The following is a 144,179-nucleotide window of genomic DNA, read 5'->3' as shown; positions in this document are numbered from 1 at the left end:
TTTCAATGAAATGTCTCCCCTGCTCTTCAGCGCGCGCGTGCTCCACATTCTCACACACTCAGCCTTTCCCTTGACACACGCGCGGGCTTGGCGAGACGCATACACAACATTTCAGGCAATTGTGGTCTGACCAAGCCCCCACTCATTCCTTGGCTTGAAGTGAAGGCCCTTGTGGATCTTGATGGTAATGCATTTTAGAAAAAGTTCTCAAAATCCTGAAACATTGATAGTATAGGCCAGGAGTAACTACCACACCACAAATGACGCACCATTATCCATAGGTGGCGCTACGGCCAAGCCCCAATTTTCCATTTACAAAGTGATGCCATTCGCATCCCATTTGTCCCAAAATTCTGAAATTCATTAGATATGCCTTATTTCTCATGAAGAACAAAAAAGCCTCAATAACCTATAACGGCCGCCATATTGGATTTTTTTGTACAATAAAGATTTAGGAAACACGTTTTTTCGCTACTTCTCCGACAATTTTTGTCCATTCTTCCCCAGAAGTGGCAGGTATCATAGTCAGAGCAACCCTCACTGAATTCTTCAACAGATTTTTGAATTTCGAAACCGTTTGTCTGGTACAGCCAATCAAAATCGTCAACAAAGCAACCAAACAGGAAGTTGGATCAAATCTCAGCAACTCTTTGAAATATCAACACCAAACTTGGTGTGTCACGTGAAAGACACTACATCATGTTCGCATGTGAGAAGGCAAATTAATATCTTAAAAAATGATTGAAATAAAGGAAATCTAATTTTTTTCTATCTAACGCTAAAATAATGCTTTACACATCCGCCAGTCAAAAAACTCTGATTCAATCACATGTTCATAAAGACTATTGAGAATGTTTAGTACACAAATCTGAGAAAAAGTTGACTGTAACATTAAAAGTAGAAATTTGGTGAATATTTGAAAAATGCATGGAAAGGAAATTTCCAATGAAATGTCTTCCCTGCTCCTCAGCGCGCGCGCTCCACATTCTCACACACTCAGCCTTTCCCTTGACACACGCGCAAGCTTGACGAGACGCATACACAACATTTCAGGCAATTGTGGGCTGACAAAGCCCCCACTCATTGCTTGGTCTTTAGCAAAGGCCCATGTGGATCTTGATGGTATTGCATTTCCGATTTTGTATGCAATGGTAAAAAGTTCTCAAAATCCTGAAACATTGATAGTATAGGCCAGGAGTAACTACCACACCACAAATGACGCACCATTATCCATAGGTGGCGCTACGGCCAAGCCCCAATTGTTCATTTACAAAGTGATGCCATTCGCATCCCATTTGTCCCAAAATTCTGAAATTCATTACATATGCCTTATTTCTCATGAGGAACAAAAAAGCCTCAATAACCTATAACGGCCGCCATATTGGATTTTTTTGTACAATAAAGATTTAGGAAACACGTTTTTTCGCTACTTCTCCGACAATTTTTGTCCATTCTTCCCCAGAATTGGCAGGTATCATCGTCAGAGCAACCCTCACTGAATTCTTCAACAGATTTTTGAATTTCAAAACCGTTTGTCCGGTACAGCCAATCAAAATCGTCAACAAAGCAACCAAACAGGAAGTTGGATCAAATCTCAGCAAATCTTTGAAATATCAACACCAAACTTGGTAGGATGACTCGGAACCCTCTTCTGAGGATGTCCAATCAATTTGGTGTCATGTGATCGGCGTGGCCGCAGGAACCAAAAATGTGTTTTGGCCAATAACTGTTGATTTGTTTGCCTTTAGTTCATGAAAACTCTTGAGAATGTTTAGTACACAAATCTCAGAAAAAGTTGACTGTAAGATGAAAAGTTGAATTTTGGTGAATATTTGAAAAATGCATGCTTGGCTAATTGTTAAGGAAATTTCCAATGAAATGTCTCCCCTGCTCCTCAGCGCCCACGCTCCACATTCTCACACACTCAGCCTTTCCCTTGACACACGCGCAAGCTTGGCGAGACGCATACACAACATTTCAGGCAATTGTGGGCTGACCAAGCCCCCACTCATTCCTTGGCTTGAAGTGAAGGCCCTTGTGGATCTTGATGGTAATGCATTTTAGAAAAAGTTCTCAAAATCCTGAAACATTGATAGTATAGGCCAGGAGTAACTACCACACCACAAATGACGCACCATTATCCATAGGTGGCGCTACGGCCAAGCCCCAATTTTCCATTTACAAAGTGATGCCATTCGCATCCCATTTGTCCCAAAATTCTGAAATTCATTAGATATGCCTTATGTCTCATGAGGAACAAAAAAGCCTCAATAACCTATAACGGCCGCCATATTGGATGTTTTTGTACAATAAAGATTTAGGAAACACGTTTTTTTGCTACTTCTCCTACAATTCTTGTCCAATCTTCCCCAGAATTGGCAGGTATCATCGTCAGAGCAACCCTCACTGAATTCTTTAACAGATTTTTGAATTTCAAAACCGTTTGTCCGGTACAGCCAATCAAAATCGTCAACAAAGCAACCAAACAGGAAGTTGGATCAAATCTCAGCAAATCTTTGAAATATCACCACCAAACTTGGTGTGTCACGTGAAAGACACTACATCATGTTCCCATGTGAGAAGGCAAATTAATATCTTCAAAAATGATTGAAATAAAGGAAATCTAATTTATTTCTAACGCTAAAATAATGCTTTACATATTCGCCGGTGCAAAACTGATACTCTGATACAATCACAAGTTCATGAAGACTCTTGAGAATGTTTAGTACACAAATCTCAGAAAAAGTTGACTGTAAGGTGAAAAGTTGAATTTTGGTGAATATTTGAAAAATGCATGCTTGGCTAATTGCTAATGAAATTTCCAATGTAATGTCTCCCTCTGCTCCTCAGCGCGCGCGCTCCACATTCTCACACACTCAGCCTTTCCCTTGACACACTCGCAAGCTTGACGAGACGCATACACAACATTTCAGGCAATTGTGGGCTGACCAAGCCCCCACTCATTGCTTGGTCTTTAGCAAAGGCCCATGTGGATCTTGATGGTATTGCATTTCCGATTTTGTATACAATGGTAAAAAGTTCTCAAAATCCTGAAACATTGATAGTATAGGCCAAGAGTAACTACCACACCACAAATGGCCCAATATCACCCATAAGTGACGCTACAGGCCACGCCCTGATACACAAAGACACAAGGCTTTCTGGAATGGGTAGGCTCACCAAGCCCTCTCCCTTCACTCCTTGGCTTGAAATAAAAGCCCTTGTGGATCTTGATGGTATTGCATTTCAGATTTGGTATCCCATTGGTAAGTCTGCAGCATGGAATTTTACAGTGACAATTTGTAAAGAATATACATTTTTCAGTGGTTTGCAATGTTTGGAGGAATCCGCCATTGCTGCTTGCAGTTATATTTATTATTATTCTAGTTCCATGGGAGTCAATGGCAGCCCCTAGAACCCTTGGATAACTTTTTGTTAAATTTGGCACACTCATTAAGGACAGTTCCTTCTATACCTACACCAAGTTTCATGTATCCCATCAGACCACTCTAGCGCCACCAATGGGTCAAAGTTGGACTTGTGTTTACACACGCAACTTTTGAACCGTATGACTGATTTTCAAAAATGAGGTACCATTGGATTCCCTGGATGAAGACGAGTTCAACGCACCCTATGACGTCAATTTCCGGTTGTATAGATTTTCCGCTATTTCCGGTTGTATCAAAAACCTTTGAAAGCCTACTCCTCCTACAATTATTGTCATATCTTCTTCAAAATGACCATAGATGATCTTCAGACCAAGCCTCACAAAAGTTATCCCATGGCGTTTTGATTTTCTAAACCGTTTGTCCGGCACAACCAATCAAAATCAGCAAAAAAGTAACCAAACAGGAACTTGGGTCAAATCTCAGCAAATCTTTGAGATATCAACACTAAACTTGGTATATCGGTGGACGACACTACAACATGTTACCATGTGCAAAGGCAACTTCATATCTCAAAAGATGATTGATATAAAGCAAATCGAATTTATCGCTAACGCTAAAATAATGCTTTACACATCCGCCGGTCAAAAACTGATACTTTGATTCAATCACAAGTTCATATGAAGACTCTTGAGAATGTTTAGTACACAAATCTGAGGAAAAGTTGACTGTAACATGAAAAGTCGATTTTATGTGAATATTTGAAACATGCATGCTTGGCTAATTGCTAACGAAATTTTCAATGAAATGTCTCCCCTGCTCTTCAGCGCGCGCGTGCTCCACATTCTCACACACTCAGCCTTTCCCTTGACACACGCGCGGGCTTGGCGAGACGCATACACAACATTTCAGGCAATTGTGGGCTGACCAAGCCCCCACTCATTCCTTGGCTTGAAGTGAAGGCCCTTGTGGATCTTGATGGTAATGCATTTTAGAAAAAGTTCTCAAAATCCTGAAACATTGATAGTATAGGCCAGGAGTAACTACCACACCACAAATGACGCACCATTATCCATAGGTGGCGCTACGGCCAAGCCCCAATTTTCCATTTACAAAGTGATGCCATTCGCATCCCATTTGTCCCAAAATTCTGAAATTCATTAGATATGCCTTATTTCTCATGAGGAACAAAAAAGCCTCAATAACCTATAACGGCCGCCATATTGGATGTTTTTGTACAATAAAGATTTAGGAAACACGTTTTTTTGCTACTTCTCCTACAATTCTTGTCCAATCTTCCCCAGAATTGGCAGGTATCATCGTCAGAGCAACCCTCACTGAATTCTTTAACAGATTTTTGAATTTCAAAACCGTTTGTCCGGTACAGCCAATCAAAATCGTCAACAAAGCAACCAAACAGGAAGTTGGATCAAATCTCAGCAAATCTTTGAAATATCAACACCAAACTTGGTGTGTCACGTGAAAGACACTACGTCATGTTCCCATGTAGGAAGGCAAATTAATATCTTCAAAAATGATTGAAATGAAGGAAATCAAATTTATTTCTAACGCTAAAATAATGCTTTACACATCCGCCAGTCAAAAAACTCTGATTCAATCACAAGTTCATGAAGACTTTTGAGAATGTTTAGTACACAAATCTCAGAAAAAGTTGACTGTAAGATGAAAAGTTGAATTTAGGTGAATATTTGAAAAATGCATGCTTGGCTAATTGTTAAGGAAATTTCCAATGAAATGTCTCCCCTGCTCCTCAGCACGCGCGCTCCACATTCTCACACACTCAGCCTTTCCCTTGACACACGCACAAGCTTGGCGAGACGCATACACAACATTTCAGGCAATTGTGGGCTGACCAAGCCCCACTCATTGCTTGGTCTTTAGCAAAGGACCATGTGGATCTTGATGGTATTGCATTTCCGATTTTGTATGCAATGGTAAAAAGTTCTCAAAATCCTGAAACATTGATAGTATAGGCCAAGAGTAACTACCACACCACAAATGGCCCAATATCACCCATAAGTGACGCTACAGGCCACGCCCTGGTACACAAAGATACAAGGCTTTCTGGAATGGGTAGGCTCACCAAGCCCCCTCCCTTCACTCCTTGGCTTGAAATAAAAGCCCTTGTGGATCTTGATGGTATTGCATTTCAGATTTGGTATCCCATTGGTAAGTCTGCAGCATGGATTTTTACAGTGACAATTTGTGAAGAATATAAATTTTTCAGTGGTTTGCAATGTTTGGAGGAATCCGCCATTGCTGCTTGCAGTTATATTTAGGATTCCTCCGTAAGGAGGAAACCTATTGTTATTGTTAGTTTTATTATTATTATTATTATTATTATTATTATTATTCTAGTTCCATGGGAGTCAATGGCAGCCCCTAGAACCCTTGGATAACTTTTTGTTAAATTTGGCACACTCATTAAGGACAGTTCCTTCTATACCTACACCAAGTTTCATGTATCCCATCAGACCACTCTAGCGCCACCAATGGGTCAAAGTTGGACTTGTGTTTACACACGCAACTTTTGAACCGTATGACTGATTTACAAAAATGAGGTACCATTGGATTCCCTGGATGAAGACGAGTTCAACGCACCCTATGACGTCAATTTCCGGTTGTATAGATTTTCCGCTATTTCCGGTTGTATCAAAAACCTTTGAAAGCCTACTCCTCCTACAATTATTGTCATATCTTCTTCAAAATGACCATAGATGATCTTCAGACCAAGCCTCACAAAAGTTATCCCATGGCGTTTTGATTTTCTAAACCGTTTGTCCGGCACAACCAATCAAAATCAGCAAAAAAGTAACCAAACAGGAACTTGGGTCAAATCTCAGCAAATCTTTGAGATATCAACACTAAACTTGGTATATCGGTGGACGACACTACAACATGTTACCATGTGCAAAGGCAACTTCATATCTCAAAAGATGATTGATATAAAGCAAATCGAATTTATCGCTAACGCTAAAATAATGCTTTACACATCCGCCGGTCAAAAACTGATACTTTGATTCAATCACAAGTTCATATGAAGACTCTTGAGAATGTTTAGTACACAAATCTGAGGAAAAGTTGACTGTAACATGAAAAGTCGATTTTATGTGAATATTTGAAACATGCATGCTTGGCTAATTGCTAACGAAATTTTCAATGAAATGTCTCCCCTGCTCTTCAGCGCGCGCGTGCTCCACATTCTCACACACTCAGCCTTTCCCTTGACACACGCGCGGGCTTGGCGAGACGCATACACAACATTTCAGGCAATTGTGGGCTGACCAAGCCCCCACTCATTCCTTGGCTTGAAGTGAAGGCCCTTGTGGATCTTGATGGTAATGCATTTTAGAAAAAGTTCTCAAAATCCTGAAACATTGATAGTATAGGCCAGGAGTAACTACCACACCACAAATGACGCACCATTATCCATAGGTGGCGCTACGGCCAAGCCCCAATTTTCCATTTACAAAGTGATGCCATTCGCATCCCATTTGTCCCAAAATTCTGAAATTCATTAGATATGCCTTATTTCTCATGAGGAACAAAAAAGCCTCAATAACCTATAACGGCCGCCATATTGGATGTTTTTGTACAATAAAGATTTAGGAAACACGTTTTTTTGCTACTTCTCCTACAATTCTTGTCCAATCTTCCCCAGAATTGGCAGGTATCATCGTCAGAGCAACCCTCACTGAATTCTTTAACAGATTTTTGAATTTCAAAACCGTTTGTCCGGTACAGCCAATCAAAATCGTCAACAAAGCAACCAAACAGGAAGTTGGATCAAATCTCAGCAAATCTTTGAAATATCAACACCAAACTTGGTAAGATGACTCGGAACCGTCTTCTGAGGATGTCCAATCAATTTGGTGTCATGTGATCGTGTCATGTGATCGGCGTGGCCGCAGGAACCAAAAATGTTTTTTGGCCAATAACTGTTGATTTGTTTGCCTTTAGTTCATGAAAACTCTTGAGAATGTTTAGTACACAAATCTCAGAAAAAGTTGACTGTAAGATGAAAAGTTGAATTTTGGTGAATATTTGAAAAATGCATGCTTGGCTAATTGTTAAGGAAATTTCCAATGAAACGTCTCCCTCTGCTCCTCAGCGCGCGCGCTACACATTCTCACACACTCAGCCTTTCCCTTGACACACGCGCAAGCTTGACGAGACGCATACACAACATTTCAGGCAATTGTGGGCTGACCAAGCCCCCACTCATTGCTTGGTCTTTAGCAAAGGCCCATGTGGATCTTGATGGTATTGCATTTCCGATTTTGTATGCAATGGTAAAAGTTCTCAAAATCCTGAAACATTTATAGTATAGGCCAAGAGTAACTACCACACCACAAATGGCCCAATATCACCCATAAGTGACGCTACAGGCCACGCCCTGATACACAAAGATACAAGGCTTTCTGGAATGGGTAGGCTCAACCAAGCCCCCTCCCTTCACTCCTTGGCTTTAAATAAAAGCCCTTGTGGATCTTGATGGTATTGCATTTCATATTTGGTATCCCATTGGTAAGTCTGCGGCATGGAATTTTACAGTGACTATTTGTAAAGAATATACATTTTTCAGTGGTTTGCAATGTTTGGAGGAATCCGCCATTGCTGCTTGCAGTTATATTTAGGATTCCTCCGTAAGGAGGAAACCTATTGTTATTGTTAGTTTTATTATTATTATTATTATTATTCTAGTTCCATGGGAGTCAATGGCAGCCCCTAGAACCCTTGGATAACTTTTTGTTAAATTTGGCACACTCATTAAGGACAGTTCCTTCTATACCTACACCAAGTTTCATGTATCCCATTAGACCACTCTAGCGCCACCAATGGGTCAAAGTTGGACTTGTGTTTACACACGCAACTTTTGAACCGTATGACTGATTTTCAAAAATGAGATGCCATTGGATTCCCTGGATCAAGACGAGTTCAACGCACCCTATGACGTCAATTTCCGGTTATATAGATCTTCCGCTATTTCCGGTTGTATCAAAAACCTTTGAAAGCCTACTCCTCCTACATTTTTTGTCATTTCTTCTTCAAAATGACCAGAGATGATCTTCAGACCAAGCCTCACAAAAGTTATCCCATGGCGTTTTGATTTTCTAAACCATTTGTCCAGCACAGCCAATCAAAATCAGCAAAAAAGTAACCAAACAGGAACTTGGGTCAAATCTCAGCAAATCTTTGAGATATCAACACTAAACTTGGTATATCGGTAGACGACACTACAACATGTTACCATGTGCAAAGGCAACTTCATATCTCAAAAAATGATTGATATAAAGCAAATCGAATTTATCGCTAACGCTAAAATAATGCTTTACACATCCGCCGGTCAAAAACTGATACTTTGATTCAATCACAAGTTCATATGAAGACTCTTGAGAATGTTTAGTACACAAATCTGAGGAAAAGTTGACTGTAACATGAAAAGTCGATTTCATGTGAATATTTGAAACATGCATGCTTGGCTAATTGCTAACGAAAATTTCAATGAAATGTCTCCCCTGCTCTTCAGCGCGCGCGTGCTCCACATTCTCACACACTCAGCCTTTCCCTTGACACACGCGCGGGCTTGGCGAGACGCATACACAACATTTCAGGCAATTGTGGTCTGACCAAGCCCCCACTCATTCCTTGGCTTGAAGTGAAGGCCCTTGTGGATCTTGATGGTAATGCATTTTAGAAAAAGTTCTCAAAATCCTGAAACATTGATAGTATAGGCCAGGAGTAACTACCACACCACAAATGACGCACCATTATCCATAGGTGGCGCTACGGCCAAGCCCCAATTTTCCATTTACAAAGTGATGCCATTCGCATCCCATTTGTCCCAAAATTCTGAAATTCATTAGATATGCCTTATTTCTCATGAAGAACAAAAAAGCCTCAATAACCTATAACGGCCGCCATATTGGATTTTTTTGTACAATAAAGATTTAGGAAACACGTTTTTTCGCTACTTCTCCGACAATTTTTGTCCATTCTTCCCCAGAAGTGGCAGGTATCATAGTCAGAGCAACCCTCACTGAATTCTTCAACAGATTTTTGAATTTCGAAACCGTTTGTCTGGTACAGCCAATCAAAATCGTCAACAAAGCAACCAAACAGGAAGTTGGATCAAATCTCAGCAACTCTTTGAAATATCAACACCAAACTTGGTGTGTCACGTGAAAGACACTACATCATGTTCGCATGTGAGAAGGCAAATTAATATCTTAAAAAATGATTGAAATAAAGGAAATCTAATTTTTTTCTATCTAACGCTAAAATAATGCTTTACACATCCGCCAGTCAAAAAACTCTGATTCAATCACATGTTCATAAAGACTATTGAGAATGTTTAGTACACAAATCTGAGAAAAAGTTGACTGTAACATTAAAAGTAGAAATTTGGTGAATATTTGAAAAATGCATGGAAAGGAAATTTCCAATGAAATGTCTTCCCTGCTCCTCAGCGCGCGCGCTCCACATTCTCACACACTCAGCCTTTCCCTTGACACACGCGCAAGCTTGACGAGACGCATACACAACATTTCAGGCAATTGTGGGCTGACAAAGCCCCCACTCATTGCTTGGTCTTTAGCAAAGGCCCATGTGGATCTTGATGGTATTGCATTTCCGATTTTGTATGCAATGGTAAAAAGTTCTCAAAATCCTGAAACATTGATAGTATAGGCCAGGAGTAACTACCACACCACAAATGACGCACCATTATCCATAGGTGGCGCTACGGCCAAGCCCCAATTGTTCATTTACAAAGTGATGCCATTCGCATCCCATTTGTCCCAAAATTCTGAAATTCATTACATATGCCTTATTTCTCATGAGGAACAAAAAAGCCTCAATAACCTATAACGGCCGCCATATTGGATTTTTTTGTACAATAAAGATTTAGGAAACACGTTTTTTCGCTACTTCTCCGACAATTTTTGTCCATTCTTCCCCAGAATTGGCAGGTATCATCGTCAGAGCAACCCTCACTGAATTCTTCAACAGATTTTTGAATTTCAAAACCGTTTGTCCGGTACAGCCAATCAAAATCGTCAACAAAGCAACCAAACAGGAAGTTGGATCAAATCTCAGCAAATCTTTGAAATATCAACACCAAACTTGGTAGGATGACTCGGAACCCTCTTCTGAGGATGTCCAATCAATTTGGTGTCATGTGATCGGCGTGGCCGCAGGAACCAAAAATGTGTTTTGGCCAATAACTGTTGATTTGTTTGCCTTTAGTTCATGAAAACTCTTGAGAATGTTTAGTACACAAATCTCAGAAAAAGTTGACTGTAAGATGAAAAGTTGAATTTTGGTGAATATTTGAAAAATGCATGCTTGGCTAATTGTTAAGGAAATTTCCAATGAAATGTCTCCCCTGCTCCTCAGCGCCCACGCTCCACATTCTCACACACTCAGCCTTTCCCTTGACACACGCGCAAGCTTGGCGAGACGCATACACAACATTTCAGGCAATTGTGGGCTGACCAAGCCCCCACTCATTCCTTGGCTTGAAGTGAAGGCCCTTGTGGATCTTGATGGTAATGCATTTTAGAAAAAGTTCTCAAAATCCTGAAACATTGATAGTATAGGCCAGGAGTAACTACCACACCACAAATGACGCACCATTATCCATAGGTGGCGCTACGGCCAAGCCCCAATTTTCCATTTACAAAGTGATGCCATTCGCATCCCATTTGTCCCAAAATTCTGAAATTCATTAGATATGCCTTATGTCTCATGAGGAACAAAAAAGCCTCAATAACCTATAACGGCCGCCATATTGGATGTTTTTGTACAATAAAGATTTAGGAAACACGTTTTTTTGCTACTTCTCCTACAATTCTTGTCCAATCTTCCCCAGAATTGGCAGGTATCATCGTCAGAGCAACCCTCACTGAATTCTTTAACAGATTTTTGAATTTCAAAACCGTTTGTCCGGTACAGCCAATCAAAATCGTCAACAAAGCAACCAAACAGGAAGTTGGATCAAATCTCAGCAAATCTTTGAAATATCACCACCAAACTTGGTGTGTCACGTGAAAGACACTACATCATGTTCCCATGTGAGAAGGCAAATTAATATCTTCAAAAATGATTGAAATAAAGGAAATCTAATTTATTTCTAACGCTAAAATAATGCTTTACATATTCGCCGGTGCAAAACTGATACTCTGATACAATCACAAGTTCATGAAGACTCTTGAGAATGTTTAGTACACAAATCTCAGAAAAAGTTGACTGTAAGGTGAAAAGTTGAATTTTGGTGAATATTTGAAAAATGCATGCTTGGCTAATTGCTAATGAAATTTCCAATGTAATGTCTCCCTCTGCTCCTCAGCGCGCGCGCTCCACATTCTCACACACTCAGCCTTTCCCTTGACACACTCGCAAGCTTGACGAGACGCATACACAACATTTCAGGCAATTGTGGGCTGACCAAGCCCCCACTCATTGCTTGGTCTTTAGCAAAGGCCCATGTGGATCTTGATGGTATTGCATTTCCGATTTTGTATACAATGGTAAAAAGTTCTCAAAATCCTGAAACATTGATAGTATAGGCCAAGAGTAACTACCACACCACAAATGGCCCAATATCACCCATAAGTGACGCTACAGGCCACGCCCTGATACACAAAGACACAAGGCTTTCTGGAATGGGTAGGCTCACCAAGCCCTCTCCCTTCACTCCTTGGCTTGAAATAAAAGCCCTTGTGGATCTTGATGGTATTGCATTTCAGATTTGGTATCCCATTGGTAAGTCTGCAGCATGGAATTTTACAGTGACAATTTGTAAAGAATATACATTTTTCAGTGGTTTGCAATGTTTGGAGGAATCCGCCATTGCTGCTTGCAGTTATATTTATTATTATTCTAGTTCCATGGGAGTCAATGGCAGCCCCTAGAACCCTTGGATAACTTTTTGTTAAATTTGGCACACTCATTAAGGACAGTTCCTTCTATACCTACACCAAGTTTCATGTATCCCATCAGACCACTCTAGCGCCACCAATGGGTCAAAGTTGGACTTGTGTTTACACACGCAACTTTTGAACCGTATGACTGATTTTCAAAAATGAGGTACCATTGGATTCCCTGGATGAAGACGAGTTCAACGCACCCTATGACGTCAATTTCCGGTTGTATAGATTTTCCGCTATTTCCGGTTGTATCAAAAACCTTTGAAAGCCTACTCCTCCTACAATTATTGTCATATCTTCTTCAAAATGACCATAGATGATCTTCAGACCAAGCCTCACAAAAGTTATCCCATGGCGTTTTGATTTTCTAAACCGTTTGTCCGGCACAACCAATCAAAATCAGCAAAAAAGTAACCAAACAGGAACTTGGGTCAAATCTCAGCAAATCTTTGAGATATCAACACTAAACTTGGTATATCGGTGGACGACACTACAACATGTTACCATGTGCAAAGGCAACTTCATATCTCAAAAGATGATTGATATAAAGCAAATCGAATTTATCGCTAACGCTAAAATAATGCTTTACACATCCGCCGGTCAAAAACTGATACTTTGATTCAATCACAAGTTCATATGAAGACTCTTGAGAATGTTTAGTACACAAATCTGAGGAAAAGTTGACTGTAACATGAAAAGTCGATTTTATGTGAATATTTGAAACATGCATGCTTGGCTAATTGCTAACGAAATTTTCAATGAAATGTCTCCCCTGCTCTTCAGCGCGCGCGTGCTCCACATTCTCACACACTCAGCCTTTCCCTTGACACACGCGCGGGCTTGGCGAGACGCATACACAACATTTCAGGCAATTGTGGGCTGACCAAGCCCCCACTCATTCCTTGGCTTGAAGTGAAGGCCCTTGTGGATCTTGATGGTAATGCATTTTAGAAAAAGTTCTCAAAATCCTGAAACATTGATAGTATAGGCCAGGAGTAACTACCACACCACAAATGACGCACCATTATCCATAGGTGGCGCTACGGCCAAGCCCCAATTTTCCATTTACAAAGTGATGCCATTCGCATCCCATTTGTCCCAAAATTCTGAAATTCATTAGATATGCCTTATTTCTCATGAGGAACAAAAAAGCCTCAATAACCTATAACGGCCGCCATATTGGATGTTTTTGTACAATAAAGATTTAGGAAACACGTTTTTTTGCTACTTCTCCTACAATTCTTGTCCAATCTTCCCCAGAATTGGCAGGTATCATCGTCAGAGCAACCCTCACTGAATTCTTTAACAGATTTTTGAATTTCAAAACCGTTTGTCCGGTACAGCCAATCAAAATCGTCAACAAAGCAACCAAACAGGAAGTTGGATCAAATCTCAGCAAATCTTTGAAATATCAACACCAAACTTGGTGTGTCACGTGAAAGACACTACGTCATGTTCCCATGTAGGAAGGCAAATTAATATCTTCAAAAATGATTGAAATGAAGGAAATCAAATTTATTTCTAACGCTAAAATAATGCTTTACACATCCGCCAGTCAAAAAACTCTGATTCAATCACAAGTTCATGAAGACTTTTGAGAATGTTTAGTACACAAATCTCAGAAAAAGTTGACTGTAAGATGAAAAGTTGAATTTAGGTGAATATTTGAAAAATGCATGCTTGGCTAATTGTTAAGGAAATTTCCAATGAAATGTCTCCCCTGCTCCTCAGCACGCGCGCTCCACATTCTCACACACTCAGCCTTTCCCTTGACACACGCACAAGCTTGGCGAGACGCATACACAACATTTCAGGCAATTGTGGGCTGACCAAGCCCCACTCATTGCTTGGTCTTTAGCAAAGGACCATGTGGATCTTGATGGTATTGCATTTCCGATTTTGTATGCAATGGTAAAAAGTTCTCAAAATCCTGAAACATTGATAGTATAGGCCAAGAGTAACTACCACACCACAAATGGCCCAATATCACCCATAAGTGACGCTACAGGCCACGCCCTGGTACACAAAGATACAAGGCTTTCTGGAATGGGTAGGCTCACCAAGCCCCCTCCCTTCACTCCTTGGCTTGAAATAAAAGCCCTTGTGGATCTTGATGGTATTGCATTTCATATTTGGTATCCCATTGGTAAGTCTGCGGCATGGAATTTTACAGTGACTATTTGTAAAGAATATACATTTTTCAGTGGTTTGCAATGTTTGGAGGAATCCGCCATTGCTGCTTGCAGTTATATTTAGGATTCCTCCGTAAGGAGGAAACCTATTGTTATTGTTAGTTTTATTATTATTATTATTATTATTCTAGTTCCATGGGAGTCAATGGCAGCCCCTAGAACCCTTGGATAACTTTTTGTTAAATTTGGCACACTCATTAAGGACAGTTCCTTCTATACCTACACCAAGTTTCATGTATCCCATCAGACCACTCTAGCGCCACCAATGGGTCAAAGTTGGACTTGTGTTTACACACGCAACTTTTGAACCGTATGACTGATTTTCAAAAATGAGGTACCATTGGATTCCCTTGATCAAGACGAGTTCAACGCACCCTATGACGTCAATTTCCGGTTGTATAGATTTTCCGCCATTTCCGGTTGTATCAAAAACCTTTGAAAGCCTACTCCTCCTACAATTTTTGTCATATCTTCTTCAAAATGACCATAGATGATCTTCAGACCAAGCGTCACAAAAGTTATCCCATGGCGTTTTGATTTTCTAAACCGTTTGTCCGGCACAACCAATCAAAATCAGCAAAAAAGTAACCAAACAGGAACTTGGGTCAAATCTCAGCAAATCTTTGAGATATCAACACTAAACTTGGTATATCGGTGGACGACACTACAACATGTTACCATGTGCAAAGGCAACTTCATATCTCAAAAAATGATTGATATAAAGCAAATCGAATTTATCGCTAACGCTAAAATAATGCTTTACACAGTCGCCGGTCAAAAACTGATACTTTGATTCAATCACAAGTTCATATGAAGACTCTTGAGAATGTTTAGTACACAAATCTGAGGAAAAGTTGACTGTAACATGAAAAGTCGATTTTATGTGAATATTTGAAACATGCATGCTTGGCTAATTGCTAACGAAATTTTCAATGAAATGTCTCCCCTGCTCTTCAGCGCGCGCGTGCTCCACATTCTCACACACTCAGCCTTTCCCTTGACACACGCGCGGGCTTGGCGAGACGCATACACAACATTTCAGGCAATTGTGGGCTGACCAAGCCCCCACTCATTCCTTGGCTTGAAGTGAAGGCCCTTGTGGATCTTGATGGTAATGCATTTTAGAAAAAGTTCTCAAAATCCTGAAACATTGATAGTATAGGCCAGGAGTAACTACCACACCACAAATGACGCACCATTATCCATAGGTGGCGCTACGGCCAAGCCCCAATTTTCCATTTACAAAGTGATGCCATTCGCATCCCATTTGTCCCAAAATTCTGAAATTCATTAGATATGCCTTATTTCTCATGAGGAACAAAAAAGCCTCAATAACCTATAACGGCCGCCATATTGGATTTTTTGGGACAATAAAGATTTAGGAAACACGTTTTTTTGCTACTTCTCCTACAATCTTTGTCCAATCTTCCCCAGAATTGGCAGGTATCATCGTCAGAGCAACCCTCACTGAATTCTTCAACAGATTTTTGAATTTCAAAACCGTTTGTCCGGTACAGCCAATCAAAATCGTCAACAAAGCAACCAAACAGGAAGTTGGATCAAATCTCAGCAAATCTTTGAAATATCAACACCAAACTTGATGTGTCACGTGAAAGACACTACATCATGTTCCCATGTGAGAAGGCAAATTAATATCTTAAAAATAATTGAAATAAAGGAAATCTAATTTATTTCTATCTAACGCTAAAATAATGCTTTACACATCCGCCAGTCAAAAAACTCTGATTAAATCACATGTTCATAAAGACTCTTGAGAATGTTTAGTACACAAATCTGAGAAAAACTTGACTGTAACATGAAAAGTTGAAATTTGGTGAATATTTGAAAAATGCATGGAAAGGAAATTTCCAATGAAATGTCTCCCCTGCTCCTCAGCGCGCGCGCTCCACATTCTCACACACTCAGCCTTTCCCTTGACACACGCGCAAGCTTGACGAGACGCATACACAACATTTCAGGCAATTGTGGGCTGACAAAGCCCCCACTCATTGCTTGGTCTTTAGCAAAGGCCCATGTGGATCTTGATGGTATTGCATTTCCGATTTTGTATGCAATGGTAACAAGTTCTCAAAATCCTGAAACATTGATAGTATAGGCCAAGAGTAACTACCACACCACAAATGGCCCAATATCACCCATAAGTGACGCTACAGGCCACGCCCTGATACACAAAGATACAAGGCTTTCTGGAATGGGTAGGCTCACCAAGCACCCTCCCTTCACTCCTTGGCTTGAAATAAAAGCCCTTGTGGATCTTGATGGTATTGCATTTCAGATTTGGTATCCAATTGGTAAGTCTGCAGCATGGAATTTTACAGTGACAATTTGTAAAGAATATACATTTTTCAGTGGTTTGCAATGTTTGGAGGAATCCGCCATTGCTGCTTGCAGTTATATTTAGGATTCCTCCGTAAGGAGGAAACCTATTGTTATTGTTAGTTTTATTATTATTATTATTATTATTCTAGTTCCATGGGAGTCAATGGCAGCCCCTAGAACCCTTGGATAACTTTTTGTTAAATTTGGCACACTCATTAAGGACAGTTCCTTCTATACCTACACCAAGTTTCATGTATCCCATCAGACCACTCTAGCGCCACCAATGGGTCAAAGTTGGACTTGTGTTTACACACGCAACTTTTGAACCGTATAACTGATTTTCAAAAATGAGGTACCATTGGATTCCTTGGATCAAGACGAGTTCAACGCACCCTATGACGTCAATTTCCGGTTATATAGATCTTCCGCTATTTCCGGTTGTATCAAAAACCTTTGAAAGCCTACTCCTCCTACAATTTTTGTCATATCTTCTTCAAAATGACCCGAGATGAGCTTCAGACCAAGCCTCACAAAAGTTATCCCATGGCGTTTTGATTTTATAAACCGTTTGTCCGGCACAGCCAATCAAAATCAGCAATAAAATAAACCAAACAGGAACTTGGGTCAAATCTCAGCAAATCTTTGAGATATCAACACTAAACTTGGTATATCGGTGGACGACACTACAACATGTTACCATATGCAAAGGCTATTTCATATCTCCAAAAATGGTTGATATAAAGCAAATCAAATTTATCGCTAACGCTTAAATAATGCTTTACACATCCGCCAGTAAAAAACTGATACTCTGATTCAATCACAAGTTCATATGAAGACTCTTGAGAATGTTTAGTACACAAATCTGAGTAAAAGTTGACTGTAACATGAAAAGTCGATTTTATGTGAATATTTGAAACATGCATGCTTGGCTAATTTCTAACGAAATTTTCAATGAAATGTCTCCCTCTGCTCCTCAGCGCGCGCGCTCCACATTCTCACACACTCAGCCTTTCCCTTGACACACGCGCGGGCTTGGCGAGATGCATACACAACATTTCAGGCAATTGTGGGCTGACCAAGCCCCCACTCATTCCTTGGCTTGAAGTGAAGGCCCTTGTGGATCTTGATGGTAATGCATTTTAGAAAAAGTTCTCAAAATCCTGAAACATTGATAGTATAGGCCAGGAGTAACTACCACACCACAAATGACGCACCATTATCCATAGGTGGCGCTACGGCCAGGCCCCAATTGTCAATTTACAAAGTGATGCCATTTGCATCCCATTTGTCCCAAAATTCTGAAATTCATTAGATATGCCTTATTTCTCATGAGGAACAAAAAAGCCTCAATAACCTATAACGGCCGCCATATTGGATTTTTTTGTACAATAAAGATTTAGGAAACACATTTTGTTGCTACTTCTCCTACAATTTTTGTCCAATCTTCCCCAGAATTGGCAGGTATCATCGTCAGAGCAACCCTCACTGAATTCTTCAACAGATTTTTGAATTTCAAAACCGTTTGTCCGGTACAGCCAATCAAAATCGTCAACAAAGCAACCAAACAGGAAGTTGGATCAAATCTCAGCAAATCTTTGAAATATCACAACCAAACTTGGTGTGTCACGTGAAAGACACTACATCATGTTCCCATGTGAGAAGGCAAATTAATATCTTAAAAAATGATTGAAATAAAGTAAATCTAATTTATTTCTAACGCTAAAATAATGCTTTACACAAAGTTGACTGTAAGATGAAAAGTTGAATTTTGGTGAATATTTGAAAAATGCATGCTTGGCTAATTGTTAAGGAAATTTCCAATGAAACGTCTCCCATGCTCCTCAGTTCGCGCGCTACACATTCTCACACACTCAGCCTTTCCCTTGACACACGCGCGGGCTTGGCGAGACGCATACACAACATTTCAGGCAATTGTGGGCTGACCAAGCCCCCACTCATTCCTTGGCTTGAAGTGAAGGCCCTTTTGGATCTTGATGGTAATGCATTTTAGAAAAAGTTTTCAAAATCCTGAAACATTGATAGTATAGGCCAGGAGTAACTACCACAACACAAATGACGCACCATTATCCATAGGTGGCGCTACGGCCAAGCCCCAATTGTCCATTTACAAAGTGATGCCATTCGCATCCCATTTGTCCCAAAATTCTGAAATTCATTAGATATTCTCTTCTCCTGTCTGGCCCCCCAGTGGTGGAATGAACTCCCCACCTCCATCAGAGATACTGACTGTCTCTCCACCTTCAAGAAAAGGCTCAAGACGCACTTGTTCCGGGAGTACAACGGTACTTAGGAATTGTTCGCTTGACCCGATGTTAGGTTCCTCAAGGATCACAATGACTCTTGCTTAGAGACTTGTTGCTCTTGTGGTTAGTGGTAACTGTTTTAAAAAAAAATTCTCGCTGTGATATATTGTTTTTATTACTGTTGCTTGCTATTTTCCACAGGTACACTTGCACTTATAGCGGTTCATGTTGTTTAATTGTAACTTGTTTAACTACATGCTCTTATGGTTCTTCCCTTTGGCACTTACTTTGGTTGTTCACAATGTGTGCTTCATGTTTTGGCTACTCGCGATGTTTTTTGGCTATCTTGTTGTTATGATCAGTGACCTATGCACTTTGTAAAGCTCTCTCTTGGAAGTCGCTTTGGATAAAAGCGTCTGCTAAATGAATAAATGTAAATGTAATGTCTCCCCTGCTCCTAAGCGCGCGCGCTCCACATTCTCACACACTCAGCTTTTCCCTTGACACACGCGCAAGCTTGGCGAGACGCATACACAACATTTCAGGCAATTGTGGGTTGACCAAGCCCCCACTCATTGCTTGGTCTTTAGCAAAGGCCCGTGTGGATCTTGGTGGTATTGCATTTCCGATTTTGTATGCAATGGTAAAAAGTTCTCAAAATCCTGAAACATTGATAGTATAGGCCAAGAGTAACTACCACACCACAAATGGCCCAATATCACCCATAAGTGACGCTACAGGCCACGCCCTGATACACAAAAGATACAAGGCTTTCTGGAATGGGTAGGCTCACCAAGCCCCCTCCCTTCAATCCTTGGCTTGAAATAAAAGCCCTTGTGGATCTTGATGGTATTGCATTTCAGATTTGCTATCCCATTGGTAAGTCTGCAGCATGGAATTTTACAGTGACAATTTGTAAAGAATATACATTTTTCAGTGGTTTGCAATGTTTGGAGGAATCCGCCATTGCTGCTTGCAGTTATATTTATTATTATTATTCTAGTTCCATGGGAGTCAATGGCAGCCCCTAGAACCCTTGGATAACTTTTTGTTAAATTTGGCACACTCATTAAGGACAGTTCCTTCTATACCTACACCAAGTTTCATGTATCCCATCAGACCACTCTAGCGCCACCAATGGGTCAAAGTTGGACTTGTGTTTACACACGCAACTTTTGAACCGTATGACTGATTTTCAAAAATGAGGTACCATTGGATTCCCTGGATCAAGCCGAGTTCAACGCACCCTATGACGTCAATTTCCGGTTATATAGATTTTCCGCTATTTCCGGTTGTATCAAAAACCTTTGAAAGCCTACTCCTCCTACAATGTTTGTCATATCTTCTTCAAAATGACCAGAGATGATCTTCAGACCAAGCCTCACAAAAGTTATCCCATGGCGTTTTGATTTTCTAAACCGTTTGTCCGGCACAGCCAATCAAAATCAGCAAAAAAGTAACCAAACAGGAACTTGGGTCAAATCTCTGCAAATCTTTGAGATATCAACACTAAACTTGGTATATCGGTGGACGACACTACAACATGTTACCATGTGCAAAGGCAACTTCATATCTCAAAAAATGATTGATATAAAGCAAATCGAATTTATTGCTCACGCTAAAATAATGCTTTACACATCCGCCGGTCAAAAACTGATACTTTGATTCAATCACAAGTTCATATGAAGACTCTTGAGAATGTTTAGTACACAAATCTGAGGAAAAGTTGACTGTAACATGAAAAGTCGATTTTATGTGAATATTTGAAACATGCATGCTTGGCTAATTGCTAACGAAATTTTCAATGTAATGTCTCTCTCTGCTCCTCAGCGCGCGCGCTCCACATTCTCACACACTCAGCCTTTCCCTTAACACACGCGCAAGCTTGACAAGACGCATACACAACATTTCAGGCAATTGTGGGCTGACCAAGCCCCCACTCATTGCTTGGTCTTTAGCAAAGGCCCATGTGGATCTTGATGGTATTGCATTTCCGATTTTGTATGCAATGGTAAAAAGTTCTCAAAATCCTGAAACATTGATAGTATAGGCCAAGAGTAACTACCACATCACAAATGGCCCAATATCACCCATAAGTGACGCTACAGGCCACGCCCTGATACACAAAGATACAAGGCTTTCTGGAATGGGTAGGCTCACCAAGCCCCCTCCCTTCACTCCTTGGCTTGAAGTGAAGGCCCTTGTGGATCTTGATGGTAATGCATTTTAGAAAAAGTTCTCAAAATCCTGAAACATTGATAGTATAGGCCAGGAGTAACTACCACACCACAAATGACGCACCATTATCCATAGGTGGCGCTACGGCCAAGCCCCAATTGTCCATTTACAAAGTGATGCCATTCGCATCCCATTTGTCCCAAAATTCTGAAATTCATTAGATATGCCTTATTTCTCATGAGGAACAAAAAAGCCTCAATAACCTATAACGGCCGCCATATTGGATTTTTTTGTACAATAAAGATTTAGGAAACACGTTTTTTTGCTACTTCTCCTACAATTTTTGTCCAATCTTCCCCAGAATTGGCAGGTATCATCGTCAGAGCAACCCTCACTGAATTCTTCAACAGATTTTTGAATTTCAAAACCGTTTGTCCGGTACAGCCAATCAAAATCGTCAACAAAGCAACCAAACAGGAAGTTGTATCAAATCTCAGCAAATCTTTGAAATATCACCACCAAACTTGGTGTGTCACGTGAAAGACACTACATCATGTTCCCATGTGAGAAGGCAAATTAATATCTTAAAAAATGATTGAAATAAAGGAAATCTAATTTATTTCTATCTAACGCTAAAATAATGCTTTACACATCCGCCAGTCAAAAAACTCTGATTAAATCACATGTTCATAAAGACTCTTGAGAATGTTTAGTACACAAATCTCAGAAAAAGTTGACTGTTACATGAAAAGTTGAAATTTGGTGAATATTTGAAAAATGCATGCTTGGCTAATTGTTAAGGAAATTTCCAATTAAATGTCTCCCCTGCTCCTCAGCGCGCGCGCTCTCCACATTCTCACACACTCAGCCTTTCCCTTGACACACGCACAAGCTTGACGAGACGCATACACAACATTTCAGGCAATTGTGGGCTGACCAAGCCCCCACTCATTCCTTGGCTTGAAGTGAAGGCCCTTGTGGATCTTGATGGTAATGCATTTTAGAAAAAGTTCTCAAAATCATGAAACATTGATAGTATAGGCCAGGAGTAACTACCACACCACAAATGACGCACCATTATCCATAGGTGGCGCTACGGCCAAGCCCCAATTTTCCATTTACAAAGTGATGCCATTCGCATCCCATTTGTCCCAAAATTCTGAAATTCATTAGATATGCCTTATTTCTCATGAGGAACAAAAAAGCCTCAATAACCTATAACGGCCGCCATATTGGATTTTTTTGTACAATAAAGATTTAGGAAACACGTTTGTTTGCTACTTCTCCTACAATTTTTGTCCAATCTTCCCCAGAATTGGCAGGTATCATCGTCAGAGCAACCCTCACTGAATTCTTCAACAGATTTTTGAATTTCAAAACCGTTTGTCCGGTACAGCCAATCAAAATCGTCAACAAAGCAACCAAACAGGAAGTTGTATCAAATCTCAGCAAATCTTTGAAATATCACCACCAAACTTGGTGTGTCACATGAAAGACACTACATCATGTTCCCATGTGAGAAGGCAAATTAATATCTTAAAAAATGATTGAAATAAAGGAAATCTAATTTATTTCTATCTAACGCTAAAATAATGCTTTACACATCCGCCAGTCAAAAAACTCTGATTAAATCACATGTTCATAAAGACTCTTGAGAATGTTTAGTACACAAATCTCAGAAAAAGTTGACTGTTACATGAAAAGTTGAAATTTGGTGAATATTTGAAAAATGCATGCTTGACTAATTGTTAAGGAAATTTCCAATTAAATGTCTCCCCTGCTCCTCAGCGCGCGCGCTCTCCACATTCTCACACACTCAGCCTTTCCCTTGACACACGCGCAAGCTTGACGAGACGCATAAACAACATTTCAGGCAATTGTGGGCTGACCAAGCCCCCACTCATTGCTTGGTCTTTAGCAAAGGCCCATGTGGATCTTGATGGTATTGCATTTCCGATTTTGTATGCAATGGTAAAAAGTTCTCAAAATCCTGAAACATTTATAATATAGGCCAAGAGTAACTACCACACCACAAATGGCCCAATATCACCCATAAGTGACGCTACAGGCCACGCCCTGATACACAAAGATACAAGGCTTTCTGGAATGGGTAGGCTCAACCAAGCCCCCTCCCTTCACTCCTTGGGTTGAAATAAAAGCCCTTGTGGATCTTGATGGTATTGCATTTCATATTTGGTATCCCATTGGTAAGTCTGCGGCATGGAATTTTACAGTGACTATTTGTAAAGAATATACATTTTTCAGTGGTTTGCAATGTTTGGAGGAATCCGCCATTGCTGCTTGCAGTTATATTTATTATTTGTATTATTCTAGTTCCATGGGAGTCAATGGCAGCCCCTAGAACCCTTGGATAACCTTTTGTGAAATTTGGCACACTCATTAAGGACAGTTCCTTCTATACCTACACCAAGTTTCATGTATCCCATCAGACCACTCTAGCGCCACCAATGGGTCAAAGTTGGACTTGTGTTTACACACGCAACTTTTGAACCGTATGACCGATTTTCAAAAATGAGGTACCATTGGATTCCCTGAATCAAGACGAGTTCAACGCACCCTATGACGTCAATTTCCGGTTATATAGATTTTTTGCTATTTCCGGGTGTATCAAAAACCTTTGAAAGCCTACTCCTCCTACAATTTTTGTCATATCTTCTTCAAAATGACCAGAGATGAGCTTCAGACCAAGCCTCACAAAAGTTATCCCATGGCGTTTTGATTTTATAAACCGTTTGTCCGGCACAGACAATCAAAATCAGCAATAAAAGAAACCAAACAGGAAGTTGGGTCAAATCTCAGCAAATCTTTGAGATATCAACATGTAACTTGGTATGTCACAAGGAAGACACTACAACATGTTACCATATGCAAAGGCTATTTCATATCTCCAAAAATGGTTGATATAAAGCAAATCGAATTTATCGCTAACGCTAAAATAATGCTTTACACATCCGCCGGTCAAAAACTGATACTTTGATTCAATCACAAGTTCATATGAAGACTCTTGAGAATGTTTAGTACACAAATCTGAGGAAAAGTTGACTTTAACATGAAAAGTCGATTTGTGGTGAATATTTGAAACATGCATGCTTGGCTAATTGTTAACGAAATTTCCAATGAAATATCTCCCCTGCTCTTCAGCGCGCGCGTGCTCCACATTCTCACACACTCAGCCTTTCCCTTGACACACGCGCGTGCTTGGCGAGACGCATACACAACATTTCAGGCAATTGTGGGCTGACCAAGCCCCCACTCATTCCTTGGCTTGAAGTGAAGGCCCTTGTGGATCTTGATGGTAATGCATTTTAGAAAAAGTTCTCAAAATCATGAAACATTGATAGTATAGGCCAGGAGTAACTACCACACCACAAATGACGCACCATTATCCATAGGTGGCGCTACGGCCAAGCCCCAATTGTCCATTTACAAAGTGATGCCATTCGCATCCCATTTGTCCCAAAATTCTGAAATTCATTAGATATGCCTTATTTCTCATGAGGAACAAAAAAGCCTCAATAACCTATAACGGCCGCCATATTGGAATTTTTTGTACAATAAAGATTTAGGAAACACGTTTTTTTGCTACTTCTCCTACAATTTTTGTCCAATCTTCCCCAGAATTGGCAGGTATCATCGTCAGAGCAACCCTCACTGAATTCTTCAACAGATTTTTGAATTTCAAAACCGTTTGTCCGGTACAGCCAATCAAAATCGGCAACAAAGCAACCAAACAGGAAGATGTATCAAATCTCAGCAAATCTTTGAAATATCACCACCAAACTTGGTGTGTCACGTGAAAGACACTACATCATGTTCCCATGTGAGAAGGCAAATTAATATCTTAAAAAATGATTGAAATAAAGGAAATCTTTTTTATTTCTAACGCTAAAATAATGCTTTACACATCCGCCAGTCAAAAACTGATACTTTGATTCAATCACAAGTTCATATGAAGACTCTTGAGAATGTTTAGTACACAAATCTGAGGAAAAGTTGACTTTAACATGAAAAGTCGATTTGTGGTGAATATTTGAAACATGCATGCTTGGCTAATTGCTAACGAAATTTCCAATGAAATGTCTCCCCTGCTCTTCAGCGCGCGCGTGCTCCACATTCTCACACACTCAGCCTTTCCCTTGACACACGCGCGTGCTTGGCGAGACGCATACACAACATTTCAGGCAATTGTGGGCTGACCAAGCCCCCACTCATTCCTTGGCTTGAAGTGAAGGCCCTTGTGGATCTTGATGGTAATGCATTTTAGAAAAAGTTCTCAAAATCATGAAACATTGATAGTATAGGCCAGGAGTAACTACCACACCACAAATGACGCACCATTATCCATAGGTGGCGCTACGGCCAAGCCCCAATTGTCCATTTACAAAGTGATGCCATTCGCATCCCATTTGTCCCAAAATTCTGAAATTCATTAGATATGCCTTATTTCTCATGAGGAACAAAAAAGCCTCAATAACCTATAACGGCCGCCATATTGGAATTTTTTGTACAATAAAGATTTAGGAAACACGTTCTTTTGCTACTTCTCCTACAATTTTTGTCCAATCTTCCCCAGAATTGGCAGGTATCATCGTCAGAGCAACCCTCACTGAATTCTTCAACAGATTTTTGAATTTCAAAACCGTTTGTCCGGTACAGCCAATCAAAATCGGCAACAAAGCAACCAAACAGGAAGTTGTATCAAATCTCAGCAAATCTTTGAAATATCACCACCAAACTTGGTGTGTCACGTGAAAGACACTACATCATGTTCCCATGTGAGAAGGCAAATTAATATCTTAAAAAATGATTGAAATAAAGGAAATCTTTTTTATTTCTAACGCTAAAATAATGCTTTACACATCCGCCAGTCAAAAACTGATACTTTGATTCAATCACAAGTTCATATGAAGACTCTTGAGAATGTTTAGTACACAAATCTGAGGAAAAGTTGACTTTAACATGAAAAGTCGATTTGTGGTGAATATTTGAAACATGCATGCTTGGCTAATTGCTAACGAAATTTCCAATGAAATGTCTCCCCTGCTCTTCAGCGCGCGCGTGCTCCACATTCTCACACACTCAGCCTTTCCCTTGACACACGCGCGTGCTTGGCGAGACGCATACACAACATTTCAGGCAATTGTGGGCTGACCAAGCCCCCACTCATTCCTTGGCTTGAAGTGAAGGCCCTTGTGGATCTTGATGGTAATGCATTTTAGAAAAAGTTCTCAAAATCATGAAACATTGATAGTATAGGCCAGGAGTAACTACCACACCACAAATGACGAACCATTATCCATAGGTGGCGCTACGGCCAAGCCCCAATTGTCCATTTACAAAGTGATGCCATTCGCATCCCATTTGTCCCAAAATTCTGAAATTCATTAGATATGCCTTATTTCTCATGAGGAACAAAAAAGCCTCAATAACCTATAACGGCCGCCATATTGGAATTTTTTGTACAATAAAGATTTAGGAAACACGTTTTTTTGCTACTTCTCCTACAATTTTTGTCCAATCTTCCCCAGAATTGGCAGGTATCATCGTCAGAGCAACCCTCAATGAATTCTTCAACAGATTTTTGAATTTCAAAACCGTTTGTCCGGTACAGCCAATCAAAATCGGCAACAAAGCAACCAAACAGGAAGTTGTATCAAATCTCAGCAAATCTTTGAAATATCACCACCAAACTTGGTGTGTCACGTGAAAGACACTACATCATGTTCCCATGTGAGAAGGCAAATTACTATCTTAAAAAATGATTGAAATAAAGGAAATCTTTTTTATTTCTAACGCTAAAATAATGCTTTACACATCCGCCAGTCAAAAACTGATACTTTGATTCAATCACAAGTTCATATGAAGACTCTTGAGAATGTTTAGTACACAAATCTGAGGAAAAGTTGACTTTAACATGAAAAGTCGATTTGTGGTGAATATTTGAAACATGCATGCTTGGCTAATTGCTAACGAAATTTCCAATGAAATGTCTCCCCTGCTCTTCAGCGCGCGCGTGCTCCACATTCTCACACACTCAGCCTTTCCCTTGACACACGCGCGTGCTTGACGAGACGCATACACAACATTTCAGGCAATTGTGGGCTGACCAAGGCCCCACTCATAGCTTGGTCTTTAGCAAAGGCCCATGTGGATCTTGATGGTATTGCATTTCCGATTTTGTATGCAATGGTAAAAAGTTCTCAAAATCCTGAAACATTGATAGTATAGGCCATGAGAAACTACCACACCACAAATGACCCACCATTACCCATAGGTGGCGCTACGGCCACGCCCCAATTGTCCATTTTCAAAGTGATGGCATTTCCACACCATCAGTCTAAAACGTCGGAAACTATACATGCCTTATTTATAATGGGAAACTATACAGTGGTGACCCATACAGTCCACCATGTACGGTGAACATTTTGAAAACGTACAAATATCTTCTTATGAACCATGACTCCAATTGACTAGAAGTTTTGTTTGATGTGTAGGCCACACGTAGTTATGCTTGTTTGCTACCACAATAGCTATGGGAATAAGAGTGAATGCAATGAGGAGGTTATTGAAACGCAATACTCTGAGTTGGTGCATGTCAGTTTAGGCAGAGGTAGCTTTTTAAACCTCTACAGCCATGCCCCAATTTGCCTATATTCAAAGTGATGCCATTTGCATCCCATTTGTCCCAAAATTCTGAAATTCATTAGATATGCCTTATTTCTCATGAGGAACAAAAAAGCCTCAAGAACCTATAACGGGCGCCATATTGGATTTTTCTGTACAATAAAGATTAAGGAAACACGTTTTTTTCGCTACTCCTCCTTCAATTCTGGTGCAATCTTCCCCAGAATTGGCACACATCATCGTCAGAGCAACCCTCACTCATGTATTGAACAGATTTTTTATTTTCACAACCGTTTGTCTGGTACAGCTCCTCAGCGCGCGCGTGCTCCACATTCTCACACACTCAGCCTTTCCCTTGACACACGCGCAAGCTTGGCGAGACGCATACACAACATTTGAATGAGGTACCATTGGATTCCCTGGATCAAGATGAGTTCAACGCACCCTATGACGTCAATTTCCGGTTATATAGATTTTCCGCTATTTCCGGTTGTATCAAAAACCTTTGAAAGCCTACTCCTCCTACAATTTTTGTCATATCTTCTTCAAAATGACCAGAGATGATCTTCAGACCAAGCCTCACAAAAGTTATCCCATGGCGTTTTGACTTTCTAAACCGTTTGTCCGGCACAGCCAATCAAAATCAGCAAAAAAGTAACCAAACAGGAACTTGGGTCAAATCTCAGCAAATCTTTGAGATATCAACACTAAACTTGGTATATCGGTGGACGACACTACAACATGTTACCATGTGCAAAGGCAACTTCATATCTCAAAAAATGATTGATATAAAGCAAATCGAATTTATCGCTAACGCTAAAATAATGCTTTACACATCCGCCGGTCAAAAACTGATACTTTGATTCAATCACAAGTTCATATGAAGACTCTTGAGAATGTTTAGTACACAAATCTGAGGAAAGGTTGACTGTAACATGAAAAGTCGATTTTATGTGAATATTTGAAACATGCATGCTTGGCTAATTGCTAACAAAATTTTCAATGAAATGTCTCCCCTGCTCTTATGCGCGCGCGTGCTCCACATTCTCACACACTCAGCCTAGAAAAATGCATGCTTGGCTAATTGTTAAGGAAATTTCCAATGAAATGTCTCCCCTGCTCCTCAGCGCGCGCGCTCCACATTCTCACACACTCAGCCTTTCCCTTGACACACGCGCGGGCTTGGCGAGACGCGTACACAACATTTCAGGCAATTGTGGGCTGACCAAGCCCCCACTCATTCCTTGGCTTGAAGTGAAGGCCCTTGTGGATCTTGATGGTAATGCATTTTAGAAAAAGTTCTCAAAATCCTGAAACATTGATAGTATAGGCCAGGAGTAACTACCACACCACAAATGACGCACCATTATCCATAGGTGGCGCTACGGCCAAGCCCCAATTGTCCATTTACAAAGTGATGCCATTCGCATCCCATTTGTCCCAAAATTCTGAAATTCATTAGATATGCCTTATTTCTCATGAGGAACAAAAAAGCCTCAATAACCTATAACGGCCGCCATATTGGAATTTTTTGTACAATAAAGATTTAGGAAACACGTTTTTTTGCTACTTCTCCTACAATTTTTGTCCAATCTTCCCCAGAATTGGCAGGTATCATCGTCAGAGCAACCCTCACTGAATTCTTCAACAGATTTTTGAATTTCAAAACCGTTTGTCCGGTACAGCCAATCAAAATCGGCAACAAAGCAACCAAACAGGAAGTTGTATCAAATCTCAGCAAATCTTTGAAATATCACCACCAAACTTGGTGTGTCACGTGAAAGACACTACATCATGTTCCCATGTGAGAAGGCAAATTAATATCTTAAAAAATGATTGAAATAAAGGAAATCTTTTTTATTTCTAACGCTAAAATAATGCTTTACACATCCGCCAGTCAAAAACTGATACTTTGATTCAATCACAAGTTCATATGAAGACTCTTGAGAATGTTTAGTACACAAATCTGAGGAAAAGTTGACTTTAACATGAAAAGTCGATTTGTGGTGAATATTTGAAACATGCATGCTTGGCTAATTGCTAACGAAATTTCCAATGAAATGTCTCCCCTGCTCTTCAGCGCGCGCGTGCTCCACATTCTCACACACTCAGCCTTTCCCTTGACACACGCGCGTGCTTGACGAGACGCATACACAACATTTCAGGCAATTGTGGGCTGACCAAGGCCCCACTCATAGCTTGGTCTTTAGCAAAGGCCCATGTGGATCTTGATGGTATTGCATTTCCGATTTTGTATGCAATGGTAAAAAGTTCTCAAAATCCTGAAACATTGATAGTATAGGCCATGAGAAACTACCACACCACAAATGACCCACCATTACCCATAGGTGGCGCTACGGCCACGCCCCAATTGTCCATTTTCAAAGTGATGGCATTTCCACACCATCAGTCTAAAACGTCGGAAACTATACATGCCTTATTTATAATGGGAAACTATACAGTGGTGACCCATACAGTCCACCATGTACGGTGAACATTTTGAAAACGTACAAATATCTTCTTATGAACCATGACTCCAATTGACTAGAAGTTTTGTTTGATGTGTAGGCCACACGTAGTTATGCTTGTTTGCTACCACAATAGCTATGGGAATAAGAGTGAATGCAATGAGGAGGTTATTGAAACGCAATACTCTGAGTTGGTGCATGTCAGTTTAGGCAGAGGTAGCTTTTTAAACCTCTACAGCCATGCCCCAATTTGCCTATATTCAAAGTGATGCCATTTGCATCCCATTTGTCCCAAAATTCTGAAATTCATTAGATATGCCTTATTTCTCATGAGGAACAAAAAAGCCTCAAGAACCTATAACGGGCGCCATATTGGATTTTTCTGTACAATAAAGATTAAGGAAACACGTTTTTTTCGCTACTCCTCCTTCAATTCTGGTGCAATCTTCCCCAGAATTGGCACACATCATCGTCAGAGCAACCCTCACTCATGTATTGAACAGATTTTTTATTTTCACAACCGTTTGTCTGGTACAGCTCCTCAGCGCGCGCGTGCTCCACATTCTCACACACTCAGCCTTTCCCTTGACACACGCGCAAGCTTGGCGAGACGCATACACAACATTTGAATGAGGTACCATTGGATTCCCTGGATCAAGATGAGTTCAACGCACCCTATGACGTCAATTTCCGGTTATATAGATTTTCCGCTATTTCCGGTTGTATCAAAAACCTTTGAAAGCCTACTCCTCCTACAATTTTTGTCATATCTTCTTCAAAATGACCAGAGATGATCTTCAGACCAAGCCTCACAAAAGTTATCCCATGGCGTTTTGACTTTCTAAACCGTTTGTCCGGCACAGCCAATCAAAATCAGCAAAAAAGTAACCAAACAGGAACTTGGGTCAAATCTCAGCAAATCTTTGAGATATCAACACTAAACTTGGTATATCGGTGGACGACACTACAACATGTTACCATGTGCAAAGGCAACTTCATATCTCAAAAAATGATTGATATAAAGCAAATCGAATTTATCGCTAACGCTAAAATAATGCTTTACACATCCGCCGGTCAAAAACTGATACTTTGATTCAATCACAAGTTCATATGAAGACTCTTGAGAATGTTTAGTACACAAATCTGAGGAAAGGTTGACTGTAACATGAAAAGTCGATTTTATGTGAATATTTGAAACATGCATGCTTGGCTAATTGCTAACAAAATTTTCAATGAAATGTCTCCCCTGCTCTTATGCGCGCGCGTGCTCCACATTCTCACACACTCAGCCTAGAAAAATGCATGCTTGGCTAATTGTTAAGGAAATTTCCAATGAAATGTCTCCCCTGCTCCTCAGCGCGCGCGCTCCACATTCTCACACACTCAGCCTTTCCCTTGACACACGCGCGGGCTTGGCGAGACGCGTACACAACATTTCAGGCAATTGTGGGCTGACCAAGCCCCCACTCATTCCTTGGCTTGAAGTGAAGGCCCTTGTGGATCTTGATGGTAATGCATTTTAGAAAAAGTTCTCAAAATCCTGAAACATTGATAGTATAGGCCAGGAGTAACTACCACACCACAAATGACGCACCATTATCCATAGGTGGCGCTACGGCCAAGCCCCAATTGTCCATTTACAAAGTGATGCCATTCGCATCCCATTTGTCCCAAAATTCTGAAATTCATTAGATATGCCTTATTTCTCATGAGGAACAAAAAAGCCTCAATAACCTATAACGGCCGCCATATTGGAATTTTTTGTACAATAAAGATTTAGGAAACACGTTTTTTTGCTACTTCTCCTACAATTTTTGTCCAATCTTCCCCAGAATTGGCAGGTATCATCGTCAGAGCAACCCTCACTGAATTCTTCAACAGATTTTTGAATTTCAAAACCGTTTGTCCGGTACAGCCAATCAAAATCGGCAACAAAGCAACCAAACAGGAAGTTGTATCAAATCTCAGCAAATCTTTGAAATATCACCACCAAACTTGGTGTGTCACGTGAAAGACACTACATCATGTTCCCATGTGAGAAGGCAAATTAATATCTTAAAAAATGATTGAAATAAAGGAAATCTTTTTTATTTCTAACGCTAAAATAATGCTTTACACATCCGCCAGTCAAAAACTGATACTTTGATTCAATCACAAGTTCATATGAAGACTCTTGAGAATGTTTAGTACACAAATCTGAGGAAAAGTTGACTTTAACATGAAAAGTCGATTTGTGGTGAATATTTGAAACATGCATGCTTGGCTAATTGCTAACGAAATTTCCAATGAAATGTCTCCCCTGCTCTTCAGCGCGCGCGTGCTCCACATTCTCACACACTCAGCCTTTCCCTTGACACACGCGCGTGCTTGACGAGACGCATACACAACATTTCAGGCAATTGTGGGCTGACCAAGGCCCCACTCATAGCTTGGTCTTTAGCAAAGGCCCATGTGGATCTTGATGGTATTGCATTTCCGATTTTGTATGCAATGGTAAAAAGTTCTCAAAATCCTGAAACATTGATAGTATAGGCCATGAGAAACTACCACACCACAAATGACCCACCATTACCCATAGGTGGCGCTACGGCCACGCCCCAATTGTCCATTTTCAAAGTGATGGCATTTCCACACCATCAGTCTAAAACGTCGGAAACTATACATGCCTTATTTATAATGGGAAACTATACAGTGGTGACCCATACAGTCCACCATGTACGGTGAACATTTTGAAAACGTACAAATATCTTCTTATGAACCATGACTCCAATTGACTAGAAGTTTTGTTTGATGTGTAGGCCACACGTAGTTATGCTTGTTTGCTACCACAATAGCTATGGGAATAAGAGTGAATGCAATGAGGAGGTTATTGAAACGCAATACTCTGAGTTGGTGCATGTCAGTTTAGGCAGAGGTAGCTTTTTAAACCTCTACAGCCATGCCCCAATTTGCCTATATTCAAAGTGATGCCATTTGCATCCCATTTGTCCCAAAATTCTGAAATTCATTAGATATGCCTTATTTCTCATGAGGAACAAAAAAGCCTCAAGAACCTATAACGGGCGCCATATTGGATTTTTCTGTACAATAAAGATTAAGGAAACACGTTTTTTTCGCTACTCCTCCTTCAATTCTGGTGCAATCTTCCCCAGAATTGGCACACATCATCGTCAGAGCAACCCTCACTCATGTATTGAACAGATTTTTTATTTTCACAACCGTTTGTCTGGTACAGCTCCTCAGCGCGCGCGTGCTCCACATTCTCACACACTCAGCCTTTCCCTTGACACACGCGCAAGCTTGGCGAGACGCATACACAACATTTGAATGAGGTACCATTGGATTCCCTGGATCAAGATGAGTTCAACGCACCCTATGACGTCAATTTCCGGTTATATAGATTTTCCGCTATTTCCGGTTGTATCAAAAACCTTTGAAAGCCTACTCCTCCTACAATTTTTGTCATATCTTCTTCAAAATGACCAGAGATGATCTTCAGACCAAGCCTCACAAAAGTTATCCCATGGCGTTTTGACTTTCTAAACCGTTTGTCCGGCACAGCCAATCAAAATCAGCAAAAAAGTAACCAAACAGGAACTTGGGTCAAATCTCAGCAAATCTTTGAGATATCAACACTAAACTTGGTATATCGGTGGACGACACTACAACATGTTACCATGTGCAAAGGCAACTTCATATCTCAAAAAATGATTGATATAAAGCAAATCGAATTTATCGCTAACGCTAAAATAATGCTTTACACATCCGCCGGTCAAAAACTGATACTTTGATTCAATCACAAGTTCATATGAAGACTCTTGAGAATGTTTAGTACACAAATCTGAGGAAAGGTTGACTGTAACATGAAAAGTCGATTTTATGTGAATATTTGAAACATGCATGCTTGGCTAATTGCTAACAAAATTTTCAATGAAATGTCTCCCCTGCTCTTATGCGCGCGCGTGCTCCACATTCTCACACACTCAGCCTAGAAAAATGCATGCTTGGCTAATTGTTAAGGAAATTTCCAATGAAATGTCTCCCCTGCTCCTCAGCGCGTGCGCTCCACATTCTCACACACTCAGCCTTTCCCTTGACACACGCGCGGGCTTGGCGAGACGCGTACACAACATTTCAGGCAATTGTGGGCTGACCAAGCCCCCACTCATTCCTTGGCTTGAAGTGAAGGCCCTTGTGGATCTTGATGGTAATGCATTTTAGAAAAAGTTCTCAAAATCCTGAAACATTGATAGTATAGGCCAGGAGTAACTACCACACCACAAATGACGCACCATTATCCATAGGTGGCGCTACGGCCAAGCCCCAATTGTCCATTTACAAAGTGATGCCATTCGCATCCCATTTGTCCCAAAATTCTGAAATTCATTAGATATGCCTTATTTCTCATGAGGAACAAAAAAGCCTCAATAACCTATAACGGCCGCCATATTGGAATTTTTTGTACAATAAAGATTTAGGAAACACGTTTTTTTGCTACTTCTCCTACAATTTTTGTCCAATCTTCCCCAGAATTGGCAGGTATCATCGTCAGAGCAACCCTCACTGAATTCTTCAACAGATTTTTGAATTTCAAAACCGTTTGTCCGGTACAGCCAATCAAAATCGTCAACAAAGCAACCAAACAGGAAGTTGTATCAAATCTCAGCAAATCTTTGAAATATCACCACCAAACTTGGTGTGTCACATGAAAGACACTACATCATGTTCCCATGTGAGAAGGCAAATTAATATCTTAAAAAATGATTGAAATAAAGGAAATCTAATTTATTTCTATCTAACGCTAAAATAATGCTTTACACATCCGCCAGTCAAAAAACTCTGATTAAATCACATGTTCATAAAGACTCTTGAGAATGTTTAGTACACAAATCTCAGAAAAAGTTGACTGTTACATGAAAAGTTGAAATTTGGTGAATATTTGAAAAATGCATGCTTGGCTAATTGTTAAGGAAATTTCCAATTAAATGTCTCCCCTGCTCCTCAGCGCGCGCGCTCTCCACATTCTCACACACTCAGCCTTTCCCTTGACACACGCGCAAGCTTGACGAGACGCATAAACAACATTTCAGGCAATTGTGGGCTGACCAAGCCCCCACTCATTGCTTGGTCTTTAGCAAAGGCCCATGTGGATCTTGATGGTATTGCATTTCCGATTTTGTATGCAATGGTAAAAAGTTCTCAAAATCCTGAAACATTTATAATATAGGCCAAGAGTAACTACCACACCACAAATGGCCCAATATCACCCATAAGTGACGCTACAGGCCACGCCCTGATACACAAAGATACAAGGCTTTCTGGAATGGGTAGGCTCAACCAAGCCCCCTCCCTTCACTCCTTGGGTTGAAATAAAAGCCCTTGTGGATCTTGATGGTATTGCATTTCATATTTGGTATCCCATTGGTAAGTCTGCGGCATGGAATTTTACAGTGACTATTTGTAAAGAATATACATTTTTCAGTGGTTTGCAATGTTTGGAGGAATCCGCCATTGCTGCTTGCAGTTATATTTATTATTTGTATTATTCTAGTTCCATGGGAGTCAATGGCAGCCCCTAGAACCCTTGGATAACCTTTTGTGAAATTTGGCACACTCATTAAGGACAGTTCCTTCTATACCTACACCAAGTTTCATGTATCCCATCAGACCACTCTAGCGCCACCAATGGGTCAAAGTTGGACTTGTGTTTACACACGCAACTTTTGAACCGTATGACCGATTTTCAAAAATGAGGTACCATTGGATTCCCTGAATCAAGACGAGTTCAACGCACCCTATGACGTCAATTTCCGGTTATATAGATTTTTTGCTATTTCCGGGTGTATCAAAAACCTTTGAAAGCCTACTCCTCCTACAATTTTTGTCATATCTTCTTCAAAATGACCAGAGATGAGCTTCAGACCAAGCCTCACAAAAGTTATCCCATGGCGTTTTGATTTTATAAACCGTTTGTCCGGCACAGACAATCAAAATCAGCAATAAAAGAAACCAAACAGGAAGTTGGGTCAAATCTCAGCAAATCTTTGAGATATCAACATGTAACTTGGTATGTCACAAGGAAGACACTACAACATGTTACCATATGCAAAGGCTATTTCATATCTCCAAAAATGGTTGATATAAAGCAAATCGAATTTATCGCTAACGCTAAAATAATGCTTTACACATCCGCCGGTCAAAAACTGATACTTTGATTCAATCACAAGTTCATATGAAGACTCTTGAGAATGTTTAGTACACAAATCTGAGGAAAAGTTGACTTTAACATGAAAAGTCGATTTGTGGTGAATATTTGAAACATGCATGCTTGGCTAATTGTTAACGAAATTTCCAATGAAATATCTCCCCTGCTCTTCAGCGCGCGCGTGCTCCACATTCTCACACACTCAGCCTTTCCCTTGACACACGCGCGTGCTTGGCGAGACGCATACACAACATTTCAGGCAATTGTGGGCTGACCAAGCCCCCACTCATTCCTTGGCTTGAAGTGAAGGCCCTTGTGGATCTTGATGGTAATGCATTTTAGAAAAAGTTCTCAAAATCATGAAACATTGATAGTATAGGCCAGGAGTAACTACCACACCACAAATGACGCACCATTATCCATAGGTGGCGCTACGGCCAAGCCCCAATTGTCCATTTACAAAGTGATGCCATTCGCATCCCATTTGTCCCAAAATTCTGAAATTCATTAGATATGCCTTATTTCTCATGAGGAACAAAAAAGCCTCAATAACCTATAACGGCCGCCATATTGGAATTTTTTGTACAATAAAGATTTAGGAAACACGTTTTTTTGCTACTTCTCCTACAATTTTTGTCCAATCTTCCCCAGAATTGGCAGGTATCATCGTCAGAGCAACCCTCACTGAATTCTTCAACAGATTTTTGAATTTCAAAACCGTTTGTCCGGTACAGCCAATCAAAATCGGCAACAAAGCAACCAAACAGGAAGATGTATCAAATCTCAGCAAATCTTTGAAATATCACCACCAAACTTGGTGTGTCACGTGAAAGACACTACATCATGTTCCCATGTGAGAAGGCAAATTAATATCTTAAAAAATGATTGAAATAAAGGAAATCTTTTTTATTTCTAACGCTAAAATAATGCTTTACACATCCGCCAGTCAAAAACTGATACTTTGATTCAATCACAAGTTCATATGAAGACTCTTGAGAATGTTTAGTACACAAATCTGAGGAAAAGTTGACTTTAACATGAAAAGTCGATTTGTGGTGAATATTTGAAACATGCATGCTTGGCTAATTGCTAACGAAATTTCCAATGAAATGTCTCCCCTGCTCTTCAGCGCGCGCGTGCTCCACATTCTCACACACTCAGCCTTTCCCTTGACACACGCGCGTGCTTGGCGAGACGCATACACAACATTTCAGGCAATTGTGGGCTGACCAAGCCCCCACTCATTCCTTGGCTTGAAGTGAAGGCCCTTGTGGATCTTGATGGTAATGCATTTTAGAAAAAGTTCTCAAAATCATGAAACATTGATAGTATAGGCCAGGAGTAACTACCACACCACAAATGACGCACCATTATCCATAGGTGGCGCTACGGCCAAGCCCCAATTGTCCATTTACAAAGTGATGCCATTCGCATCCCATTTGTCCCAAAATTCTGAAATTCATTAGATATGCCTTATTTCTCATGAGGAACAAAAAAGCCTCAATAACCTATAACGGCCGCCATATTGGAATTTTTTGTACAATAAAGATTTAGGAAACACGTTCTTTTGCTACTTCTCCTACAATTTTTGTCCAATCTTCCCCAGAATTGGCAGGTATCATCGTCAGAGCAACCCTCACTGAATTCTTCAACAGATTTTTGAATTTCAAAACCGTTTGTCCGGTACAGCCAATCAAAATCGGCAACAAAGCAACCAAACAGGAAGTTGTATCAAATCTCAGCAAATCTTTGAAATATCACCACCAAACTTGGTGTGTCACGTGAAAGACACTACATCATGTTCCCATGTGAGAAGGCAAATTAATATCTTAAAAAATGATTGAAATAAAGGAAATCTTTTTTATTTCTAACGCTAAAATAATGCTTTACACATCCGCCAGTCAAAAACTGATACTTTGATTCAATCACAAGTTCATATGAAGACTCTTGAGAATGTTTAGTACACAAATCTGAGGAAAAGTTGACTTTAACATGAAAAGTCGATTTGTGGTGAATATTTGAAACATGCATGCTTGGCTAATTGCTAACGAAATTTCCAATGAAATGTCTCCCCTGCTCTTCAGCGCGCGCGTGCTCCACATTCTCACACACTCAGCCTTTCCCTTGACACACGCGCGTGCTTGACGAGACGCATACACAACATTTCAGGCAATTGTGGGCTGACCAAGGCCCCACTCATAGCTTGGTCTTTAGCAAAGGCCCATGTGGATCTTGATGGTATTGCATTTCCGATTTTGTATGCAATGGTAAAAAGTTCTCAAAATCCTGAAACATTGATAGTATAGGCCATGAGAAACTACCACACCACAAATGACCCACCATTACCCATAGGTGGCGCTACGGCCACGCCCCAATTGTCCATTTTCAAAGTGATGGCATTTCCACACCATCAGTCTAAAACGTCGGAAACTATACATGCCTTATTTATAATGGGAAACTATACAGTGGTGACCCATACAGTCCACCATGTACGGTGAACATTTTGAAAACGTACAAATATCTTCTTATGAACCATGACTCCAATTGACTAGAAGTTTTGTTTGATGTGTAGGCCACACGTAGTTATGCTTGTTTGCTACCACAATAGCTATGGGAATAAGAGTGAATGCAATGAGGAGGTTATTGAAACGCAATACTCTGAGTTGGTGCATGTCAGTTTAGGCAGAGGTAGCTTTTTAAACCTCTACAGCCATGCCCCAATTTGCCTATATTCAAAGTGATGCCATTTGCATCCCATTTGTCCCAAAATTCTGAAATTCATTAGATATGCCTTATTTCTCATGAGGAACAAAAAAGCCTCAAGAACCTATAACGGGCGCCATATTGGATTTTTCTGTACAATAAAGATTAAGGAAACACGTTTTTTTCGCTACTCCTCCTTCAATTCTGGTGCAATCTTCCCCAGAATTGGCACACATCATCGTCAGAGCAACCCTCACTCATGTATTGAACAGATTTTTTATTTTCACAACCGTTTGTCTGGTACAGCTCCTCAGCGCGCGCGTGCTCCACATTCTCACACACTCAGCCTTTCCCTTGACACACGCGCAAGCTTGGCGAGACGCATACACAACATTTGAATGAGGTACCATTGGATTCCCTGGATCAAGATGAGTTCAACGCACCCTATGACGTCAATTTCCGGTTATATAGATTTTCCGCTATTTCCGGTTGTATCAAAAACCTTTGAAAGCCTACTCCTCCTACAATTTTTGTCATATCTTCTTCAAAATGACCAGAGATGATCTTCAGACCAAGCCTCACAAAAGTTATCCCATGGCGTTTTGACTTTCTAAACCGTTTGTCCGGCACAGCCAATCAAAATCAGCAAAAAAGTAACCAAACAGGAACTTGGGTCAAATCTCAGCAAATCTTTGAGATATCAACACTAAACTTGGTATATCGGTGGACGACACTACAACATGTTACCATGTGCAAAGGCAACTTCATATCTCAAAATATGATTGATATAAAGCAAATCGAATTTATCGCTAACGCTAAAATAATGCTTTACACATCCGCCGGTCAAAAACTGATACTTTGATTCAATCACAAGTTCATATGAAGACTCTTGAGAATGTTTAGTACACAAATCTGAGGAAAGGTTGACTGTAACATGAAAAGTCGATTTTATGTGAATATTTGAAACATGCATGCTTGGCTAATTGCTAACAAAATTTTCAATGAAATGTCTCCCCTGCTCTTATGCGCGCGCGTGCTCCACATTCTCACACACTCAGCCTAGAAAAATGCATGCTTGGCTAATTGTTAAGGAAATTTCCAATGAAATGTCTCCCCTGCTCCTCAGCGCGCGCGCTCCACATTCTCACACACTCAGCCTTTCCCTTGACACACGCGCGGGCTTGGCGAGACGCGTACACAACATTTCAGGCAATTGTGGGCTGACCAAGCCCCCACTCATTCCTTGGCTTGAAGTGAAGGCCCTTGTGGATCTTGATGGTAATGCATTTTAGAAAAAGTTCTCAAAATCCTGAAACATTGATAGTATAGGCCAGGAGTAACTACCACACCACAAATGACGCACCATTATCCATAGGTGGCGCTACGGCCAAGCCCCAATTGTCCATTTACAAAGTGATGCCATTCGCATCCCATTTGTCCCAAAATTCTGAAATTCATTAGATATGCCTTATTTCTCATGAGGAACAAAAAAGCCTCAATAACCTATAACGGCCGCCATATTGGAATTTTTTGTACAATAAAGATTTAGGAAACACGTTTTTTTGCTACTTCTCCTACAATTTTTGTCCAATCTTCCCCAGAATTGGCAGGTATCATCGTCAGAGCAACCCTCACTGAATTCTTCAACAGATTTTTGAATTTCAAAACCGTTTGTCCGGTACAGCCAATCAAAATCGGCAACAAAGCAACCAAACAGGAAGTTGTATCAAATCTCAGCAAATCTTTGAAATATCACCACCAAACTTGGTGTGTCACGTGAAAGACACTACATCATGTTCCCATGTGAGAAGGCAAATTAATATCTTAAAAAATGATTGAAATAAAGGAAATCTTTTTTATTTCTAACGCTAAAATAATGCTTTACACATCCGCCAGTCAAAAACTGATACTTTGATTCAATCACAAGTTCATATGAAGACTCTTGAGAATGTTTAGTACACAAATCTGAGGAAAAGTTGACTTTAACATGAAAAGTCGATTTGTGGTGAATATTTGAAACATGCATGCTTGGCTAATTGCTAACGAAATTTCCAATGAAATGTCTCCCCTGCTCTTCAGCGCGCGCGTGCTCCACATTCTCACACACTCAGCCTTTCCCTTGACACACGCGCGTGCTTGACGAGACGCATACACAACATTTCAGGCAATTGTGGGCTGACCAAGGCCCCACTCATAGCTTGGTCTTTAGCAAAGGCCCATGTGGATCTTGATGGTATTGCATTTCCGATTTTGTATGCAATGGTAAAAAGTTCTCAAAATCCTGAAACATTGATAGTATAGGCCATGAGAAACTACCACACCACAAATGACCCACCATTACCCATAGGTGGCGCTACGGCCACGCCCCAATTGTCCATTTTCAAAGTGATGGCATTTCCACACCATCAGTCTAAAACGTCGGAAACTATACATGCCTTATTTATAATGGGAAACTATACAGTGGTGACCCATACAGTCCACCATGTACGGTGAACATTTTGAAAACGTACAAATATCTTCTTATGAACCATGACTCCAATTGACTAGAAGTTTTGTTTGATGTGTAGGCCACACGTAGTTATGCTTGTTTGCTACCACAATAGCTATGGGAATAAGAGTGAATGCAATGAGGAGGTTATTGAAACGCAATACTCTGAGTTGGTGCATGTCAGTTTAGGCAGAGGTAGCTTTTTAAACCTCTACAGCCATGCCCCAATTTGCCTATATTCAAAGTGATGCCATTTGCATCCCATTTGTCCCAAAATTCTGAAATTCATTAGATATGCCTTATTTCTCATGAGGAACAAAAAAGCCTCAAGAACCTATAACGGGCGCCATATTGGATTTTTCTGTACAATAAAGATTAAGGAAACACGTTTTTTTCGCTACTCCTCCTTCAATTCTGGTGCAATCTTCCCCAGAATTGGCACACATCATCGTCAGAGCAACCCTCACTCATGTATTGAACAGATTTTTTATTTTCACAACCGTTTGTCTGGTACAGCTCCTCAGCGCGCGCGTGCTCCACATTCTCACACACTCAGCCTTTCCCTTGACACACGCGCAAGCTTGGCGAGACGCATACACAACATTTGAATGAGGTACCATTGGATTCCCTGGATCAAGATGAGTTCAACGCACCCTATGACGTCAATTTCCGGTTATATAGATTTTCCGCTATTTCCGGTTGTATCAAAAACCTTTGAAAGCCTACTCCTCCTACAATTTTTGTCATATCTTCTTCAAAATGACCAGAGATGATCTTCAGACCAAGCCTCACAAAAGTTATCCCATGGCGTTTTGACTTTCTAAACCGTTTGTCCGGCACAGCCAATCAAAATCAGCAAAAAAGTAACCAAACAGGAACTTGGGTCAAATCTCAGCAAATCTTTGAGATATCAACACTAAACTTGGTATATCGGTGGACGACACTACAACATGTTACCATGTGCAAAGGCAACTTCATATCTCAAAAAATGATTGATATAAAGCAAATCGAATTTATCGCTAACGCTAAAATAATGCTTTACACATCCGCCGGTCAAAAACTGATACTTTGATTCAATCACAAGTTCATATGAAGACTCTTGAGAATGTTTAGTACACAAATCTGAGGAAAGGTTGACTGTAACATGAAAAGTCGATTTTATGTGAATATTTGAAACATGCATGCTTGGCTAATTGCTAACAAAATTTTCAATGAAATGTCTCCCCTGCTCTTATGCGCGCGCGTGCTCCACATTCTCACACACTCAGCCTAGAAAAATGCATGCTTGGCTAATTGTTAAGGAAATTTCCAATGAAATGTCTCCCCTGCTCCTCAGCGCGCGCGCTCCACATTCTCACACACTCAGCCTTTCCCTTGACACACGCGCGGGCTTGGCGAGACGCGTACACAACATTTCAGGCAATTGTGGGCTGACCAAGCCCCCACTCATTCCTTGGCTTGAAGTGAAGGCCCTTGTGGATCTTGATGGTAATGCATTTTAGAAAAAGTTCTCAAAATCCTGAAACATTGATAGTATAGGCCAGGAGTAACTACCACACCACAAATGACGCACCATTATCCATAGGTGGCGCTACGGCCAAGCCCCAATTGTCCATTTACAAAGTGATGCCATTCGCATCCCATTTGTCCCAAAATTCTGAAATTCATTAGATATGCCTTATTTCTCATGAGGAACAAAAAAGCCTCAATAACCTATAACGGCCGCCATATTGGAATTTTTTGTACAATAAAGATTTAGGAAACACGTTTTTTTGCTACTTCTCCTACAATTTTTGTCCAATCTTCCCCAGAATTGGCAGGTATCATCGTCAGAGCAACCCTCACTGAATTCTTCAACAGATTTTTGAATTTCAAAACCGTTTGTCCGGTACAGCCAATCAAAATCGGCAACAAAGCAACCAAACAGGAAGTTGTATCAAATCTCAGCAAATCTTTGAAATATCACCACCAAACTTGGTGTGTCACGTGAAAGACACTACATCATGTTCCCATGTGAGAAGGCAAATTAATATCTTAAAAAATGATTGAAATAAAGGAAATCTTTTTTATTTCTAACGCTAAAATAATGCTTTACACATCCGCCAGTCAAAAACTGATACTTTGATTCAATCACAAGTTCATATGAAGACTCTTGAGAATGTTTAGTACACAAATCTGAGGAAAAGTTGACTTTAACATGAAAAGTCGATTTGTGGTGAATATTTGAAACATGCATGCTTGGCTAATTGCTAACGAAATTTCCAATGAAATGTCTCCCCTGCTCTTCAGCGCGCGCGTGCTCCACATTCTCACACACTCAGCCTTTCCCTTGACACACGCGCGTGCTTGACGAGACGCATACACAACATTTCAGGCAATTGTGGGCTGACCAAGGCCCCACTCATAGCTTGGTCTTTAGCAAAGGCCCATGTGGATCTTGATGGTATTGCATTTCCGATTTTGTATGCAATGGTAAAAAGTTCTCAAAATCCTGAAACATTGATAGTATAGGCCATGAGAAACTACCACACCACAAATGACCCACCATTACCCATAGGTGGCGCTACGGCCACGCCCCAATTGTCCATTTTCAAAGTGATGGCATTTCCACACCATCAGTCTAAAACGTCGGAAACTATACATGCCTTATTTATAATGGGAAACTATACAGTGGTGACCCATACAGTCCACCATGTACGGTGAACATTTTGAAAACGTACAAATATCTTCTTATGAACCATGACTCCAATTGACTAGAAGTTTTGTTTGATGTGTAGGCCACACGTAGTTATGCTTGTTTGCTACCACAATAGCTATGGGAATAAGAGTGAATGCAATGAGGAGGTTATTGAAACGCAATACTCTGAGTTGGTGCATGTCAGTTTAGGCAGAGGTAGCTTTTTAAACCTCTACAGCCATGCCCCAATTTGCCTATATTCAAAGTGATGCCATTTGCATCCCATTTGTCCCAAAATTCTGAAATTCATTAGATATGCCTTATTTCTCATGAGGAACAAAAAAGCCTCAAGAACCTATAACGGGCGCCATATTGGATTTTTCTGTACAATAAAGATTAAGGAAACACGTTTTTTTCGCTACTCCTCCTTCAATTCTGGTGCAATCTTCCCCAGAATTGGCACACATCATCGTCAGAGCAACCCTCACTCATGTATTGAACAGATTTTTTATTTTCACAACCGTTTGTCTGGTACAGCTCCTCAGCGCGCGCGTGCTCCACATTCTCACACACTCAGCCTTTCCCTTGACACACGCGCAAGCTTGGCGAGACGCATACACAACATTTGAATGAGGTACCATTGGATTCCCTGGATCAAGATGAGTTCAACGCACCCTATGACGTCAATTTCCGGTTATATAGATTTTCCGCTATTTCCGGTTGTATCAAAAACCTTTGAAAGCCTACTCCTCCTACAATTTTTGTCATATCTTCTTCAAAATGACCAGAGATGATCTTCAGACCAAGCCTCACAAAAGTTATCCCATGGCGTTTTGACTTTCTAAACCGTTTGTCCGGCACAGCCAATCAAAATCAGCAAAAAAGTAACCAAACAGGAACTTGGGTCAAATCTCAGCAAATCTTTGAGATATCAACACTAAACTTGGTATATCGGTGGACGACACTACAACATGTTACCATGTGCAAAGGCAACTTCATATCTCAAAAAATGATTGATATAAAGCAAATCGAATTTATCGCTAACGCTAAAATAATGCTTTACACATCCGCCGGTCAAAAACTGATACTTTGATTCAATCACAAGTTCATATGAAGACTCTTGAGAATGTTTAGTACACAAATCTGAGGAAAGGTTGACTGTAACATGAAAAGTCGATTTTATGTGAATATTTGAAACATGCATGCTTGGCTAATTGCTAACAAAATTTTCAATGAAATGTCTCCCCTGCTCTTCAGCGCGCGCGTGCTCCACATTCTCACACACTCAGCCTAGAAAAATGCATGCTTGGCTAATTGTTAAGGAAATTTCCAATGAAATGTCTCCCCTGCTCCTCAGCGCGCGCGCTCCACATTCTCACACACTCAGCCTTTCCCTTGACACACGCGCGGGCTTGGCGAGACGCGTACACAACATTTCAGGCAATTGTGGGCTGACCAAGCCCCCACTCATTCCTTGGCTTGAAGTGAAGGCCCTTGTGGATCTTGATGGTAATGCATTTTAGAAAAAGTTCTCAAAATCCTGAAACATTGATAGTATAGGCCAGGAGTAACTACCACACCACAAATGACACACCATTATCCATAGGTGGCGCTACGGCCAAGCCCCAATTGTCCATTTACAAAGTGATGCCATTCGCATCCCTTTTGTCCCAAAATTCTGAAATTCATTAGATATGCCTTATTTCTCATGAGGAACAAAAAAGCCTCAATAACCTATAACGGCCGCCATATTGGATTTTTTTGTACAATAAAGATTTAGGAAACACGTTTTTTCGCTACTTCTCCTACAATTTTTGTCCAATCTTCCCCAGAATTGGCAGGTATCATCGTCAGAGCAACCCTCACTGAACTCTTCAACAGATTTTTGAATTTCAAAACCGTTTGTCCGGTACAGCCAATCAAAATCGTCAACAAAGCAACCAAACAGGAAGTTGGATCAAATCTCAGCAAATCTTTGAAATATCAACACCAAACTTGGTGTGTCACGTGAAAGACACTACATCATGTTCCCATGTGAGAAGGCAAATTAATATCTTAAAAAATGATTGAAATAAAGTAAATCGAATTTATTTCTAACGCTAAAATAATGCTTTACACAAAGTTGACTGTAAGATGAAAAGTTGAATTTTGGTGAAAATTTGAAAAATGCATGCTTGGCTAATTGTTAAGGAAATTTCCAATGAAACGTCTCCCATGCTCCTCAGCGCGCGCTCCACATTCTCACACACTCAGCCTTTCCCTTGACACACGCGCGTGCTTGGCGAGACGCATACACAACATTTCAGGCAATTGTGGGCTGACCAAGCCCCCACTCATTCCTTGGCTTGAAGTGAAGGCCCTTTTGGATCTTGATGGTAATGCATTTTAGAAAAAGTTCTCAAAATCCTGAAACATTGATAGTATAGGCCAGGAGTAACTACCACACCACAAATGACGCACCATTATCCATAGATGGCGCTACGGCCAAGCCCCAATTGTCCATTTACAAAGTGATGCCATTGGCATCCCATTTGTCCCAAAATTCTGTTATTCATTAGATATTCTCTTCTCCTGTCTGGCCCCCCAGTGGTGGAATCAACTCCCCACCTCCATCAGAGATACTGACTGTCTCTCCACCTTCAAGAAAAGGCTCAAGACTCTCTTGCTCCGGGAGTACAACGGTACTTAGGAATTGTTCGCTTGACCCGATGTTAGGTTCCTCAAGGATCACAATGACTCTTGCTTAGAGACTTGTTGCTCTTGTGGTTAGTGGTAACTGTTTTACATTTTTGTTCTCGCTGTGATATATAGTTTTTATTACTGTTGCTTGCTTTTTTCCACAGGTACACTTGCACTTATAGCGGTTCATGTTGTTTAATTGTAACTTGTTTAACTACATGCTCTTATGGTTCTTCCCTTTGGCACTTACTTTGGTTGTTCACAATGTGTGCTTCATGTTTTGGCTACTCGCGATATTTTTTGGCTATCTTGTTGTTATGATCAGTGACTTATGCACTTTGTAAAGCTCTCTCTTGGAAGTCGGTTTGGATAAAAGCGTCTGCTAAATGAATAAATGTAAATGTAGATATGCCTTATTTCTCATGAGGAACAAAATAGCCTCAATAACCTATAACGGCCGCCATATTGGATTTTTTTGTACAATAAAGATTTAGGAAACACGTTTTTTCTTTACTTCTCCTACAATTTTTGTCCAATCTTCCCCAGAATTGGTAGGTATCATCGTCAGAGCAACCCTCACTGAATTCTTCAACAGATTTTTGAATTTCAAAACCGTTTGTCCGGTACAGCCAATCAAAATCGTCAACAAAGCAACCAAACAGGAAGTTGGATCAAATCTCAGCAAATCTTTGAAATATCACCACCAAACTTGGTGTGTCACGTGAAAGACAATACATCATGTTCCCATGTGAGAAGGCAAATTAATATCTTAAAAAATGTTTGAAATAAAAGAAATCTAATTTATTTCTATCTAACGCTAAAATAATACTTTACACATCCGCCAGTCAAAAAACTCTGATTCAATCACATGTTCATAAAGACTCTTGAGAATGTTAAGTACACAAATCTCAGAAAAAGTTGACTGTAACATGAAAAGTTTAATTTTGGTGAATATTTGAAAAATGCATGCTTGGCTAATTGTTAAGGACATTTCCAATGAAATGTCTCCCCTGACCCTCAGCGCGCGCACTCCACATTCTCACACACTCAGCCTTTCCCTTGACACACGCGCAAGCTTGGCGAGACGCATACACAACATTTCAGGCAATTGTGGGCTGACCAAGCCCCCACTCATTGCTTGGTCTTTAGCAAAGGCCCATGTGGATCTTGGTGGTATTGCATTTCCGATTTTGTATGCAATGGTAAAAAATTCTCAAAATCCTGAAACACTGATAGTATAGGCCAAGAGTAAATACCACACCACAAATGGCCCAATATCACCCATAAGTGACGCTACAGGCCACGCCCTGATACACAAAGATACAAGGCTTTCTGGAATGGGTAGGCTCACCAAGCCCCCTCCCTTCACTCCTTGGCTTGAAATAAAAGCCCTTGTGGATCTTGATGGTATTGTATTTCAGATTTGGTATCCCATTGGTAAGTCTGCAGCATGGATGTTTCTATACAGTGACAATTTGTGAAGAATATAAATTTTTCAATGGTACGCAATGTTTTGGAGGAATCCGCCATTGCTGCTTGCAGCTATATTTAGGATTCCTCCGTAAGGAGGAAACCTATTGTTATTGTTAGTTTTATTAGGATTCCTCCGTAAGGAGGAAACCTATTGTTATTGTTAGTTTTATTATTATTATTATTATTCTAGTTCCATGGGAGTCAATGGCAGCCCCTAGAACCCTTGGATAACTTTTTGTTAAATTTGGCACACTCATTAAGGACAGTTCTTTCTATACCTACACCAAGTTTCATGTATCCCATCAGACCACTCTAGCGCCACCAATGGGTCAAAGTTGGACTTGTGTTTACACATGCAACTTTTGAACCGTATAACTGATTTTCAAAAATGAGGTACCATTGGATTCCCTGGATCAAGACGAGTTCAACGCACCCTATGACGTCAATTTCCGGTTATATAGAATTTCTGCTATTTCCGGTTGTATCAAAAACCTTTGAAAGCCTACTCCTCCTACAATTTTTGTCATATCTTCTTCAAAATGACCAGAGATGAGCTTCAGACCAAGCCTCACAAAAGTTATCCCATGGCGTTTTGATTTTATAAACTGTTTGTCCGGCACAGCCAATCAAAATCAGCAATAAAAGAAACCAAACAGGAACTTGGGTCAAATCTCAGCAAATCTTTGAGATATCAACACTAAACTTGGTATATCGGTGGACGACACTACAACATGTTACCATATGCAAAGGCTATTTCATATATCCAAAAATGGTTGATATAAAGCATATCAAATTTATCGCTAACGCTAAAATAATGATTTACACATCCGCCAGTAAAAAACTGATACTCTGATTCAATCACAAGTTCATATGAAGACTCTTGAGAATGTTTAGTACACAAATCTGAGGAAAAGTTGACTGTAACATGAAAAGTCGATTTTTGGTGAATATTTGAAACATGCATGCTTGGCTAATTGCTAACAAAGTTTTCAATGTAATGTCTCCCTCTGCTCCTCAGCGCGCGCGCTCCACATTCTCACACACTCAGCCTTTCCCTTGACACACGCGCGGGCTTGGCGAGACGCATACACAACATTTCAGGCAATTGTGGGCTGACCAAGCCCCCACTCATTCCTTGGCTTGAAGTGAAGGCCCTTGTGGATCTTGATGGTAATGCATTTTAGAAAAAGTTCTCAAAATCCTGAAACATTGATAGTATAGGCCAGGAGTAACTACCACACCACAAATGACGCACCATTATCCATAGGTGGCGCTACGGCCAAGCCCCAATTGTTCATTTACAAAGTGATGCCATTCGCATCCCATTTGTCCCAAAATTCTGAAATTCATTAGATATGCCTTATTTCTCATGAGGAACAAAAAAGCCTCAATAACCTATAACGGCCGCCATATTGGATTTTTTTGGACAATAAAGATTTAGGAAACACGTTTTTTCGCTACTTCTCCGACAATTTTTGTCCATTCTTCCCCAGAATTGGCAGGTATCATCGTCAGAGCAACCCTCACTGAATTCTTCAACAGATTTTTGAATTTCGAAACCGTTTGTCTGGTACAGCCAATCAAAATCGTCAACAAAGCAGCCAAACAGGAAGTTGGATCAAATCTCAGCAAATCTTTGAAATATCAACACCAAACTTGGTGTGTCACGTGAAAGACACTACATCATGTTCGCATGTGAGAAGGCAAATTAATATCTTAAAAAATGATTGAAATAAAGGAAATCTAATTTATTTCTATCTAACGCTAAAATAATGCTTTAGACATCCGCCAGTCAAAAAACTCTGATTCAATCACATGTTCATAAAGACTCTTGAGAATGTTTAGTACACAAATCTGAGAAAAAGTTGACTGTAACATTAAAAGTAGAAATTTGGTGAATATTTGAAAAATGCATGGAAAGGAAATTTCCAATGAAATGTCTCCCCTGCTCCTCAGCGCGCGCGCTCCACATTCTCACACACTCAGCCTTTCCCTTGACACACGCGCAAGCTTGACGAGACGCATACACAACATTTCAGGCAATTGTGGGCTGACAAAGCCCCCACTCATTGCTTGGTCTTTAGCAAAGGCCCATGTGGATCTTGATGGTATTGCATTTCCGATTTTGTATGCAATGGTAAAAAGTTCTCAAAATCCTGAAACATTGAGAGTATAGGCCAGGAGTAACTACCACACCACAAATGACGCACCATTATCCATAGGTGGCGCTACGGCCAAGCCCCAATTGTTCATTTACAAAGTGATGCCATTCGCATCCCATTTGTCCCAAAATTCTGAAATTCATTAGATATGCCTTATTTCTCATGAAGAACAAAAAAGCCTCAATAACCTATAACGGCCGCCATATTGGATTTTTTTGTACAATAAAGATTTAGGAAACACGTTTTTTCACTACTTCTCCGACAATTTTTGTCCATTCTTCCCCAGAATTGGCAGGTATCATCGTCAGAGCAACCCTCACTGAATTCTTCAACAGATTTTTGAATTTCGAAACCGTTTGTCTGGTACAGCCAATCAAAATCGTCAACAAAGCAACCAAACAGGAAGTTGGATCAAATCTCAGCAAATCTTTGAAATATCAACACCAAACTTGGTGTGTCACGTGAAAGACACTACATCATGTTCGCATGTGAGAAGGCAAATTAATATCTTAAAAAATGATTGAAATAAAGGAAATCTAATTTATTTCTATCTAACGCTAAAATAATGCTTTACACATCCGCCAGTCAAAAAACTCTGATTCAATCACATGTTCATAAAGACTCTTGAGAATGTTTAGTACACAAATCTGAGAAAAAGTTGACTGTAACATTAAAAGTAGAAATTTGGTGAATATTTGAAAAATGCATGGAAAGGAAATTTCCAATGAAATGTCTCCCCTGCTCCTCAGCGCGCGCGCTCCACATTCTCACACACTCAGCCTTTCCCTTGACACACGCGCAAGCTTGACGAGACGCATACACAACATTTCAGGCAATTGTGGGCTGACAAAGCCCCCACTCATTGCTTGGTCTTTAGCAAAGGCCCATGTGGATCTTGATGGTATTGCATTTCTGATTTTGTATGCAATGGTAAAAAGTTCTCAAAATCCTGAAACTTTGATAGTATAGGCCAGGAGTAACTACCACACCACAAATGACGCACCATTATCCATAGGTGGCGCTACGGCCAAGCCCCAATTGTTCATTTACAAAGTGATGCCATTCGCATCCCATTTGTCCCAAAATTCTGAAATTCATTAGATATGCCTTATTTCTCATGAGGAACAAAAAAGCCTCAATAACCTATAACGGCCGCCATATTGGATTTTTTTGTACAATAAAGATTTAGGAAACACGTTTTTTCACTACTTCTCCGACAATTTTTGTCCATTCTTCCCCAGAATTGGCAGGTATCATCGTCAGAGCAACCCTCACTGAATTCTTCAACAGATTTTTGAATTTCAAAACCGTTTGTCCGGTACAGCCAATCAAAATCGTCAACAAAGCAACCAAACAGGAAGTTGGATCAAATCTCAGCAAATCTTTGAAATATCAACACCAAACTTGGTAGGATGACTCGGAACCCTCTTCTGAGGATGTCCAATCAATTTGGTGTCATGTGATCGGCGTGGCCGCAGGAACCAAAAATGTGTTTTGGCCAATAACTGTTGATTTGTTTGCCTTTAGTTCATGAAAACTCTTGAGAATGTTTAGTACACAAATCTCAGAAAAAGTTGACTGTAAGATGAAAAGTTGAATTTTGGTGAATATTTGAAAAATGCATGCTTGGCTAATTGTTAAGGAAATTTCCAATGAAATGTCTCCCCTGCTCCTCAGCGCCCACGCTCCACATTCTCACACACTCAGCCTTTCCCTTGACACACGCGCAAGCTTGGCGAGACGCATACACAACATTTCAGGCAATTGTGGGCTGACCAAGCCCCCACTCATTGCTTGGTCTTTAGCAAAGGCCCATGTGGATCTTGATGGTATTGCATTTCCGATTTTGTATGCAATGGTAAAAAGTTCTCAAAATCCTGAAACATTGATAGTATAGGCCAAGAGTAACTACCACACCACAAATGGCCCAATATCACCCATAAGTGACGCTACAGGCCACACCCTGATACACAAAGATACAAGGCTTTCTGGAATGGGTAGGCTCACCAAGCCCCCTCCCTTCACTCCTTGGCTTGAAATAAAAGCCCTTGTGGATCTTGATGGTATTGCATTTCAGATTTGGTATCCCATTGCTAAGTCTGCAGCATGGAATTTTACAGTGACAATTTGTAAAGAATATACATTTTTCAGTGGTTTGCAATGTTTGGAGGAATCCGCCATTGCTGCTTGCAGTTATATTTATTATTATTATTATTATTATTATTCTAGTTCCATGGGAGTCAATGGCAGCCCCTAGAACCCTTGGATAACTTTTTGTTAAATTTGGCACACTCATTAAGGACAGTTCCTTCTATACCTACACCAAGTTTCATGTATCCCATCAGACCACTCTAGCGCCACCAATGGGTCAAAGTTGGACTTGTGTTTACACACGCAACTTTTGAACCGTATGACTGATTTACAAAAATGAGGTACCATTGGATTCCCTGGATGAAGACGAGTTCAACGCACCCTATGACGTCAATTTCCGGTTGTATAGATTTTCCGCTATTTCCGGTTGTATCAAAAACCTTTGAAAGCCTACTCCTCCTACAATTATTGTCATATCTTCTTCAAAATGACCATAGATGATCTTCAGACCAAGCCTCACAAAAGTTATCCCATGGCGTTTTGATTTTCTAAACCGTTTGTCCGGCACAACCAATCAAAATCAGCAAAAAAGTAACCAAACAGGAACTTGGGTCAAATCTCAGCAAATCTTTGAGATATCAACACTAAACTTGGTATATCGGTGGACGACACTACAACATGTTACCATGTGCAAAGGCAACTTCATATCTCAAAAGATGATTGATATAAAGCAAATCGAATTTATCGCTAACGCTAAAATAATGCTTTACACATCCGCCGGTCAAAAACTGATACTTTGATTCAATCACAAGTTCATATGAAGACTCTTGAGAATGTTTAGTACACAAATCTGAGGAAAAGTTGACTGTAACATGAAAAGTCGATTTTATGTGAATATTTGAAACATGCATGCTTGGCTAATTGCTAACAAAATTTTCAATGAAATGTCTCCCCTGCTCTTCAGCGCGCGCGTGCTCCACATTCTCACACACTCAGCCTAGAAAAATGCATGCTTGGCTAATTGTTAAGGAAATTTCCAATGAAATGTCTCCCCTGCTCCTCAGCGCGCGCGCTCCACATTCTCACACACTCAGCCTTTCCCTTGACACACGCGCGGGCTTGGCGAGACGCGTACACAACATTTCAGGCAATTGTGGGCTGACCAAGCCCCCACTCATTCCTTGGCTTGAAGTGAAGGCCCTTGTGGATCTTGATGGTAATGCATTTTAGAAAAAGTTCTCAAAATCCTGAAACATTGATAGTATAGGCCAGGAGTAACTACCACACCACAAATGACACACCATTATCCATAGGTGGCGCTACGGCCAAGCCCCAATTGTCCATTTACAAAGTGATGCCATTCGCATCCCTTTTGTCCCAAAATTCTGAAATTCATTAGATATGCCTTATTTCTCATGAGGAACAAAAAAGCCTCAATAACCTATAACGGCCGCCATATTGGATTTTTTTGTACAATAAAGATTTAGGAAACACGTTTTTTCGCTACTTCTCCTACAATTTTTGTCCAATCTTCCCCAGAATTGGCAGGTATCATCGTCAGAGCAACCCTCACTGAACTCTTCAACAGATTTTTGAATTTCAAAACCGTTTGTCCGGTACAGCCAATCAAAATCGTCAACAAAGCAACCAAACAGGAAGTTGGATCAAATCTCAGCAAATCTTTGAAATATCAACACCAAACTTGGTGTGTCACGTGAAAGACACTACATCATGTTCCCATGTGAGAAGGCAAATTAATATCTTAAAAAATGATTGAAATAAAGTAAATCGAATTTATTTCTAACGCTAAAATAATGCTTTACACAAAGTTGACTGTAAGATGAAAAGTTGAATTTTGGTGAAAATTTGAAAAATGCATGCTTGGCTAATTGTTAAGGAAATTTCCAATGAAACGTCTCCCATGCTCCTCAGCGCGCGCTCCACATTCTCACACACTCAGCCTTTCCCTTGACACACGCGCGTGCTTGGCGAGACGCATACACAACATTTCAGGCAATTGTGGGCTGACCAAGCCCCCACTCATTCCTTGGCTTGAAGTGAAGGCCCTTTTGGATCTTGATGGTAATGCATTTTAGAAAAAGTTCTCAAAATCCTGAAACATTGATAGTATAGGCCAGGAGTAACTACCACACCACAAATGACGCACCATTATCCATAGATGGCGCTACGGCCAAGCCCCAATTGTCCATTTACAAAGTGATGCCATTGGCATCCCATTTGTCCCAAAATTCTGTTATTCATTAGATATTCTCTTCTCCTGTCTGGCCCCCCAGTGGTGGAATCAACTCCCCACCTCCATCAGAGATACTGACTGTCTCTCCACCTTCAAGAAAAGGCTCAAGACTCTCTTGCTCCGGGAGTACAACGGTACTTAGGAATTGTTCGCTTGACCCGATGTTAGGTTCCTCAAGGATCACAATGACTCTTGCTTAGAGACTTGTTGCTCTTGTGGTTAGTGGTAACTGTTTTACATTTTTGTTCTCGCTGTGATATATAGTTTTTATTACTGTTGCTTGCTTTTTTCCACAGGTACACTTGCACTTATAGCGGTTCATGTTGTTTAATTGTAACTTGTTTAACTACATGCTCTTATGGTTCTTCCCTTTGGCACTTACTTTGGTTGTTCACAATGTGTGCTTCATGTTTTGGCTACTCGCGATATTTTTTGGCTATCTTGTTGTTATGATCAGTGACTTATGCACTTTGTAAAGCTCTCTCTTGGAAGTCGGTTTGGATAAAAGCGTCTGCTAAATGAATAAATGTAAATGTAGATATGCCTTATTTCTCATGAGGAACAAAATAGCCTCAATAACCTATAACGGCCGCCATATTGGATTTTTTTGTACAATAAAGATTTAGGAAACACGTTTTTTCTTTACTTCTCCTACAATTTTTGTCCAATCTTCCCCAGAATTGGTAGGTATCATCGTCAGAGCAACCCTCACTGAATTCTTCAACAGATTTTTGAATTTCAAAACCGTTTGTCCGGTACAGCCAATCAAAATCGTCAACAAAGCAACCAAACAGGAAGTTGGATCAAATCTCAGCAAATCTTTGAAATATCACCACCAAACTTGGTGTGTCACGTGAAAGACAATACATCATGTTCCCATGTGAGAAGGCAAATTAATATCTTAAAAAATGTTTGAAATAAAAGAAATCTAATTTATTTCTATCTAACGCTAAAATAATACTTTACACATCCGCCAGTCAAAAAACTCTGATTCAATCACATGTTCATAAAGACTCTTGAGAATGTTAAGTACACAAATCTCAGAAAAAGTTGACTGTAACATGAAAAGTTTAATTTTGGTGAATATTTGAAAAATGCATGCTTGGCTAATTGTTAAGGACATTTCCAATGAAATGTCTCCCCTGACCCTCAGCGCGCGCACTCCACATTCTCACACACTCAGCCTTTCCCTTGACACACGCGCAAGCTTGGCGAGACGCATACACAACATTTCAGGCAATTGTGGGCTGACCAAGCCCCCACTCATTGCTTGGTCTTTAGCAAAGGCCCATGTGGATCTTGGTGGTATTGCATTTCCGATTTTGTATGCAATGGTAAAAAATTCTCAAAATCCTGAAACACTGATAGTATAGGCCAAGAGTAAATACCACACCACAAATGGCCCAATATCACCCATAAGTGACGCTACAGGCCACGCCCTGATACACAAAGATACAAGGCTTTCTGGAATGGGTAGGCTCACCAAGCCCCCTCCCTTCACTCCTTGGCTTGAAATAAAAGCCCTTGTGGATCTTGATGGTATTGTATTTCAGATTTGGTATCCCATTGGTAAGTCTGCAGCATGGATGTTTCTATACAGTGACAATTTGTGAAGAATATAAATTTTTCAATGGTACGCAATGTTTTGGAGGAATCCGCCATTGCTGCTTGCAGCTATATTTAGGATTCCTCCGTAAGGAGGAAACCTATTGTTATTGTTAGTTTTATTAGGATTCCTCCGTAAGGAGGAAACCTATTGTTATTGTTAGTTTTATTATTATTATTATTATTCTAGTTCCATGGGAGTCAATGGCAGCCCCTAGAACCCTTGGATAACTTTTTGTTAAATTTGGCACACTCATTAAGGACAGTTCTTTCTATACCTACACCAAGTTTCATGTATCCCATCAGACCACTCTAGCGCCACCAATGGGTCAAAGTTGGACTTGTGTTTACACATGCAACTTTTGAACCGTATAACTGATTTTCAAAAATGAGGTACCATTGGATTCCCTGGATCAAGACGAGTTCAACGCACCCTATGACGTCAATTTCCGGTTATATAGAATTTCTGCTATTTCCGGTTGTATCAAAAACCTTTGAAAGCCTACTCCTCCTACAATTTTTGTCATATCTTCTTCAAAATGACCAGAGATGAGCTTCAGACCAAGCCTCACAAAAGTTATCCCATGGCGTTTTGATTTTATAAACTGTTTGTCCGGCACAGCCAATCAAAATCAGCAATAAAAGAAACCAAACAGGAACTTGGGTCAAATCTCAGCAAATCTTTGAGATATCAACACTAAACTTGGTATATCGGTGGACGACACTACAACATGTTACCATATGCAAAGGCTATTTCATATATCCAAAAATGGTTGATATAAAGCATATCAAATTTATCGCTAACGCTAAAATAATGATTTACACATCCGCCAGTAAAAAACTGATACTCTGATTCAATCACAAGTTCATATGAAGACTCTTGAGAATGTTTAGTACACAAATCTGAGGAAAAGTTGACTGTAACATGAAAAGTCGATTTTTGGTGAATATTTGAAACATGCATGCTTGGCTAATTGCTAACAAAGTTTTCAATGTAATGTCTCCCTCTGCTCCTCAGCGCGCGCGCTCCACATTCTCACACACTCAGCCTTTCCCTTGACACACGCGCGGGCTTGGCGAGACGCATACACAACATTTCAGGCAATTGTGGGCTGACCAAGCCCCCACTCATTCCTTGGCTTGAAGTGAAGGCCCTTGTGGATCTTGATGGTAATGCATTTTAGAAAAAGTTCTCAAAATCCTGAAACATTGATAGTATAGGCCAGGAGTAACTACCACACCACAAATGACGCACCATTATCCATAGGTGGCGCTACGGCCAAGCCCCAATTGTTCATTTACAAAGTGATGCCATTCGCATCCCATTTGTCCCAAAATTCTGAAATTCATTAGATATGCCTTATTTCTCATGAGGAACAAAAAAGCCTCAATAACCTATAACGGCCGCCATATTGGATTTTTTTGGACAATAAAGATTTAGGAAACACGTTTTTTCGCTACTTCTCCGACAATTTTTGTCCATTCTTCCCCAGAATTGGCAGGTATCATCGTCAGAGCAACCCTCACTGAATTCTTCAACAGATTTTTGAATTTCGAAACCGTTTGTCTGGTACAGCCAATCAAAATCGTCAACAAAGCAGCCAAACAGGAAGTTGGATCAAATCTCAGCAAATCTTTGAAATATCAACACCAAACTTGGTGTGTCACGTGAAAGACACTACATCATGTTCGCATGTGAGAAGGCAAATTAATATCTTAAAAAATGATTGAAATAAAGGAAATCTAATTTATTTCTATCTAACGCTAAAATAATGCTTTAGACATCCGCCAGTCAAAAAACTCTGATTCAATCACATGTTCATAAAGACTCTTGAGAATGTTTAGTACACAAATCTGAGAAAAAGTTGACTGTAACATTAAAAGTAGAAATTTGGTGAATATTTGAAAAATGCATGGAAAGGAAATTTCCAATGAAATGTCTCCCCTGCTCCTCAGCGCGCGCGCTCCACATTCTCACACACTCAGCCTTTCCCTTGACACACGCGCAAGCTTGACGAGACGCATACACAACATTTCAGGCAATTGTGGGCTGACAAAGCCCCCACTCATTGCTTGGTCTTTAGCAAAGGCCCATGTGGATCTTGATGGTATTGCATTTCCGATTTTGTATGCAATGGTAAAAAGTTCTCAAAATCCTGAAACATTGAGAGTATAGGCCAGGAGTAACTACCACACCACAAATGACGCACCATTATCCATAGGTGGCGCTACGGCCAAGCCCCAATTGTTCATTTACAAAGTGATGCCATTCGCATCCCATTTGTCCCAAAATTCTGAAATTCATTAGATATGCCTTATTTCTCATGAAGAACAAAAAAGCCTCAATAACCTATAACGGCCGCCATATTGGATTTTTTTGTACAATAAAGATTTAGGAAACACGTTTTTTCGCTACTTCTCCGACAATTTTTGTCCATTCTTCCCCAGAATTGGCAGGTATCATCGTCAGAGCAACCCTCACTGAATTCTTCAACAGATTTTTGAATTTCGAAACCGTTTGTCTGGTACAGCCAATCAAAATCGTCAACAAAGCAACCAAACAGGAAGTTGGATCAAATCTCAGCAAATCTTTGAAATATCAACACCAAACTTGGTGTGTCACGTGAAAGACACTACATCATGTTCGCATGTGAGAAGGCAAATTAATATCTTAAAAAATGATTGAAATAAAGGAAATCTAATTTATTTCTATCTAACGCTAAAATAATGCTTTACACATCCGCCAGTCAAAAAACTCTGATTCAATCACATGTTCATAAAGACTCTTGAGAATGTTTAGTACACAAATCTGAGAAAAAGTTGACTGTAACATTAAAAGTAGAAATTTGGTGAATATTTGAAAAATGCATGGAAAGGAAATTTCCAATGAAATGTCTCCCCTGCTCCTCAGCGCGCGCGCTCCACATTCTCACACACTCAGCCTTTCCCTTGACACACGCGCAAGCTTGACGAGACGCATACACAACATTTCAGGCAATTGTGGGCTGACAAAGCCCCCACTCATTGCTTGGTCTTTAGCAAAGGCCCATGTGGATCTTGATGGTATTGCATTTCTGATTTTGTATGCAATGGTAAAAAGTTCTCAAAATCCTGAAACTTTGATAGTATAGGCCAGGAGTAACTACCACACCACAAATGACGCACCATTATCCATAGGTGGCGCTACGGCCAAGCCCCAATTGTTCATTTACAAAGTGATGCCATTCGCATCCCATTTGTCCCAAAATTCTGAAATTCATTAGATATGCCTTATTTCTCATGAGGAACAAAAAAGCCTCAATAACCTATAACGGCCGCCATATTGGATTTTTTTGTACAATAAAGATTTAGGAAACACGTTTTTTCACTACTTCTCCGACAATTTTTGTCCATTCTTCCCCAGAATTGGCAGGTATCATCGTCAGAGCAACCCTCACTGAATTCTTCAACAGATTTTTGAATTTCAAAACCGTTTGTCCGGTACAGCCAATCAAAATCGTCAACAAAGCAACCAAACAGGAAGTTGGATCAAATCTCAGCAAATCTTTGAAATATCAACACCAAACTTGGTAGGATGACTCGGAACCCTCTTCTGAGGATGTCCAATCAATTTGGTGTCATGTGATCGGCGTGGCCGCAGGAACCAAAAATGTGTTTTGGCCAATAACTGTTGATTTGTTTGCCTTTAGTTCATGAAAACTCTTGAGAATGTTTAGTACACAAATCTCAGAAAAAGTTGACTGTAAGATGAAAAGTTGAATTTTGGTGAATATTTGAAAAATGCATGCTTGGCTAATTGTTAAGGAAATTTCCAATGAAATGTCTCCCCTGCTCCTCAGCGCCCACGCTCCACATTCTCACACACTCAGCCTTTCCCTTGACACACGCGCAAGCTTGGCGAGACGCATACACAACATTTCAGGCAATTGTGGGCTGACCAAGCCCCCACTCATTGCTTGGTCTTTAGCAAAGGCCCATGTGGATCTTGATGGTATTGCATTTCCGATTTTGTATGCAATGGTAAAAAGTTCTCAAAATCCTGAAACATTGATAGTATAGGCCAAGAGTAACTACCACACCACAAATGGCCCAATATCACCCATAAGTGACGCTACAGGCCACACCCTGATACACAAAGATACAAGGCTTTCTGGAATGGGTAGGCTCACCAAGCCCCCTCCCTTCACTCCTTGGCTTGAAATAAAAGCCCTTGTGGATCTTGATGGTATTGCATTTCAGATTTGGTATCCCATTGCTAAGTCTGCAGCATGGAATTTTACAGTGACAATTTGTAAAGAATATACATTTTTCAGTGGTTTGCAATGTTTGGAGGAATCCGCCATTGCTGCTTGCAGTTATATTTATTATTATTATTATTATTATTATTCTAGTTCCATGGGAGTCAATGGCAGCCCCTAGAACCCTTGGATAACTTTTTGTTAAATTTGGCACACTCATTAAGGACAGTTCCTTCTATACCTACACCAAGTTTCATGTATCCCATCAGACCACTCTAGCGCCACCAATGGGTCAAAGTTGGACTTGTGTTTACACACGCAACTTTTGAACCGTATGACTGATTTACAAAAATGAGGTACCATTGGATTCCCTGGATGAAGACGAGTTCAACGCACCCTATGACGTCAATTTCCGGTTGTATAGATTTTCCGCTATTTCCGGTTGTATCAAAAACCTTTGAAAGCCTACTCCTCCTACAATTATTGTCATATCTTCTTCAAAATGACCATAGATGATCTTCAGACCAAGCCTCACAAAAGTTATCCCATGGCGTTTTGATTTTCTAAACCGTTTGTCCGGCACAACCAATCAAAATCAGCAAAAAAGTAACCAAACAGGAACTTGGGTCAAATCTCAGCAAATCTTTGAGATATCAACACTAAACTTGGTATATCGGTGGACGACACTACAACATGTTACCATGTGCAAAGGCAACTTCATATCTCAAAAGATGATTGATATAAAGCAAATCGAATTTATCGCTAACGCTAAAATAATGCTTTACACATCCGCCGGTCAAAAACTGATACTTTGATTCAATCACAAGTTCATATGAAGACTCTTGAGAATGTTTAGTACACAAATCTGAGGAAAAGTTGACTGTAACATGAAAAGTCGATTTTATGTGAATATTTGAAACATGCATGCTTGGCTAATTGCTAACGAAATTTTCAATGAAATGTCTCCCCTGCTCTTCAGCGCGCGCGTGCTCCACATTCTCACACACTCAGCCTTTCCCTTGACACACGCGCGGGCTTGGCGAGACGCATACACAACATTTCAGGCAATTGTGGGCTGACCAAGCCCCCACTCATTCCTTGGCTTGAAGTAAAGGCCCTTGTGGATCTTGATGGTAATGCATTTTAGAAAAAGTTCTCAAAATCCTGAAACATTGATAGTATAGGCCAGGAGTAACTACCACACCACAAATGACGCACCATTATCCATAGGTGGCGCTACGGCCAAGCCCCAATTTTCCATTTACAAAGTGATGCCATTCGCATCCCATTTGTCCCAAAATTCTGAAATTCATTAGATATGCCTTATTTCTCATGAGGAACAAAAAAGCCTCAATAACCTATAACGGCCGCCATATTGGATGTTTTTGTACAATAAAGATTTAGGAAACACGTTTTTTTGCTACTTCTCCTACAATTCTTGTCCAATCTTCCCCAGAATTGGCAGGTATCATCGTCAGAGCAACCCTCACTGAATTCTTTAACAGATTTTTGAATTTCAAAACCGTTTGTCCGGTACAGCCAATCAAAATCGTCAACAAAGCAACCAAACAGGAAGTTGGATCAAATCTCAGCAAATCTTTGAAATATCAACACCAAACTTGGTGTGTCACGTGAAAGACACTACGTCATGTTCCCATGTAGGAAGGCAAATTAATATCTTCAAAAATGATTGAAATGAAGGAAATCAAATTTATTTCTAACGCTAAAATAATGCTTTACACATCCGCCAGTCAAAAAACTCTGATTCAATCACAAGTTCATGAAGACTTTTGAGAATGTTTAGTACACAAATCTCAGAAAAAGTTGACTGTAAGATGAAAAGTTGAATTTAGGTGAATATTTGAAAAATGCATGCTTGGCTAATTGTTAAGGAAATTTCCAATGAAATGTCTCCCCTGCTCCTCAGCACGCGCGCTCCACATTCTCACACACTCAGCCTTTCCCTTGACACACGCACAAGCTTGGCGAGACGCATACACAACATTTCAGGCAATTGTGGGCTGACCAAGCCCCACTCATTGCTTGGTCTTTAGCAAAGGACCATGTGGATCTTGATGGTATTGCATTTCCGATTTTGTATGCAATGGTAAAAAGTTCTCAAAATCCTGAAACATTGATAGTATAGGCCAAGAGTAACTACCACACCACAAATGGCCCAATATCACCCATAAGTGACGCTACAGGCCACGCCCTGGTACACAAAGATACAAGGCTTTCTGGAATGGGTAGGCTCACCAAGCCCCCTCCCTTCACTCCTTGGCTTGAAATAAAAGCCCTTGTGGATCTTGATGGTATTGCATTTCAGATTTGGTATCCCATTGGTAAGTCTGCAGCATGGATTTTTACAGTGACAATTTGTGAAGAATATAAATTTTTCAGTGGTTTGCAATGTTTGGAGGAATCCGCCATTGCTGCTTGCAGTTATATTTATTATTATTATACTTCTTAAGACTGGGTGTCAATGGCAGGCCCTAGAAGCGCTTGGTCGAAAGTTGTGAAATTTGGCACACTCATTAGGGACAGTCCCCTGGTCCAATTCACAAAGTTTCATGTCCCATACTTTGGCACTCTAGCGCCACCAATGGGTCAAATTTGGAGTTGTGTTTACACACGCAACTTTTGAACCGTATGACCCATTTTCAAAAATGAGGTACCATTGGATTCCCTGGATCAAGCCGAATTCAATGCACACCATGGCGTCAATTTCCGGTTTATAGTATTTCCGCTATTTCCGGTTTTATCAAAAGCCTTTGAAAGCCTACTCCTCCTAGAAATTTTGTCAAATGTTCTTCAAAATTACCAGACATGATCTTCAGACCAAGCCTCACAAAAGTTATCAAAAAGAATTTTGATCCTCGCAACCGTTTTTCCGGTACAGCCAATCAAATTCTGCAGAAAAGCCGCCAAACAGGAAGTGAAACCATATCTAAGCAGTTCTTTGAGGCAGTGACACCAAAGTTGGTACGCCTACTCGGAAATTTATTCTAAGGATGTCCTCCAAGAATTGTGTCATGTGACTAAAAGGGGGCGTGGCCGGAAGCATAAACGTGTTTTGGCTAATAACTGTTGAAGTTTTTACCTTACTAAAGTAATTTCTTTGTCTCTTGATGTCTTGTGAGATATCAAGCCTGACCATTTATAACTTTTCATAATAACCGAATTGACGCGGCCGCCATTTTGGATTTCATGGAAAAGTGTAAAAACCTTTTGCACGCCCCAATTTTTGTCCAATGTTTACCAAATTTGGCAAAGATGATCTTTAGACCCAGTTTCACAAAAGCTATCAGATGAATTTTCAATTTTCAAAAACATTTGTTCGGTAGAGATGATCAAAAGCGGTGGCAAAGCCGCCAAACGAGGCGCAAGAGCATATCTCAGCAACCATTTGCGCGATTGTCACCAGACTTGGGTTCCATCGTTCCCATGAGGAGCAGAGGAGGCCTGCAGTGTTATACCAGAAATATAACTTTGAACTCTCAGTACTCTTGAGCGCAAACTATTTCAACCAAACTTGGTGTGTTGCATGAGTGCAACAGGTTGTTGTGACTTAATTGTTGCACAAGTGCTATGGAGGCCATGTCCTGCTCTGGACTGCTTGGCCCCTCCATTGCTGCTTGCAGCTATATTTATTATTATTATACATCTGCCATGGGAGTCTATGGCAGCCCCTAGAACCACATGGTCAGAAGTTGTGAAATTTGGCACACTCTTTGGGACCTGTCCCCTCATCACTTTCACCAAGTTTCATGTCTCCCATTCCAACCCTCTAGTGCCACCAATGGGTCAAAGTTGAAGGTGTGTTTACACACGTTACCTTTGAACCATATGCCGCATTTTCCAAAATGAGGTATCATTGGATTCCCTGGATCAAGACAAGTTCAACGCACTCTCTGACGTCATACCCAGTCATATAGATTCTCCGCCATTTTGAATGTTAACGAAAAGCGTTTTTTCGCTACTCCTCCTACAATTCTTGTCGAATCTTCTTCAAAATTGCCACAGATGATCTTCAGACCAAGCCTCACAAAAGTCCTCTGGAGCTTTGATTTTCGCATCCGTTTGTTAGTTACAGCCAATCAAATTCAGCAACTGATCCGGAAAAAGGGAAGTGAGGTCATATCTTAGTGAATCTTTGATGCATTGACTCCAAACTTGGTGTATGGATTCATGACCCTGTTATTAAGAGGTCCGAAAAAGGTAGGGTCATTTGAGGTATAGGGGGCGCTACAATAGGCAAAATTGTGTTTTGACCAATAACTGTTGATTTGTTTGTTGTATTTCAGTGATTCCTATGTCTCGTGATATCTTAGGAGATCCCATGTCTGACGCATGTTAATGCGTGATACCAGACAAATTGATGAGGCCGCCATTTTGAATGAATGAATAAAACGTTTTTTCCCTACTCCTACACAATGTATCCAATATTCACCAGATTTGGCACAGATTATCTTCAGACCACAATCACCTTGACATGTCAAAATAGGACTGAATTACAGCTGTTGGGGCAACAATTTGGGCCAAATCTGACCACGCGTGCCACAGGAGAATGGCTTACTTTTTGTATACAGTAACTGTACACAGCAATTCCCAGCGCTGAAAATGGCTCACTGGGATAAGATGGGCTCCTTTGAAGTGCAAGGTCGTAGGTTCGAATCCAGCCAAAGTCTCAAGCATGTCATGATACTGGTTTATCTGTTTAGTGATGCCAGGTATGCGACAGTAGCTGTCGAGCAGTATAATCATAATGGTCACGATAATGTTTCATTCTCAGGGGATTTATACTCAGTCAGATTTATTGTGCTTTGTCGATATAGTGATGCTACATCTAACCAGTGCATCGGATTTCTTGCATCATAACTTCTGAACAGGTTTGTCATAAATCACAAGATTGGTCTCTTCTGATTCTATGTGGCATACTAAGTCAAAATATATCACACTGTCCCGTGTCTGCCATTTTGGGCGTCAGCCTTTTGGAATTTTCATTAAAACAAACTCCTCGTTCGCCGTTGCTCCTATTTTCATGGACATGTAATCAAATCATTTTCAGACCACAATCACCTTGACATGTCAAAATAGGACTGAATTACAGCTTTTTATACTTGGGTCAAATCTGACAATGCTTCCCACAGGAGAATTTGCTTACTTTTTAGCATTTCCCTGCAGGGAGAATAGCTCACTGGGATAAGACGGGTTCCTCTGAAGTGCAAGGTCATAGGTTCGAACCCAGCCACAGTCATCAAGCATGTCATGATACTGGTTTATCTGTTTAGTGAAGCCAGGTATGCCACAGTAGCTGTCTAACAGTGTAATGATCATGTTTCATTCTCAGGGGATCTATACTCAAGAAGTCAGATTTATTGTGCTTTGTAGATATGTGTCCTCTAACCTCTTAGGGGTCGATCCCGTGTCTGACACATGTTAACTTGTGATACCAGCCGAATTGATGCCGCCATTTTGAATGAATTAATAAAACTTTTTTGTTCACTCCTCCTACAAAATGTATCAAATATTCACAAAATTTGGGACAGATTATCTTCAGACCACAATCACCTTGACATGTCAAAATAGGACTGAATTACAGCTGTTTAAACTTGGGCAAAATCGGACAACCGCTTGCCACAGGAAAAACTGCTTATATTTTTACCCAGTAACTGAACTGTGATTTGCAGCACTGAGAATCGCTCACTAGGATAAGTTGGTGTCCTGGCAACGGCAACGTCAGAGGTTCGAATCCAGCCAAAGCCGACGAGCTTGTCATGTCTCTGATTCTCTGTTTAGCGAGACTGTAAGACACTGCAAAGGAAGCCAGGTACACCGCAGTCGCTAGTTACCTGTAGTCAAGCTACAAGCTATAGTCAATGCAATCCTCACACAAACTATCAAAATGATTTTAGATTTTCGAAACCGTTTGTCCGGTACAGCCAATCGAAATCGGCAGCAGAGCCGCCAAACAGAAAGTTGTGTTGTATCTCAGCAAATCTTTGATGGATTCACGCCAAACTTGCTGCATGTACTCGGAACACTCTTCTGAGGATGTCGAAAGTTTCTTCTGGGTCATCTGACCTGCTTGGCCACCCCATTGCTGCTTGCAGCTATGTTTCAGTATTTGTATGTATTAAATTGCAGTGGTATTTAACAGTGCAAGCTTCCCTTACAAAAAAGAAGTATATTAAAGTATAATATAAGTATACTAAAATATGGATAATACACTTTTAGTTCACTTTTGATATACCTTTAAGAAGTAGGCTTAGAAAATTGTTCACTTTTGTAAGACGTATACTTAGAAACTAGTTCACTTTTGATGTACTTTTAAGTATGCTTTGAAAATAGATCACTTTTGATATACTTTTAAGAAGTATGCTTAGAAACAGAAAATGGTATACATTTCTTCTGGAGTAGGATGTACGTATGTTTTCTATTATTATACAGCAAAACAGTCAAAATAATTTTAAAGTACATTACAGGTTAAATGTTTTAGATCCATCTCATTCTAATTATTCATGTCTATGAAAATCTATTATCCATTGCACATTGAATCTTTTTTGGTACTGAAGCTGTATCCTTAATTACTGCCAAAACATAAGCCCTATAATCTTATACTAATAATTATCAATTGGAGTATTAATGGAAAAAAAGTAAAAGCTACTTGAGAAAGAAGCAGACAGAAGGGTTGCATTATGCATTTGAAGGTTATACTGTCAAACTGACTGAAGAACGAAATAACGATGTGAAAAAATGAAGATAGCGTGGCTCATTGGCTGGTCAATTCCCATGATGCAAGGCGGTAAATAGTGTTAAAATTTGCTGATAAGTTTGCCGTTTGTTTGAAATACAAATGTAACTTCATGAATTTCGTTTTTTAAATGTGTCTGCTTAGAATGTAGTGTTTTGTTGCGTGGTCATTGTTGTGGTGGTTTACCATTGTAACCATGAGTTAAATTACTGTTACGTTTCATAAGAAGAGCTGGATTCTTCAAACGTCAAAACTTGCGCAGTGAATAGCTTCTTTCAGCTCAGAAATTGCAGTGTAACTTTGCAAGGGCCCCCGTTCTTGCTAAGTGACTTATAATCTGAGGTGTATGAGGGGCTCCTAAACATTAAAATGTATTAGTAAGTAATAGTAAAATTTAATTTATTAAGTTTACTTCTTGAAGTACTTACATTAATTGAAAGTGCACTTAAAAGTATTGCCCAGTATACTTTGAGGCTCTTTAGGAAGTATATTTCATGAACTGAAAGTGCACTACACAGGTTACTTTAGAGTATTCCAAGGTATACTTTGAAGTACTTAAGGAAGTATACTTGATAAACTGAAAGTGCACTACACAGGCTACTTTACAGTATTCAAAAGTAAACCTTGAAATACACTATAAGTGTACTTTAAAGTGTACTAAGTGACCTAAAAAGTGGGCCAATTCAGTTTACTTAGTACAAAAATAGTATTTAAATAAGTACTGGATATCACTCTGGATAAGAGCGTCTGCTAAATGACTAAATGTAAAGTACACTGCTAGTATACTTTAAGTAACATGATAATAGTATACTTTTTATACTAAGTATACTTACAAAATAAACTTGAAGTATACTTCTTTTTTGTAAGGGTTGTGCAAGTTACAGTCTCTTAAATGTTGTAAGCACAGCATTGTATTATTGTTGCAGCCAGTTCCGGTTACCAGGCTCCATCGACTTGGAGTGGAGCTAGAGGTGCTCCTCATTATCACATCACCGGAGAGCAACTGAGGGGTCTGATGATAGATGGCAGATATTCTCCACGTGTTCCATTCTACACTCAAACCACATCTAAGGTCAGTTGTGCTTGGGGTTGAATGCTAAGAAATGCAAAGATTTTAAATGCATGGTTTCCACAATTTTGGCATGAATGGATTGTCAAAAATCAAGTACTCTAGTGATACATTGTCTCACCTGGGCATTGTCAATCTTTCTGTCTTGTCAGACACTTTGCATTAACCTGAGGGCAGCTGCCTTCCCATCAATGTCGCAGAGGCTGCACAGAAGGTACAGTGTTGCTGCTCTGAATTCTTTATGACACATCGATGGAAACTACAGACTGAAGGTAGATGCTCGCTCACTCATTTTTTTGCTATATCTTGGTTATTGAAACTGTAGGTTGTAACATCTCAAACGCTATCAGGTAGCTCACTTGTTTATCAACTAGAGCAAGAACTGACATGGATATGTGGATAAGAATAGTTTTATGATGTTGCTGCTACTTCTGTTATTGATACAGTAGTAGCACCTTGAAATATACATGCTTATAGTGATAAAGTCCAATGTTATGTTTATTGTGATTTCAGGTGGAGGATAGTCATTATGTGTATCTGCCTTGAATCAACAGAGACATGGCAGACTTCTGCAACCAGTGGAACTACCATGGTTTAAGGACTGAGAGGCACCAGTCCCCTCTGCAGATTTTCATTAGGACTTGCCTTGCACATCTTCTCTTCCTTCAAACTTCTGACTGCTGGGCTAAACTTGTTTTCAAATCTTCCGCTACTACTAGGGAGGACAAACCCATTTGAGCATTTTTCCTGAAATACGTTTAATAGTTATTCCTGGGGAGTTAGCCCAGCTAGCTGCAGGAGGAGCTAGGAAAATTGTGGGCAGTGATTTGCATGTGGCGTAACGCCTGCAATTGCACGTGTAAATATACAGGCGTTTATTTAAAGGTGACATGACATGAAAACTTCACTTTAGGAGGTTATTTAACATTAATATGAGTTCCCCTAGCCTGCCTTTGGTCCTCCAGTGGCTAGAATATTCGATAGGTGTAAACCAAGCCCTGGGTGTTCTTCTCCGCCTTTGAGAAAATGAAGGTTCAATTGCTCTGTTTGAAAATGTCCTCCTTGTGACGTCACAAGGAGGAAGGTTACCTCCCCCCTCTCTTTTCTTTGCCTGCCCAGATAATCTGGCCCGCACATGAGAAACTGAGCTACGACCATGCAAGTTTTTTTATCCTCGAGAGACATCATGGCTTGCAAACGTAGAAGCATTACATTTGCTCAGTTTGGATTGTACAAAGGATAACAAAAGTATTTTTACAGTTATTCCTTCATCCGAGCCTCTGAAGATCCAGTGTCTTCATTTTAATTTCTCTGGAAATGCGGCGACACAACTTCCCAAAGTTTTGTATGTTTTCGCCAAACATTTCAGCCACTACTAACTCTCTTAAGTCCAGCTACAAACATCGGACAAGTAAGTTAACTAACGCTATATCATTTTGTTGCTTTACTGTATATGGTTCCTAGTTTGCTACCCTTAGAATGTGGCTGTAATTAGCTCTGCAGCTAAAAGCTGAGTTACTGTCGCTAATGTAAAGTTAGATAGCTAGTATGTGTGTGAATACACACACTGTAACGCAAGTGTTCTTTGTTATTTGGATAACTGTTCTGCTGTTGGTATTATGGCGTGCGCGATATCTGCCTTTACCCTCATTAAAATGACTGAATGTGCACCTCTGCAAACCAGGGTTCTCAGATGAGAATGGGCAAATTCAAGGCATCTTACAGCAACGGTGCTACGAGCCATTGCGATACATCCATTGTAAACATTAGCGCATGGTGCCGCCTCTCTCCTCCTCATTAGCATTTAAAGCTACAGACACCAAAACAGCGCGTTCTGAGGAAAGCTCCTTGTGGGACTGCTAGTAGTGGCTGTAATTCTGCACCAAGGCTGAATTTCGGCATAGAGACTTCTGATACAGTATTAGGGGACCACTAAGGCCTATATAAAAGCATCCAAAAACAGCATGTCATGTCACCTTTAACGCCTGCAATTGCACGTGTAAATATACAGGCGTTTATTTAACGCCTGCAATTGCACGTGTAAATATACAAGCGTTTATTTAACGCCTGCAATTACACGTGTAAATATACAGGCGTCTATTTAATGCCTGCAAGCGTTAACTAACGCGTACATTCATGTGTAACTTTTGCCTGCACATTTACGGCTGCAGCCGGTTATGAAACAGCTGCAGGCGCTTCCTAAACGGGTGTCCAATCAAAAATACGCGTTTAAATTACGAGTACCTTTGACCCTGTCGGCGTTCCATACTTGCATACCACTATCAACAAAACAGTAACTGTCATGTGCCAGTAGAGGCACTGGCACGTACCACTAGCCACTGTCACATACCAGTGGAGGCGCTGGCATGTACCACTACTGTCACTTACCAGTGGAGTACGGTGTTCATTTTAGGACATCCTCAGATCTCAGACTCAAGTGTCAGACTCAAACGAAAAGGCGTCAAGTCTCAGACCAAAAGACGTCAGACTCAGGCGAAACGGCTTCAGTCTCAGAAAAACCTGTCATTCTCAGACAAAACGCTCTCAAACTAAACAACGTCAATTTCAGACAAAACGCTCTCAAACTAAACGGGGTCATTCTCAGACAAAACGCTCTCAAACTAAACGGCGTCATTCTCAGACAAAACGCTCTCAAACTAAACGGCGTCATTCTCAGACGAAACGCTCTCAAACCAAACAGAGTCATTCTCAGACGAAACGCCCTCCAACTAAACTTTGTCCAAATTTTTTTTTGTCAAAGCTAGCTAGATGAGGGAGCTGTTGACTAACTTTCTGAATTAGCTAAAGTAGCAGCTTTTAAAGTGAATCCCATGGTGTTGTTTCTGTTAACTGGTACAGCAAGAAAACTTACTTTTGATATAATACGAAATAGTTGTTTTCTGCAAGCTAGTTCACTCGTGTAAAGTAAACCCATGTGTTGTCCTCTGGTTGCCATGGATACTACAAACAAACTTTGCTAAAGAATCATAAACGTCATCAACACGCGGCGCGACGATCTGAACAACTGTTCTGCCAAGTACAATCAAAGAACTTATACCAGAGAATGTCTAATATAGGGAGAAGTCTTTATATATATCTATGGGGAGAACTGCCACTCTCTGGAAACTTCCGGGTTCTGAACTGGTTGCAGTTCCATGTGAGGGCGCTAACGAGTGAGTGCAGAATGAATGGAGGTCTATGGAGCTATACCCCTCAAAATCCATTTTCTTGGGATATAATTTTTTGTTTAGTAATTTGAATTCTGAATTCGAAAGGGGAGTCAAAAAAAATACACACTGCTGGCTGTTAGATTTTTTAAAAGTTGCCTTTCTGTTCTAAAAAGCCTTTGAAAATGTCATTGACGTCATAAACATGGTACGACCAGAGCTACTGCTTTACGGCAAGCTCTGGTCACTTCCTTTTTTCTCTCAAGGCATCGACAACACAGCTGACAGCAGACATTCTCTGGTATAATTTCTTTGATTGTACTGGCGGAACAGTTGTTCAGATTGTCGCGCCGCGTGTTGATGACGTTTATGATTCTTTAGCAAAGTTTGTTTGTAGTATCCATGGCATCCAGAGGACTACACATGGGTTTACTTTACACCAGTGAACTAGCTTGCAGAAAACAACTATTTCGTATTATATCAAGTTTTCTTGCTGTACCAGTCAACAGAAAAAAAAAACATGGTATTCACTTTAAAAGCTGCTACTTTAGCTAATTCAGAAAGCTAGTCAACAGCTCCCTCATCTAGCTAGCTTTGACCAAAAAAATTCTGACAAAGTTTAGTTTGAGGACGTTTTGTCTGAGATTTATGTTTTTTGGTTTGAGAGTGTTTTATCTGAGAATGACGCCGTTTAGTTTGAGAGCGTTTTGTCTGAGAATTACGCCGTTTAGTTTGAGAGCGTTTTGCCAGAGAATGATGGCGTTTGGTTTGAGAGCGTTTTTTCTGAGAATGATGCAGTTTAGTTTGAGAGCGTTTTGTCTGAGAATGACGCAGTTTAGTTTGAGAGCGTTTTGTCTGAGAATGACGCCATTTGGTTTGAGAGCGTTTTGTCTGAGAATGGTGGCGTTTCTTTTGAGAGCGTTTTGTCTGAGAATGATGGCGTTTGGTTTGAGAGCGTTTTGTCTGAGACTGAAGCCTTTTTGCCTGAGTCTGACGACTTTTGGTCTGAGATTTGACGCCTTTTTGTTTGAGTCTGACACTTGAGTCTGAGATATGAGGATGTCCTAAAATGAACACCATAGTGGAGGCGCTGGCAGTACCACTAGCCACTGTCACGTGCCAGTAGAGGCGCTGGCACGTACCACTAGCTACTGTCACGTACCAGTGGAGGCGCTGGCACGTACCACTAGCCACTGTCATGTGCCAGTGGAGGCACTGGCATGTACCACTAGCCACTGTCACGTACCACTTGCTTCACTGGTACATAGGCCTACCACTCGCTACAGTAAAGTACAGTTTTGGTTCTAACCGCCTCTCTAAACAGCAGTAGAATTCAGTTTTCTAAACCGCGTCGTGTATAGCATTACAGTGAGCTACACTGGTTTAAAACCAGGCCCGTAGAGATTGCCCCCGCAGGGAAGTAAAAAAAAAAATCTAATTTGAATTACATGGGATGCACACTATGGTCTTATTGTCTTGTCTGTGTTTCCAGAGTTGATATAAAAATAAAGAAAAGTATATTTAATTGTGCTTTCTTTGTTAGCAAGGTAAGTGACGTGACGAAATAGGTCAGATGGTCACACAGACCGGCGAGCCCGCAGCAAATAGGTAGCTAACTGTAGCGTAGCTCGGATCCTGCTACGCCGACTGGTGTTATTGTTGGGCCATCAAGGTCATTTTCCAAGCTAAAACTGATCAAAACATCTCAGAAGCTCCATGTCACAAGAGAGGCTGTCAGGTCTGGCCATCCTTAGCATAGAGAATAAACGAGCGCGCAGTTTACATGTAAAGAGCGTGGTTAAAGACTTTGCACACAGATTTGCTAAAAGACGCGCACATGTTAAAGAATGTATAATACATTACAACACATATTCTAGAACTGTAATCACCAGCTGCATATCAGGCACGGCACTAACTATGATCCCAGTTATTTATATGTGTGGCATTTTAATCACTGAATGCATCACGGGCACTGTGCACGAGTGAATATAACAACAGGATTTATGAAGGAGGCATGTCTTAAAGTTATGTATTGTGCTTATTAAAGTTATGCATTGTGCTTATTAAAGTTATGAAACTTAGAAATGTGCTCAGGCTTAAACATTGGGTCTCACACTGAGTGTGGGAAGCAGGCTGTTCTTTGTGTCTCTATCTTTTCATTTTCAGAAACAACCTTGAATCTGGGTGGAGATGGCACCCGAGCAGGTGGCAACAAGCTCAACCCTCTTTTCATCTTTCTGTTTTAATTGCACTGTATATTATATGCTGGGGCAGGGAAAGATAGCCAGTTGGACTTCGTGAACCAGCCCAAACTCTGTTGCGGGTAGGGAAACGTAGACAGCCCCAGAGCTCTGTACTTGTTGATTTCCAACTGCTGCATTAAAGCTGATATTATCGGACCTCTGCGACTCCAGACCACTCTTTCTAGAACACAGATTTGTGTCATAGAATACCATCATTACATATTGGAATAGACACATAGATATATGAATCCTTCAAATGGTGACTCCGACGCTGAAAAGAGGGAGTCCAGAGGGTTCCAGCCCGACCGACAGATCGGGAGAGAGACCCATACACCGGTACGAGGAGGCAGACGTAATCATCAGAGGTGCCTCAACATAAAAAAAAGGTAAGCAGACACCTGTTAATTCAAAGTACTGCTATTCGGAACTGAGAACCAAATTTTGACGATTACTATGTTTCATCGTACCTAGTCAAACCAACAGTGGGGGGAAATCAACCGTTTTTGTGTTTTGTCCTTGTCCAAGGGGAGGTTGGAGTCCTCTCCAGGGGTTAGAGTCCCTAAATTCGTTGTCTTGTCCAAGGGGAGGTTAGAGTCCTCTCCAGGGGTTAGAGTCCCTAAACTCGTTGTCTTTGTCCAAGGGGAGGTTAGAGTCCTCTCCAGGGGTTAGAGTCCCTAAACTCGTTGTCTTTGTCCAAGGGGAGGTTAGAGTCCTCTTCAGGGGTTAGAGTCCCTAAACTCGTTGTCCTTGTCCAAGAGGAGGTTAGAGTCCTCTCCAGGGGTTAGAGTCCCTAAACTCGTTGTCTTTGTCCAAGGGGAGGTTAGAGTCCTCTCCAGGGGTTAGAGTCCCTAAACTCGTTGTCCTTGTCCAAGGGGAGGTTAGAGTCCTCTCCAGGGGTTAGAGTCCCTAAACTCGTTGTCTTTGTCCAAGGGGAGGTTAGAGTCCTCTCCAGGGGTTAGAGTCCCTAAACTCGTTGTCCTTGTCCAAGGGGAGGTTAGAGTCCTCTCCAGGGGTTAGAGTCCCTAAACTCGTTGTCCTTGTCCAAGGGGAGGTTAGAGTCCTCTCCAGGGGTTAGAGTCCCTAAACTCGTTGTCTTTGTCCAAGGGGAGGTTAGAGTCCTCTCCAGGGGTTAGAGTCCCTAAACTCGTTGTCCTTGTCCAAGGGGAGGTTAGAGTCCTCTCCAGGGGTTAGAGTCCCTAAACTCGTTGTCCTTGTCCAAGGGAGGTTAGAGTCCTCTCCAGGGGTTAGAGTCCCTAAACTCGTTGTCCTTGTCCAAGGGGAGGTTAGAGTCCTCTCCAGGTTTTAGAGTCCCTAAACTCGTTGTCCTTGTCCAAGGGGAGGTTAGAGTCCTCTCCAGGGGTTAGAGTCCCTAAACTCGTTGTCCTTGTCCAAGGGGAGGTTAGAGTCCTCTCCAGGGGTTAGAGTCCCTAAACTCGTTGTCTTTGTCCAAGGGGAGGTTAGAGTCCTCTCCAGGGGTTAGAGTCCCTAAACTCGTTGTCCTTGTCCAAGGGGAGGTTAGAGTCCTCTCCAGGGGTTAGAGTCCCTAAACTCGTTGTCTTTGTCCAAGGGGAGGTTAGAGTCCTCTCCAGGGGTTAGAGTCCCTAAACTCGTTGTCCTTGTCCAAGGGGAGGTTAGAGTCCTCTCCAGGGGTTAGAGTCCCTAAACTCGTTGTCCTTGTCCAAGGGGAGGTTAGAGTCCTCTCCAGGGGTTAGAGTCCCTAAACTCGTTGTCCTTGTCCAAGGGGAGGTTAGAGTCCTCTCCAGGGGTTAGAGTCCCTAAACTCGTTGTCCTTGTCCAAGGGGAGGTTAGAGTCCTCTCCAGGGGTTAGAGTCCCTAAACTCGTTGTCTTTGTCCAAGGGGAGGTTAGAGTCCTCTCCAGGGGTTAGAGTCCCTAAACTCGTTGCCCTTGTCCAAGGGGAGGTTAGAGTCCTCTCCAGGGGTTAGAGTCCCTAAACTCGTTGTCCTTGTCAAAAGGGAGGTTAGAGTCCTCTCCAGGGGTTAGAGTCCCTAAACTCGTTGTCCTTGTCCAAGGGGAGGTTAGAGTCCTCTCCAGGTTTTAGAGTCCCTAAACTCGTTGTCTTTGTCCAAGGGGAGGTTAGAGTCCTCTCCAGGGGTTAGAGTCCCTAAACTCGTTGTCCTTGTCCAAGGGGAGGTTAGAGTCCTCTCCAGGGGTTAGAGTCCCTAAACTCGTTGTCTTTGTCCAAGGGGAGGTTAGAGTCCTCTCCAGGGGTTAGAGTCCCTAAACTCGTTGTCTTTGTCCAAGGGGAGGTTAGAGTCCTCTCCAGGGGTTAGAGTCCCTAAACTCGTTGTCCTTGTCCAAGGGGAGGTTAGAGTCCTCTCCAGGTTTTAGAGTCCCTAAACTCGTTGTCTTTGTCCAAGGGGAGGTTAGAGTCCTCTCCAGGGGTTAGAGTCCCTAAACTCGTTGTCCTTGTCCAAGGGGAGGTTAGAGTCCTCTCCAGGGGTTAGAGTCCCTAAACTCGTTGTCTTTGTCCAAGGGGAGGTTAGAGTCCTCTCCAGGGGTTAGAGTCCCTAAACTCGTTGTCTTTGTCCAAGGGGAGGTTAGAGTCCTCTCCAGGGGTTAGAGTCCCTAAACTCGTTGTCCTTGTCCAAGGGGAGGTTAGAGTCCTCTCCAGGGGTTAGAGTCCCTAAACTCGTTGTCCTTGTCCAAGGGGAGGTTAGAGTCCTTTCCAGGGGTTAGAGTCCCTAAATTCGTTGTCTTGTCCAAGGGGAGGTTAGAGTCCTCTCCAGGGGTTAGAGTCCCTAAACTCGTTGTCCTTGTCCAAGGGGAGGTTAGAGTCCTCTCCAGGGGTTAGAGTCCCTAAACTCGTTGTCTTTGTCCAAGGGGAGGTTAGAGTCCTCTCCAGGGGTTAGAATCCCTGAACACTGTCTATTTGTGTGGAGTCATATTGAGTTTAATAAAAATAGAGAGGAGTGTGGTGTGTTTTTTCCTTTGACCAAGAAGTTAAAGAAATCCCGAGGAGAGTTGGAGAAAGGTGGGGGCTAAAAGAGTCAGTTACGTTGAGATCTTACAAAGGTTATCCCAGAGGGTATACCCCTGGTTTATAAATAGGTTCTAATACATTTGGAAGAGTTATACTAGAGCAAAATTAAGTGAATAGACGGTAAACGCTAAACAGCTGTGTTGGTCAAAGAATGGTTTGAGGAAATGTATGTGAAAAATTATGAGGAAGCAATTGGAAAGTTACATAAAGGATTGGTTTAGAGAGGATCATGGAAGGTTATGAAATAAAACAAGAACGTTTTGTGGATGTGAAGAGATGATTGGTTTAAACACTGATGTTTTGAAGAGGAAACTATGAATATACTTTGAAGGTATATGGGATAGCATTTTAAGTCAAAATAGTAAAATCTAGGGTTTTTAAGAGTTTTGATAAAGGTATTAGATATAATTTGGTTAAAAATGAGAAAGAGAAAATAACTAAATGTACTTTTATTTGGAGTTTAATTGTAATTTGGTTTTAAGTTTTATTTGAGAGTTTTATCAGAGCCTGGCATACTGTTTGGGATAAACAGTTAGGCTGTGATAATGTGGTATTATGAAGAGGGTTATTATAACATTCAGTTCTGAAATAATTTGGGAAGACTCATCAAGTCTGATAAATTGTGGTTATGATGGTTTGAGCTAATTGGCTCGTTTTGAACTGCAGCAAAACGAGTTATGAAGTTCTACCTATCTGACCTTTATAGAAAATATAGTTGGGAAAAATGTTTGGTTAATAGCTACATTAAGAACATTATTTGGTTTATATTTCATTTAAGAAGCATACAGATTCTGGTTTGGCATAATGAAAATTGCTTTTATCATATCTTTGATAAAAAGAGGTGTGATTTGGTAAAATAGAGAATCTAAAACAATATTGGTCTTAAACTTAACTGTTTTAAAAGACAGAAAAGGTTTTTTGAAGTGAAAGAAATTAGACTAACAGTTGATTTTCTAAAGAAGGGAACAAAGAAACAGATTGTCATTTCTAGGCATGACTAATAGGAGTTGAATATCAAATGATGATGTATTGTCTTATTAGATGCTGTTACATGTGTTTGCTCAACAATAAGAAAACTGAAGGGTCAATACTGCCTGGTAATTATAGATATGTTTACAGTGGATTGAAATCTTTCCCAGTCCTGTACCAGATGCATTAACAACATTTGAATTGAATTATAGAAGATCATAATTACACAACTTAAACCTAATGCTCACGAGAAAAGAGATGTCTTCTGCTAAATTCTGTTCCAGGTGAAGCAGTAAACCAAAGAGTGGAGGAGTCAAACGAGGAGATTGGGTATTAATTAAAGTTATCAATGAAAGGAGGGATCTTATGAAAACTTTAAAATATCCTGTCTTATTACTGGTTTTTCTATTTGTTTCTAATTTATTTTATTTTATTATAATTCTAAAAGCTTGGCTAAAGTTGTATGTATGTGGTGAAGGGGGCCTGTGAGTATGTCCAGGTCTGCCGTGGATACATGGATGTTGAATGTCCACTCTGTGGAGTGACGGTGGGTTTTCCCCTATAACATCATTAGGGTTTTCCCACTGTGTCCAGTGTATCCACACCACTTGGCCATAATGCTGCATAGTCTCATCATTATTGTTGATTTGTATGTCAACATTGTGTAATCGGTAATGGGATATTTTTTAAATGTGGGTTTGTTGTCACACCCTATAAGGGTGTGAAAGGAGGGATTTATTTGAACTTTAAAAATATCCACTTTAAATACTCAAATGGGTTCTTGATTTCAATATCTGTGTTTAATCATTGGTGTTCGACTGTTCGCATCTCATTTGACTCAGTTACTGCTTGATCATGGGAGATAAGGTGATGTTGGGACTGTAACTCTTTTCTACTTGAGGACGAGTCAGACCGGCGGGTCTGACTACCTAACCCCTGTTCTAAGGCCCCATTCCCCTGGAGACCCTGCCCCCCCCCCCCTTCTCACTGGATGATCTACCCCTTCCCCTTGGAGACCCTGCCCCATCTGCCCCTATGCCCCATCAGACCTAGGAGTGGTCTGCCCCCCCCCCCCTTCCCCTTGAAGACCCTGCCCCACTTGCCCCAATACATCATCCGATGTTCGGAGAAGCCTGTTGTACATTTATGGACAGGACCATTCAAGGTCATCGAGAGAACCTTGCACGCCCTAAGGGTGCTGGGGAAAGGAAGTACGTGGTACCAGTGGAGCATGTGTTGTGCTGTTCCAGAATCCAGTTGTACGTTGCAGGAGTTGGTGGAGAAGGGCCAGTGAACCTTTTGCTATTGCTACGAATGTGAGAGTCCGGAAAAGAGGGTTACGACTAGGCCAAGAGTGATACTGCTTGACCACACTAGAATTGTACTGGACTAAGAAGGTTTCCGCTATTTTACTTAAGAGTGTGCTATATCAATATCAACATGACTGTTGCTGTATCCCATGTATCAGGTCCCTATGTAACAGGATCATTGTCTCGGCTGAGGATAACCCGACGAAGGGGTTCCAAATGCCGTTGCTGGGGCTGGCTGACCAGGACGAGGAGGCGGTGGTTGGTCCGGGCTATGTTGATTGATCTCTGGTGTTTTCAGAGATCAAAAGAGGGATTAAAGAATGTATAATACATTACAACACATATTCTAGAACTGTAATCACCAGCTGCATATCAGGCACGGCACTAACTATGATCCCAGTTATTTATATGTGTGGCATTTTAATCACTGAATGCATCACGGGCACTGTGCACGAGTGAATATAACAACAGGATTTATGAAGGAGGCATGTCTTAAAGTTATGTATTGTGCTTATTAAAGTTATGCATTGTGCTTATTAAAGTTATGAAACTTAGAAGTGTGCTCAGGCTTAAACATTGGGTCTCACACTGAGTGTGGGAAGCAGGCTGTTCTTTGTGTCTCTATCTTTTCATTTTCAGAAACAACCTTGAATCTGGGTGGAGATGGCACCCGAGCAGGTGGCAAGAACAACTCCCTGATGCACGAGAGAACAAGCTCAACCCTCTTTTCATCTTTCTGTTTTAATTGCACTGTATATTATATGCTGGGGCAGGGAAAGATAGCCAGTTGGACTTCGTGAACCAGCCCAAACTCTGTTGCGGGTAGGGAAACGTAGACAGCCCCAGAGCTCTGTACTTGTTGATTTCCAACTGCTGCATTAAAGCTGATATTATCGGACCTCTGCGACTCCAGACCACTCTTTCTAGAACACAGATTTGTGTCATAGAATACCATCATTACATATTGGAATAGACACATAGATATATGAATCCTTCAATGTGTATTCACAGTACCGTAACGGGGCACATGTGTTTCCGTTACGGTACTGCTTAAAACCACAGGTATATAATGATAATTGTACCATTGAATTGTTTACTAGTAATATGATGTCATAATAAATCATAAAACGTTCATTGATATGTGAGGCATGTTGATTATTTTAACGATTGAAAACGGATGTATCAGACTGCTATCAGACTGTCGTCCAACAGAGGCTAATTATGCTAACGCCTCAGTCAACAAGCGAAAATTGACTACTGTTTTCGAAAGTAAATGTACGAATAATATCAGCGTACATCATATTGTACATGAAATCTCACAATTGTGTTTTTTATCACAATGTTAAATGAGCAATAAGTTCAGTTTTGCATTTATTGACGCTTGGAACTCTGTTGTGATTACATTGAGAGCAGAACGTTTGTCCTCCCGAACCCACCCACAATGTCTTGTAGGCTAGCAGCAGAAGGCGGAGTTCGTTCTATTTGCAGTCCCTTCGCTACTGGTAGTAGGCTACTAGAGAAACTTCACTTGGTAAGTAGTTACCACGATTAGCAATGACTTTGAACTGGTCAACTGTGAAAAGCACTCTATGTTAAGCATTATGTTATATGCCATATTGAGCTATGCTGTTCTGATGTGCTTGCATTGTATGATGACGTGCTAGTAAATGATGTAGTTACGGTTGCTACTGTAGCATCTGGACCTAGCTAGTTAGTAAAATAATTTGGTTATGCCTCCAACTTATTTGCTTTGTACACATAGCTAATAATATTATGTATGTGATAAACAACAAATTATGTTATTATACTAGTAATACATTTTTTGTGACATTACTGTCACTTAATAGCTTACATTGCTAGCCATTTTAGGACTAGAGCCATTGCAAAAATACATTTTTTTCCGGTTTTCTTAAATTAGTCACCCGGGTTTTTCCCACACTCGGTGCACTGATAATAAGTCTAAGCCATGTCTTCGGAACCATACAAAGAAGTGATTTGTGTTTGTGACATGATAATAAAACACAAAATGCACATGGAAATTGCAGATCAGTTGCAGTCTCAACTTGGTGTCGGGCGAGGTTGTTTGGCAAGGAGTTTCAGATTTTGTGCCAGTCACAGTCTGAGACGGGAGGTTTCTGACTCTCAGCTAGACAGAGCTATATCGACAGCAGTACAGTAAATATATATATTATAGGTATTAATATCCTTATATGGATATATGTCTTAATATTGGCCGAGGAGTCTTATCTCCACAAAGCTGTCGGCCCTTTTCATCAGCCCCGCTGTTGTGCCATCAGATGCATGGCTGCCATGAAAGGCACCCCCTCGCGGTCGCGCGTGCGAACTTGAAACAAAAAGTTAAGGATTTCGTCTTGCTGTCGCAACCAAACGGAGGGAAGTCAAATGTCTCACATTATACTTTTCTTGTTATTAAAGAGAAGATTGGGCATCATTCACCAAATGTTCTTAAGATTTTTTCTTAAACCCCACTTACGCAGTTTTCACAAAGATTCTGGCATTCACCAATGTTTTCTTATTTGGGATTTGTTCTTAGGTAAGAACAGAATTTACGCACACCCAACAGCACTCTAAAGGCCGAAATATGCTTCTGCGTCTCCGTTTACGGATGGGCGGGCGCACGGATATGGAAGGATAGACTTTGTTTATGGTTCTCCGTAGGCTGTGGGTGCTGAAAACAATTCACGGACAGAAGAGTAGGTGGCGCAACGGTTTTTTGTAAGTCGTCGTCGAGTGTTTATTTACCTAGGTTATCGAGAAGTCGGAGCGAATTTACAAATTAGCCGTTTCATCAATAAAATACGCACATTTTCAGCAACTACACTGCCCATTTCTCGTCACATTTGAATTCAGATGCTGATTTACATGTACTGTTTAGCTGAAATATGAATTCTAAAAACTTACAGCAATGGCGGTCAAAGGATTCTGTTCATCCTGTTTATCACGGCAACCCCGCCCCTGACGCAAGCGGTTCTTAATACTGACCAATCACAGCCAAGGGGGTCTCCGTAGCTCTCCGAAATTACGACGGATAGTTAAGGCCGCAATATGCTTCTGCGTCTCCGTTTACGGATGGGCGGGCGCAAAGATACGCACGGATAGACTGCGTTTATGGTTCTCCGTAGGCTGTGGGTGCTGAAAACAATTCACCGCCAGAAGAGTAGGTGGCGCAACGTTTTTTTGTAAATCGTCGTGGAGTGTTTATTTACCTAGGTTATCGAGAAGTCGGAGCAAATTTACAAATGAGCCGTTTTCATCAATAAAATACGCACATTTTCAGCAACTACACTGCCCATTTCTCGTCACATTTGAATTCAGATGCTGATTTACATGTACTGTTTAGCTGAAATATGAATTCTAAAAACTTACAGCAATGGCGGTCAAAGGATTCTGTTCGTCCTGTTTATCCCGGCAACCCCGCCCCTGACGCAAGCGATTCTTAATACTGACCAATCACAGCCAAGGGGGTCTCCGTAGCTCTCCGTCGCTCACGACGGATAGTTAGAAAATTCAGGGGGTGCATGTCGAGCTCTCCGGGGCTCTCCGAGGGCTGACAGAGAGCTCGTAGAGGGCGTTCCTCGGAGAAGAGGGCGTTCCCATGTGTCTGTTTTTAGAAAAACGCAGAAGCATATATAAGCCTTTAGAAAATTCAGGAGGTGCACGTCGAGCTCTCCGGGGCTCTCTGAGGGCGTTCCCCATAGAGGAGGGCGTTCCCATGTGTCCCATTGGCCTTTACACACAATTTAGAGCTGACATGTTTGCGCAAAATAAGTAGTTATACCGTTTTCGTCCGTTCCAATTTAAAATTGAATATTTCTCGCCTTTATAATTTTGCAACTAATATTTTTTATTATTTTACACATAATTTAATAAAAAGTTAGTTTGTTTTAATAAATACACACTACACTTACACTTCTGCTCATTTGTAAAGCACTTTGAATTGCCATTGTGTATGAATTGTGCTAGGCATATAAACTAGCCTTGCTTTGCCTTCAATTCACATCAATTATGTTAACGGGGAACCTTGCCATCCAATAATAAGTGACTCATAACGGTATTTATAGGCCCAAAGTAGGCCTATTCCCCACACTAGGTCTATGTAACCTGCGTTGTGTTTGCTGCTCTTTACTCTCAGGATGGATGAAGATGTTTATTTCTGGACAATGGGTCATCAAATATACGTAATTCAGTTGTGGGCATTACTTTGGTCCGCCTGCAGCACTTATCTTTTCTTCTGCTCTATTAATAACAGTGTGTTCTAATTAATTCCTAATTACTAAAATATACAATCATAATGTCATATGGACACACAACATAAGATCTTCATCCAACATTGTATCGCGCAGAACAGTGCTTACGGTAGACACTCCACTCTTGTGGTGGAAAAGGGTACTGCATGTAGCATGCAACAGAACGTTACTGGCTAGTCATTCTAAAGCGGGAATGCTATCCCCACCACCAGTACGAACAGTATAATAACAATTTTACCACACAAGATATAAAACTTCAAATCAAAACAGCAAATTGAATTTGTTACCTGGACAATGGGTCATCAAATATACGTAATTCAGTTGTGGGCATTACTTTGGTCCGCCTAAACAAAGTACATGGGAACATTACAAACTCCATTAGCCAACCGCCAACGTGCTTGAAATTCAAACGAAAGTAGAAAATCAAATTAAACAATTCTAAATATCCTTAAAATGCGATTTATATGATTGCTTATTGACAACACAAAACAGACATTTAATTGGCATTTGTAATACAAATATATATGGAATTATTCTAAAGACTTGAATGCGAACACTTTTTGCCCAACCTACCTGCAGCAGTTATCTTTTCTTCTGCTTCAAGGCAGGATATGCTACTAAAGTGTGAACAATACTTCAAAATAAGAGTCTTGACCCAATGACGCAGGATTTAACAATCGCTACCAAGAACTTTATATACAACTCCTTTACACCTACACCACACAATGGCATATTTATTGCTGCTGCAAAATTTTGCAGTTCATGCCCTGGAGGGAACACATTTTCTGTGACCATACCGATTTATTTGCATTGAGTGTGACGAGTACCTGTTGGGACGCTTTAGGCTTCCAAGAGCAGTCCTCATGGATATTTGCAACAGTCATCTGTCTTCTATGCTTTGAAATATGTTTTTTTTGCCTCAAATTTCAGATCAAACCATTTATTTTTCACTTTATCATTTCTGTTCTCTTCTCCAGGTACAGCGTTCACTGCATGAGTTATTGCATTCCATGCATCGGTTTTATTTACTGCTTTGTATCCACTGCTGACGCTACTAAATATGATGTGTCGTTTGTCGCTAACTTCTTGCAGCAGTACCTCCACTTCAGAATTACAAAAGTTTTTCTTTCTTTTAAAGTCGAGGCCTCCACCGTCTTTACCACGTATTTTCGTAATTTCTCTGAGTGTGCACACGGCACACGGATGGCGAATGGTGTATTTGTGTCCGGGTTACGGTGCATTTACACTGCAGCAACGCAAATCGCTTGCCATCGCTCGCCTTCCCACAGTGCACCACGCTCGTGGGCGTGTCAGACTAGTGCAGAGTTGTAGTTCTCTAAAGTCATTGTTGTAGTTCGTATAACAATATGGCAAAGTGCGCAGACTTGGCAGGGCTCGACAATAACGATGGCCCGGGGACAGTAAAAAGTAACGTTGGGACAGTTAAACTAGCAACTCACTGTACCCTGCAAAGCATTGATTGAAAGAAAAAAATTGCATTGTAAAACTTAGCTATCTGCTAAATGCATAAATAACTTTGCAGCTCTTAGGGCGCACCGTTGGCCAATCAAGAGTTGAGCAGTGAGTGACGAGTGATTGTCAAATTGTAATTCTCTAATCTCAATACATTTTTTAACGACTGGCGCGAGACACAGAAGTGAAGATGGCAGCAAAGGAGAGCTACGAGCTCAAACGGAAGCAACTTTTTTTATGGAACTAAGATGCACTGTGTCGTCTGTCGTATGTTCCCGTCTAAAGCAGACAAAAGTGGATCTTTTTACAAAGGCACCGACAACTTTCGAAAACAATCCCTGACTAGCCATGCTAATAGCAGACAGCACCTGGTTTGCGTGACAGCTAAGCGGGTTGTTGACAATCCATCTTCCGGGCCGTTGACCATGCTGGTCAGGAATTTAAATGCAGATGCCCATCGTACGAGATGCACGACTTATAACAACGGCATATCACGTAATTAAGACGGACCAGCCGTTCGCCTCGTTTCCCCGGGCTATTGAACTGCAGCAGAAGAATGGTGTCGACTTGGGTACTCAGTATCATACTTATGAAATGCTATGGAAGCTTGATATGCTAGCATTGAGGGACCAGAGGTTTCACAGTTTCAACCAGACAGAGTTGTGCAGAGGTGGCTGTCAGCAGGGGGAGAGCACGTTTGAGGTTAAAAGTCAATTGTTTTGCTGACTATTACCTTTTTATTTTTTATCACAAGAAATTTGATTTAATTGTTTTTCTTTTTATATCGAGGATGTGTTTAATAAATGGTTAAACATGTTGACAGAATAACATAACTTATTTGTGCATCACATGACACGCTTGAGTTGCTAGAATTTACGACCAAGGTACGTTTGAAGCATTTAGTAATTTTTGAGTTTTTTGCAATATGAGCAAATAACCCAATTAGCTGAAAATGGCCCGGGTGTTGTTCTATGCCCCCTGATGCATCCTGTGAAATAGCCCTAGAATGAAACGCTTGGTTTTCTCCTTTTATGGTATGCTCATATAGATTTGGTTTACAACGAGCGAAGCTGCGGAGCAAAAACGCAGCACGGCCAACTGCACTCACTGAAACATCGAAGGTGGAGACTTGAAATGAAAACCTACAAATAAATCTATTGTGTCTACACAACACTGTTTTCAACAGATTGACTAGATATCATTTGAAACTAGAAAGGTACATTTCCTGAAGAAAATTTGTGTGTTTGCTGAAAGCAGTTGAAACGATTGTTTTGATGGCATGAATAGTGAAGAAGGTTTTACAATTTTTTTTAAAGAGGTATGTGCTTTAAAAACAAAATGGTGAGAAAGTGTTAAAAGTATATCTGTCACTGTTATGCATTGCGATATTTTCTTACTGTTCTTACTGAAAAAACAGTGATGAAAAGAGTATCTTATTGACTTTCATACATTTTTAAGCATTAAAAGTATTAAAGAATGAAAGACTGAGAAACAAAAAAAAGTTTGAAGAAAAATTAGCAAATATAGTGATGAAGAGTATTGCATAACAGTTATCAATATCATAGCAGACAAAAGTATGTCAGCAGTATGAAGGTGAAAAAAAGTGTTGCTTTGAAACCAAAATGGTGAAACAGTGTTAAAAGTATATCTGTCATTGTTATGCATAGCAATATTTTCTCACGGTTGAAAAAGGAGAAAAAAGAGTGATGAAAAGGGTATCTTATTTAATTTCATAAATGTTAAAGCGTTGTTAGAGCCTTTTTATATTTTATTTCATTCTAACCCTTTTACATTTTTAGGCCCTTAATATTAGTTAGACTTGTACACTTCTTATTTAAGATTCTTATATGTTTAATGTGTGCACCTTCCTGCCACAGTAAATTCCTTGTCTGTGTGATGTTTCTTGGCGAATAAAACCCATTCTGAAAAGTATTAATAATTGAAAGATGTAGAAACAGAAAAAAGTTTGAACAGTGGAACAGTGAAGAGCGTTGGCCAATCGGATTGGTTCCTTGTTTATTGTAACGTAGCAACTGTTGTACATTGTCAACTAGTGATGGGCATGCCGGCTCTTTTTCGTGAGCCGGCTCGTATGGCTAAGCTCACCAAAAATAGCCGGCTCTTTTGGCTCCCGAACGGCTCTTTAAAAAATACATGTTTTAACTATGAACTTGACTATGATGGGTGTGAAAACAATTTGAACTAGAGAGGGTACAATTTCTGTGGAAATTGTAGGGTGTGCTTGCTTGCGTCGGTTGCACAGGGGTCCGTTTTTGAATGACAATTTTTCAACTGATATTTCTGTATATGTTATATAAAAATGCATACTTATTATTTATAAAGATTACATAGATTTAAAAGCATATTTTTTTTGCTGCTCATTTACAACTGAAAATACAAGTGAAGTGTAGAATGAAATAGATGTCTTCTCATTTCCCCTGCAAGAGGCAGCCTCATCGTTGAATCAAAACGAATAAATTTGGCAGACCGGTGTAAAAATTGACCTAATCTCTATGACTTAAACGTCCTTTTAAGTTTTTCCCTTCTCGTGATATTTTCAAGCATTTAGCCTACTCATATTGCATTCATTCATGAATAAAGAACCCCCTTTGAAGATTATTCTACGACGTTACCGGCAGTAGAAGATTGAATCGCGATTCAAACAGTACCATCTGGTAACTGAAAATATGCCCCCCAAAACGTAAATAAGCTTGACATTTATTTAGTGGAAAATCACTCATTCATAAAAAGCTCACTGGTAGCGACCATTGTCAGTAACAACGCAAAATGCGATATAGCCCTGTGTGGAGAAGCTTCCCCCGGTAAATTGTACTACTATGGTACAGTACTAGACTACTGCTGTGTTCGTCTTGGTAGCGATTGCGTTGGTTGAATTGGATTTAACGTTCCGTTGTACGGTTTAGGCTGAAATTAATTATTTTCATGAACAGATTGACAACGTTTAGGCTGTGGCAATGAAGTTCAGGTTAGTAGTTAGATAGACTTTTGATTTAAGTAAGGAGAGTGCCGAACATGTTCTGTCGCTGTTTGACTTCCTAAACAGCTGTGTAGTGTAGATGTTTTTGTAGTGTGTCTCGCGTAAGCTACAGCGTTGCAGTGAGCTACACTGGTTTGAAACGACAGGTAATGGTTATTTCACCAACAAATCGTTTACTAATGTCAGAATAAATCCTACAACGAAAATGTATATGTGAGGAAGGTTTATTTTAACGATTGAAAACAGATAACGCTACATCATAGACCACTGTAGTATGTGTTGCCCGGGCAACACAGGCTAATGTCATGATGCTAATACTTCAGTGAAATAGTAGACTACTGTTTCCGAAAGTAGATGTACTTCCTTAATAATATCAGCTTATATTGTACATTACACATCACAATTGTGTGTCATATCACAAAGTAAAATGAGTAAATAGTTATCCCCCTGGCCTCTTTTCTTGTGGCGTTTCTGCAGCTGCCTTGCAGTAAAGCTATAGTTAGCCTAGCTATCCCCCAAGTTAACAGATGCGAAACGAATGTTCTGCCAAAGGTTGTCACGCGTGTTTTCGTGACGTAGTGGCGTTAGTAACGTCAGTGACTGTGGCTAGCAAATTAGCCACTGTTAGCTTCACTTTTCGCCACAAAAACTTAACTTCAGCCTAAACCATGCAACGGAACGTAAATTCCAATAGAAGCAACTCAATCGCTACCAAGACGAAACTTTTGACACCTACTTTGTCTATGTAGGCCAAATATTGACTGAGTTTTAGGGGGGCAAAAAGAATAATAATAATAATAATAATATATATGTGAGAGAAAAAAGGTTGTGCCCTTGCCGAAGGCAAAGCACACCCAACTAGAGAGGGTACAATTTCTGGGAAAATTGTAGGGTGTGCTTGCTTGCGTCGGTTGCACAGGGGTCCGTTTTTTAATGAAATTTTTACAACTGATATTTCTGTATATTTTCTATAAAAATGTATAGGGCCTACTTATTATTTATAAAGATTACATAGATTTAAAAGCATCTTCTCATTTCCCCTGCAAGAGGCAGCCTCATAGCTGAATCAAAACGAATAAATTTGGCAGACCGGTGTCAAAATTGACCAAATCTCTATGACTTAAACGTCCTTTTAAGTTTTTCCCTTCTCGTGATATTTTCAGGAATTTAGCCTACTCATATTGCATTCATTCATTAATAAAGAACCCCCTTTGAAGATTATTCTACGACGTTACCGGCAGTAGAAGATGGAATCGCGATTCAAACAGTACCATCTCCTAACTGAAAATATGCCCCCAAAAACGTAAATAAGCTTGACATTTATTTAGTGGAAAATCGCTTTCATAAAATGCTCACTGGTAGCAATCATTGTCAGTAACAACGCAAAGTGCGATATAACCCTCTGTGGAGAAGCTGCCCCGGTAAATTGTACTACTACAGTTCGTCTTGGTAGCGATTGCGTTGGTTGAATTGGATTTAACGTTCCGTTGTACGGTTTAGGCTGAAATTAATTATTTTCATGAACAGATTGACAAAGTTTAGGCTGTGGCAATGAAGTTAAGGTTAGTAGTTAGATAGACTTTTGATTTAAGTAAGGGGAGTGCCGAACATTTTCAGTCGCCGTTTGACTTCCTAAACAGCTGTGTAGATGTTTTTGTAGTGTCTCGCGTAGGCTACAGCGTTGCAGTTAGCCTACACCCACAAATCGTTTACTTGTAATGTAATGTCATAATAAATCCTACAACGAAAATTTATTTGTGAGGAATATTTGTTTTAAGGATTGAAAACAGATGCATCATAGACCATAGTATGTGTTGTTATTTCTTAAATTTGTTCTTAAGAAAGTTCCTAAGAAAAATCTACGTGTGATTCATGATGTGTTCCTAAACAGCAGAATTGTTCACAGGTGTGGTCTTTGATGAATCCCAATATTTTGTAAATTGAAAGCTTGTGCCCCGTTGCTCCTATTTAGCATAGGTAAACGCCCCGTTAATTCCCATAAAAGGGCATGAGATGGCAGGGCCGTGTGCACACTCAGAGAAATGTCAAAAAGACGTGGTGGAGGCCTCGACAAAAGACAGAAAAACTTTTGTAATTCTGAAGTGGAGGTACAGCTGCAAGAAGTTAGCGACAAACGACACATCATATTTAATAGCGTGGATACAAAGCAGTAAATAAAACTTCCATTACTCATGCAGTGAACGCTGTAGCCTATCTGGAGAAGGGTGCAGAACTGATGTTCAAGTGAAAAAGAAATGGTTTAACTTTCATCTGAATTCTGAAGCAAAAAAACATATTTCAAAACAGCCTAGAAGACAGTTGACTGTTACAAATATCCATGAGGACTGCTCTTGGTAGCCTAAAGCGTCCCGACAGATACTCGTCACTCACTGCAATAAAATCGGTATGGTTATGGAAGATGCGTTCCCTTCTCGGGGCACGATCTTCAAACTTTTGCAGCAGCAATAAATACGCCATTGTGTGATGTTGTCCTAGTGTGCGGAATAAGCCTACTTTGGGCCTTTAAATACCGTGATAAGTCACTTATTATTGGATGGCAAGGTTCTCCGTTAACATAATTTATGTGAATTGAAAGCAAAGCAAGGCTAGTTTATTTATATAGGCCTAGCACAAGTCATGCTTGCCGAAGGCTTGAGCACACCCAATAAGCTTCTTTATCACAAAAAGCCCTAGGACAAAATGATCAGCTAACATAATTTCATTAATCATATCAACAGCACATGGGAAAGTGTGAACAAGTACTAGTCAGGTGAAATCAAAATGTTTCTGATTGCTTATTGTTTTCCAGTGTACCATAAAAACGTGAAAAAATAACCTACAAATTCAGCAAACTCAAATTTATGTCAGTGCCACTTCTTTGTAATAGGCCTACTACATCATGTTGCATTTCACATTAAACCAGCCAGCATGTTTTTCTCCCTATTCTGACCTGTGAAAATCTGCATAGTCAAGGGGACAACAGTATAATAACAAACATATATGAATCAATCTGTGTTAGTTTATGGTGCAATAATATGACGAAGAAGTATTTACCAAACAGCTGTAGTGAAATACATTGTAAACCCAGTCAACAGAAGTATACGATTTGGGACAGAACTTGTGTGTACTCTTGCCTCTTCCTGTCTATCTTCCTGTATATTCGCCAAGAATGTTATCTTAGTGTACTGATTTCGAATAAAATACACGTCTCTTTTTCCTAGATGACATGGCAGCCCAGTGTGTGACAAAGGTGGAGCTGACTGTGTCTTGTGAGAATCTGCTGGACCGCGATGTCATCTCAAAGTCTGACCCTCTGTGTGTACTTCTAATGAACATCTCTGAGTCCCAGTGGTATGAGGTCAGTAGTTTATACATACATCATCCATACTATCATGCTATCCTTAAAGGCTTAACACAACCTCAAATCAGAACGAAATAGTATTCGTATAGGTTAATATTGTCTTTCTTATTGGAATGTCCCAGAAACTATTTGACAGACTGGTTATGAGTACATTACGGCTCTCTTTTCATAATATATATTTAGTAAAATCTGAAGGTTGCATTAAAATGTAGGCATGTTTTATTTTAAGATAAACATTTTCCAATTCCTAAATGACTAAATGTAAATGTAAATTACAGTCATGGTCAAATGTATTGGCAGTGACGTATATTTTGTGTTTCGTAAAGTTTGCTGCTTAAGTTTTTGTGTTGACTCACATCGTTTGTATATTATTGTGAAGAGTTATCAGATGCATTTTAAATAAAAGCTTATTTATCACAAAATGCCCTAGGTCAAAATGATCAGCTAGCATCATTTCACTAATCATATCATCAGCACATGAGAAAGTGTGAACGAGTTGTAGTCAGGTGAAATCACCATCATTCTGATTGTATAATAAGTGCAGACTGAATGCTATAAATGGAGGGACTCTTTGCCTATATTGATTGTTTTTGCCAAAGTTTTTAAAACGTACAAAATGCTTACTGTTTTACAGTATACCATAGAAACTTGAAAAGATAATCTACAAATTCAGCAAACTTCGCAAAACACAAATGTATGTCACTGCCACTACTGGCCATGGCTGTACAATAACTTGGAAACTATCCTTTAATTTTCTAAATAATATCCCAACACAACACTTGGTACCGAGATAGCGGAATTAGGATCTTTGAAGGTCACATGACATGCTGTTTTTGGATGCTTTTATATAGTCCTTAGTGGTCCCCTAATACTGTATCTGAAGTCTCTTTCCCGAAATTAAGCCTTGGTGCATAATTAGAGCCACTACGTGCAGTCCCACAATGAGCTTTCCTCAAGACGCGCTCTTTCTGTGTCTATAGCTTTAAATGCTAATGAGGAGGAGAGGGGCAGCACCATGCGTTAATGTTTACAATGGATGTATCGTAGCCCCTTTGCTGTAAGATGCCTCGAATTTGCCCATTCTTATCATATCACCCTGGTTTGCAGAGGTGCACACTCATAGTCATTTCAATGAGGGGAAAGGCGGATATCGCACGCACCATAACACCAAAAGCAGAACGGTTATCCAAATAACAAAGAAGTGTACAACACTCGCGTTAAAGCATGTGTATTCACACACATACTTGATGCTATCTACCTTTACATTAGCGACAGTAACTCAGCTGTTAGCTGCAGAGCTAACGTTACAGCCACATTCTAAGGGTAGCAAGCTAGGTAACCATATACAGTAAAGCAACAAAATGATATAGCGTTAGTTAACTACTTGTCTGAGGTTTGTAGCTGGACCAAGGAGAGTTAGTACTGATCAAGAATTTAATTTCAGCAAGGCCAGCTTTGTATTGTCCCGAGTTGTGGAAACAGTTGTCGCTGAAATGTTTGGCGCAGACATGCAAAAGTTTGGGAAGTTGTGTCGGCGCATTTCCAGCGAAAATAAAATTAAGATAAGCCTACTGGTTGTGCAGAGGCTCGGATGAAGGAACTAAAAATGGTAATGTATTTTTTTTATTTATTTGTACATCCAAGCACTGAGCAACTGTTATGCTTCGTTCGTTTGCTCGCCATGATGTCTCTCCAGGAAAAAACAATATCGCACTCGCCCTTGCACGGTCGTAGCTCAGTTTCTCATGGGCTGGCCAGATTATCTGGGCGGCCAAAGCAGAGAAATGGGAGGTAACCTTCTTCCTTGTGACGTCACAAGGAGGAGATTTTCAAACGGAGCAATTGAGTCTTCATTTTCTCAAAGGCAGCGAAGAACATCCAGGGCTTGGTTTACACCTATTGAAAATTCTAGCCACTGGGGGACCAAAGGCAGGCTAGGGTCACTCATTAATGTTAAATAACCTCCTAAAGTGAAATTTTCATGTCATGTGACCTTTAATGATAGTACATGGAGGTCACTCAATGTTATGTGCAGTTTTAGACAGTCAGTGAGTGGCAGTATGGGGCTGCACGGAGACCACTGAAGTTCTGGAAAGGTCCTTAGGTAAAATGATAAGTTAATAACTGGACAAAATGGGTGTCAGTCAACTGTCACAATTATTTAAGGTGTGGCTCATGAAAAAGCGTATAAGTCTTACCTACAACCAAAACACAGATAAGACAGGCCGATGTGGTTAGCGTCAAGCCTTAAAAAAGGTATGAATTGAATTCGTTTTTGTCAATGTCGCAGTGGATAATAGCGTGTTAAGTCTGCTTTCTGCAAGAGGGTTAAAAATGCAAATTCATGTCTTTGTATTTAACTTGTGGACACTGTTTTATGATATGCAAAATATGTTTTTTTTTAAATACATATGCCTGCTACTTAATAGACACTAATCAATACACATATATGCCAATGCAGGTTGGGCGCACAGAAAAAATACAGAACTGCCTCGCGCCGAAGTTTGCAAAGAAGTTTGTGATTGACTACTACTTTGAACAAGTGCAGAAATTGAAGTTTGGAATCTATGACATTGATAATCAAACAATCGATCTAAGCGATGATGATTTCCTTGGAGAACTTGAGTGCACCTTGGGGCAGGTACTGATCTGGTTCCAAATAATTTTCCCTTCAGCGTCTGTGTATTTTTCCACTGACGTTGTGTTTTTCTTCTCTACCCTTTTCAGGTTGTGTCAAACAGGAAACTGAGACGACCACTTATGATGAAGAACAAAAGAACTGCAGGAAAAGGAACTATTACAGTCAGTTTACTTATTCCTTAAAGTCACTGTCTTGTCTGTCTGATACAGTGCATTGTTGATTACAAATTATATAAAATAAAATAATCTAAATGACCAATGCATTTGTATATTCATTTTATGTATGAGTAAATAAGTGACTTTGCCTTTATTTTCTTTATGTAGATCAGTGCTGAAGAAATAAAAGACAACCGAGTAGCACATTTTGAGGTGGAAGCCAGGAAACTGGACAACAAGGTACAAGCTAGATAGGAACATCCCATCCTCCATCCAATAATGATATGACATTTACTTTCAACTCAATGATGATCCTCTAATTAAAAGGAAAAAATTATCGTCCACCTAGCTCTCAACGCTTGTCAGAAATGTCCAAAAATGACGATATAATACAAATTAAAAACTTTGTCACAGCATTGTACTTTAATATATAGATACACACCTATATTATAACATTCTGGTTTTAAAATCCAATTGGGATATGCCTAGAAAGTTTATTTTCCTCATTTTAGCAGTTAGCCAGGGGGCCCCATTAGTGTCCGTCCAACCACTTTCAATGGAGAAATTTCAAGTTTGACGCTGCTCAAGGCAAATGCTACACATACGGTTTGAGAGCGTTTACATACTCAAATCTCAAAGTAAGAGGCTGTAATTTGGTGTGAAGTAATATAAGGTGTATACATATCGGTGAGTTACTGTCTTTCGTTGCTGCTGCTTATCTTCTTTAAGAAAATAACGGAAGAAACGGCCGTGGACGATAATGGGATCTGGAATGTTGGACAGTTGGAATGGACGATAACTGTAATTGTTTTGTTCCAGGATTTCTTTGGGAAATCTGACCCATACCTTGAGTTCTTCAAGCAAACAGAAACTGGATGGCAGCTGGCACATAGAACAGAGGTGTTGTCCCATTACCACAGTTTTAAGGCTTTCTTATCAAAGGTCTCAATAGGCCGATATTAGACTTAAACTATTTTCAAGAAAACCTGCCCTCGTTCATAAATGTTGTCTGTACAGATTCCCTGTTTACCTGTCATTTTATATCTAGAATATCATATTGCACTTTTGCTAGTGTAACTTAGATTAGCTAAAATGGCCTATCTGTAGTGGATTTAAAGGAGACTGTGTCTAAGTGATGTATGTGATGTAGTCTACAATCAGCTTCCCAGTCCCGTCATTATCATAATTTTGATTGTCAGGTTAAAATGTAAACTTTTTGCTCTCAGCCTGATAGACCAGCCTCGTTTTACATGTCCAAACAGTTTGGGAATAAGAATGTATTTTTGAGTCTCCGGGATTGTTGTTCTCTACATGATGGAGCAAGTATGGTAGTAGTATGATTCATGTGATTGACAATGCCCCTTAGCAACCCATTCATTTAAACTGTAAAAAGTTAAGTGAAATTTAGTCTGTTTAGCTAGGCTAAAGAAGATTTGTATAAAAGTAACTGACTTCACTCACGGTGCGTGTCCACTGCAGCGACACGAATCGCTTGCCATCGCTCGCCTTCCCACAGTGCACCATGCTCGGGGGCGTGTCAGACAGATTAATGCAGAGTTGTAGTTCTCTAAAGTCAATGTTGTAGTTTGTATCAAGTCCTGGCAAAGTGTGCAGACTTGGGGTTTACATACTCACAATATCAATCAAAAACAACTCGACAACTAAAAACTGTTTAATACACATACACGTTGACGTGTAAAAACGTTTTATTATATTACTGTACTCTGTTAATCTGTCGATATGATTAGGGAGTCCCAGCAGGGCTAGCTAGTTACCACAGAACGAAGTTACGTAATGTGACGACACTGAATTTGAAAGTACAAAAAACCCACCAGGAGCACTGACAACGTCATCAGTCTTTTTGTTAATGTCTCTGTACGAAAACAGAGACGTATCAACAGGACTGGGTACGCAGCCACACAGACGATTAGTTTCTCCATCTTAGAGCTGAAAGCTAGAAATGTTTACCATGGTTGCAACGTGACGAGAAACAAGGAAACACTCCGATTGGCCATCGCTAGCGAAAATCGCTCCTCATTTGCATAAAGTTGAGAAAATGTCAACTCGAATCGCTTGAATCGCATCGCGTCGCTACCCACAATGCACCACACAAGCGATTCTCCTGGCTTCATTGAAATGAATGGAAAGCATATTGTCACGTCGCTGCAGTGGACACGCACCGTCACAGTTTGGATGATTTGATGGTCTGATTTGATGTGATTGATTTGATGGTCTTCTCATGAAGGTAGTAAAGAACAACCTGAACCCAACCTGGAGACCCTTCACAATCCCTGTGCAGTCACTTTGTGGAGGAGACATGGACAAAGCCATAAAGGTGCATAAACACACTCACTAACCTTAAACAATTTGCTGATGTAAATAAAGTCTCCTATTTAGTAAACCTAGATATACTTATGGGCTCAACATTCATGGTGATTTGTTCATGAATGTCCCTCGCAACCATGCATTTGGCCAGCTGAACCAGATCACTTAGATCTGCTAATTAACAGATTATTGGAGTAAGATTGGCCCCATCATAGAAATATTGCACTTTTCATTTCAGACAATGCTTAAAGCCAGAGGAAACCCAAATCCACAAAATCGTTCTATGTAATTTAGGGTCTTATGTACATAATAGTAAGCCTCTAAAAGTATTAGACATTAATGTCAATCTGAAATTGTAATATTGTAATTTTTATTTCCTGACAGTGTTTGAATTGGGTGGGGTTATGCTAGGGTATTTATGACTAAATAAATTCTGCGAACCAATCATGAAAAATTCCACATCAGTCAAACTCAAACTAAAAAATAATTATAACATAATAATACTAGAGAGGGTACAATTTCTGGGGAAATTCTGAGGTGTGCTTGCGTCTGTTGCAGATGGGTGAGTTTTTTACTTACATTTTACAACTAATATTTCTATATAATTTAAATAAGTATGCATACTTATTATTGTTGAAGGTTGCCTCGATTAAAAAGCTTACATTTGTTGGTGCTCATTTACACTTCAAAATACTAAGAGTGAAGTGTAAAATGAAACGGTGTTCTCTACTCATTTCCCTGAGATTCTTCTCATACCCTGCAAGAGGGGATGGTGATAGGCTATGTGGCAGCCTCACATAGTTGAAATAGTTGCATGAAAACGAAGAAATTGAGTAATCCTGTGTAAAAAAAATGACTTGAACTTCCCCTTACGGTTTCCCGTATAGTGATATTTTTAAGCAATACTCAAACTGCATTAATTAATTAATAAAGAACGCCCTTTGAATCTAGCTGATTCTAACAATGTTGTCACTGGCAGTATCTCAGCGGGAATCCCTATTCCAATATTACCATCTGCAAACTGAAAATATGCCTCCAAAAACGTAAATAAGCTTGAATTTTTTTGGGGGAAAACTGGCTAATATAACAAGTTTACTGGAAGTGATCCGTGACAATAACAACATCCCTGGTCTGAAGACTAAGCCCTCATGTGACCAGCTATCCATGCAGTAAGTAGGGAAAAGCACTTTCAACTTTGTCAGCTTCTCTAATACTATCAGCCTCTCTCAATCATGGTCCTTGATCCTGGTCCTTGGGCCTACTGTAGCCCTGCATCTCTCTAATAATGCCAGTAATCTGTGTGAATGTGTGTGTACAAATTAGAATGGGTTTAGTTTCCCATTATAAGCTCAAGAACTGGGCACTCTGAAAAGTTCATATTCTGCAATTGTCCTCTTTATAACCCAACGGAGTGCAGTGCCGCGATTGATGTTGTTTGGATAAGCATTTCAACATCAAACTAGAGAGGGTACAATTTCTGGGGAAATTGTACGGTGTGCTTGCTTGCGTCGGTTGCACAGGGGTCCGTTTTTTAATGACATTTTTACAACTGATATTTCTGTATATTTTATATAAAAATGTATAGGGCCTACTTATTATTTATAAAGATGACATAGATTTAAAAGCATCTTTTTTTTGCTGCTCATTTAATTCAAAATACGAGTGAAGTGTAGAATGAAATAGATGTCTTCTCATTTCCCCTGCAAGAGGCAGCCTCATAGCTGAATCAAAACGAATAAATTTGGCAGACCGGACCAAATTGACCTAATCTCTATGACTTAAACGTCCTTTTAAGTTTTTCCCTTCTCGTGATATTTTCAGGAATTTAGCCTACTCATATTGCATTCATTCATTAATAAAGAACCCCCTTTGAAGATTATTCTACGACGTTACCGGCAGTAGAAGATGGAATCGCGATTCAAACAGTACCATCTGCTAACTGAAAATATGCCTCCAAAAACGTAAATAAGCTTGAAAAAAATCGCTTTCATAAAAAGCTCACTGGTAGCGATCATTGTCAGTAACAACGCAAGGTGCGATATAACCCTGTGTGGAGAAGCTGCCCCGGTAAATTGTACTACTACAGTTCGTCTTGGTAGCGATTGCGTTGGTTGAATTGGATTTAACGTTCCGTTGTACGGTTTAGGCTGAAACATTTTCTGTCGCCGTTTGACTTCCTATAGCTGTGTAGATGTTTTTGTAGTGTCTCGCGTAGGCTACAGCGTTGCAGTTAGCCTACACCCACAAATCGTTTACTTGTAATGTAATGTAATGTAAATGTAGTTGTGCGAGACACTACAAAAACATCTACACAGCTGTTTAGGAAGTCAAACAGCGACAGAACATGTTCGGCACTCTCCTTACTTAAATCAAAAGTCTATCTAACTACTAACCTTAACTTCATTGCCACAGCCTAAACTTTGTCAATCTGTTCATGAAAATAATTAATTTCAGCCTAAACCGTACAACGGAACGTTAAATCCAATTCAACCAACGCAATCGCTACCAAGACGAACTGTAGTAGTACACACAGGGTTATATCGCACCTTGCGTTGTCGCATTTTTCTCTCCTCCCCTCCCTGACCTTCCCTGCTTGGCTGTGTCTTGTCTTGTCTCAAGATACTCTCTCATCATCACTCTCCGAAACTAGAAGCATGGAATTAATTAGCTGGTCTCTCAATGCTATTGACACCATCTTCTCGAAGAGAAGCTCGGGTTCGGGGGAACCCAACTGTCCGGACGGGACGTTCGCAGCTGGCTACACGATGGACGCGTGGGAGAATTGGCGTGTCGTGTGTCTAGCGGCGCTTTCCGTGGAGGACGTTGAAGACATCTTCATATTCGGAACCATGATTACAGGCTTTCTGCTGTTTGGAATAGGCGCTGGCTTTGTATATCGTAAAATCAAGGAAACGGCTGCAGCCGTCAAAAGCCCCGTTAGGCTGCCCGATATGATTGATACGGTGGGCAGAGTTGTTGGCGCTCGTCTGTGAACTTACAACGCAGCATTGATTACAACAGGGATAAGTTTGCGGCTCTGCAAAGGAAGATGGAGGACTTGGAGACCTTCCTGAAGGGTGGACGCGAAAATTGAGTTGCGGCTACTCGTCAAAACAACTACCCCAATCTTATCCTCTTTCGGCCCCGTAACCAGCACAAGCCCTGGCCAAGGTCGTCGCTGGAAAACAACTCCCCTGGAGAGCGCTGAAGCGAGACTATCTTGCTCCTCCCTTCCCCCCCCCCCCCCCCCCCACCGACATCTGTGGTTTGGTCTCTTCCCGGGTCATGACCAAGGATGTCTCCTGGCCAACACAATCTGCATAGGGAGAATCGGACTGATTGTGGCCTAGGTCGAGGGCGCCAACCCAGACCTACTCACACATTAACTTTCACCTACTACAGATATCACCACCCCCCCACCCCCATCCAACGCCTTCGCCTGCTTGTTTCCCCAGGGTGGCTGGCAGATCTGTGTCCAGCGCCTACCATGGCTGCAGGTCCAGATGCTGCCTGTCTACCCCCCACCCCCACTCCCCGTTGCAAGTATCGTGTTTTTGTAAATGTTGTTTTGCTTATGTGCTGAGGTTTTTGTCTGTTCTCACACTGTACTCCTCTAGGAGCATTGTCTGGGTGTTGCCTTTTTCTCTCCTCCTCTCTCCTCATGTTATGCTGTAACTTTCTAGTTGGCGCCGAAAATGGCTGCCTAGGTAGGCTCTCCTGCCAAAGTAAATTCCTTGTCTGTGCAAACTTTCATGGCGAATAAAAACCCATTCTGATTCTGATTCTGATAATAAATCCTACAACGAAAATGTATTTGTGAGGAATGTTTATTTTAAGGATTGAAAACAGATGCATCATAGACCATAGTATGTGTTGCCTGGGCAACAGAGGCTAATGTCATGATGCTAATGCTTCAGTGAAATAGTAGACTACCGTTTCCGAAAGTAGATGTGGGCCTACTTCCTTAATAATATCAGCTAATATTGTACATTACATTTCACAATTGTGTTTCACATCACAAAGTAAAATGAGTAAATAGTTATCACCCTGGCCTCTTTGCTTGTGGCGTTTCTCCAGCTGCCTTGCAGTAAAGCTATAGTTAGCCTAGCTATCCCCCAAGAAGGGTTGCCAGGTCTGTGTGACAAAATCAGCCCAATGGCCAATCAAAACCAGCCCAAAAACCAGCCCAATATCAGAACTCAAAATATGCCCCTGCCAAACCATATACACTGCTTTTAAAGTCCAACAGCATTGCTATCATTGCCAAATGTATTGTAATATCTACAAAGTAACACCAAATGTTTAGTATGCCAGCATTAAAAGCAGTTTTCAGGAGGTTTTCTCTGGAGACTGAGAGCATTAGGCACGTGTGCACACGCACAGTGCGTGTGTGTATGTGGGCTTGTCCCATGTCAATGTGTGTACATGCTGATCTGGAGTCATTTTGGTAGGATTTGGGTATAAATAAATTATTTCATTTAAAATATGGATTTTTATAAAAAAATATTCATGTAATTTACATGCAAAATAGGTCTACCCGAACCAGTGGACAAAAAATTCAACCCGCGGCAACACTTCAAAAGTAGCCCAATTCCGCGGGAAAACCGCGGACCTGGCAACACTGCCCCCAAGTTAACAGATGCGAAACGAATGTTCTGCTACAGGTGAAGTCACGCGTTTTCGTGACGTTAGTGACGTGGTGACGTCAGTAACATCAGTGACTGTGGCTAGCAAATTAGCCACCGTTAGCTTCACTTTTCACCACAAAAACGCAATTTCTACTTAAACCATGCAACGGAACGTAAATAAAAATACAACCAACGCAATCGCTACCAATACGAAACTTTTGACACCTAGGTTGTCTATGTAGTCCAAATATTGACTGATCCTTAGGGGGGCGAAAATAAACAATAATAAATAATATATATGTGAGAGAACAAAGGTTGTGCCCTTGCCGAAGGCAAAGCACACCCAATAATGAAAGAATTATTTGCCACCAGTTTGGCTTGCTTTTTTTTGTGCCCCAGCCTCTTCACTCAGATCCATCCTCTGGTCTGCAGCGAGTCTCGAGAACCAGGCACTCTGCAAAGTTATAATCCAACGGAGTGCAGTAGGCTACCTCAATTGAACTAATGCAATTAACAAAGGCATTCGCAATTAAATGAACTAGGCATAGTAAGGAAAATAGGGAAATTCTGTTCGTTATTTTGAAGCGAATTCGCTTTTACAACCAATATTCAGCTGCTTTCAAAGGGGCTGGCTAGCTAACAGAATGACAATATACAGTGGGTATACTTTAAGTATAGATCAGTGAATTTTGTTACATAAATGAATGTGTTTACTGATGTCAAATCTGCGTAAGAAGCCTACCAAGATTGAACTAATGCGATTAACAAAGGCATGTGCAATGAAATTAAACTAAGCGTAGCCTACTAAGGAAAATAAGGAAATTCAATTTTGTTATTTAGAAGCAAATTCGCTTGTACAACCGATAATCAGTTGCTTTAAAAAGGGTCTGGCTAGCGGACAGAGCGACCAAAAAAGTAAAGTAAAGTATATACAGTGTATATACTTTCAGTATAGATCAGCGTATTTTGTGACGTAAATTAATGTGTTTACTGATATCAAAACTGCTAGTACATTGCAAATGTACAGGCGCTGTATGGTGAATTAGGCCTACAATTATGACAACTGGCTCAACCTTTGTGCATGTAATGACTTCTGTTATGAACGAAATGTTTAGATGTTTGTGGTGGTAAGACAATTTCACAGAGAACCAATAAAGTACATTTTGATCAACATAACATAATCAATTTATAACGTAGGAGAAAGCAGACAGATGAAGGCTAGCCTACATAATCCTTTGCATGAATGTAGGCTACCACAGCATTGGCAATTTTACTAGAATAGATGTGGAGGTTGAATAACTACTTCAGAAATGATATAGAATTTCAATTGTGATCTGAGAAATATAGGTACCAAAACCACTGCCCGTGATGCAGTCAGTGATTAAGATGTCAGTGGCCGTGATAAAATTGGTGGCACACACACACAGACTCCTGGAATTATAGATAGGGCACAGTGCCCATGAATGCCTTTGTTAATCGCATTAGTTCAATCCCGTTACTGCACTCCGTTGGATTATAAAAATATGCAAAATATTAACTTTGCAGAGTGCCCAGTTCTTGAGGACCAGAGTGAAGAGGCTGGGACGCGAAGAGAGCAAGCCAAACTGGCTACTGAATAATTTTTTCATGATTTTTTACCATTTAATGTCGAAATGCTTATCCAAACAACGTCAATGCGGCACTGCACTCTGTTCGATTATAAAGAGGACATATGCAGAATATGAACTCTGCAGACTGCCCAGTTCTTTCTGTGATCGTGGGAAACTAAACCCATTCTAATTTGTACACTCATAGTGCTCGCTTTGAGTGTGGCATTTCAGCAGACGGCTCAAACATAATATTATAAAGCTTGACTAAGCAGATTTTTTTGCACCATTGCTGTGCGGGACTGTTGCTATGAGAGATTGTTTGACATTGGCAGAGCTGTCAATCAAAACGTGATCAGCCATGATAGTGGCTAAAAAGTTTTGAACTAGATTTTCTAATGGTTCTGAATGTGTGGATGCATTTCTTCTGACTTTAAATTTAACATGTCTATGATTTCATAACCCAAATTTGAATGTATTTCGACACATGGTCAAGATACGTTTAGATTTTTATACAGGCTGATGACGGTTATACAGGTGACAGTGGTTATACAGTAGTGACATAGTATATAGTACAGTAGTAAAGCTGTGATGCATGTGGGACAGTGAATGGGCATGGATTGATAGTGAGTTTAATCCAAAGTCCAAAATCCAAGAGTTTAATGAGATTAAGGCAGAATCCCAATACTCTGTTTTACCCCTACCCCTTACCCCTAGCCCTTAGTTTTGCGCGTTCCCGTGAGAGTAAGTGGTGTCCCAATACTCTTTTTGATCGAGGGCTAGGGTTAAAGGCCGAAATATGCTTCTGCGTCTCAGTTTACGGATGGGCGGGCGTGCGGATACGCATGGATACGGACGGATAGACTTTGTTTATGGTTCTCCGTAGGCTGTGGGTGCTGAAAACAATTCACCGACAGAAGAGTAGGTGGCGCAACGGTTTTTTGTAAGTTGTCGTCGAGTGTTTATTTACCTAGGTTATCGAGAAGTCGGAGCGAATTTACAAATTAGCCGTTTCATCAATAAAATACGCACATTTTCAGTAACTACACTGCCCATTTCTCATCACAGTTGAATTCAGATGCTGATTTACATGTACTGTTTAGCTGAAATATGAATTCTAAAAACTCCGTAGCTCTCCGTAGCTCTCCAAAATTACGACGGATAGTTAGAAAATTCAGGAGGTGCACGTCGGAGAGTTCGGAGAGGGCGTTCCCCGTAGAGGAGGGTGTTCCCATGTGTCCGTTTTTCGAAAAACGCAGAAGCATATATCGGCCTTTAGACGAAGGGGTATACGTATACACCCCTTAAAACCAAGTGAGCTCGGGAGCTTACTTGAAACCAAGGCGGACAGATCATCCAGAGTCCCATACATGTAATATTTTCGGCTTAAATAATTGATAAAAAAATTATGACAGTGTTGTTTTGTGCTCTACATAGTCCTGTACATATATCTTTAACATGTTTACTCTTTCACCTTGGTCTTTTGGTTAGTTGAAACCAAACCTTGCTCTTTAACCAAGTTTTCTATGGGAACGTAGTTACCGTAAATAAGGTCACTTCTAGTGCAACCTACATAAAGTTGTCAATAATGTTTAGCTGTATACATGGCAACTTTTTCCCTGTTATCAGGTAGAATGCTACGATTATGATAATGACGGATCCCATGACCTCATTGGAATCTTTGAGACCAACATGACCCTTCTGCAAAAGGCTTCACGCACTTCACCGGTGAGAGTTTGTTTATTTTTTGTGTGCATTTGTTTGTGGATTGTGGTTATTATTTAATACGTTAAATATTTATACTCCTAAATAATGTTGTTTACACATCATGTTCTTAATCAATGTTCTGTGTCATTACATTACATGTCAATGCTATGTAAAAACAATTATACTATTAATAATTGGGTGACCTCCAAGTCAATGCAGTTATAGATGCAATTTTGGACAGTAGAAGAAGGTCAGGATGGGGTCAGATAAAAATTTTAGGATAGTTCCTTTTAACACATACTATACTAATAACAAAGGGTACTTTATCTGCTTTCTAGGCTGAGTTTGAATGCATCAACAGAAAGAAAAAAGAGAAGAAAAAGAACTACAAAAACTCTGGGGTTGTGAGTGTGAAATTATGCCAGGTAAGCTTCCTATCCAACACTTTACAAAAACAAACTAACATGTTATATGTTACTTTGTTTATATGTTTTCATCAAAATGTATGGATAACACAATGACTTGGTTCATAAATGTTATTTTGCCATTCATGTATGAAAATGACTTGTTTTATAACAAAATACTGTATAGAACAGATTAAACATTTAAGTTTTGTATAAACTATATACTAAAGATTACACTACCCGTCAAAGGTTTGAGAGCACCTAGATTTTTTAAAGTTTGTATTGAAATATAAGCAGTTCAAGTCCTGTGAATAACCTGAAATTGTACAAAGGTAACGTAATTAGGGAACAAGGATTGGGTTCAAAACTTACAGCTGTTCTGCATCAATGGAAGTCAATTAATCCTTTAACCCTTGTGTTATCTTCGGGTCATTCTGACCCATCAGTCATTGTGACCCACCGTCGTATTGCGACACATTTACCTCATACAAAAACAAAGTGAAGCATTTTCTTTTAACTGTCGGGCTGTCTCAGACCCCCCACATTGGAATGGTTAAAAGAAAATTATTTTTATTTGTTTTTGTATTGGGTAAAATTGGGTAAACACAACGATGGTTCGTTATGAACCTTTGGGTCATGTGACCCGAAGGCAGCACGAGGGTTAAAAATAACAGGAAAATATAGCTGCAAGCAGCGATGCGGGTTCCTCTGCAAAATGGCAAAATATTATAAAAATGTACATTGTAGAAGATCAAGAGTTGGACAACAAGAGAGCACAATTACTTAATGTTTGTCTAACAACAACAGGCTGAATGGAGATTCGAACTCAAGAGCATGAGGTTACAAGTCAGCCTCTCTATCCTCTCTGCCACACATCAACTGTCAAGCATTTGTGAATACAAAGGTGAAAAATTTGCTTTGGTCATCTTTGGGACAACATTTAAGCAGCTGTAATTCAGTAATTTGTTGACATTTCAAGGTGAAATTGCGCATGGTTCGTTCATTCGTTATCTGCCGCTTGTCCGGGGGTCGGGTCGCGGGGGCAGCAACCTAAGCAGGGAGGCCCAGACTTCCCTCTCCCCGGCCACTTCCACCAGCTCTTCCTGGGGGACCCCGAGGCGTTCCCAGGCCAGCCGAGAGACATAGTCCCTCCAGCGTGTCCTGGGTCTTCCCTGGGGCCTCTTCCCAGTGGGACGTGCCCAGAACACCTCACCAGAATGCTTTTGCTATTGCACATGGTTCTTCAGAATAATGTCATCCTGCTTAACTAAACAGATAATGAAAATGATGACAGGCCCAGAGACTGTGGCTGGATTTGAACCTATGACCTTGCACTTTGGAGTACACTGTCTCAACCCATTGAGCTCATCTCAGTGTTGGCAAGTCCTTTGGTCAGTTACTGTATGAAAAAAGTAAGCTGTTTCTCCTGTGGAAAGCATTGTTATATTTGGCCAAAGTTTAAACAGCTGTAATTCAATCATATTTTGACATACCAAGGTGAAATTGTTTATGGTACTTCAGAGTGATTTACATAAATACACCCCTTTCAGCCATTTTGCATTGCATTTCTTATTCCATTTCACCCTATATCACCCAGAAAGACATGCATTCGACAAATCTATAACACATTTCAAGTCGATTGAATCTATGGTTCATGAGGAGAATGGTTTTGAAGGTTGTCCCAAATTTAGACAGTACAAGAAAATTCATAAGTCTGACGTTATGGGTACTTGAGGCTTTTTTGTTCCCCATGAGAAATAAGACATGTCTAACAATTTTCAGGCATTTTGGAGTAATGGGGCGCAGGGGGAATCATGTAGACTTTGGGCGTGGCTTATAGCGCCACCTATGGGCATACGTGAACCATTGGTGTTCAGGGAGTAGTGAGTATTGTATCACTGGGCCAAAATTTTTTAAATCGGGCTGAGGACTTTTTGAGCTATTGAGCCATTTCATGGAGAAGAAGAAAAATAAGAATAAATATAGCTGCAAGCAGCGATGCGGGTTCCTCCGCAAAATGGCAAAACATTATAAACATGTACACTGCTGAAGATGGAGAGTTGGACAACAAGAGAGCAAAACTACTTCATGTTTGGCCAACAACAATAGGCTGAATAGGGATTTGAACTCATGAGCATAAGGTTACAAGTCAGTCTCTCTATCCTCTCTGCTACACACCAACTGTTGAGATTGTAGGAATAGAAAGGGCAGAGTATAAGCTTTGGTCAGCTTTGGGACAAAGGTTAAGAAACGGTTGACATCTCAAGGTAAAATTGCATAAAATTGTGCATGGTACATCAGAATGATGTCACCTTGAAGCCAATAAGGTTTGAAAAACCATCAGTCAAAATTATATTTGATTTATTGACACAAAGATATCGAGGCAATGTGGACATTTACATTATACACCCCTTTCAGACATTTTGTATTGCATTTCTCATTCCATTTCACCCTATATAGACAGGGCCGGATTAACAATTTTCTGTGCCCTGGGCAACAAGCACCCCCCCCCCCCCCCCCCCCCACTGTGTTTGATGTGATGCTAGTTACGGATTTCAGAAGAAAAAAAAAGAGGACATTTAGGACATCATGTTTGTGTTTCAGAATACACCAAAAATACCAAGCAGTTTGAAATGCAGCAGATTGACCATGATGAGCATGATCTGAGCTTTTTGCACTCACATCCCAGTTCTCATCTCTGTGGTATGGACATTACCCAATGAGACATGAAACTTATACGTGTATAGCTAAAATACAACCTCTTCCATACCAGGAGGAAGACTGGAGTGAAACCATATGAATGTTTTCAGTCCTCTAGTGCAAATTCACACAGATGCAGATTTGTATTTCCAAGAAGAGCGGACAAATAGTAACTAGAGAGGGTAACATTTCTGGGGAAATTGTGTGGTGTTCTTGTGTCGGTTGCAGATGCGTCAGTTTTTTAACTGAAATTTTACAACTGATATTTCTGTATATTTTATCTAAAAATGCATACTTATTATTTATGAAGATTGCATAGATTTAAAAACATACATTTGTTGCTGCTCATTTACAATTCAAAATACTAAGATTGAAGTGTAGAATGAAATTGTCTTCTCATTTCACCTGCAAGAGGGAATGGTGATTATGAAGGCTGTGAAGGCTATACAGTAGCCTCACATAGTTGAAAAGTTGCATCAAAACAAAGAAATTGGGCAATCCTGTGTAAAAATGGTCCTAACCTCTATGTCTTAAACGTGCCTTAAGTTTTTCCCTTCTAGTGATATTTTCAAGCATTTAGCCTACTCATATTGCATTCATTCATTAATAAAGAACCCCCTTTGAAACAAGGAATATGGGCCACATCAGACCATAGGGGGCGCCACAGCCCAAATGTCCACTTTTCAAAGTGATGGCATTTCCACCCCATAACTCAAATTATTCGGAAACTTGGTGTACATGCCTCATTTGTCATGAGGAACAAAAAAGCCTTGAGGACCCATAATGTCCGCCATGATGGATTTTCCTGTACATTGATCATTTTTAGGGCTGTCAAGTGATTAAAATATTTATTTGCGATTAATCGCAATTATTTCATATGATTAATCGGGATTAATTGCAACATTATTCAAGCTATTTAATCTGGAAAAATGTTACCCCAATAATAGTTATTTAATGAAATAACATTAAAAGGGTGTAAACACTTCAAATAGGCCTAACTGGATGATAATGTCCATATAACAAGTTCAGATGGAACACAACTTAAATTGTGAGGGACTTTTTTTCACTTGAACTGCAAACTATATTGCTTTATTATAAACATCCACATAATTAGACTTTTTCTGTAATATAAAATACATTTAAGACATGTTGTCTCATAGCCTACTACGATATCCTGCTCCATAATATTCAAATCTCACTCAAACATACTTCAGATACTTAAGCAACCACAGATTGGCCTTAATATTGAACAATACAGTTTCTATTTTGTTCAACCCAGCCAGCTGCTCGCTTCTTTTGCGAGTGTTGTCTGCCATATATTACCGGAGCGAACGGTGCTGCTGCTACCGCTGTTGCTGCTAACGCTGCTGCTGCTGGTAGCTGTGTGCTTTGCTTGCATGTGATATTTTAGGCTTGAAGTACTCCGGTGATAACTAAACTCAGCCTGACAATCAGTACACACATCCTTAGTTTTGTCAACTGAGCCGTCTCGCAACTTTATGAAGAGGAATTTCCCATCTAAAAGCCCTCTCTCCATCATTCAGCTACCGTCGGCAGTCAAAGTCATGTGACGACAGGTGATTCCCAGGGTCAAAAAGAAACCTGCGTTAACGGCACTATTTGTTTTATAGCGTTAAAACCCTTTCCTGCCGGACCATTCAAATATGGGAAATAGAATTCCCATGGTTCCCGCCTTAATATCTTTGCCGTCCAATCACCGATGTTATTTCTGAAAACTGCCAGATACTCATGACAACTTAAGCTCAGAGCACATATCATTGGTTAAGGGGTTACTGGGAGGGGGAAATAAATGTATCGTCAGCAACGGCAGCCATTGTTTTCCGAGGCGGAGCCAGACCGGATACCATGGGAGATTGCCTACAGTGTTAGATTTACAGCTTCGAATTGAAATCGGAGACGATATTATGAAAAAGGACAAGTTTCTTAATATGTGTTGTCAATATTGTCAATTAAAAGTCTAAACTTTTTACTTACGAAAATTTTTTTTGTGGGAGTGACGTGAGTTATCCCTATCTAGCCGGCCCATTCAAATATGGGTCGAAAAAGACCCATAAGACCCGCCTTAATATCTTTGCCGTCCAATCACCGATTTTATTTCTGAAAACTGCCAGATACTCATGACAAGTTAAGCTCAAAGTACATATCATTGGTTAAGGGGTTACTGGGAGGGGAAAATAAATGTATCGTCTGCAACGGCAGCCATTGTTTTTCGAGGCGGAGCCAGAGCGGAGACCATGGGAGATTGCCTACAGTGTTAGATTTACAGCTTCGAATTGAAATCTGAGACGATATTCTGAGTAAAGACAAGTTTATTAATATGTGTTGTCAATATTGTCAATTAAAAGTCTAAACTTTTTACTTACGAAGAATTTGTTTGTGGGAGTGATGCGAGTTTTTTCCAGAAAAAAACTCGCGTTCTGCCGTGTCCGGCAGGACAGGCAGTAATGACGTTAGTAGCACTGTTTAGCCTCGATTTGAGCAGATTTCTAAAAAACTTAGAAAAACAACATTAACTAGCTAGATTATATACACTGTAAGCTAAATGTACATGCCTTGTTTGGCCAATTCGGTCGATTGTGGAAGAAACTCCAACGTTTTTTAGTTATCGAGAGGAGTATCCAGCCATAGCGCTAGCTACTTTTGGGGCAGAGAAATGTAGGTTTCCCCCATGTTTCCACGTGTTTCCATGTAGTCACTAGAATGGTCATAACTTTTAATCAAAATATGATATTTCTAATCTGTCTTCTGTTCCACATTGCCCACAGATGTGTGGATATTCCACCTGCTCAAAGTTTTCCTCCATCTTGTAATTAAAGTGGTTAAAAATGAAGTTGTCTGATGAGGTATGGTGGATGGAGAAGTTTTTGTAAAAAATGGCTGCCTGAAATCACCTTGATAAAATATGATTTGCCTTAAGTAATCATATATTTATTCACATCATAAAAATCCCCTAGTTCTGTTCTTCAATATGGTGTCAACAGTTAAGGTGTATGATTTAATATGAAAATTCATAAAATTTGCATATTAATATGAATATCATATTTCAACAGCATATGGAATGTTTGGAATGTTGGCTTAGGCAGCAAAAGGTTATGACGGTAGTAGCACTGTTTAGCCTCGATTTGAGCAGATTTCTAGAAAACTTGGAAAAACAACATTAACTAGCTAGATTATGCACACTGTAAGCTAAATGTACATGCTTTGTTTGGCCAATTCGGTCGATTGTGGAATAAACTCAAAAGTTTTTTAGTTATCGAGAGGAGTATCCAGCCATAGCGCTAGCTACTTTTGGGGGAGGAGAATTCCGGTTTCCCCCATGTTTCCACTAGTCACTAGAATGGTCAGGGCCGGATTAACAATTTTCTGTGCCCTGGGCAACAAGGCTTAAGGCCCCCCCCCCCCCCCCGTGTTTGATGTGATGCTAGTTACGGATGTCAAAGTTTTTTGAAAATAATCTTTTGGGCCTTTATTTGAGCGCAAAATAGTTTTTTGAGCTTTATGTAAAATAAACATTTTACAAGCCGTTTTTCAATTGGTAAAATCTTGTCAGACGGTAGGTAAGAAAGTAACAGCTAGCTGGCGTCAGTTATACTTGTAAAATGCATAGTTAATGTTTAACAGTAAAATCTCCATCTAGCTTGCACCTAACTAAGTTAAAACATTTGAGTGTGATAACATTAGCAATAACGTTAGCAAGTTTGAGGTGTATGCATAGGCTAACCATTAAATTAGCAGCACATTTCCCGTATTTAACAATGATTAAACTTACCTGAAAGTGATGCACGGGCACCATCTCGCAGTCTCTTTCTTTCTTTTTTCCTTCCCCTGACTCCTGTTATCGTTTTAAGCCCATTTTAGAAAAGTTGACCTAGCCTACTGTCAAAGTTTGTCAGCCCACTGAGGGAAGGGCACCTACAGCAAGCTTGGGAAGTTGAGTGTATAGCCTATTTGTTTTGTTTTGTTTGGGGGGGGGGGGGCACCATCGTAACTTTTTGTGAGCATTTAAATACATCTTTTGTTCTGCCTGTTTTGTAATATACGTGTCTAATATTTCTATACTAAAATAATATCGGTATTATAAGTATTATAACTATGATGATTTTTCAGTTGGCTATTTTTTGGTGCCCCCTCAGGAGTTGGTGCCCTACGCACAGCGCGTAGTGAGCGTTATGGGAGCGGCGGCACTGGCTACTAGACCAAAAAACTGTTTTTGACGTGATTTAACATAACATTTTGATCGAACGAGTTGCAATAAAGTACTCACATTAAGGAAAGTCTGGACTGCGTTCATAACGTGATATAACATTTTAGTTGACATTGTCCAGGGCCCCTTAGATGTCATGTGCCCCTGGGCAAGTGCCCAGTTGCCCTAATGGTTAATCCGGCCCTGTATATAGACACATCTGCCCGCACACTATCCCCATCCATGCTGTTTCCCTCTCTCCCAGCGCAGGTCATGCCAAAGCAGAAATGCTGCAGCAGCCGCATGAGGTTTAGATGTAGTCAAAAAATGTACTCCCACAATCAATACATATCAACCACAACATTGTTTTCAAACTTTCTCAAGGATGGCTTGATAACCGCATATATTGATATCCTTCTTCCATAGATCTTTTTCCAGAATCTTAGTCAACCCACAATCAAGAATATTCTCATAGGCAATTTAACTACGGTTTAGCTCATGTTCAACTCCTTACGAGTGTCACATCTGATAGGAAAGTGGCCGACTCTCTGTCCGTATTAAACTACACGACATGCACACTCAGGGTGACCAACAAGATTATATTAACTAACAAACAATAACATTACAAACATCTAACTGAACGAACACAACAACTGAAATCCCTCGCATGGCTGTTGTAACCGAACTATTTTCCACAAGTCTTTACGTTTTTTGACATGCCGCACTGCATACTGGGTACTCAAGAGCACTGACAGCTATCTAGCTGTGCTCCGACTGCGTGATATGACGAGATGCTAGTGACGCGCTATGGTCTCGGAGTCTCCTGCATTAACAAGTTCTGCTCCATTAGCAAGCTATTTTTACTGTTTTGTTAGCGAATGGTAATGCAAGCTAGCTAAAAACAATGTTAGTTAGCTTGCTAAACTGGTTTTCATAGCAACAAAAAACAACAAATCAGATCAGTCGAACTTTATTCAGAAAGGGGGGGATGGTGGGAACATTAAAAGTGTAGGGTACAGTAAAAGTGAAATGGAACGCGTCTTTCTGCCTTGAAGCTGCGTGCGCATCATCATCGAGACCCCATCTATATGTAAAGATAACATCCAAGCTAACAATTTCGCCAAATCTGACTGCAGCTTTGTATACCATATGTACTGTGTTATGGTTGTTTGAGTTAAACAACTTGCTAAATGAATTAAATGTCTGTTAAATGTCAAATCCAACTATAAATGTATAAAAGAGAGAGTTCCAATCAAATCTGAATTATTTTTAAACCTAGAGGTTTAAAAGGCTACCTTTGCCTAAACTGATATGCACCAACTCAGAGCACTGAGTTTCAACCTCCATTTACACATTTAGTTTCTATTTGTTACTCTACTCTTAAGGCATGTTTAACTTAATGTCTGCACCTCTCTGTCACCAACTGTCTCTGGAGTGGGGGGCGGGGGCTTCACAGGGTGTCTACAGGTATAAACAAGTTAAATGTAAGACTTTTTAAGACCTTTTAATACCACTTCTAAATGAAATTAAAGACCAAACTTACGATGGCAATACAAATCAAAAGTGGAAATATACAGTAATCTTTCCAAGTAAACACTGATGTCTGTTCAATATGAACAGCATGGTAAAATGACAATAATCGGTTGAGTTTAAGAACATTGACTAAATGTGTGTAATGCGGAAGGATAACACAAAAAGGTAATTGCTGTCCTAAATTATATTTATTATTACACTATGGTGGAAATGGTGGAGCAGAAACTAGCAATTCCATGAATCCCATGGAAACAAAGGCAATTGTGTGAGATGTACTGATGTGGAGCACAAATCATCCAAGAAGCAGTACTTCTCTTGAGTGTTTTTTATTCAGATGAATAATCATTGGATTCGGGTCAAAGGTCTATCACTTGAACTGGTTTCATCATTTAAGACACTCAAAGTCAGCAGCTTGGCATACTGGGACATGGAAAGGATTAAACATTTAGACTTTCATCAAAGTAAAAAATGCTGGTTTGTCCTTTTTCATCAATGTCCTCAAAAAAGCAGTCTACAGAGCTACTGTGTCTGTGGGGTGACTGTCTGTCTCTGGAGGGCTGGCAGGCAGGGGCAAGCAGGGCAGGCAGGCAGGCAAGGCAGGCCAGCTGAATGAAGCTGTCCAGCTAGAGAGGGATAGTCCAGCAAGGGGTCTGTGATGCTCTCAGCATTCTCTGTTGTTGCTCTCAGCATCCTACATTGGACTTTGTTGAGCAGGCCTCTGCATGACCCTCCAGACCTGTAAAAGTGAAGAAAGGATCCATGTGAGTTCAGTTGTGAAAAACAAAGCTTTTTCCATCTACACTTGACATAAACTACAGTTTTGACTGTGCAATGCAGTGGCACTACATGAACTTGAATCCAAATGTGTTGACCCATGCAAAGTCACTCAAAACACGGGTTTGATTCCAGGCTCTGGCAAGAGTATTTAGCTCTAAACTGGTCAATATATACACATCTGACAAAAGGCCAGCTCGACCTTTGCCTGTAAACAGTGATTCTGACTGTCAGAGACCTTTAAATAGCCTGACTTACTGAAATTGGCAAAACTAGCCTGGCTAACGTAGGTCGCTTTCTCAGGGCATATGACGAATGAAACAGGCTCGCCTTGAAAAATCAGATTTACTGGCTATCTTTAGCAGGCCCTTGTCTACAAAAAGCAGTCCTCCCTGACGCTTTTGGAGTAGAATTGAGTGAAATACAAAAAATTGTTTTCACACTGCAAGTGGGCGAGCCGAGTCTGACTCTGAGGCTAACGTCAAAACAATCTACCCCCGGGACGCAGTATCACTCCAATTGCAAGTCCACAAATCACAAAAATAATCGGAGCATCTGGCTAAAAGCACAATTCCCACATCTCCTAAAGGCTGCCCTCCTCGACCTTTTTCGTGTAGACCTAACTGTAAAATGGTGAACTTATGAATTTGACGCGACCAAAACATGGCTGCCGCCTAAGCCTATATGCGGTCTCCCTGGCGCATAGGCTTATTACAAAGACTTTCACGCCCCAAATCAAAATTCTGAGCCGACAGGTCTGTGGGGAATTGCTTTTTCTCCTAAAGGCTGCCCTCCTCGACCTTTTTGATGAACAATTCGCCGAGATGCAAAATGACTCACTAATTAAAAACACAGAGGGAAAAAGCTAGAGCTACAGTAGCTACTTTTCGAGTTCGGTTTTCCGTCACTTCAGACTCACGATCTAAAGGTCTAAAAGTGCTAAAACCTTCACCATAATTCAAGAGTAGTGTACTTTCACAAACCCAATCATTGATTCTAGCTTAAAATGTGTAAAAAATAGGTGATATGACTTACCGAACGTGGCTGCCTCCAACACTATCAGGCGATTCCAGTTGAAAACAACAATGGCCGCCGAAAAATAATTTATATTCGTAACGGCGAGCTGCGATTGGAAGCAAAATGAAACAAGAGCAAAAAACCGAGGGTGGGGGCTTGGTCAGCACACAATTTCCAGAAAGGATGTGTGTGCGTCTCGCCAAGCTCGCGCGTGTGTCAAGTAGGGTGACCACCTGTCTTGCTTTGCGCTGTATTGCACAGCATTTTCAATATGGGACGTGCGGGACAAGGGGTGAAAATGCTCTGCGACACAACGCAAACGGGACAGGTGGTCACCCCAGTGTCAAGGGGCAGGATGAGTCTGAGAATTTGGAGCACGCGCGCTATGGAGCAATTCAATTGAATTCAATCATATATTGACATATCAAGGTGAAATTGGGTATGGTACTTCAGAATGATGTCATCTTGTAGGGAAAAAGGTTTGAAAAACCATCAGTCAAAATTATATTTGATTTATTAACACAAAGATATTGTGGCAATGTGGACATTTACATAAATACACTTCTTTCAGCCATTTTGTATTGCATTCCTTATTCAATTTGACCCTATAGAAAGACATGTGTTCTACAAATCTGTAACAATTTTCAAGTCGATTGGATCTATGGTTCATGAGGAGAAGGGTTTTGAAGGTTGTACCAAATTTGGGCAGTACAGCAAAATCTATCTAAATCTATCTACCCATAAGGCGGACCTTATGGGTTCATGAGGCTTTTTTGTTCCCCATGAGAAATAAGGTATGTACACCAATTTTCAGGCATTTTGGAATAATGGGGCGCTGGGGAAATCACGTAGACTTTGGGCGTGGCTTATAGCGCCACCTATGGGCGTACATGGGCCATTAGCGGTCTGGGAGTAGTGAGTGACCTGTTGTATCATTGGGCCAAATTTGAAAAAATCGGGTCAAGGACTTTTTGAGCTATTGAGCCATTTAACGGAGAAATATAATAATAATAGGAATACTAACAAAAACAATAGGTTCCCTCCTACCGGAGGAACCCTAATAATAATAAGAATACTAACAAAAACAATACGAAGGAGGAACCCTAACTATTCTCTACACCCTCTGAAGCATCATTTGGACAGTTTTATACTGCAGCAAGGGTTATTTAATGGCGACAAAAAGGCAATTAACAAAGGAAGACATTATACACAGAGCATTACACAGTGCATCCGGAAAGTTTTCACAGCGCTTCACTTTTTCCACGTTAGTTACAGCCTTATTCCCAAATGGAATAAAATATTATTTTCGTCCATAATGATAATGGGATTTTTTTATTTATTTTTTATTTCACCAAATCTTAAAAAAAATTACAACGACAACAAAAATCACATGTATTAAAGTATTCACAGCCTTTGCCATGACACTCAAAATTGAGCTCAGGTGCATCCTGTTTCCACTGATCTTCTTTGAGATGTTTGTCTGTAGACCTCCGAGACAGGAATGTATCGAGACACAGATCTGGGGAAGGATACAGAGAAAATTCTGCAGTATTGAAGGTCCCAATGTGGCCTCATCCATAAATGAAAGAAGTTTGGAACCACCAGGACTTAGTCAGGGAGGTGACAAAGTACCCGATGGTCACTCTGATAGAGCTCCAATGTTGCTCTGTGAAGAGAGGAGAACCTTTCAGAAAGACAACCATCTCTGCAGCACTCCACTGTTCAGGCTTGTATGGTAAAGTGGGCAGATGGAAGACACTCCTCAGAAACACAATTCTCTGGTCTGATGAAGCAAAGATTGAACTCTTTGGCCTGAATGCCAAGCATCATGTCTGGAGGAAACCGCTCACCTGGCTAATACTATCCCTACAGTGAAGCATGGTGGAGGCAGCATCATGCTGTGGAGATGTTTTTCAAAGGCAGGAACTGGGAGACTAGTCAGGATCAAGGGAAAGATGAATGCAGCAATGTACAGAGACATCCTTGATGAAAACCTGGTCCAGAGCGCTCTTGAACTCAGACTGACCTCATCTTCAAACAGGACAACGACCCTGAGCACAAAGCCAAGATAACAGTGGAGTGGCTTTGGGACAACTCTATGAATGTCCTTGAGTGGCCCAGCCAGAGCCCAGACTTGAACCCAATTAAACATCTCTGGAGAGATCCGAAGAGTTTGAGAGGTCCTGCAAAGAAGAATGGGAGAAACGGACCAAAAATAGGTGTGCCAAGCTTTGTAGCATCATACTCAAAAAGACTTGAGGCTGTAATTGCAAAAGATGGCGCCAATGATGGTAGCCTCGGCCGGTCGGTGCGATGAAAAACAGAGACTGTCTTTCATCTTCTGTTTTGTGCTTCACAAAGACATGGCTGTGTGATTTGATCCCAGACACGCGTTACAACTGGCAGGCTTTCAACTCGTGAGAGCGGATCGGGACACAGCACTCTCCAGCAAAACGAAAGGCGGTGGCATTGGCGATTTTGTCGCGGGTGCAGGGTGTTGGGATGAAATAATTTACATTTTCAAATTAATGTAAAATACGATTAAATTATTTTTAGAACATTTTAAAGTGACGTTAGAGTTGTATGTTCTATTATGGTTTGTTTTACTCTTACATTTACATTTTTGAGATCTACTATGAATTTTTTGAATGTTTTTTGTAAGCAAAAAAAAATAAACACCCTTTGCACCCCCAGTTTTAAAACCTAGAATCGTCTATGGTCAGTGGTATTTGTTTTTACACTAACAGTGGCTGGTGTGTAGTGTGTGTAGATGTGACAGTGATTCTGCAACATTGTTCTCCGGATATAGATTTAAAACAAATAAACTGTAAACCTTTCTATTCGCCAGGCAAGTTCGCGTCTCTCCTCTTGGTCGGAGTTTACATGCTGCCAGGTCCACAGGCCGTCGTTCAAGAGGCCCAACGCATGCTCACCGACCAGATTCTGAGTGTGGAGCGAGCAAATCCGGATTCCCTGGTTATTGTACTCTGCGACTTTAACAAAGGGCATCTCAGCCACCAACTCCCCAAATACAGACAATTCATCAAATGCCCTTCCAGAGAAGGGAACACTGGACCACTGCTACACTACAGTCAGTAGAGCCTACCACGCCGTCCCCCGAGCAGCACTGGGACGCTCTGACCACGCTATGGTCCACCTGATTCCTGCATACAGGCAGAAACGAAAGCTCTGTAAACCTGCTGTGAAGACATCAAAACAGTGGACCAGTGAGGCTATGGAGGATCTGCGGGCATGCTTGGACTGTGCTGACTGAGATATGTTCACGACTGCTACCAATAGTCTGGATAAGCTGACAGAAGCTGTGACATCGTACATCAGCTTCTTTGAGGACTGCTGTATACCAACACGCACTAGGGTGAGCTACAACAATGACAAACCCTGGTTCACAGCAAAACTCAGAAGGTTGAGGTTGGAGAAGGAGGAAGCGTTTAGGATTGGGGAGACAGACTCAAAGAGTCGAAAAAACAGGTTTAGCAAGGCGGTGAGAGAGGCTAAACGACTGTACTCAGAGAAACTAAAACACCAGTTCTCGGTTAACGACCCTGTTTCAGTCTGGAGAGGGCTCAGGCAGATCACCAAGTACAAGCCCAGAGCCCCCCACACCATTAATGACTCTCGCCTGGCCAACGACCTGAACGAGTTCTACTGTCGATTTGAAAGACAATTGGACTGTCCTGAACAAAACCTACCCACCAAGAACCCCCCCATCTCCGCAGAGATGACTCTCTCCATTCAGGAGAAGAAGTCTGTTAACTTCAGAGAAGTTAACAGACTGTTCAAGAGGCAGAACCCCCGTAAAGCAGCTGGGCCAGACTCTGTCTCTCCAGCCACCCTCAAGCACTGTGCTGACCAGCTGTCTCCGGTGTTAACCAACATTTTCAACACCTCCCTGGATACATGCCATGTGCAAGCCTGTCTCAAGTCCTCCACCATCATCCCTGTGCCCAAAAAGCCAAGGCCAACAGGACTTAATGACTACAGACCCGTCGCCCAGCATACCTCAAAGCCATCACAGACCCTCTCCTGGACCCCCTGCAGTTTGTCTGTTGTCCAACAGGTCTCCAGCACCTGGACCCCCCGGCATCCTACGCCAGAATCCTGTTTGTGAACTTCAGCTCTGCCTTCAATATCATCTTCCCTGCACTGCTTCAGGACAACCTCTCCCAGCTGAACGTGCCTGACTCCACCTGAAGGTGGATCACTGACTGCCTGTCTGACAGGAAGCAGTGCGTTAAGCTGGGAACACACGTCTCTGACTCCCGGTCAATCAGCACCGGAACTCCTCAGGGCTGCGTCCTTTCCCCTCTGCTCTTTTCCATGTACACCAACAGCTGCACCTCCAGTCATCAGTCCGTCAAACTCCTGAAGTTTGCGGACGACACCACCCTTATTGGGCTCATCCCTGGTGGGGATGAGTCTAACTATAGGTGGGAAGCTGACAACCTGGTGACGTGATGTAGCCAGAACAACTTAGAGCTCAATGCTCTTAAGACAGTGTGAGTCAGGTGGCTGAGCGGTGAGGGAATCGGGCTAGTAATCCGAAGGTTGCCAGTTCGATTCCCGGTCATGCCAACTGACGTTGTGTCCTTGGGCAAGGCACTTCACCGTACTTGCCTCGGGGGGAATGTCCCTGTACTTACTGTAAGTCGCTCTGGATAAGAGCGTATGCTAAATGACTAAATGTAAATGTAATGTAAAGACAGTGGAGATGGTGGTGGACTTGGAAGAATACAGCCCCACTCACCCTCATCACCGTGTGTGACTCCCCAGTCAACAATGTGGAGTCCTTTGGCTTCCTGGGCACTATCCTCTCCCAGGACCTCAAGTGGGAACTGAACATCAGCTCCCTCACCAAGAAAGCACAACAGAGGATGTACTTCCTACGGCAGCTGAAGAAATTCAACCTGCCTAAGACAATGATGGTGCACTTCTACACAGCCATCATTGAGTCCATCCTCACATCCTCCATCAGCATCTGGTACCCTGTTGCCAAGGACAAGAGCAGACTGCAGCGTATCATCCGCGCTGTTGAGAAGGTGATCGGCTGCAATCTGCCTACCCTCGAGGACCTGCACACCTCGGAGGATGAAGCGTGATGGTCAAGGGCCCTTTTACATTTACATTTAGTCATTTAGCAGACGTTCTTATCCAGAGCGACTTACAGTGAATACAGGGATCCAGAGACTTTCACAGTGTATGGCACCCATAACCAAAACAGCTACCTCAGCATTTTGCAGAGCCATGCAATACCATCTGGTTTATGCCATGTTGGTCTGGGGTTCAGACCTAAACATAACTCAGATGTCAGATGTCAGAACTACCTTAGAAGAACCATAGTACATTGAGACATTTACCAGTGTATATTTCAGTAAACACTGGGAAAATGTTGGTGTTCCAAGTCTTTTGAGGATATCAAACAACATAACCAATTGTGCTCATTCAGTTCACTGTTATTCACACAGGTTGTGAAGGAGTATTCATTTCTGGACTACATCATGGGGGGCTGTCAAATTAACTTTACTGTGAGTTACTCAGCACTCATAATAACACCACCTATTCATAGATAAGGATAATGTAATAAATACCTTTTTACAGATGTTTGGAATCTCCTTGTTGCCTCACTATGTCATTGTGTAGGTGGGAATAGACTTCACAGGGTCCAATGGTGATCCCAAGACCCCACAGTCTCTGCACTACATCAGCCATCAGGGCTACAATGAGTACTTGTCTGCCATATGGAGCGTTGGTCAGGTTATTCAAGACTACGACAGGTAACCACACTGAAGCACTTACTTCATTAGTTCAATTTAATTAGCTTGAGTCATTGATCTTTTGTAATTCACTAGATGTAAAAAAAAATGTTGTATGAGTCGTGTTACTAAACCTGAATCTTTAGCGTAACAGTACTGGACTCACTAGTACTGTTACAAGTCAAAAATAAGTTGCTCTAGCTAATTAACAGTTGACATTTACAGATCATTGTATTAGGGTAGTACAATTTTAACGAGAAAGTGATAGGTATTTGGGTGATTATAACAGGCACAATACCATACATGTTCTGTGTCTGTATGTATGTCTGCAGTGATAAGATGTTCCCTGCCTTTGGCTTTGGAGCCCAGATTCCACCTACCTGGCAGGTAAGATAATAACAGTATAAAGGTAGGATTGGTATAAGCTGTGGTAGTTAAACTCATGTTTGTAGTTTTGTTCAACGTAAATAACATTATATTGTACATGTCTTACAGTGTTCCCATGAATTTCCTCTCAACTTCAACCCTGCAAATCCATTTTGCACAGGTATTTCCTCAATCAGGACAAGAGATGGAAATAATGGTGAAGTTGTTGCTCTTTTGGGGTAAGGGTGTGTGCAGGGCTCAAAGTATTCCGGCACCGTGCCGGATGTCCGGCGTGCGGCCATGAGGGAAAAAAAATTGGGAACTTGCATGCGGTTTAATATTTTCGAGTCAATTAATTTCACCTACCAATCATCTGAACAGAACGCAGCTATAACTAACGTTACAAGACTATAAGAAGCAGAGCAGGGCGGGTCCTGGCAACACAGTGTGAATGAGATCCATACATCACGTTAGTTTTGTTGGTGAAAGCATGGAGCGCAAATTCATGAAGCCTGGGGATGATGTCCTACCCATAGATAAAGGACTCAAAAATAAATGGCGCTGGTCGTGGATAGAAGGTAGAGACCGCAAGCCTTTTGGCAGTTGGTGCAAGAAACTGAGATCCTGGTGCTTGTTTCTGCACGTTTTGCTCGAGGAAGCTATTATATGCCAGCAGCGGTAAGAAAGTGCTTGCTCGTCATGAGTTAGACCCCGGTCATAGAGCCGCTGCCCATGCACTCAAACTTACCACGACGTTACCGGGAGCATCTGTTACAGCTGACACACCGTTGTCTATGACTGACCGTGTCTGCGACTTAGAAATACGTTTGTATTTATTGCGGAACATGACTTGTCATTCACAATTTCTTAGGCACTTGTCACCCTGTGTAGAAAACTAGCAGAAGACAAAAAAGTGTTTCTCTCCACCCCCCCCCCCCCCCCTTACTCCTTCACCACTAACGGAGCTAGCTGGAAAATCTAACTTTCCCGAATCCCGTGGGGAGGAGGGCCACAACATCATGGCCACCAACAAAACTCGGCTCTAACTTCTGGATATTCGGCAGCGCTGCCACAACAGACCGAATGGCTTCGCTCGCACCTTTCTCCGCCGCCATTACTGAACTACAACTCAAACTAGGGCGCGACATCAACGTCATCTTCAAAAATGTTGCTGTCAAAAAATGACAAATATACCGAAAGCCCAGACCTAGTACAGAAGCTAAATTAAAATTGAGCGGAAGTACGTGGGAGGGCAGAGCCAAGTTAGTGTGTTGTGTCTGTCCCTCTGACTCTGTGTGTGTGTGTGTGTGTGTGTGTGTGTGTGTGTGTGTGTGTGTGTGTGTGTGTGTGTGTGTGTGTGTGTGTGTGTGTGTGTGTGTGTGTGTGTGTGTGTGTGTGTGTGTGTGTGTGTGTGTGTGTGTGTGTGTGTGTGTGTGTGTAGGGATTGAGGGGGTGGTGGAGGCCTACAGGATGTGTCTGCCCCAGGTGAAGCTTTATGGTCCAACTAACTTCTCTCCAATAATCAACCATGTGGCTCGATTTGCTCTGCAGGCAGCTCAGCAGAAGACTGCCTCTGTGAGTAGCACACTAGCCACACTCTTTCAGAAATTGCCTAGCAGAGTAGGCAACAGAGAAATTGACAAAAATGATTATGGAACTATAAATTACTTTCTAAACAGAATATTCATTATAAAACTATTAGGCCCTTCACATCTCATTCTTTGTTTTCCTCTTCCTCCATAGCAATACTTTGTTCTTCTTATAATCACGGACGGCGTGATCACAGATCTAGATGAGACACGCAGTGCCATAGTAAATGCCTCCCGACTGCCTATGTCCATTATCATCATCGGTGTGGGTGGGGCAGATTTCAGTGCCATGGAGCTCTTGGATGGCGATGATGGGTGTCTGAAGTCGCAGACAGGGGAACCAGCCCTGAGAGATATTGTCCAGTTTGTTCCTTTCAGAAAGTTTCTGAACGTAAGTCATCTTTATATTGATTCTGCTGCTAAGCCTCTATTTGATTCAAAAATATTTATAGAGGACATTTTGAACTATTCCCTTGTTTTACCAGTAAATAACCATTTTGATTTAAATCCAGTCAGATTTGAGTTATTCTACTAGAATAGTTAAAAGTCAAAAGATTTTAGCAGTTGCACTGGGACTTATGATAAATTTTAAGAAACGCTGTTAATAGTTTATAATGGCATTTATTTTGTCTTAAAAAAATGCTTTTTCCAAAAACATGATCATGATAATAGCTGTTAAATGCATTATTTTTACTTTCATTGATAAAGCTAGCATGCAATAGGGTTTCATGGTCTCTTTCAAATGTAAGTGTTTTCTTCCAAAGTTATAATTTAAAATGTTATTCGTTTTTATCCGAATGCCAGCCCCAACATAGGCCAGTTATCTTCTGCCCTACGTGGATACTGTCCACCACCCGGCCTTAACTTTACAGTATCTGCCTTGTATATCCATTTCATTTCAGGCAACAAGGGAGGCTCTAGCCCAATGTGTACTGGCAGAGTTACCTCAACAAGTGGTCTCCTTCTTCAGTTTGCGCAAACTGCTGCCTGTCCATGAACCCACTCCTGCTCCTTAGAAACGTAGGGTTTTCCCTTTCTGAAATGCTCAACCTTGTTTCCACCCTCAAAGCCCTTGCACACTGAGTGCTAAATTTTCGTATAAGTTTTTTCGCAATTGTCAGCCTCAACATTCGATGGCTCTGAATTGCCCAAAAACCTATGGATACAGAAAATCGAACCCGATCCGAACTTTTTTTTGACGGACGAAAGATTCGAAGGCAGTGTGTAAGCGCGATTGACATAACGTGAGGTCGTATTTATTTTTTAACGTGCAAACATTTCGGACACGAATTTCGGACTCAGTGTGCAATGGCCTTTACTCTTTATTTCTTTCCTTTTAGGGCCTTAATTAGCCTGTATGACTATTGGAAATTGCTAAATGCTATTGGCGAAAATGGTAATAGATTAATAGAAGACCAGAGTCTTTGCAAAGTGCCTTGAAGTCAATGGAGGTGTGTTCATATTATGGGTAAAATAATGTCCTCATTTTGCAATGGTGTGTTATTCTGTCAGGTTATTGAACATCAACTGTATCAATCAAAGTATTTCATATGTATTGAACCAAGACCTGAGCTTGATAAAAATAACTATGATGGATGACAATGTCAACAACCTCTAGTTATGATAACTGATTGGGGAGTCAGTCAGATGGCTGAGCGGTTAGGGAACCGGGCTATTAATCAGAAGGTTGCCGGTTCGATTCCTGACCGTGCGGGAATGTCCCTGTACTTACTGTAAGTCGCTCTGGATAAGAGCGTCTGCTAAATGACTAAATGTAATGATTAATTCATGTACTTTGTGTCATGTACTTTGTGCCATTGTAGCCAATTCAATATGTAAATGCCACTGCTCTTTCGTCACATCGACATCTCACTCTGCCAGTCCCATGTCAACTTCACCTTTGTGGAAACCTTTGCTGAGTTTATGCAAATGTCCATTTAAATGGCACTCATTTTTAACTGCCTTTTGCGTTTGCCCCTTGCCAATTGTTTTAGTGCAACTGCATATGTGGGCTCTTTCTGGTAATATTTTACCACGCACAGCATGAATCATACCACTGCTTGGCACAGCACATCAAAAATACAGTTGGGTGCTTCTTAATGCCCGTCAAAGGGGCATGCAATGCTACTGTTACTACAATCACCATAACATGCATTTTGTTGGTAGAGAGTTTAATCATATTTTACATCAAGGTTAGGGTTAGCCCTATAGTTTGCAGTAAGGTAGGAAAATCTACAGAACACCGGCCATGAAAGAACTAAACTCTTCAAAGAGAGGACATTTAGGACATCATGTTTGTGTTTCAGAATACACCAAAAATACCAAGCAGTTTGAAATGCAGCAGATTGACCATGATGAGCATGATCTGAGCTTTTTGCACTCACATCCCAGTTCTCATCTCTGTGGTATGGACATTACCCAATGAGACATGAAACTTATACGTGTATAGCTAAAATACAACCTCTTCCATACCAGGAGGAAGACTGGAGTGAAACCATATGAATGTTTTCAGTCCTCTAGTGCAAATTCACACAGATGCAGATTTGTATTTCCAAGAAGAGCGGACAAATAGTAACTAGAGAGGGTAACATTTCTGGGGAAATTGTGTGGTGTTCTTGTGTCGGTTGCAGATGCGTCAGTTTTTTAACTGAAATTTTACAACTGATATTTCTGTATATTTTATCTAAAAATGCATACTTATTATTTATGAAGATTGCATAGATTTAAAAACATACATTTGTTGCTGCTCATTTACAATTCAAAATACTAAGATTGAAGTGTAGAATGAAATTGTCTTCTCATTTCACCTGCAAGAGGGAATGGTGATTATGAAGGCTGTGAAGGCTATACAGTAGCCTCACATAGTTGAAAAGTTGCATCAAAACAAAGAAATTGGGCAATCCTGTGTAAAAATGGTCCTAACCTCTATGTCTTAAACGTGCCTTAAGTTTTTCCCTTCTAGTGATATTTTCAAGCATTTAGCCTACTCATATTGCATTCATTCATTAATAAAGAACCCCCTTTGAAACAAGGAATATGGGCCACATCAGACCATAGGGGGCGCCACAGCCCAAATGTCTACTTTTCAAAGTGATGGCATTTCCACCCCATAACTCAAATTATTCGGAAACTTGGTGTACATGCCTCATTTGTCATGAGGAACAAAAAAGCCTTGAGGACCCATAATGTCCGCCATGATGGATTTTCCTGTACATTGATCATTTTTAGGGCTGTCAAGTGATTAAAATATGTATTTGCGATTAATCGCAATTATTTCATATGATTAATCGGGATTAATTGCAAAATTATTCAAGCTATTTAATCTGGAAAAATGTTACCCCAATAATAGTTATTTAATGAAATAACATTAAAAGGGTGTAAACACTTCAAATAGGCCTAACTGGATGATAATGTCCATATAACAAGTTCAGATGGAACACAACTTAAATTGTGAGGGACTTTTTTTCACTTGAACTGCAAACTATATTGCTTTATTATAAACATCCACATAATTAGACTTTTTCTGTAATATAAAATACATTTAAGACATGTTGTCTCATAGCCTACTACGATATCCTGCTCCATAATATTCAAATCTCACTCAAACATACTTCAGATACTTAAGCAACCACAGATTGGCCTTAATATTGAACAATACAGTTTCTATTTTGTTCAACCCAGCCAGCTGCTCGCTTCTTTTGCGAGTGTTGTCTGCCATATATTACCGGAGCGAACGGTGCTGCTGCTACCGCTGTTGCTGCTAACGCTGCTGCTGCTGGTAGCTGTGTGCTTTGCTTGCATGTGATATTTTAGGCTTGAAGTACTCCGGTGATAACTAAACTCAGCCTGACAATCAGTACACACATCCTTAGTTTTGTCAACTGAGCCGTCTCGCAACTTTATGAAGAGGAATTTCCCATCTAAAAGCCCTCTCTCCATCATTCAGCTACCGTCGGCAGTCAAAGTCATGTGACGACAGGTGATTCCCAGGGTCAAAAAGAAACCTGCGTTAACGGCACTATTTGTTTTATAGCGTTAAAACCCTTTCCTGCCGGACCATTCAAATATGGGAAATAGAATTCCCATGGTTCCCGCCTTAATATCTTTGCCGTCCAATCACCGATGTTATTTCTGAAAACTGCCAGATACTCATGACAACTTAAGCTCAGAGCACATATCATTGGTTAAGGGGTTACTGGGAGGGGGAAATAAATGTATCGTCAGCAACGGCAGCCATTGTTTTCCGAGGCGGAGCCAGACCGGATACCATGGGAGATTGCCTACAGTGTTAGATTTACAGCTTCGAATTGAAATCGGAGACGATATTATGAAAAAGGACAAGTTTCTTAATATGTGTTGTCAATATTGTCAATTAAAAGTCTAAACTTTTTACTTACGAAAATTTTTTTTGTGGGAGTGACGTGAGTTATGACGGTAGTAGCACTGTTTAGCCTCGATTTGAGCAGATTTCTAGAAAACTTGGAAAAACAACATTAACTAGCTAGATTATGCACACTGTAAGCTAAATGTACATGCTTTGTTTGGCCAATTCGGTCGATTGTGGAATAAACTCAAAAGTTTTTTAGTTATCGAGAGGAGTATCCAGCCATAGCGCTAGCTACTTTTGGGGGAGGAGAATTCCGGTTTCCCCCATGTTTCCACTAGTCACTAGAATGGTCAGGGCCGGATTAACAATTTTCTGTGCCCTGGGCAACAAAGCTTAAGGCCCCCCCCCCCCCCCCCCCCCCGTGTTTGATGTGATGCTAGTTACGGATGTCAACGTTTTTTTAAAATAATCTTTTGGGCCTTTATTTGAGCCTTTATAGTTTTTTGAGCTTTATGTAAAATAAACATTTTACAAGCCGTTTTTCAATTGGTAAAATCTTGTCAGACGGTAGGTAAGAAAGTAACAGCTAGCTGGCGTCAGTTATACTTGTAAAATGCATAGTTAATGTTTAACAGTAAAATCTCCATCTAGCTTGCACCTAACTAAGTTAAAACATTTGAGTGTGCTAACATTAGCAATAACGTTAGCAAGTTTGAGGTGTATGCATAGGCTAACCATTAAATTAGCAGCACATTTCCCGTATTTAACAATGATTAAACATGGACTAACCTGAAAGTGATGCACGGGCACCATCTCGCAGTCTCTTTCTTTCTTTTTTCCTTCCCCTGACTGAAAAGTTGACCTAGCCTACTGTCAAAGTTCGTCAGCCCACTGAGGGAAGGGCACCCACAGCGAGCTTGGGAAGTTGAGTGTGTAGCCTATTTGTTTTGTTTTTTTTTGGGGGGGGGGGGTTGTGAGCATTTAAATAGGCTACATCTCTTGTTCTGCCTGTTTTGTAATATACGTGTCTAATATTTCTATACTAAAAGAATATCGGTATTATAAGTATTATAACTATGATGATTTTTCAGTTGGCTATTTTTTGGTGCCCCCTCAGGAGTTGGTGCCCTACGCACAGCGCGTAGTGAGCGTTATGGGAGCGGCGGCACTGGCTACTAGACTACACAAACACTGTTTTTGACGTGATTTAACATAACATTTTGATCGAACGAGATGTAATAAAGTACTCGCATTAAGGAAAGTTGGGATAAAGTGATATAACATTTTAGTTGACATTGTCCAGGGCCCCTTAGATGTCATGTGCCCCTGGGCAAGTGCCCAGTTGCCCTAATGGTTAATCCGGCCCTGAGAATGGTCATAACTTTTAATCAAAATGATATTTCTAATCTGTCTTCTGTTCTACATTGCCCACAGATTTGTGGATATTCCACCTGCTGAAAGTTTCCCTCCATCTTGTAATTAAAGTGGTTAACAATTAAGTTGTCTGATGAGGTATGGTGGATGGAGAAGTTTTTGTAAAAAATGGCTGCCTGAAATCACCTTGATAAAATATGATTTTCCTTAAGTAACCATATATTTATTCATATAATAAAAATCCCCTAGTTCTCCTCTTCAATATGGTATAAACAGTTAAGGTGTATGATTTAATATGAAAATTCATAAAATATTAATATGAATATCATATTTCAACAGCATATGGAATGTTTGGAATGTTGGCTTAGGCAGGATGGGGTTAAAGTGAGATTGCGCTAACGCGTTATTATCACGTTAACTTTGACAGCCCTAATAATTTTAAATTTATGTATTTCAAAAATGTACTTGGGGAAAACAAATCTAATACAACATGGCTGAAAGGGGTTTACAGAACAGTTTATAGTCTTCTGGTCAATCCTCCGGTTGTAAAACATAGCAATGAGTGTTTATTTGAGCCCATCACAACACTCCTATCATCTGTTTAACGAGACTGTAAACCACTGAAAACAAGCAAGGTTTACCACAGTAGCTAGCTAATTGTAGTCTACGCATGGTAGTGTCGAGTTATCTTTAATGAAGTATATTTATTGTTCAGGTGGATCCCTTGCCTGTTGCGCAAAATTAATTTCAGTACCCTAAGCCAGGACACATCGCCACTGATGCTAGGCATGACTTGAAATTCCCTTCCATGACAAGTTATGGCACCCCAAACAACCTTTTTAAAGCACTACGAGTAAGCTATTCTTTAAAGCAGCAACCCGGTCATCCCGTTGTCCCGTTTTTATAGGAAATGTAAATATCTTGATTGTGGACGTTTTCTTCCCAAATCTCAACGAATAGCCGAACACAGCAACAGGATTGACAAAATTATCACAGTAACTTGCTCACTTCTTATGCTTCTAAACGCCATCAAAACAATCATTCGCGTGTCTGAAACCGGAAGCTTTCAAGGGCCAAACTTAAAGATCCTGTAAAATGGAATTGAAAATAAGTTTTTAGTTCACCACACCACAGAAGAATAAATTATAATTTAAAAAAAACAGACAATATGTTAAATTAGGCTTTGAAATCGTGAGAAAATCAGCACTCTTCTCTGCTTGAGACTGGGGGGGGCGTGTCGCCTGAAGGAGCTGAATCTCCGCCCCTTGCTGCCTACCTACGACCCAGACAGGGCATGACATTAGCACCCGCCCACCCGCCAAATGCGGGTAGAATTTGTCTGTGGCGGGTAAAGCAGTCAGTCTTACTAGCCACTTTGGCGGGTGGAATTCTATATCTCTGTTTTTTTTTTTTTATTGTAGCAGGGCTGCCAACTTTCTCGCATTTCAACCAATTCACACGCTCTCACGCCACTCATTGTATTTCTCACGCTGAGAAGGAAACGTCCAAGTAGCTCTAACGTTGTAACCAGTAATGGACGAGGCGCAGATACACTGAGTGAAGCAACACTAAAGCTCACGACGCGCGAACACGGAACACCCGTGAAATCTCATCTCGGGGCTGGGTTGGGTTGCGCTGCAAAATTTGGGTTGTTATATTTTTGTACGTCGGCCTCTACTAGTCTTCTGTGTTGCCTTGTGCTGAGATCTAAACCCTGCATGGGTGGAGCCAGGTTCACTGTAACTGTGACAGCCCCAACAAATCTCACTCCAAGGTTTTTTGAAAAGTTTGCAACCCTGTTGTAGGCTAGTCTTCTCAAAACACATCTTAAATAATAAAATCATTGCAGGGTTCTCAAGCCTCATTTGTTTGTAGGACATTTGGGAATAGGAATTGATTAGACAAAAATAATGATGCTGTTTATAAATATTTAAGTTGTCAAAGTTTGTGCTTTGTGGGTTTTTTCAGTTTAGTTCATATATTTTGTACATATACTACATTTTATGTAATCTTTATTTGGGTGTTGACAATGGTCATTTACATGTGAAAGGATTGTAAAACTAGTTATTCAAGTACATTTTAGCAATCCGTAGTCAACTTTAATCAAATAAAACGTAATTTCCCAACAACAAAATTGTGGCTAATGAAATTACTGAGTGGCGAGTAACTTTGGAAAACCACTAGCCACAGTGGATGGTGAGCACACATTTTAATGTCAAGCACTGGACCCAGATAATGGACGCTACGTCAATCCGAACAAAACAGTATAGAATTAGAATGTATTTGTTCAATGAGTGAAACATACAGATGCATATAAATGAATTGTTCCCCTGAGCTGTAACACAGGAGTAAAAATCAACACCAGAGACAGCGAGCTCTCCAACTACTTACATTTACATGTATGCATTTAGCAGACACTTTTATCCAAAGCGACTTCCAAGAGAGAGCTTTACAAAAGAGCATAGGTCACTGATCATAACAACGAGATAGCCCCAAACATTGCGAGCAGCCAAAACATGAAGCATACATTGTGGAAAACCAAATAAGTGCCAAAGGAAAGAACCCCAAGAGCATGCAGTTAAACAAGTTACAATTGAACAACATGAAACTCCCCACAAGAGTGCAAGAGTGTACCTGTAGAAAAAACAATCAACAGTAAAATATTTCACAGCGAGTACAATAATTTGAAACCGTTACAACTAACCAACAAGAGCAACAAGTCTCTCAATACGAGTCATTGTGATCCTGGAGGAAACTAACATCAGGTCCAGCCAAGCATTCATAAGTACCGTTGTAGTCCTGGAAAAAGTGTGTCTTGAGCCTTTTCTTGAAGGTGGGGAGACAGTCAGTATCCCTGATGGAGGTGGGGAGTTGATTCCACCATTGGGGGGGCAGACAGGAGAAGAGCTTGTGTTGGGACCGGGCGTTATTGAGCGGTGGGACCACCAGACGGTTGTCAGAAGAAGACCTTAGGTGACGGGTGGGGGTGTAAGGCTGCAGGAGAGACTTGATGTAGTCGGGTGCATCCCCGTTCACCGCTCGGAAGGTCAGTACCAGAGTCTTGAATCTGATACGGGCCGTGATGGGAAGCCAGTGGAGGGAGATGAGGAGCGGGGTAACATGGGAGCGTCTGGGTAGATTAAAGACCAGACGGGCTGCCGCGTTCTGAATCCTCTGGAGAGGGCGGGTTGCGCATGCTGGGAGACCGGCGAGCAGCGAGTTGCAGCAGTCCAACTTTGAGAGGACAAGTGCTTGGACTAGCAGCTGGGTGGAATGCTCAGACAGGTATCTCCTGATCTTCCGGATGTTGTAGAGGGTGAATCTACATGACCGGGAGACCGCAGCAATGTGGGCTGTGAGGGAGAGCTTGTCATCCATGGTCACCCCGAGGTTCCTGGGAGAGGATGAAGGGGTCACCGTCGCCAATCCCAGGGTTCTTGAGAGATCGTGGGAGATGGAGGGTTTGGCCGGGATGATGAGGAGTTCTGTTTTGGCGAGGTTCAGCTGGAGGTGGTGCTCGGTCATCCAGGCAGAGATGTCTGTGAGACAGGCCTCGATCCTAGCTGAGATCCCCGGATCAGTCGGGGGGAACGACAGGTACAGCTGCATGTCGTCAGCATAGCAGTGGTAGGAGAAGCCATGGGAGGTGATGATTGGTCCAAGCGAGGTGGTGTAGAGGGAGAAGAGGAGGGGTCCAAGGACGAAGCCCTGTGGGACACCAGTGGAGAGCTGGCGGGGGCCTAACACTTAGCCTCCCCAGGAGACCTGGTAGGATCTTCCCGACAGGTAGGATGAGATCGACTGAAGTGCCGTGCCAGTGATGCCCATCTCAGAAAGTCTGGCCAGCAGGATTTGATGGTTAACCGTATCAAACGCTGCAGAAAGGTCCAGCAGAATGATGACGGATGACCTCGAAGCCGCTCTGGCAGACTGGAGGGCAGTTTCTGTGGAGTGGCCAGTCTTGAAGCCCGATTGGTTGGGGTCAAGCAGGTTGTTCTGAGAGTGGAAGTTTGACAGTTGGTTAGATACAGCACGTTCAATTGTTTTTGAAAAGAAGGGTAGTAGTGATACCGGTCTGTAGTTCTGGAGGACGGCTGGGTTAAGGGAGGGTTTTTTGAGTAGAAGGCTAACTCTGGCCTGTTTGAAGGCAGAGGGGAAAGTGCCGGAAGTAAGAGAAGAGTTAAGGACATGGAAAAGAAAAGTTATGATGGAGGGAGAGATGGTTTGAAAGAGAGGGGAGGGAACTGGATCAAGGGGACAGGAGGTGGGGCGATGAGAGAGAATGAGGTCAGAAATCTCTGCCTCGGACAGGGGAGAGAAAGAGTTTAGACATTTAGTTGGGTCAGTCATAGAGGGTGAGTGGGTAGGAAAGGTGGGTTCAGGGAACCGACTGCTAATGTCAGAAACTTTTTTCTCAAAGAAGGAGAAGTCGTCTGCCGTCAGGGTGGAGGGGGAGGGTGGAGGAGGTGGGTTAAGAAGGGTGGAGAATGTAGAGAAAAGTTTGTGAGAGTTTGAGGCAGAGTTAATTTTGTTCAGGAAGTAGTGGGTTTTAGCATCAGTTATGCGGGCAGAGAAGGATTTGAGGAGGGAGTGATACTTATCGAGGTCCAGACCGTCCTTTGGACTTTCGCCATCTCCTCTCAGCTGCCCGAAGGATGGACCATTCTTCACGAATCACATCCGTGAGCCACGGGCAGGAGGGAGAAGATCGCGCAGGCCTGGTTGACAGGGGGCAGAGAGTGTCGAGTGATGCAGTTACTGTGGATAACAGGGTGTTGGTGGCAGTGTCAGTGGGGTGGCACATAAACTCGTCAATGGGAGGGAGGGAGGATGTTACAATGGAGGAGAAATGGGAGGGGGATAGGGAGCGGAGGTTGCGGCGGAAAGTTACGAGGGGAGGGGAGGTAGGAGGATTTGGAGGGAGAGAGACAGAGATTGGATGAAGGAGTGATCAGAAATGTATAGTCGGGTTACAGAGGTTAAGTCAGCGATACAGTTACGTGTCAGGATGAGATCGAGCTGTTTTCCTGCCTTGTGGGTCGCCGGTGTGTTCAGCAGCTTCAGGTCGAAGGAAGTCAGAAGAGACTTGAAGTCGACGGCCTGCGTTCCTTGGAGGTGGATGTTGAAGTCCCCAAGGAGTATCAGCAGTGTTCCATCATCCAGGAGGACATTGAGGAGCATGTCCAGCTCCTCCACAAAGTCAGCTAGCGGCCCTGGTGGGCGGTAGAGGACAACTAAAAATACTTTGATAGGATCAGTTAGCATCACATAATGGTGTTCAAATGATTTGGCAGTAACAGAGAGTGGAGTGGATGTGTATTTAATATGTGGGGAAAGAAGAAAACCTGTCCCACCACCTCGCCCGGTTGAGTGAGAGAATGAGTGGTTGACGGAGAGAGCAGCTGGAGTTGCAGTGTTCTCTGGGCGGATCCATGTCTCTGTCAGCGCAAGGGCGTGAAGAGAAGCATGGGATGCAAACGCCGGGATGAAGTCTGCTTTGTTCACAGCAGACTGGCAGTTCCAGAGCCCAATAGAAAGACAGTGGGCAGGTGGAGAAGATCTGGATAGGTAGCTAAGATTAGAAGTGGACCGTATATACTTTGTGACATATCTACGTCTACGTCTGCGAGTGGTGTAATGAGCGGGAATGCTGAAGAAACACATGCTAGCTATGAATATGTTCTAAGTAGAATAGAATACAAATAGGGTGATACTTATCAGAAGAGGGGATCCGCCTCGTCGGCCATCCCCAGGACTCTGGACTCCCGCAGGTAGACTCCCTGTCTTTGTTCGACCGAGTCGTCATGCACCGAGGCTGCCAGACGAGGCTGCTTCTGCAGCCGCCTTAAATATGCTAAAGGCGCAGCTGACAATAATTATGTAAACAAAGCCAGGGTCTCACTCGGCGGCAAGTAACCTGAAGCTCGGTCTCTAGCACGCTACCTATTGACCAATTTAGCTGCTATACCCTTACCCTCTGTCCTTGAGACAAAGTTTTAGCTCAACACAAATGAATTAAAAAAAACTCTGGTTACTTACAGTAAAGATGGCAGTCACTTCTAGCACATTAGCTACATTCTACACCGAGTAGCCTAATTTCAAGTTAGCGGTTTGCACTAACTCATAGCAGAGATACCTCTGGAAAAGTTATCTAGTATAATTATAACAAGCACACAGAACTGAGTGATGAACTGCTGGCGGCGGTGGAAGGTCCAGGTGCGACCGGAGGAGGAACGGCCGGGAGGGCAATGCTCGGTAACCCTTACAAAAAAGAAGTATATTAAAGTATACTATAAGTATACTAAAATATGGATAGTACACTTTTAGTTCACTTTTGATATACTTTTAAGAAGTATGCTTAGAAAATAGTTGACTTTTAATATACTTTTAAGAAGTATACTTAGAAAATAGTTCACTTTTGATATACTTTTAAGTATGCTTTGAAAATAGTTCACTTTTGATATACTTTTAAGTATGCTTTGAAAATAGTTCACTTTTGATATACTTTTAAGGAGTATACTTAGAAAATAGTTCACTTTTGATATGCTTAGAAACAGAAAATGGTATACATTTCTTCTGGAGTAGGATGTACGTTTTCTATTATTACACAGCAAAAACCGTCAAAATAATTTAAAAGTACAATACAGGTTACATTTTTTAGATCCATCTCATTCTAATTATTCATGTCTAGGAAAGTCTATTATGCATTGCACATTGAATCTTTTTTGTTACTGAAGCTGCAACCTTAATTACTGCCAAAACATTCTGAAACCCTATACTCTTATACTAATAATTATCAATTGGAGTATTAATGGAAAAAACGAAAAAGCTACTTGAGAAAGAAGCAGACAGAAGGGTTTCATTTGAAGGTTATACTGTCAAACTGACTGAAGAATGAAATGACGTGAAAAAATGAAGATAGCGTGGCTCATTGGCAGGTCAATTCCCATGATGCAAGGCGGTAAATAGTGTTAAGATTTGCTGATAAGTTGCCATTTGTTCGAAATACAAATGTGACTTCATGAATTTCGTTTTTTAAATGTGTCTGCTTAGATTGAAGTGTTTTGTTGAGTGGAAATTGTCATTGTTTTGCTGGTTTGCCATTGTAACCATGAGTTAAATGACTGTTACGTGTCATAAGAAGAGCTGGATTATTACACTGTTAGTGTTTACACATTAATTAGCTTCTTTCAGCTAAGAATCTGCCGTGTCCCTTTGCGAGGCCCAGCCAAGTGACGCAAGCTCTGCAGCGTTTGAGGGGCCCCTGAATATTTAAATATATATAACTAGATCATAGTAAACGGATGTTTATTAAGTTTATTCTTGAAGTACTTTCAATAATTCAAAGTGCACTTGAAAGTATACTTCTGAGGCACTAAAGGAAGTATAGTTCATGAACTGAAAGTGCACTACACAGGTTACTTTAGAGTATTCCGAGGTATACTTTTAAGTACTTTAGGAAGTATACTTCATGAACTGAAAGTGCACTACACAGGTTACTTTAGAGTATTCCAAAGTATACTTTTAAGTACTTTAGTAAGTATACTTTATGAACTGAAAGCGCACTACACAGGCTACTTTACAGTATTCCAAAGTAAACCTAAAATACACTATAAGTGTACTTTAAAGTGTACTAAATGACCTAAAAAGTGGGCCAATTCAGTTTACTCAGTACAAAAATAGTATATAAATAAGTACACTGCTAGTATACTTTAAGTTACATGATAATAGTATACTTTTTTATACTAAGTATACTTACAAAATAAACTTGAAGTATACTTATTTTTTGTAAGCGAAGGCTCCGCGCTGCAAGAGAAGCCGTGTTTCCCTGAACCCCGTCTGTCTCTGGTCCATGTTAAAATTATCCGCCGTAAAATGGTCACTGCAGAGGCGGCTGTTGGAGCTTATCCGAAGCTTTCCATCAGCGTGACTCTTCACAAAATCAATCCACCTATTTTTCCTTTCCTCATCAATAGGGAAATTAAATAGCGTTGCAGCGCAGCTGAAGTTCTTGCATCCAGGGAAGATGCAGTTGCGGGTGGAGGGAGACATCCTGAAGCTAGCTAGCTAGTTGATGTAGGCTGCAATAACAGTACAGCAGGAGGAGCCATTCAGTGATCTGACGTAGATGGGTCAAAATGACGTAGATAGGTAGATTTCGCCCATTAAAACCTGATTTGAAGACGGAAGAGAAACTGTTCTACGGTCTAACTCCACTTTTCAGTGCGAAAATGTTTTCGCGCTTTGCACATGCTTTCAGGAACTAATTTCACACATATTCACTCAGGAGTCAGATGGCTGAGCGGTGAGGGAGTCGGGCTTGTAATCTGAAGGTTGCCAGTTCGATTCCCTGCTGTGTCAATTGACATTGTGTCCTTGGGCAAGGCACTTCACCCTACTTGCCTCAGGGGGAATGTCCCTGTACTTACTGTAAGTCGCTCTGGATAAGAGCGTCTGCTAAATGACTAAATGTAAATGTATATACTGTACTGAGATCATGGAATTTGCTTTACAGGATCTTTAAAAAATGAAAATTCTAGAATGTTCATCAAAAAAGGTCTGTAGGCATTCTATACAAATACAAGTTTTACACATTACCAGTAACATTTAGCCTAGAATCTTTCGATATCACAGTAGCCTAGGCTATGTCACGGTCTGTAGTTATCTAGCTAATAGGCTATACATAGTGAATTTGGTCTCTATGTTGCAATTGAGTCATGATGACGTTGTGTTTGAAGGAGATAGTCTACGAATTAAGAAAATTCTTGAAGTAAAGGAGCTTTTCTTATCTTTTAACATTTACCGCAAACTTCATGTCCTCAACAGTAGGTGGCGCATCACCTTGTTCAACATCCCACAAAGCCTGACTGAATTACAGCTTTTTGAACTTTAACCAAATCTGACAATGCTTGCCATTGGAGAAATGGCTTATTTTCTGTCTAAGTCTGTGAATGGCTTTGTAGGATGAGACACAATGCTGGTGTGCAAAGGGTTGTTGGTTCTAATCTAGTCAGAGTTATATGTAATTTTTTGGGGGATTCTGACAGAAATTCAGTTTCAAGTCTTCTGGTTAATCCCAGTGCGACTATTATGTCAATTTTACAACATGCCATTTTGAGGGAGGAATCCACCATTGGTGCTTGCAGCTATATTTTTCCGTTGTTTTTCTGCATTTCAGAAATGAAATTAAAATATAAAAAACGTTCACTAGCCCTACAGGGCTTCTGTGCATTTGACCATACTGTAATATGAAAATAGTGCTTTGCAAAACAGCAGTGGATTTTTGTTTTGTTTATGCCCATGACTGGAGGATGCAATTCAGATTTATCGTGTGATTTATGCAGCCTAATAAAAAAATAACAATCCAGTTCCTCTTATTATATTGACAGATCATCTTAATAGTACCAGGAAAGTAATGAATTCTAAACAAGACACCACAGTGTGTGCAGAAGATTGAAGCATGCTACTATTGAACGTACTCAAAGATGCCTACTGATGGTTATAGCACCAATAATAAACCCTTTGTTGTTTAATGAATCAGATTAAATCAAATATCTGTATATGAGACAATAACTGACCTGAACAATCTTTCTTCCTCTATATGTCTCTCAATCTCTCCCTCTTTAGTCTCCCAAGGAAGCGCTGTCCCAGAGTGTTCTCGCTGAGGTTCCTGGTCAAGTAGTGTCTTATTTTAATATGTCCAAACTAATTCCACCCAACTCCAACACTCACCAAAATCCAGCAGCTGCAACCTAAGTTACTACACATGCCTTGAAGAGGAGAAGAATCTGCTCTCACCCTTTTATCCATGTAGACCTTAAACTACAATCAGTAAAAAAAAAAAAGTGAAGTAGTAGAAGATATACAACATCCTTTGGTGTTCCATTCCACCTCTACAGCTTCAGAACTCCATCCAGAAATCAACCCCAAGGTTCTACTTTTACATCTACAGTTCTTTGATTTTGTCATACTTATATGTTATTTGTTATTTCAGGGAAGTATATAGATAAGGATCATACCAGTTCAGGAGGTACTATTCTGATGAATTTAGGATTTGTCATTTGCATTTAAAATGGTGGGCTGTGCTTAACGGCTTAGGGTTAATTGATTTCATAAGACTTAACTAAACAAAAATGACCGACAGATTGCCTTTTGGAACAGGTTTGGACCAAAATCTGTATCCAACATGCATGTTTACACCCTATGAAAATATATCATGGGTTATGCACAACATAAATGCTACAGTTTACAAAAACGATTTGCATATACATATATAATATATTGCTGGTTTGTTTTTTAACACAGTTCTTGACAATTTATTGCACAGGTACGTTTTTTTTTTTTTTTTTATCCCCTGCTTATTTTGTACGTTTGCCCACTGACAAAGAAATGATCAGTCTATAATTTTAATGGTAGGTTTATTTGAATATGGAGACAGATTTTTTTTTAATGCATGTAAAATTTGTTATTAATTGATTTGCATTTTAATGTGGGAAATAAGTATTTGACCCCCTCTCAATCAGAAAGATTTCTGGATCCCAGGTGTCTTTTATACAGGTAACAAACTGACATTAGGAGCACCCCCGTTAAGAGTATGCTCCTAATCTCAGCTCTTCACCTGTATAAAAGACACCTGTCCACAGAAGCAATCAACAAATTGCAAACTCTCCACCATGGCCAAGACCAAAGAGCTGTCCAAGGATGTCAGGGACAAGATTGTAGACCTACACAAGGCTGGAATGGGCTACAAGACCATTGCCAAGCAGCTTGGTGAGAAGAGTGCTCTTATCCAGATGCTCTGGATAAGAGCGTCTGCTAAAAATGACTAAATGTAAGGTGACAACAGTTTGTGCTATTATTCGCAAATGGAATAAACACAAAAGAACTGTCAATCTCCCTAGGTCTGGGGCTCCATGCAAGATTTCAGCTCAAGGAGTTGCAATGATTATGAGAACGGTGAGGAATCAGCCCAGAACTACACGGGAGGATCTTGTCAATTGGTAACACACTACGCCGTGTAGGACTGAAATCCTGCAGCGCCCGCAAGGTCCCCCTGCTCAAGAAAGCACATGTACAGGCCCGTCTGAAGTTTTCCAATGAACATCTAAATAATTCAGAGTGGTGATTTCACTGGGTGAAAGTGTTGTGGTCAGATGAGACCAAAATCGAGCTCTTTGGCATTAACTCAACTCGCCGTGTTTGGAGGAGGAATGATTCCTATGACCCCAAGAACACCATCCCCACCGTCAAACACGGAGGTGGAAACATTATTCTTTGGGGGTGTTTTTCTGCTAAGGGGACAGGACAACTTCACCACATCAAAGGGACGATGGACGGTACCATGTACCGTCAAATCTTGGGTGAGAACCTCCTTCCTTCAGCCAGGGCATTGAAAATGGGTCGTGGATAGGTATTCCAGCATGACAATGACCCAAAACACACGGCTAAGGCAACAAATGAGTGGCTCAAGAAAAAGCACATTAAGGTCCTGGAGTGGCCTAGCCAGTCTCCAGACCTTAATCCCATAGAAAATCTTTTGAGAGAGTTACCAAACATCGGGCCTCGAAACCTTAATGACTTGGAGAAGATCTGCCAAAAGGTGTGGGACAAAATTGCTCCTGAGATGTGTGCAAACCTGGTGGCCAACTACAAGAAACCTCTGACCTCTGTGATTGCCAACAAGGGGTTTGCCACCAAGTACTAAGTCATGTTTTGCAGACGGGTCAAATACGTATTTCCCTCATTAAAATGCAAATCAGTTACCCAAAAAATTTACATGTGTTTTCTTGATTTTTTTGTTGTTATTCTGTCTCTCACTGTTCAAATAAACCTATCATTAAAATTATAGACTGATAATTTCTTTGTCAGTGGGCAAATGTACAAAATCATCAGGGATCAAATATTTTTCCCCCCACTGTATATGCTAAATATACCACAAAAGAAGCCTAATGCAAGCTACATGTGTGAAGGATCTTGTTTTTAAAGAAAAAGTGCAATGTATCTAAATATAGACTAAAATATGTGCTTCTACAGTGTAATTTGTGATGTGTAAATATCACGGGGAAATATGTATACGTACTTATGAAATTGGGAATGTTGGTGCTACAGTATGCTTAAATTATATTATGGCATTCATCTTCCCACTGCAGAACAATTTTGGAGCTCAATGCATTTTTTTGTTGTGCCAATTTAGTCACTCTTTCTAACAATTAAACGAGCATGAATGAATAGAAATGTTACTACTAAGTATTCATTGTTATTGTGAGTTCAGATGGTAAAGGGTTTTCTATTCAGTTATTTTTAAATAAAAAGTGTATGTTGTGGAGCACTCCTTAGTGGTAACTCTGTGTTGCCTCTGTTTATTAGTTGATTGTGATTTTTTATTTCTTTTGACAAGAGAATTGTTTTTTTTACATTGTAAGATGAATGCCTTCATAGGCCTTTTTGACATGATGCCTTATGCCGTTATAGACACAATTTTTGAAAGATAAGTGAAATGCCAATTTTATGATGATCATAAATCCAAATAAAGTGCACAATATAAACAACAATTTGTGTGGAATTTATAAACTTAACATGCACCAGATGAAAACAATCCACATTTATTTGCTAATAGTATAGTGACCGGTCCCTCACTGATATATGAGAATGTAATTACTGTGTCTATTTGTGGAAAATTACAGCTAAATGTTACAAATGGATTATTCAAAGTATGTGATTGCATAGCAGTACAATGGTTAGTCCTTAAGTTGCTTTTATCAAGTACAAAGTCCATTAAATTAAGTTGTGTATGTGCGTGCATGATTGTGCTTCATGTGAAACATGAAGCACAAATACTTATTAGGAAATAAGTATTTGTATAGTAAGGTGCCACATAAAACTCCTTAACTTCTTTTTATTAGTTCACTAATAAAATGTGTGAAAAGTTTGACAGAGTTAGCTGTACTGCACTGTACCTTCAGTTTTGAAAAAAATCCACCTTTGCCTATCCCTCCAAAAGCACAGATCATCTTAGGAGTGGGGGGTTCCTTTTCAACCTTGACGGCTGCGTGTCCCTTAGCCTTCATCAGTTTCCTTTAAAATTAAGAGACAAGCTGTTAGCAATTTTGAAGTGTGACTGATGTTTGTCAACTAGGGATGGGTATCGAGAACCGGTTCTTGTTTAGAACCATCCCAGTGAACCGATTCCTTGGAATCGTCAGCCAAATTCTTTAACGATTCTGCTAACGGTTCTCTGTGCCGTTGCGCATGCGCAAACTTTTATAGTTTATTCAGACTGCAGCAAACATGGCAACTAGGCAGAAGCGTTCTAAAGTTTGCTTGTATTTCACACAACAAAATGACAACGCCACTTGTAACGCGTGTAAAAAGGTATATTTCGTCGAAGGGAGGAAATACAACAAATATGAAGAAGCATTTGAACACAGCATGGAATGAAGTTACTGGAATGTCATGTGTTCGATGCATGCAGCAGCACAGCTAACGTTCGCGTTTCATCTCTAACTATCCACTGTAGAGCTAAACTTCTCAAAAGTGATCACAACCACTTGTCACTGTGTGAAGCAATTTGCCTTTATTGTGTATAGTCAATCAAGTTATCTTCTGTCCCGTCACTTGAAGCATACATTTTAGCTCCGGCATTTGTCTCCCATTATTGATCACGTTAATTATCGGAGGGCGTGTGTTATCAGCAAACGTTTGTGTTGTCGTGTTAACCCATTATTAAACTGAGCATATCGATTTTTAATCCATTATTAAACGTGCATTTTAATTGTTTAACAGAATGGCCAATGTTTGACACTGTCATATTATATGATTTGGCCTTGGCTGAAAATGGAAGATTCTATAGCTAAGCTAGCGTAGCTAATAGAAGTGTAGAAGAAGAGCAACGGAAAAATGTAAATGTGTATGTATACATACTGTATATGGTGTGCAGCATTATAGAAAATTATATAAAAGAAAATTCATGTAAATAAACCCGTTTGTGCCCTCCCCCCCTTGCCCAATAAGAAACGATAAGGAATCGAATCGATAAGCAGGAATTGATAAGGAATCAGAATTGTTAAAATCTTATCGATACTCATCCCTATTGTCAACTATATATTAATATAGTTGACCCCTATGTCCCCTATGTTTAGGGGACTTTTCCCAAAAGCTTAATAATACTTAATTGTTTTGGTTATATTGCATTTAATTAATATATAGTCCATATTTTGGGCAGCCTTTCCATTCAAAATCCAGAAATCTGATGGCTGATAGCGATGCAGTCACATAATTGACTGTGAAGCCATTTGGCAACATAAATGCTGAATCTGAGACAGTAAAATGTGATATTAATTTTTGAGGCTGAATACTTTTTCAAGATGAGAAATAAATAAATGTAAGCCAGATACTAATTGGTATATACATTCTTTTCTGTACAAATGCATTTCCACAAACTTGCCTATATTATGGAATACACAGCACTGTATTGTAATAGTATATACACAAATTGTGCCCAGGAGTTACCTACAATAGGTAGGTTACCTACAATAACCAATAATTAACCGGTGATCTGGTACAGATTAATACAAGTATGCGTAGTTCAAAAGAGGGCGATGTACCACAGGGAAATGATTTTCCATTTTATTTTAATAGTATGAACAGAATTAACAGTATGAAAACAGTCAAATAAGTCGATTAGAGACCCCCAAGTCAGTAAGTGGTGCCCCACCATCACTGCCAGTGATCCAGCTCACTGAGGCATTAAAAAGTATAATGGTTGCTGACAGGAAGAACTTCTTATAGAGTTCCTTGTGACACTGTGTTGTGTTCAGTCTACCACTAAAGGCGATCTGCTTTTTTATACAACCATTTTGTCGAGTATCCATTATGGCCTCCTTCAGGTGCCAAGATTAGCTCTTAGCGAGCGAGCTTTCCTTATTACCTGTTAGATGATTTTCTGTCAGAGGATGAGCCAAGGAAAGCACCACAATGAAAAGAGTTGACTTTGTTCATTAAGTCGAGCTGCTCGGATCACGTCACCACAACAGGCAGAGTGGTTGGCATGAGTGAGAAAACATGTCTCTCAGAAGTCCTTTATATATGGCTGGACTGTACAAATATAGTTACCACCACAAAATCTCCTTAAACGGTACACATTCCACAACTTGATGCACAGAAGAAACAACACACAGGTGATGCGGTCATCAATCATTGCTTGTACTATTCTCTGCATCTTGCACTTAACCTAAGTTGACCAGAGCACATTCCTTGATCTATATGTGTATTGTCCAAGGCCTGCTCCGTGACCTCTTGACCACAGCAAGAGACAACCTCACACATGTATAGAAAATCTGCGTATCAGTCCTCCCTTTTCTATCTTTGGAAATGGTTTCACCATTTTCAACACACGAAATCACTGTACAAATGTCTGAGAAGCCTGCACCGTTTAAATCACACTGGAATCAAATTGAATCACAATTA

General features: G+C 40.7%; 1 protein-coding gene and 1 long non-coding RNA gene across 6 annotated transcripts; both read left to right on the top strand.

Annotated features, from left to right (window-relative positions):
- The first annotated feature begins 68,685 nt into the window (after nucleotides 1-68,685).
- On the top strand, nucleotides 68,686-69,407 carry LOC136957390 (uncharacterized). Its single transcript, XR_010878304.1, has 3 exons — nucleotides 68,686-68,825; nucleotides 68,975-69,094; nucleotides 69,336-69,407. It is a non-coding gene; the product is annotated as an uncharacterized lncRNA (long non-coding RNA).
- An 11,557-nt stretch (nucleotides 69,408-80,964) lies between these two features.
- Nucleotides 80,965-141,265, top strand: cpne3 (copine III). Of its 5 annotated transcripts, XM_067251979.1 has the most exons (17): nucleotides 80,965-81,044; nucleotides 91,474-91,610; nucleotides 94,075-94,254; nucleotides 94,341-94,415; nucleotides 94,578-94,649; nucleotides 95,229-95,309; nucleotides 96,655-96,744; nucleotides 104,578-104,676; nucleotides 104,994-105,080; nucleotides 120,771-120,830; nucleotides 120,946-121,079; nucleotides 121,391-121,445; nucleotides 121,554-121,605; nucleotides 122,866-122,999; nucleotides 123,168-123,404; nucleotides 123,916-124,033; nucleotides 138,342-138,463. In XM_067251979.1, exons 2-16 carry the CDS (start codon nucleotides 91,479-91,481, stop codon nucleotides 124,027-124,029), a joined length of 1,602 nt encoding a protein of 533 aa, XP_067108080.1. In that variant the 5' UTR covers nucleotides 80,965-81,044; nucleotides 91,474-91,478; the 3' UTR covers nucleotides 124,030-124,033; nucleotides 138,342-138,463. The 5 variants fall into 5 exon arrangements, with proteins under 5 accessions (XP_067108080.1, XP_067108079.1, XP_067108081.1 ...); XM_067251978.1 differs by lacking the exon at nucleotides 123,916-124,033 and having other exon boundaries at nucleotides 138,342-141,265; XM_067251980.1 differs by lacking the exons at nucleotides 95,229-95,309; nucleotides 123,916-124,033 and having other exon boundaries at nucleotides 138,342-141,265.
- The last annotated feature ends 2,914 nt before the right edge of the window (nucleotides 141,266-144,179 follow it).

The sequence above is a fragment of the Osmerus mordax genome, chromosome 15, assembly GCF_038355195.1.
Source record: "Osmerus mordax isolate fOsmMor3 chromosome 15, fOsmMor3.pri, whole genome shotgun sequence".
In the NCBI taxonomy this organism is placed as follows: domain Eukaryota; kingdom Metazoa; phylum Chordata; class Actinopteri; order Osmeriformes; family Osmeridae; genus Osmerus; species Osmerus mordax.
Note: the sequence above shows the minus strand (reverse complement) of the source record. Positions and strands in the feature narration are given on the sequence as shown.

What these genes read in the sequence shown, in the direction of transcription:
- cpne3 (XM_067251977.1), top strand. Translation starts at nt 91,479, where the DNA reads ATGGCAGCCCAGTGTGTGACAAAGGTGGAGCTGACTGTGTCTTGTGAG. An exon ending in GTTATTCAAGACTACGACAG is followed by an intron (nt 121,080 to 121,390) that starts GTAACCACACTG and finishes GTATGTCTGCAG; the next exon opens with TGATAAGATGTTCCCTGCCT. An exon ending in TGCAAATCCATTTTGCACAG is followed by an intron (nt 121,606 to 122,865) that starts GTATTTCCTCAA and finishes GTGTGTGTGTAG; the next exon opens with GGATTGAGGGGGTGGTGGAG.